General features: G+C 40.4%; 16 protein-coding genes across 35 annotated transcripts; 8 read left to right on the forward strand and 8 right to left on the reverse strand.

Moving 5' to 3' along the window:
* Nucleotides 1-2,265: 2,265 nt before the first annotated feature.
* LOC128257857 (carbonic anhydrase 1) lies at nt 2,266-6,104 on the forward strand. Of its 2 annotated transcripts, none has more exons than XM_052989072.1 (4): nt 2,266-2,833; nt 4,223-4,695; nt 4,766-4,993; nt 5,338-6,104. In XM_052989072.1, the coding sequence occupies exons 1-4, from the start codon at nt 2,770-2,772 to the stop codon at nt 5,590-5,592; spliced, it is 1,020 nt and encodes a 339-aa protein (XP_052845032.1). In that variant the 5' UTR covers nt 2,266-2,769; the 3' UTR covers nt 5,593-6,104. The 2 variants fall into 2 exon arrangements, with proteins under 2 accessions (XP_052845032.1, XP_052845033.1); XM_052989073.1 differs by lacking the exon at nt 2,266-2,833 and adding an exon at nt 3,104-3,484.
* Nucleotides 6,105-8,756: 2,652 nt separating this feature from the next.
* On the forward strand, nt 8,757-10,382 carry LOC128257859 (inositol oxygenase). The gene is made up of 4 exons (XM_052989074.1): nt 8,757-8,907; nt 8,971-9,145; nt 9,474-10,050; nt 10,107-10,382. Exons 1-4 carry the CDS (start codon nt 8,890-8,892, stop codon nt 10,213-10,215), a joined length of 879 nt encoding a protein of 292 aa, XP_052845034.1. The 5' UTR covers nt 8,757-8,889; the 3' UTR covers nt 10,216-10,382.
* A 948-nt stretch (nt 10,383-11,330) lies between these two features.
* On the forward strand, nt 11,331-13,233 carry LOC128257853 (esterase-5B). Its single transcript, XM_052989068.1, has 2 exons — nt 11,331-12,891; nt 12,944-13,233. The coding sequence occupies exons 1-2, from the start codon at nt 11,490-11,492 to the stop codon at nt 13,189-13,191; spliced, it is 1,650 nt and encodes a 549-aa protein (XP_052845028.1). The 5' UTR covers nt 11,331-11,489; the 3' UTR covers nt 13,192-13,233.
* Nucleotides 13,234-14,689: 1,456 nt separating this feature from the next.
* Nucleotides 14,690-16,595, forward strand: LOC128257855 (esterase P). Its single transcript, XM_052989070.1, has 2 exons — nt 14,690-16,135; nt 16,193-16,595. The coding sequence occupies exons 1-2, from the start codon at nt 14,743-14,745 to the stop codon at nt 16,438-16,440; spliced, it is 1,641 nt and encodes a 546-aa protein (XP_052845030.1). The 5' UTR covers nt 14,690-14,742; the 3' UTR covers nt 16,441-16,595.
* Nucleotides 16,596-17,182: 587 nt separating this feature from the next.
* LOC128257854 (esterase P-like) lies at nt 17,183-18,964 on the forward strand. The gene is made up of 2 exons (XM_052989069.1): nt 17,183-18,627; nt 18,684-18,964. The coding sequence occupies exons 1-2, from the start codon at nt 17,235-17,237 to the stop codon at nt 18,929-18,931; spliced, it is 1,641 nt and encodes a 546-aa protein (XP_052845029.1). The 5' UTR covers nt 17,183-17,234; the 3' UTR covers nt 18,932-18,964.
* On the reverse strand, nt 18,960-20,259 carry LOC128257856 (THO complex subunit 6). The gene is made up of 2 exons (XM_052989071.1): nt 19,988-20,259; nt 18,960-19,932 (listed from the first exon to the last, which is right to left on the reverse strand). Exons 1-2 carry the CDS (start codon nt 20,098-20,100, stop codon nt 18,993-18,995), a joined length of 1,053 nt encoding a protein of 350 aa, XP_052845031.1. The 5' UTR covers nt 20,101-20,259; the 3' UTR covers nt 18,960-18,992.
* A 4,533-nt stretch (nt 20,260-24,792) lies between these two features.
* On the forward strand, nt 24,793-26,114 carry LOC128257381 (brachyurin). The gene is given in 3 exon segments (XM_052988375.1): nt 24,793-25,139; nt 25,141-25,188; nt 25,190-26,114. Coding segments are annotated over 3 exon segments (858 nt in total). The 5' UTR covers nt 24,793-24,956; the 3' UTR covers nt 25,817-26,114.
* Nucleotides 26,115-27,483: 1,369 nt separating this feature from the next.
* Nucleotides 27,484-31,681, reverse strand: LOC128257382 (adenylate kinase isoenzyme 1). 2 transcript variants are annotated; one of them, XM_052988376.1, is made up of 5 exons: nt 31,254-31,681; nt 29,463-29,546; nt 29,054-29,176; nt 27,828-28,205; nt 27,484-27,757 (listed from the first exon to the last, which is right to left on the reverse strand). In XM_052988376.1, the coding sequence occupies exons 1-5, from the start codon at nt 31,254-31,256 to the stop codon at nt 27,656-27,658; spliced, it is 690 nt and encodes a 229-aa protein (XP_052844336.1). In that variant the 5' UTR covers nt 31,257-31,681; the 3' UTR covers nt 27,484-27,655. The 2 variants fall into 2 exon arrangements, with proteins under 2 accessions (XP_052844336.1, XP_052844337.1); XM_052988377.1 differs by lacking the exon at nt 29,463-29,546 and having other exon boundaries at nt 31,254-31,668.
* A 551-nt stretch (nt 31,682-32,232) lies between these two features.
* Nucleotides 32,233-33,152, reverse strand: LOC128257666 (adenylate kinase isoenzyme 1-like). 4 transcript variants are annotated; one of them, XM_052988769.1, is made up of 4 exons: nt 33,027-33,152; nt 32,864-32,971; nt 32,646-32,788; nt 32,233-32,593 (listed from the first exon to the last, which is right to left on the reverse strand). In XM_052988769.1, exons 1-4 carry the CDS (start codon nt 33,027-33,029, stop codon nt 32,293-32,295), a joined length of 555 nt encoding a protein of 184 aa, XP_052844729.1. In that variant the 5' UTR covers nt 33,030-33,152; the 3' UTR covers nt 32,233-32,292. The 4 variants fall into 4 exon arrangements, with proteins under 4 accessions (XP_052844729.1, XP_052844727.1, XP_052844728.1 ...); XM_052988767.1 differs by having other exon boundaries at nt 32,646-32,812; XM_052988768.1 differs by having other exon boundaries at nt 32,852-32,971.
* A 13-nt stretch (nt 33,153-33,165) lies between these two features.
* On the reverse strand, nt 33,166-34,572 carry LOC128257665 (uncharacterized). The gene is made up of 4 exons (XM_052988764.1): nt 34,490-34,572; nt 34,322-34,437; nt 34,075-34,262; nt 33,166-34,016 (listed from the first exon to the last, which is right to left on the reverse strand). The coding sequence occupies exons 1-4, from the start codon at nt 34,549-34,551 to the stop codon at nt 33,225-33,227; spliced, it is 1,158 nt and encodes a 385-aa protein (XP_052844724.1). The 5' UTR covers nt 34,552-34,572; the 3' UTR covers nt 33,166-33,224.
* Nucleotides 34,573-34,805: 233 nt separating this feature from the next.
* LOC128257972 (palmitoyltransferase app) lies at nt 34,806-96,957 on the reverse strand. Of its 13 annotated transcripts, XM_052989319.1 has the most exons (12): nt 96,846-96,955; nt 94,801-95,070; nt 70,274-70,295; nt 49,894-51,194; nt 45,304-45,464; nt 44,527-44,711; nt 42,778-42,889; nt 42,558-42,712; nt 41,923-42,044; nt 41,661-41,868; nt 41,220-41,352; nt 34,806-36,529 (listed from the first exon to the last, which is right to left on the reverse strand). In XM_052989319.1, exons 4-12 carry the CDS (start codon nt 50,082-50,084, stop codon nt 35,712-35,714), a joined length of 2,085 nt encoding a protein of 694 aa, XP_052845279.1. In that variant the 5' UTR covers nt 50,085-51,194; nt 70,274-70,295; nt 94,801-95,070; nt 96,846-96,955; the 3' UTR covers nt 34,806-35,711. The 13 variants fall into 13 exon arrangements, with proteins under 13 accessions (XP_052845279.1, XP_052845280.1, XP_052845267.1 ...); XM_052989320.1 differs by lacking the exon at nt 41,220-41,352 and having other exon boundaries at nt 36,368-36,529; nt 96,846-96,956; XM_052989307.1 differs by lacking the exon at nt 34,806-36,529 and having other exon boundaries at nt 37,500-41,352; nt 96,846-96,957.
* A 950-nt stretch (nt 96,958-97,907) lies between these two features.
* LOC128257389 (uncharacterized) lies at nt 97,908-99,857 on the forward strand. Its single transcript, XM_052988386.1, has 2 exons — nt 97,908-98,055; nt 98,152-99,857. Exons 1-2 carry the CDS (start codon nt 98,035-98,037, stop codon nt 99,592-99,594), a joined length of 1,464 nt encoding a protein of 487 aa, XP_052844346.1. The 5' UTR covers nt 97,908-98,034; the 3' UTR covers nt 99,595-99,857.
* Nucleotides 99,858-100,399: 542 nt separating this feature from the next.
* LOC128257390 (delta-aminolevulinic acid dehydratase) lies at nt 100,400-101,844 on the reverse strand. Its single transcript, XM_052988387.1, has one exon. It carries the CDS (start codon nt 101,758-101,760, stop codon nt 100,777-100,779), a length of 984 nt encoding a protein of 327 aa, XP_052844347.1. The 5' UTR covers nt 101,761-101,844; the 3' UTR covers nt 100,400-100,776.
* A 542-nt stretch (nt 101,845-102,386) lies between these two features.
* LOC128257442 (spermine synthase) lies at nt 102,387-108,778 on the reverse strand. Of its 3 annotated transcripts, none has more exons than XM_052988453.1 (4): nt 108,411-108,778; nt 106,292-106,403; nt 104,292-104,414; nt 102,387-103,804 (listed from the first exon to the last, which is right to left on the reverse strand). In XM_052988453.1, the coding sequence occupies exons 1-4, from the start codon at nt 108,693-108,695 to the stop codon at nt 103,221-103,223; spliced, it is 1,104 nt and encodes a 367-aa protein (XP_052844413.1). In that variant the 5' UTR covers nt 108,696-108,778; the 3' UTR covers nt 102,387-103,220. The 3 variants fall into 3 exon arrangements, with proteins under 3 accessions (XP_052844413.1, XP_052844414.1, XP_052844415.1); XM_052988454.1 differs by lacking the exon at nt 106,292-106,403 and adding an exon at nt 104,817-104,925 and having other exon boundaries at nt 108,411-108,776; XM_052988455.1 differs by lacking the exon at nt 106,292-106,403 and having other exon boundaries at nt 108,411-108,666.
* A 479-nt stretch (nt 108,779-109,257) lies between these two features.
* Nucleotides 109,258-113,049, forward strand: LOC128257446 (inositol polyphosphate 5-phosphatase E). The gene is made up of 5 exons (XM_052988458.1): nt 109,258-109,395; nt 109,822-109,855; nt 109,913-111,448; nt 111,511-112,425; nt 112,484-113,049. Exons 3-5 carry the CDS (start codon nt 110,235-110,237, stop codon nt 112,590-112,592), a joined length of 2,238 nt encoding a protein of 745 aa, XP_052844418.1. The 5' UTR covers nt 109,258-109,395; nt 109,822-109,855; nt 109,913-110,234; the 3' UTR covers nt 112,593-113,049.
* Nucleotides 113,050-123,952: 10,903 nt separating this feature from the next.
* Nucleotides 123,953-130,127, reverse strand: LOC128257662 (LIM homeobox transcription factor 1-beta). The gene is made up of 6 exons (XM_052988759.1): nt 129,434-130,127; nt 125,999-126,707; nt 125,309-125,523; nt 125,065-125,252; nt 124,305-124,581; nt 123,953-124,246 (listed from the first exon to the last, which is right to left on the reverse strand). Exons 1-6 carry the CDS (start codon nt 129,468-129,470, stop codon nt 124,041-124,043), a joined length of 1,632 nt encoding a protein of 543 aa, XP_052844719.1. The 5' UTR covers nt 129,471-130,127; the 3' UTR covers nt 123,953-124,040.
* Between the last annotated feature and the right edge of the window lie 9,904 nt (nt 130,128-140,031).

The following is a 140,031-nucleotide window of genomic DNA, read 5'->3' on the forward strand; positions in this document are numbered from 1 at the left end:
TACAACATTTTTGTATTTTATGCTTTAATAATTATTTAATTTTAAAGTTAAGGAATACATACACTGTATTAAATATTTATGACATTTTATGATACATCAAGACTAGCCCATTTAATAATTTATGGTATGGAGTTAAGATAGAAATTTGATCCTTAAATCCATTACAAAAATGAGAAAAACTTTTATTACACATTTAACATCTAAAATAAAAGAATGTTTTTAAAATGTGATACATTTTGTAAGCTTTCCTCCAAAGAGTATTGAAAAAAAACGCAAATACATATTTATATGTGCAGGATATACTTTCAAACTTTTGCAGGTTAAATATAAAAAGTTTTGCTTTGTGGCACTAAATTATACGACATTTACGCATTCGCTGCCGGTTAGTTGTATATGTATATTTGGCTTTCGGTTTGTAATTCAAAGCACGAAAAAAGCACTTACTCTTTCTGTTTATATCGCTGTCTCTGTCTCGATGTGTACTTCTGCTTCCGCCGCCATTCCCCCACCCTTTTTTTCCTAACCCCAAAATCCCGAGCAGAGTAATTAGTGACTTGTACAAAAAAATAAGAATACAAAAAGAGTCTATTCTAAAGCGGGCATAAGCGTAAGTGTTCTCTGTTGAACTTTTCCAGATTGTAGACTTTGTGCTCGGGGAAACAGACATTTATGCTCCCGCTTGACATATAACGGAGGTCGTTTTAATACACGCCTCACTCAGCTTGCCCTGATGAACGACAATGCAAAATGCTTAACAGCTCTGGTAAAAATTTCCATTGCCAAAGCCGAACTTCGCGGGATGAGTCAGTCGGTAAGGTAAATAGGCTAAAAAAGTATCCGTAGAGTGTAAAAAAATAAGACGATTCCAATCGTTCAACGATTTAATAACAATACAATCAACAATTTTCTAGTTTTAACTAGAGTTAAAATCATTTTTAAATTCGTATTCATACTGTTTTTTAAGCTTTGAAAAAGTCCCACTTTTTAAAATAGCAACATCAAATAACTAGTGTTTTGAAATCGTTATGAAATTATCAGTATTATCTGAACGCAGCCCTGAAAATGCGGCGTAATTTATACAGTTATCTGGCTTAGAATATTTTTTAATTGAATTTGGGTAATCTAACAAAAGAGTAAAAAATTTCAGCCATTAACTCTTATTTGTAAAACTTAAAGCTTCGAAAGCCTGCTATATGTACAAGTGAAGGGCTCGCTTTATAAATTTCACATGTGAAACAAATTAATTTAATGAAAACTATTGATCGGTTCTGGTGACAGTGAAAAGGTATCGATGTCAGGGGAAATGGTTACGCAGTGCAAGGCAAACAAGCTGCACAATGCGATTAGCATGCAATCGTAATGCCGTTTAATGTGCATGGCCTGTGCAATTCCATTTCACTACGATTTGTGGCTTTGCCATGTGATGCAAAGATAAACAACAAAGCAATCAGCCTAAGTATCGCACAGATATATAGATAAGCCCTTCAAGTCCCCCACATTTCACCAGCCACATTCAAACAATACTGCTGGCTGTTGATCATTGAAAACTTGCGGTTTTGTAACCCCCTCAACTCAAGACCTCACTTTTTTCAAGCACTTTCAACAGTCGCCTGAACAATCGATATTTGACTGTCCAGTCTCGTCTTCAGGTCTTTCCCCGTCTTGGATTATCATCATAGTCATCCGATTCGGCAGTTACTCATCGACAGTTGAGTCCAGCACGCACACAATTAGTCATTCGGCTTTCAATTAATAGGGTTTTGACTGCTCGAATCTAGCATACCCTCTGCTACCTTGGACTCCTCGGCGTATTGAAGCAATCAAAGAGACATAATGTTGGAAGATAGAACTAAACTAACGGAACACTTCAAAAGCTTTAGGTGATAGAATTATACCCATGGCTGACAAATTAGGAGCGATTGTTTAAAAACGACTGCAAAACTTTTAATTTGTCTTACATTTTAGGGGAATAATTTTAATCAAATTAAAGCTTATTAATTTAATTTTGTCAGTTATAAAGAACATAGTAATATTATGTATTGCGTGTATTGTGATTGCCAATAAATATTTTGTAAATGTTTGTAAAACGTAAAACTAAAACAATTTCAAGCCTTTAAAAGACCAATCATTTTCGTTCTGTTAACTAAACATTGAAGTAATAAACAGTTTATTATTAGATGAGCACAATAAACACTCGTAAGTAGGCGACATTTTGGGGTCGTTACTTTATTTTATTAGCTTCGTGTAATGAAGAAACACTCAAAATTGTACCGTTTGTAGAATCAAGTTGAGTGGAATAGTTTAACGAGAACCAGGATTCAATGGCAAGGTTAGGGCAACGAAAAGTCAGCAGAATGATTAACCTTTTAAATCTTCATCGGATGTGGCTGGCATTTGGTTTGGGCTTGGTCTGCGAATTGGTCGCTTCCTCGGCACTTGAGTGGATGGATACATTGGAAAGTTTCCGACCCCTGGGCCTCCAACTCGATTGGCCAGCAAACAGCGAAGCCAGAAGCAGAAGCAATCGGCGGCAGACACAAACCTCCGACGAGGCGATATAAGTTGCGGGTTCGTCGAGGCCCTAACCGCAGTTGTGTGACCGCGTTCGGCGGGCGAGCACGGAAAATAAGACAGTAAGCCGCCAGATTTGTGCATTGCCGTTGCCATAAATAGTTACAGTTCGTAAATTAGTCGCGATTGGTGACAGTGCCTCGATAGCCCCGATAAGGCAAGTGTTCCGCGAAAGTGACACCAAGGCGAAGTGAAATCATGAGGTGGTGTCGCAACACCAACACCGCACTTGCAATTGTCATTGCCCCGATCTTGATTTGTGGTGAGCTATAATACTATAGTAGCCAAACAAAGGTGTAACTTGATACTGAGACATTGTTGACAAAAATGCGTTAATCAAGATACGAGGCCTGCAATTAAGCTACATATGCCATACAGTGTTTTCATAACAAAGTGCTATAAACACTAAAACAATTGTCAGGACTGTGATAGCCCTTGCTACACGCAGAAAAAAAAGGGTTTTGTGTGCAAATAATTTTACTTTGAGTGATAAGTAATCAAAATAATAAATTGAAAAATGTTGTAAGACAATATTTTTGCAGAAAATCATTATTTTACCGTGTAGATAGATATATAAGTAAACCGTATTTAACTATATCGTCAGTTAAGAATGGTTACAGTGTAAAATAATAATTATTATCGTTTGGTAAATGCCCGATAACCTTGGTTTTAACTCAACTTACAACTGGAGGAAATCACATTGTGAAACTTTAATGATCATGTTATTAGAAATCTTGTCTAGAAAACTTCTGCGATAGAACTTTTATTTATAGTCCCTTACGAGTCGGTCACCTGATTGATCTTCGACCTTCTACCTGCCATTCGGCTTTCTTGATTGTCACGATTGTCCACCATGATCATCAACATCAGGCATGACCAAACCACATGATACCTGTCGTAGAAAATCACAGAGGTATTTTTTTGTAATATGAAATTGTTTCTACTGTATTTTTTTTAATTATCTAAAACTTTTTTTGGTTACGGTGTGAACTAATTTGGGAAACAGTATAAAAATTAGAGCATAAATTACTTAAATTTGTCATAGATAGGCAACTCGTTAATGAGAGATAATTTGGCAGAGGTAATTTTGGTTAGCATTTTTTGTAGCCATTTTTTTGTTTGTCATTTACAAATTAAGAATATTACAAGTCATATTTACAACTGACAGTTGCGCCCTTTTATAGAAATTCTCGGCAAATTGTAATGAACTTTACACGGTTAACTGTTGCTCGATCAATGCTAATTGAAAAAGCAATTACTGGTGTCTTGATGTTTGAATTCCCAATGACGACGGGCACCGCATTAATAAAATGTGCAAAATTAATAGGACAAACATATCGCGTATTTATAGCTTTCGCTGCGACCAAAAATAGTTGATAGCTTTGCTCAACAGGTCTAGTGATAACACACCCACTCGATGTCGCGAAATGTCACCGTCATTATCTTTCAATTAGCACCTCAAGTAGCTCGATTAAATGTCTCTGTTTGTTTTCTCTTAAAAAATAAATTCATGTACATTTAGACTTGATGACGCAAATATCAATACTTAATATTAAGGCTTTACATGTCATTTTGATCATTTACTTACTGAGTTTAAGCGTAAAAATATTTTATTTAAATACAAATATTTTAATGAAAAATGTTCTCTTAGCTTCGGTTGTCTTGGCCCAAGATTTTGGATATGAGGGCAGATATGGTCCCGCGCACTGGGGTGAAGATTATGCCCGATGCAGTGGAAAGCACCAGAGTCCCATAAATATTGACAAGGTTACGGCTGTGGAGAAAAGGTTTCCCAAGCTGGACTTTTTCAATTTCAACGTGGTGCCCCATGCCTTTCAAATGTCGAATAATGGTCACACGGTGCTGGTGAAGATGAGTTTCGACGAGGACACAGTGCCGACTGTGAGAGGAGGTCCTTTGGCGGAGAAAACTCCTTTGGGCTACCAGTTCGAGCAGTTCCACTTCCACTGGGGCGAGAACGATACGATAGGCAGCGAGGACCTGGTCGATAACCATGCCTATCCCGCCGAGCTCCATGTGGTCTTGCGAAATCTTGAATATCCTGATTTTGTAAGCGCTCTGGACAAGGATCATGGGATCGCCGTGATGGCCTTCTTCTTTCAGGTGAGGAAGCTCTTATTGACTGTGGAAAACAAGCGTTTTTAATATGATAATGATGTCTCTGCATTTTTAGATTAGCAAGAATTCAACTGGTGGCTATGAAGGCTTCACGAATTTGCTATCTCAGATTGACCGGAAAGGCAAAACCGTGAACATGACCAACCCACTTCCCCTGGGACAATACGTCTCGAAGTCCTTGGAAAGTTACTACACCTACACTGGTTCTCTGACAACTCCGCCATGCAGTGAGGAGGTTACCTGGATCGATTTCACAGTCCCCATAGACATTACGGAGAAACAGGTAAATATTTTGTATGAAAAGAGACAATTAGTAAATATTAGGTCAAAAGAGTGACTTAACCCAACAAAATAAAGCCATAATTTGTGCGTTTATTTTATTTAAAAGTCATTCTTTGTGGAACTTAAATTAAATTATAGATGTTATGCAAAAAACAGTGTGATTTTTTGTCAACCTTATTATTACACTAATAATTTTAAATAGTTGTTTGGTTTGATAAGCATGTAGCTTTCATTAATTCTATTGAGGATAATACAAAGAGGGCAAATGGAATTATTATTATATTTTAATGTTTACCTAAGCCTGACATTTTTCCCAAAACTAATACCATTTTTATTTTTCCCTAGTTGAGTGCTTTCCGACTGCTGACAGCCAATGATGACCATTTGAAGAACAATTTCCGACCCATCCAGCCGCTGAACGATCGAACCTTGTACAAGAACTATATAGTTACACCGATATTCAACATGGGGTCGATTCCGTTTGTCAATGCGGAAAATGCGGCTGGCAATGAGAGGTGGAGGCCCCTTTACCTGGCAGTCCTGCTACCCAGTTTTGTCCTCATGGCTCTGCTAAGGACCTCCGCTTTCAGTGGTTTTTAATTAGAATTCTGCGGCGAGGAATCGAAGGTTAAATCGTTAAATGCCTAGCATGCGTTTAGGCGTCCAATTAAGCGCTGTAATTTACATTTTCCGCTCTTGTTCGCCGTCGCTGTTTGTTGTTCAAACACGAGTGCCGGTAATTTCCTCGGAACGAGCTCCTGCTGCAGGCCAACCATATATATCTACGGGCAAACAATTAGGCGGCAGTACAGGGAAATTATTAAGCCCAAAAGGGGAGTTTTTTAGCTGGCACGATACCCTTACTCATTAATTATGCAGCACCTCGCACAAAGACTGTCAACTTCAACCGTATCGCATCCGTATTCGTATTCGCGTCCATCCAACGTTAAACGTCCCTCATCCAAAGAAGCCTGTCAGTGCGAGGGTGATCCACTTGGAATTGCACATTGTGATTTTTAATGCTTGGCACAGGCAATGCTTTTTATTCGTGTACTTAAGGCTTAAGTTTTGTAAACATAAAACCGTAATAAAATGTATTTTTTGTTAATTTATGTTTGGTTGTGTTGTGAAAGTACTAACAGCTTATTTAAGGGTTATTTTTTTGTGGTACTACGGAATTCATTTGTTAATGCACTCATTAATTTAAAGTTCATATTAATAATTTTATATAGTTGCAAATAAGCTTTAAAGGTCATGATTATTTTAGTAATAAAGGACTTTGTTAAATTTTGTTTCGATTTTAACTTTATAAACATTCAAAGCGATTTTGTGGTATAATAATTTTATATGTTTGCCAAAAGCTTCAAAGGTCACGGTTTCTTAGATATTAATTTTTTCTTCTTAATTTTTTACACTGTATTTCTGTATTTATTTTAAAGATGTCATATAGTAATGTATACTTTTCGGCGAACATAAAAATGTACACTTCCTTTAAATTATGAATTCCATTTGTCTGATAAATTACGTATTTTCGCAAGCCTAGTCTAGATTGCTTGTGTACTTGATTTATTTGACGCATGATAATATAATCTAAGAGTCTTGTGCTGGCAGGGGAGAGTACTTTTGATGACCCGATGACCCCGGCTGTCAGCTGAAGCCTGATGAATTATTGCAAGCATGTGCACAAATCTATCAGCGAAATATCAACTTTTGAATTAAAGTCGAAGAGTTCGTCTGGCGAAAGTCGAGCTCGCCAACATGATTTATTGATAATTGCTTGAGGCCGTAGTAAAAACGGTGGAGCATCAATATAACAAACTGCAATCTCTTTTATGGACAATGAAGATTCGCAGGAGGCTGTAGTCAGAGGACTCTGTATTTTTGAAAACGGATTGATCATCGTTGTATGCCATTTGTGTCCATTCTGCGTCTAATAGCCTTGTCCTTTCCACCTTTCGAACTTTACTTATGATCCCCTGCCTAATTATAGAATAATTTGTGGCATTTTTATAACCTTATCATCGTTGTTTATGAATGTGATCGATCTGCCTGATATAGACCATACAACATGGCGAATTCGACCTAGAACTTGGGGCCAATGCTGCGCAGTGGGAAATCTAATTGCTATCTAGATATGCAGTGAAAATTGCAATACTATAAATAAAACAATTTAAAGGCATGTCCAGTTTCCGTTTGCTTCTATTGACTTTTATAACTCTCTCCGCAAGCGATTGCATTTGCCGGCACGATCTGATTTAATTGATGACACCAGCATCGACATGGGCATCGGCATCGGTGTGAAATAAAAATATTATGAAACTTTTCCATTGCCGCCCAGCTTCCCCAATGCCCGTACTTTGTGCGAAACGCTCCCCTAATAGGTGATAAGGTTTATTGACAACGGTCGTTACAAACTGACCCCTTGATGGTGTCGAACGGCGATATTGCGACTCGGAACACTTGGAACAAGCTCCTCCGGCCCACTTCTAGGTAAGGCGATCAGTCCGCCCCTTCGTGGGCAGTGTGAAATCTCAACTTGTAGTTCGCACTTGAGACGTGTGTGAGTCCGGATCCAATCGAATGGGATCGACGTCACGTTTGTAGACGACTGATAACTTTTCTTTAGGCAATCCCCCCCTTGATGGCACATTAAGCTTCAGCTTGATGACTGTGTACCCAGATTGCGGGCCGTTGTTTCTACTTTTAGACGTTCGTCTGATCGCTGGATGTGGAGCGATGGCTTTTGGCTATGGACCTCTTGCTTTCCTGGCGGTTGTTCAAGGTTAGCCATACCCGAGATCTATCGAAGGAATATTTTGGGTGCTTAAGGCGTGACTTCTGATCTAGGGAAGAATTGTATGCCTGATCCCAAATGCTGAACATCCGCTGAAGTCATGTTACTAACGCGAACGAAACAAACATTCCTTTTGGTTATAAGTGTTTTTAAATGTGAATATAAGTTTTACTCTAACAGATTTTTTTAAAATTTCAATGTTGTATTAAATCGAAGAACACAAAACATCCATTTAAATATGTAAAACCGTGTTGTTAGAGAGTTACAGTAATCAATTTTAAACATTTATGCTATTCCATTAAATTTAAATATAAGTGACTTAGTTAAATTTGTTTTTGGTTTCGTTATTGTTATGCAGAAGTTTTGGTTTCTTTTGCCATTTTGCGAAAAAGAGCCACATTAGGTTATTTAACAAAATTTATTTCTTATATAAATATAATAAATATATATTTATTGAGTCGAGTAAATTCTTATCTTTAACTTAAAGAAATACTTTTATGAGTCCTCGCGTAACGACCCCAACCATCAGAATCGTTACTCAGTGCCGTGGCCTTGCACTTGATCCAGATATATGTGAAACAGATACATTATGTATTTTTATAGCCTGCCTTTCGATGTTATCAGTCGAGTGCAACTTCCAGTTTTATGAGTTTATGTAGCGAAATAAAAAGTAATGCAGCTCTAGATAAGTCGAGGGAGTCCCGGACTTGAGATAAAGAATTATAACACCAAATGTAATTCAATTTAAAGGCCTTACGTTTCTCCACATATATAATGTGATATAAATGTTTGAGCCCGGGTTTCAGGCGTAATATTGATAATGATTGGGAGAGGCCGCACGGGAAGCGACGCAGGCGAATCTCGTGTTTTGAAAAATAAAAACATACTATAAATCATTTTCGAGTACACTTAGAATAGAAGAGAGTGTACTATATGGAATGTGATTGTGTATTCCGTTAAATTTCCGATGGTCGGCAGACTATAAAAGTGTGAGATCTGAGCGCCCAGCGATTCAAAAGTGTTTTGCTTGCTCAAGTGCGCGGTACTACCCAAAATTCTAATTCAAGTTCTTGTATACTACTTAACTTTTAATTTTATTCAAAATGAGAATCCTTGCTGAGGTAAAAATTGGTTTTCTTTTAGTGATTTAAAGTGTCTTAAACAATAGTGCATTTTATTGATAGAACCATGTCCACCTTCTGGATCCTTCGGAGCTTTTGCGTCCAGAGCCCACATTTGCCGACAAGAATCCCTCTAAATTCCGGGACTACAGTGTGGACACCACCGATCCCCTAAAGGAACGTGTGCGACAGACCTATCGCCAGATGCACTTGAACCAGACCGTGGACTTTGTCAAGGGTAAGTTAAAAAAGCAAGTGCAATTAAAAATAAATAATAATTATGATATCAAGCATTTGACCTGTTATTTTTTCCCATTTTTAATAATACAACATAATAATGTTATAAAATTTGTCAATAAGATGAGTATAAAATTAATAACACAAAAGTATCTAAATAAAAACTATGTGGCTTAAAAATAAGGACTTAGACTTCATTTAGAAACGAATCTACAAAGTATATGTGTGGGTTCAAAACTGGTTAGCCATTTAAAATGTTATTAAAAATATTTCCTTTCCTCAGTACTTAGCTATCCATTTTATATTTAAAATATGATTATTTTTATAAGGTCGCCGCGATCGCTGGCTGAAATTCAACACGATTAAGATGACTGTGCGCGAGGCTCTGGAGAAGCTGAACGATCTGGTGGACGAGTCAGATCCCGACCTGGATCTGCCCAACATAATCCACGCCTTCCAGGCGGCCGAGCGGGCACGAGCCGAGTTCCCGGAGCACGATTGGCTACACCTGACGGCACTCATCCACGATCTGGGCAAGATCATGGCCTTCTACGATGAGCCCCAGTGGGCGGTGGTCGGAGACACCTTCGCCGTGGGCTGCCGATGGGGCGACAGCATCGTTTACCGGGAGGAGAGCTTCGAGGGAAATCCCGACGGGGATAATCCCGCCTATAACACCGAGTTGGGCATTTACAAGCCCAACTGTGGTGTGGACAACCTGCTGATGTCCTGGGGACACGATGAGTACATGTATTCGGTGCTGAAGCACAACAAGACTAAGCTACCCCATGTGGCATGCAACATCATTCGCTTCCACTCGTTTTATCCGTGGCACAACGGCGGCGATTATAAACACCTGGAGGCTCCCCAAGATGCGGAGACCAAGAAGTGGGTGCTGATCTTCAAGTGAGTTTATTTAAAAGATTTTTACGCCCAGTTTGTTAACCCTTTATTCCCATCAGTCGCTACGATTTGTACACTAAGAGCGAGGTGGTTCCGGATATTGAGGCTTTGTGGCCGTATTATCAGACCTTGATTGATAAATATTTGCCAGGAGAGTTGGAGTTCTAAGCAAATGTTTAAAGGTTTCCTATTTTATAGACCTTAATTTACCAGCAACCATTAATTTTTCGAGCGATTTAACCCTATTTCTTAGATAACGCATATACTTGTAATATAATATACAACATGTATACTACTGTATATCCAATATATTAATTATGTACAAATACTAAAAACTCTGTTTTCATTTACTTTTATTATCCATGACGGTTACGTGTCATAAACTCATTTAAATATTACACTGCCGTTTTGGTTATTTTAAATGTCAAAGTAATACAAGAATTCAAAAGAAGATGTGTATTTCAGCACGTACTCAACATTCATTTTTCTTAAAAGTCTACATACTTTTCGGCTGTATCAATTTGTGAAAACACCTTTTGGGGGGAGGGAAATATTTAATGTTATTTACTTTATTATTAAACGTAAATTTTTATTTTCATTAATCCGATTGATTCGGAATTTGCCATAATTAAACAATCTGAAGTTAAAACATTCAACAAAAAAATAGGTTTTTCCCGTAGCAGCTTAGCTGAAATTGTATTTATACTTTTTTGAATAGCTTAGCTTTTGACTATTATTATAGTCAGACTTATTCTATGTAATACAATTCTTTGTATTCTTCTCTTCTCTGAATATGGCTTATAAAGCTTTTCGGCAGAATTTCATGTAACATCAAAAACAATCATTCTCTTTAGAGAACTTTGTGCTCTCTATTTGTTTGAAGCTTTCTTATAAGTAAATGTTATTTTAGCTTAATTAAACAAACTTCTTATATTCGCTGTATTCAATTATAAGCATCCAGAATATTAAAAAATCAATTCTGAATTAAGATTATTTATTTATTTACATTTTATCACAATTACTTGTTTAAAATTTGAAAAACGATTTGGTTTTCCTCTAAAAAAATTATAAGTTCAAGCTACTCACTTTTTTTTTAAACAAAAGTTGACTTGAGTGCGATTGTATAAACAATATCTAACCTCAAGTGGGCTCGTCAATTTCGTGGGGATGCATGCCTAAAAAATAAATGAAATCAAGTGGATATGTAACAACCTTAATATGTATACGGCTATCGTATAGATGTCCAACCAAGAGATATGCTCAAATCAAAATCAGGTATTAGAAGTCTAATCGCATAGCGTGCCTAGATCTCAACTGAGACTGGTTGTTCAGGTGGTCGGGAGTCTCGCTGGCGATAAGCCGCCTTCCGATCGATTCAATAAAAGCGGGATAATTTCCACTTCTCAAGACAGTTGCGGTCTGAATTCGGCAAAGTGAGCAACATGAACTGCGTGAGATTGCGATTGTTCTTTGTGCTGAACTGCCTGTGGCTCGGTTCGTCGTCGGGCAGTGATCCGGATGATCCCCTCTTGGTGGTGGAGCTGCCCCAAGGCAAACTTCGTGGCCGCGATAATGGCAACTTCTACAGCTACGAATCGATTCCGTATGCCGAACCCCCTATCGATGACTTGCGATTTGAGGCGCCGCTGGCGTACGCACAAAAGTGGCTGGATACTTTCGATGCCACTCGGCCACCGGTGGTGTGCCTGCAGTGGGACCAGTTCACCCCGGGAGACAACAAGTTGGCCGGCGAAGAGGACTGTCTGACCGTCAGCATCTACAGACCCAAGAGCAGCAGTCGCAATGGCCTTCCCGTGGTGGGCCACATTCACGGCGGTGCCTTCATGTTCGGGGCAGCTGCGCAAAATGGGCACGAGAACGTGATGCGGGAGGGCAAGTTCATACTGGTGAAGATAAGCTATCGCCTGGGTCCACTGGGTTTCGCGAGCACCGGTGATGCGGATTTGCCCGGGAACTACGGACTAAAAGATCAACGACTGGCTCTGCAATGGATCAAGGCAAACATAGCCAGCTTTGGTGGAGAGCCGGAAAACATCCTGCTCGTGGGTCACTCCGCCGGAGGAGCTTCGGTTCACTTGCAGCTCCTACGTGAAGACTTCAGCCAGCTGGCCAAGGCAGCGATCTCCTTCAGCGGCAATGCCTTGGATCCATGTGTTGTCCAGCAGGGAGGACGAGGCCGAGCCTTTGAACTGGGACGCATTGTGGGCTGTGGACTGCCTGCAGATTCGGCAACCCTTAAAAAGTGTCTCAAGTCCAAGACTGCTAGTGAAATAGTAAGTGCTGTGCAAAGCTTCCTGATATTTTCCTATGTGCCATTTGCACCATTTGGCCCTGTGGTGGAACCGCTGGATGCACCCGACGCCTTCCTCACCCAAGATCCCCGAGATGTCATCAAAAGCGGGAAATTTGGACAAGTTCCCTGGGCCGTGACCTATGTCACTGAGGATGGTGGCTACAACGCCGCCTTGCTCCTGGAAGAATCAAACAAATGTGGAAAGACATTGCTTGAGGAACTTAACGATCGCTGGTCTGACTGGGCTCCGTATTTGCTATTCTACCGGGATTCAAAGAAGGCTATCGAGGAAATGGACGATTACTCCCGGAAAATAAGGCAGGAGTATGTAGGCGATCAGAGATTTAGTAGCCAAAACTATTGGGAATTGCAGATGCTCTTCACGGACGTCCTCTTTAAGAACAGTACACAGGACTCCTTGGATCTTCATCGCAAACATGGAAAGAGTCCAGCCTATGCGTTTGTGTATGACAATCCAGCCGATAGAGGAATAGCCCAGGTGCTGACCAAACGAAGGCATATTAATTTTGGTATTTGAGTCGTTATTATTATATCAACTTAAAATAAATGGTCAATTTTCAGGAACGGTGCACGGAGACGACTACTTTTTGATATTCGAAAACGTTGTACGAGATCCGCAGTTGCGTCCGGATGAGAAAAGCATTTCGAGAAATTTCATCAGTATGTTGGCGGACTTTGCTCTGAGTGACAACGGGACACTAACCTATGGCGAATGCGTTTTCCAGGACAATGTGGGCAGTGAGAAATTTAATTTGTTATTGATAGGCAAAAACGGATGTCAGAATAAACAGTATGTTCAGTTTCCCTAAAGTTCTGCACCGAAATAAAACTGTTATTGATTTAAAAACATTTCCTATAGGACAATTTTTGAAATAATTTCTTTTGTTAGGAATATAAATTAGTTAAACACTAAAATTAGTATTAAACAAAAAATTCTTATTTTTTGAGAAAAGGTTTGAATCTAGAAGTGCTGGTTTTAGGTAATTTTTCTACAAACTTTTTTGAAAAGTCATTTTTGGGAAATCGACCCAAATTTACAAACCAAAACTTAAATTCAGATTTTCAGAGCTTAAAACCACAAACTTATAAAGCTATGCCTTTTCAAAATCGGATATCTGTCAGAAAAGTTATGGCTTTTGAAGTGCTGATATAAGGCCACTTTTCTGCAAAGCCATTTTTCGAAAAAAAGCTAAAGGGTACCATCATTAAAATTTCAAGAAAATCGACCCAAATTTACAAACCAACATTTAAATGCCGATTTTCAGAGCTTAAATGCACAAACTTATAGAGCTTTGCCTTTTCAAAATCGAATATCTTTAAGAAAATTATGGTCTTAAAAGTGGTGATATTTGGTAACGTTTCTGGAAAGCCATATTTGAAAAAAAGGAAGGGGGTAACATCATTAAAATTTCAAGAAAATCGACCCAAATTTACAAACCTAAACTTAAATGCAGATTTTGAGAGCTTAAAACCACAAACTTATAAAGCTATTCCTTTTCAAAATCGGATATCTGTAAGAAAAGTTATGGACTTAAAAGTGGTGATATTTGGTAACGTTTCTGGAAAGCCATATTTGAAAAAAAGGAAGGGGGTAACATCATTAAAATTTCAAGAAAATCGACCCAAATTTACAAATCTAAACTTAAATGCAGATTTTGAGAGCTTAAAACCACAAACTTATAAAGCTATTCCTTTTCAAAATCGGATATCTGTAAGAAAAGTTATGGATTTAAAGGTGGTGATATTTGGTAACGTTTCTGGAAAGCCATATTTGAAAAAAAGGAAGGGGGTAACATCATTAAAATTTTAAGAAAATCGACCCAAATTGACGAAAAAAAATTTAAATGCACATTTTCAGAGCTATAAAACACAAACTTATAAAGCTCTGACTTTTCAAAATCGGATATCTGTAAGAAAAGTTATGGCTTTTGAAGTGCTGATATAAGGTCACTTTTTTCGAAAAAAGGCTAAGGCTCATTAAAATTTCAAGAAAATCGACCCAAATTTACAAACCTAAACTTAAATGCAGATTTTGAGAGCTTAAATCCACAAACTTATAAAGCTATTCCTTTTCAAAATCGGATATCTGTAAGAAAAGTTATGGACTTAAAAGTGGTGATATTTGGTAACGTTATTGGAAAGCCATATTTGAAAAAAAGGAAGGGGGTAACATCATTAAAATTTTAAGAAAATTGAGTGCAGTCTCAGACCGCGTATAATTTAATTTGTTCATTCGAGAAAGGCTCGTTTTTTGCGACAATAAAGCTATGATAATGGGACGTGATAAGCTTTAAGCTATAAAGCAAAAGGCAACCTTTTGATTGTTCGCAGTCTCGTTTACGATTTGTCGGATTTTGGACATGTTTTTATTTAAGTGGTTAATCTGCTTAGTTTTGCTCTTGGCAAAATTAAAATATACTGAAGCAGGAGCAGAATTAGATCCGCTGATTGTTGAGATCCCGAATGGAAAACTCCGTGGAAGGGACAATGGCAACTACTTCAGCTACGAATCAGTTCCCTATGCTGAACCACCAATCGGGGAACTTCGATTCGAAGCTCCTCAACCGTACAGTCAAGAGTGGAGAGATGTTTTCGATGCAACACAACCAGCCGTAGATTGCCTGCAGTGGAAACAATTCAGGAATGAAAAGCTGCAAGGGGAGGAGGATTGCTTGACCGTGAGCATCTACAGGCCGAAGAACAAAACTAGGAGCAGCTACCCTGTCGTTGTTCTTCTACATGGTGGTTGCTTTATGTTCGGTGGAGCCGCTTCGTATGGGCAAGAGTACATCATGCGCGAGGGAAAAATGCTTTTGGTAAAAATCAGCTATCGCTTGGGTCCATTGGGTTTCACGAGTACGGGTGATAAGAACTTGCCGGGGAACTATGGATTAAAAGATCAGCGGCTGGCTCTTCGATGGATCAAGCAAAACATCGCAAGTTTTGGTGGAATGCCGGAGAATATTGTGCTCATTGGTCATTCTGCAGGCGGAGCTTCCACTCACTTGCAGCTCCTGCATGAGGACTTTAGCCAGTTGGCCAGGGCAGCCATATCGGTGAGCGGAAATGCACTAGACCCTTGGGTTGTCCAGCAGGGAGGACGAAGACGAGCCTTTGAACTGGGACGCATTGTTGGATGTGGGCAACTAGCAGACTCTGTGGAACTAAAGAAATGTTTAAAGTCCAAACCGGCCAGGGAAATAGTTTCCGCCGTTCGTAGCTTTCTCGTGTTTTCATACGTGCCCTTTACGCCTTTCGGACCTGTTGTGGAGCCAGCAGATGCTCCAGATGCCTTTCTCACCCAAGATCCCAGAGATGTGATCAAAAGCGGAAAGTTTTCACAAGTCCCTTGGGTTGTGACTTACACCACTGAAGATGGTGGCTATAATGCGGCTTTACTGTTGAAAAAGAATAAGACGACCGGAGAGACCTGGATAGAAACACTAAACGATCGCTGGTTCGACTGGGCTCCCTACTTACTATTCTACCGAGACTCAAAGAAGACTATTAAGGATATGGACGTGTTCTCTAGGGATCTGAGGCAGAAGTATCTGGGAGATCGGCGATTTAGTGTGGAGAGCTATTGGGACTTGCAGCGGATGTTCACCGACATTCTTTTCAAGAATAGCGTGCCAGAAGCAATAGATCTTCACCGGAAACGTGGTCAGAGTCCCGTCTATTCGTTTGTCTACGACAATCCAGCTGTTTCTGGATTGGGTCAGGTGCTTTCCAATCGCACTGATGTATTTTTTGGTATGTATAAGGTTGTATTAAAATAATGTTTTCTAGCTAATGTTTGCCTTCTTAAAGGTACCGTCCATGGAGATGATGTTTTCTTGATGTTCGACGATGTTTCCCTACGGACAGCCATTCGTCCTGATGAAGAAGTTATTTCAAGGAAGTTCATTAAGATGATAGAGGATTTTGCACTTAGCGATAAGGGCACTCTGTCATTTGGAGAATGTAGTTTCCAAAATAATTTGAACAGCAAAGAATATCAAGTGCTCAGAATAACACGAAATGGTTGTAGGAATGAGCAATATAATCAGTTTCTCTGAGAAAATTTAAATAAATATTCCAATGGATCAAGCAACGTATGGCATGTTTTGGTGGAGGAGATCCTGATCGTGGGCCAATCCGCCGGAGAAGCTTCTGTTCACCTAGCTCTTCGTTAAGATTTCAGCCTTTTGGAAAAGGCAACGCCTTAGTTCCTTGGGTAGTTAATATGTTCTTGTTTTACTTGTGATTGCGAAAATAAATCAAGAGTTCGCAATCTACATTTAATTTTGTTCGCTCTTTTATCAAAAAATAATTATCTAGCTTTACAAATCTTTTTTTTGTTAGAATGTTGGTGAATAAAGGTAATGATTGATCTTATAATGTAAAGAATTTGTGAACGACAAATATATCTTCAATCGTAGTCTTGGCTGTTCTCAAGATTATACATTTAACAATTTTTTAATATTATAAAATGAATGGTGATTGAAGTGAAGGAATGGCAGAACATGCGGATAAATGTACCAAATGGCAATGCACATACTAGTTATCAATAAAATTTGTTTGATGTAAAGGAACACAAAATTGTAGGTACTGCCAACTGCCTACATTTTTGTTTTTCTTTTGTAGAAATGCCCCTAATTGCAGCTAGGCGTTATTAAAAATTTTTTCAGTGTAAAAATAAATTAATTGCTAACTCAGTAATTCCCGACTGACTGTTGTTACACCCGAAATATTCTCAAAACGCGTTTATTTTTGTATGTTCTTATAGGAATACTCGTTTTTCGCGGCTATAAAGCCATAAGCCGCCTTTGTTCGTTGGCAGTCGCGTTAAGAATTCGTCTGATTTTGGAACATGTCTCTATTCAAGTGGTTGATGAGCTTGATCTTGCTCTGGGTGAAATTAGAGTGTTCTGAAGCAGCCTTGTCATCAGATCCCTTGGTTGTTGATATCCCAAATGGAAAACTGCGTGGAAGGGACAACGGCCACTACTACAGCTACGAATCGGTTCCCTATGCTGAACCCCCAATCGGGGAACTTCGATTTGAAGCTCCTCAACCGTATAGTAAACAGTGGGCGGATGTTTTCAACGTAACGCAGCCACCAGTAGCCTGCCTACAATGGAACCAGTTCAGTGAAGAAAAGCTCCAGGGGGCGGAGGATTGCTTGACAGTGAGCGTCTATAAGCCAAAGAATACGACTCGGAGCAGCTACCCTGTGGTGGTGCTCCTGCATGGTGGTGCCTTTATGTTCGGTGGAGCAGCGTCAAATGGACACGAGTACATTATGCGCGAGGGCAGACTGATGTTGGTTAAAATAAGCTATCGCGTTGGGCCTTTGGGCTTTGCCAGCAGCGGGGATAAGGATTTGCCCGGAAACTATGGACTGAAAGATCAACGTCTGGCTCTTCGATGGATTAAGGAAAACATAGCCAGTTTCGGAGGAATGTCGGATAATATTGTGCTCATTGGTCATTCTGCAGGCGGAGCTTCCACTCACTTGCAGCTCCTGCATGAGGACTTTAGCCAGTTGGCCAGGGCAGCCATATCGGTGAGCGGAAATGCACTAGACCCTTGGGTTGTCCAGCAGGGAGGACGAAGACGAGCCTTTGAACTGGGACGCATTGTTGGATGTGGCCAACCAACCGACTCTGTGGAACTAAAGAAATGTTTAAAGTCCAAACCGGCCAGGGAAATAGTTTCCGCCGTTCGTAGCTTTCTCGTGTTTTCATACGTGCCCTTTACGCCTTTCGGACCTGTTGTGGAGCCAGCAGATGCTCCAGATGCCTTTCTCACCCAAGATCCCAGAGATGTGATCAATAGCGGAAAGTTTTCACAAGTCCCTTGGGTTGTGACTTACACCACTGAAGATGGTGGCTATAATGCGGCTTTACTGTTGGAAGAAAACAAGACGACCGGAGAGACATGGATAGAAACACTAAACAATCGCTGGTTCGACTGGGCTCCCTACTTACTATTCTACCGAGACTCAAAGAAGACTATTAAGGATATGGACGTGTTCTCTAGGGATCTGAGGCAGAAGTATCTGGGAGATCGGCGATTTAGTGTGGAGAGCTATTGGGACTTGCAGCGGATGTTCACCGACATTCTTTTCAAGAATAGCGTGCCAGAAGCAATAGATCTTCACCGGAAACGTGGTCAGAGTCCCGTCTATTCGTTTGTCTACGACAATCCAGCTGTTTCTGGAGTGGGTCAGGTGCTTTCCAATCGCACTGATGTATTTTTTGGTATGTATAAAGTTGTACTAAAACACTTAAACACGCTAATGATATACTTTTTCAAGGTACTGTCCACGGGGATGATTTCTTCTTGATTTTTAACGTTGGTGCACTAAGGAAAGCAATTCGTCTTGATGAAGAAATCATTTCAAGAAAGTTCATAAAGATGATAGAGGATTTTGCACTTAGCGAAAAGGGTATTTTAACGTTTGGAGAATGTAATTTCCAAAATAATGTGAACAGCAGCGAATATCAAGTGCTCCGAATAACAGGAAACGGTTGTATGAATGAGCACTATGATCAGTTTCTCTGAGAAATTTAAATATAAGTTGAGTAAAATGTATGTTATCAAAAAAGAGATTTATTAAACCTTATCATGCCGCTTCAACTATCATGGGATCCTCGATCAATTCCTCGGCATCATCCTGGCTATCACCCTCGCCCAGCACATTGCCGTACAGCTCGATCTTGCTGTCCAGGAAGCGGAAGTCCTTGAGGATGTGCAGCTTGTTGCTGAAGCCGGCAATGGACATGATCTTGATCGGCGAGGTTTGCCAGACGGCGGAGTAGCAGGCGGTGTGCTCCACGGGAATATTGGCCTGCAGAACTCCGTTTAGGGTGTAAGACTGCACATGGTTGTGCTCGCCGCCAATCAAGACGCAGTCGTCCACGAATTCGCACAGATGGACGCGACCCGGGAAGTCAAATACCCGGGTGCACTCCAGGGAGCGCAGGTGGTAAATGGATGCCTTGGGTCCACCGCCGCAGAGGAGCCAATCCTCGTTGACCGCCACTGCTCCGATCCACTTGCCCCAATCCGGGCGCAGTAGATTGGCATTCTTGTGCGGCTCCAGCAAGGCGGTCTGTTCCTGCTGCTTGGTGCTCCACACTCGCACGGTGCCATCCTCGGCGCCGGAGAAGATCTGACCCTTGGCATTGCCCACCACACTGTGCACGTAGTCCGTGTGGCCACGGTACTCCCGCTGAATGCGTCCATCCTCCAGACTCACTTGGTAGATTACTCCATCGCCGCAGCCGGCGAACAGCGTGCTAGTTGCCGAGTCCAGCCACATGGAGTTCACATCGGGCACTTCGACGGCGTCCACCTGCATGGGTATCTTCACCTCCCAGGAGCGCTTGGTGGCCAGCGATTCCTCCTGCTCGTTCCAGGGCAATCCGTAAATCATGCCTACTGCACCGACGATCAGGAAATCACGATGGAAGGCCAGGTAGTTGATGTCCACACCGCTGCCCTGCGGAAAGATCTTCAGTTTGCCTGGGGGCTCCTCCGAACCCTTGTCCAGTTCTTTAATCCTTTAAGGAAATATAACTAAATTAAGGGAAGATTAACCATGCCGAGAACTCTCACCTGAGCACGAAAATATCCCCAAATAGGTTGCCCGCAAATAGGTACTGCTTAGAGGTGGATATAGCCTGCGCCAGGACATTGTTATAGGCACGTTTCAGATCCTTTTCTTTCATCTTTTTAAATACAAAATATCAACAACAATCAAATCAACAGCCACAACGGTTTGCTGGTTAATTTTGTGTGAATGTCATCAGGTGGCAATCACCGCGCAATTCGGACTAAATCACTTTTTTTTTCAGCACCGAAAAATTAATGCTCAAATATCGACGTTAATGGCATCGTGACAGTCACATCGCAATTGAGTGTTTTCCAGCACTGAAAAGCAAATCGATACGAGCATTAATAGAACAGTGGTTGGAGTATCTGCTAACCGATGATAAAGTCTCCACTACGTGCGGATTAAGTCTCCACTACATGTGGATGAAGTCTCTACTACATTGTCATTTATTTTTAACTATCATTAAGCAGTTTAAGATTTCCAAAGAAGTAAGAATCTTTTAACTTTTCCAATTGGAAGTAAGCAGTTTTAAAATTTCACAATTAGCATTTACTGCTTGTCACATCTCACATGAAGCAGTAGTATTTTTGTAATGCACCTCATTACGAACCTTGTTACGTTAAACCGTTAGCCAACGTAAAGATTATTTTGAATTTTGTGAAGAACCTGTTTTAAATTACTGCAAAATTTGTTTGATTTTGAGGAAATACAGCAAATTGCAATTGTAATTATCCGAACAAAATCGTTCGCTGGTATCGCAATTTGCATTCCTTATAAATAATGATATTCGCCATGTGTGTGCCTTGAATTATCGACTGACAGATGCATTCAGAAGTAAGTGTACTTTCCGTAAATGCTTATTTACGATTAATCTCATTAATTGTAAGCTGGAATGCCTTTTGCGGTCTAATTTTGAATTTAATCAGACAATAAGTTCGATGGCATCCCGCAAAGGCGATATTTATTTGCGTTGTCACAGTGAGCGAAGAACTTTGAGAAAGTCTGGGACCTGTCAGACAGTCAAAATATTAGTTGACTAATCGCCTAAAAATATTAATTTGTAAGCCAACGATGACGTTTCATAATACCGACTTGGTAATTTGGATTGGAGAGTGAATCATCAGTTTTAAGCGCCCTTAAAATTTGGAGAGCGTGCTCATACTCATGTTTGCTTTTAAACGAATGGTGATTGCCCACTTATGATTGGAAAACAATAATAGACAGCTTGCTTGGTATTAAATTGCTATTAACATCAGGTTTCTGTTGTTTACCAATCAAACATGGCATAATTTGCCTGAGCTTTTATTTACCAAATAAATTCGGCGTTTTGATGGGTTCATCAAGAATGCTGTATTCGAGATTGAGATATATAAATTAAATTCTTTATTTTCGATCTTATAGATCAAGATTGTGTTTCAGGATGTTGCGTAAAAAATATAATTAAATATTTATTACTTCAAAGTTGTATATTTAGCTGCCTTAGAAGTTTATAAAGACAATAATCCTTTGAATAATGATACAAAGTCATAAAATAACTGGCAAAACCTTTTAGTAAATACTCTATTCTGCTAATTTGAAGATTTATCAATAATTAGGAAAGCACAGAATTCAAAAATTTTTTAGCACCAATTTGTTTGTGCGTTGTTTGATACATATTTTTCAATCTGTTGTTCTCGACCGTTCTAATCGCTCTAATTTATATGCAAATTCAAATGGCTTATTAGTGTCGAGAGAGTCGATTTATAATTAATTAATTCGGCGCCACCAAGTTGTTCTATCTGTCGCAAAATAAGTCACCTAGTCGCCGCCGAACCAAAATATATGCTAAATTCCAAGCATCGAAAATTCCCCCGATTCCCATTAAAGCCAAGAACTTCTCCATTTGGGCGTGAGCTTCGCTTTACGAGTTTGAAGAGCGGTTTTCCAGCTTAATCGATTCCTTATCGGTGGGCAAGACATATCAAGTTTTATAAGCGGCTTCAGTTGGCAGCATATTAATGGCATGCAAATTTAATTTGACAACTTGACGTATTATGCGAATTCGAAGCCAGATGCCAAGACGATTTGTTTTGACGACTTTCTTAGGTTTTTATTGGAACCGTTTGGATTTGGATTGGCATTTTGCACGTGTTTTTCGGGAATTCCATAGCCATGGCTGTCGGAACTGCAGATCAATAAAAAATATGCAAAGATACATAAACTGGCAAACTGGCCAACTGGCTAACTGGCGCCAAAGAGTTTCTTTGCTTCGGGCCAACGGATATGAAGCGATCATCTTTCTTTCTCGACTAATGATAAATGCTTTTGATGAATTTCAGCAAATTTTGTTTGCTACACAGCGTCGTCGTCGTCGTCGTCGTCATGGGAGTTTGTTTTTGTGGCCCAGTATTCGGTCGGTTATTTTGTTGGGAAATCCCCAAGCGCCATAAATTTCTTCTAAGCGGCTCTTTCTTCTTTCTTTTTTGTTTGCTGTCCGGCGGGATTCTCACATATTCGGTCTTCATCACGAATTGGGGTCCAACCGGATCTAGTTTGCCCAAAACTCTGGCCGAGAAACGTTCAAAGAGATCGAGCCCTCGGGAGAAGTGGAACTTTTACTGTCTGGCTGCCTGGCTGCCTGGCTGCCTGACGAAAAGTGGTATGGCGACTACTGGTTCTACGCCGTTGCATATTAAAAGCTCATTCGCCGGCACATTAATTAATTTCCGAGGCCCGTAGCAGTACGAAACAAATGGTGTTAGCTGACGTCAACGGACGATTTGATTGGGTTTTAAGAGCCATTTTTTACGACGACGCCGACGCCGAACGAGGAGATCTTTGGTCAATGCACTCCGCATGCGCCCCACTCATTAGACACCAGACCGGCATAATCCAGCTTTCTAGCTGATATTTCTCCGACTCTGATCTCTAATTTCGTTACGAATTCCGTCAAGGTCAGCTACTTTCTCGGACAAGGTAAGCAACATTTATGGCATATAGTATATGGCGCCAAAGACGAAAGCCGCTGAACTTTGTGGTCAAAAACAACGCTTTTTTTTTTGGGTGTTCCCGGGCCCGAGCTTGGGCCCTCATTTGCATCAATTTACATCTCGGATTCCCGGTCGCGTAATTTAAATTTTGATTGTCGAATAAATCTCGCCGGTTGGCGGAGTAATTTATTCAAAGCATTCGCCAAAAAATGAAATATGCTCTCAGACGGCGGCACTAAAACTCAAATTAGTCCGAAAAAAAGCAAGAAAGTAAAGTTTTATTTGCTCCCGAACCTGTTCTATAACTTTTGACGATGTGCTGAAAACTAATTGGAAGATTAGCCTGTCCATCAATAAAAGACACCTCCCAGAACGGGAAGTTATAGTTTATATGTCCTACACGTGCATATTTTGGTATTTGGTTTATTAAATTAAAAGAGGAGGATTTATCATCTTGTAGCAAGTGTTTCGCACCTTCACGTCCGATTAATTTTATTAGTGTTTGCGTATTTATAAACTTGAACCTGCCAATGAGTAAGGCAAATATTGGGATTTTCGGGATAGAGTGATCCCCGAATCCGGGATGCTCTATCGAAGCGAAAGGCACGTGTAATTGCCGACTTCACTTGTCCTGAAGATAACATTCCATTGACGCACTGGATTCACTGAAAAACAAAGCCATTCGCTGGCTGTTTTTACAATTCGGCTGCTAATTAAGTAAATAAAATTAAAGCGAATGCTAATCTCCGTTGTTTTTTTTATTAACAACACAAAAGGCTGGCGCCAAGCCAATTAACTACCATTTTTCAATATTTGTTTTCATTGGGTTTGGGAATTTTTTGAATTTGTGCGCAGGAAACAGGAAAATCGAAAGAAAACAGTAGAACCAAATTAATTGATTAAAATGTATTGAGTCAGCATTGTTGTGATTTCGAATCTGGAGCGCAATCTACATACTAATATTTGTTTATGATAAACAAACAGCAAACTTGATTCATCGCCGTTCCCCCGAAATTCGGACGAAAGTTTTGGTTTTGCTCGGAATTAGCAACATTTTTGGCTTTTGGACTTTGAGGCGTAAATGAATAACTTATAGTATGATACGAAATTCTAATGGCGCCACTGAATCAGAAACAAATCGGAGTCCCCGCTGTTTACGGATCACGAAAATGCCAGTGAAGATGCGCAAAAGCAACTTTCAAATAAAAATTCCATCTTTTTTTTCAGTTGAATGAAGCATTTCCAACTGCCTGAATTTTGGCATTGCCAAAGGAAAACGACAGGCAAAACGAGTTTTCTAAGCAGAATTCCATTATAGTTTATACATAATTAAAATCGTATTTGTCACCCAAAAATCCAACCCATCGAAAAGGGGTGGGTTGTTTTTTTTTTTTTTGTGTTTTTTGTTTTTTTTTTTTGTGCCAAACTCCATCTGGAATACCTGTTCTATTGTCTGCCCGCCAACACTTGTATCTCGATTTTCTCTTGCCAATTTATTTAAACTTTGAGCGAACTCGAAATCATTGAGCCCTCAAATATACGAAATTTGATAATTCGGGAATGGACGCAATCGCAATAACCCAATTCCACTTCCGTTTCCCAAAACAAATTTGAACTTTACTTGAGCAAGAGATAAGCGCGCGCAAAATGAAAATCAGATCGGCCGACTAGCTGTTTAAAACGAGATTTTACGACTTGTTTGCTGTCATAACAACAGGCTACCGGAGAAGATCTGCCGATCTTGGCCAGCTGAGAGGAGAAAAAACAGAGCCGGAGTAACCGGCGAAATAATTTGCTGAGCGCGAGCGACGAGGTATAAAATATCACGGCTCCATCAGAATGGATTTAGATTGAAGCGAACGTTCAAAGCGCGCAGAACTCAGATCAGCAAAAACGCAAACACTAAAACAAAGACTAAGACCAATTTGAGTTGAGTTAAACGGGAGAAGAAGAGTCAGTGACAAGTGCAATCCACAACCAAACCAAACAACCACAAATAAAAATGAGTACCAACAGAATGGCCCACCTGCTGGGATGGGGACTAGTGATCTTTCTGCTCGTGTGGGAACCCACTCCCGCGGACAGCTATGCCCTGGGGCACTCGAAGTTCGGCCGGATCGAGAAGTTCCCCTACCAGGTGATGCTCATCGGCAAGCAGCTGTGGCGCAAACGGATCCTGTGCGGCTGGCACACTGTTGGATCGCCGCTGGATCCTAACGGCCGGCCACTGCACCGATGGGAGTGACCCACTTCGACGTGTATTTGGGCACCAAGAGCGTGGAGGAGACGCAGCAGTCGGGCGGACTGGTGCTGCGGTCCAACAAGTTCATCGTCCACGAGCGATTCAGCCCGGAGACGGCGGCCAATGACATTGCGCTGGTGAAGCTGCCGCAGGACATTGGCTTCACGTCGCGCATTCAGCCCGCCTCGCTGCCCAGCCGATTCCGGCAGGATCAGTTCGCCGGCATGAGCGTGGTGGCCAGCGGATGGGGCGCCATGGTGGAGATGACCAACTCGGACTCGATGCAGTACACCGAGCTGAAGGTGATCTCGAATGCGGAGTGTGCCCAGGAGTACGACGTGGTCAGCGCCGGGGTGCTCTGTGCCAAGGGCCTGCAGGACGAGACCGTCTGCACCGGCGACTCTGGGGGTCCTTTGGTGCTCAAGGACACCCAGATGGTGGTGGGCATCACCAGCTTCGGACCCGCCGACGGCTGTGAGACCAACATTCCCGGCGGTTTCACCCGGGTAACCTACTACCTGGACTGGATCGAGAGCAAGATTGGGGGCCACGGACAGCCAGCACACCGGCAGTATCTGCGACCCCAGCAGCACCACTACAGTGATAACAATCTCATTTGAGATGGGTCTGCCTGCAGCTCGTCCGCCATCCGACTGAATCTTTATAGCTTTACCCAATCTTGTGATACCAACTCTCATTGAAATCTGTACATTGTTTTTAGCCCTAACTTATTTAAACATCTATATTTATTTTAGTTGTAAGAGTGACAAAGGCCAGGTGAAAAAAAAAAAAAAAATAAAAACCAGCCGAAACAAAAAGAAAGCAACAAATGATGCAAAAATATAAAGAAATTTTGTATATGACAGAAATAAAAGAAACAAAAACAAAAACAAAAACAAAAACAATAATAGCAAGAAACCTGCTTCGACTTTGGCTTTTCTGTCTGTTTAGTCATGCTGATTTTTGTGGAATTGGAATTCCCGCAGTCGGCGGAGATCTGATCTCGAGCGGCGATAATCGCCCGATAAAAACTTTTACGTCGCCAAGTGATAACTGTTTCGTTTTCTATCCCATATTGATAGCTTATTTCGCCAGCTGCTGCGTTTTACATAATCTACCAACCGCTCAATTATTGGGCATCTTTCGAAAACCACTTATTTTACATAATATTTATGCGTGTTGACTTTACACTTGACGCGATCTTTAAGAACTCGAACTGGAGATCGAACTCGAGAATCCACTCCAGTTCGAAGGCGAGCTCCAATGATGACGCTCGTCCATGCCACTTGGTATTGGTGTTTAGTTCCGTGATAGATGGACGATTCTATCACTACCAGTTTCTGACTTCGGAGGAGTTTTTCTTCCAGCCTTTTGTTGTGTTCGAATTGTGTCAGATCTATTTCAGCTTCTAGAGCTGAACTCCGTGACGCACTCTTGCGTTGGAAGATTCTTTCGATGGCAAATTTATCAAAAGTTGATAGCATCAAATGGCCCGAAATACTTCTGATTTAACTGGGCTCAGAAACAAATCCCCAATCCACATTCAAAAGAGCTCTCGAGGCAGTCGATCAATTAACTCGATGACTCGCTCTGATTTAAATGCGCTAGCAAAGCCATATAATTTATTATGACTTGGGCAGTTTATCGGGTGCAACTTGTTAATGTTTAGCCGAGTTATATTCAAAGATTTTGGAAAGTTCCTCAACAAAATTCTTGGCTCAGTGAATAAGTGAAAGGACCAGTCCATCAATTCAGAAGGCATTTATTAACATTCATTTAGTGCCAAAAAAAACCCGTGTAATTGAGATGTTTAGTGAGGTATTTCGATGCGAGGTTAAATGTGTTCTACTTTACTCCCACAACATTTAAATGCTGATAGCAAACTGGTTCAGTAGTGATCTAAATGAGCTTGTAGTTTTCGACAATAAATCACGTGGCTCTCACAGCCGCCATTCAAGGCAAATGTTTTCGTTTTCGAATGTGTTCGAATGTTTTCCTTTCCAGCACACGCGCCCTTGGAACTTTCAATTAGTTTATGAATAATTGGCAAGAGACTTGCTAAACTAAAATCCCTTAATCGTGTCTAGTTGAGATTAGCATTCATGGGAAAATGCAAACTATTAAACTGCAGTCATTATTCAATGATTTAAAAACACTTTATAAGATCTATAATATAATAGTTATAGTACATTACAAAGAGTTTATTTTCCATTTCTGTGTGTAAATTTATTTAAAGCACTAGATATCCATTATTGCTTGCAATCGATTGAAGGATAATGCCATTAAGTGTGGTAACATAATATAGATTTAGACTAATTTATTTGGTGTTTCGCTTTCATTTGTGCTCAGCTTTGAGATTGTGAGATTCGCGCTAAAAAGTGCATTTAAAATTGTTGCTTGCGTCGCTGACTTTGGTACCGGTTTCCTAATGACAATGATGATTCTAATTTCACATTTTACTAGCACTGGGCGGCGGCTTTCTGCTGCTTCTTCTTCAGCACACAGTCAATGGCCTGGACGACTTCCAAAAAGATATCATCCACGTCACGCTCGGCATTGATCTGCGGTTTACGTAGAATCGTTTAATTAGCTTGGGATTTAGTATGGATATAAATGCAATATTAAACTTGCCGTCAGGGTTTTGGCGTCATAGAGCTCCAGAATGGCGTTGGTGTTCTGCCTGAAGGTCTGGAGGCGAGCCCTGATGGTATTCTCGTTGTCATCCTCCCGTTTCACGGCTGAGGCTGCGGCCCGCGCCATGATGCGCTGCACCATCGTGTCCTCGGAGCACTCGAAGTACAGCGCCAGATCGGCGGGAGCCACACGGATCTCGAACTCCACGCCCTGGTTCTTCTCCCGCGGATAGCCATCGATGAGGAATCCCTTCGAGACGCCCTTCGACCGGGTGATGGCGTCATTGAGCAGCGACAGCACCTCGTCGTTGGACACCAAGCCACCGGAGGACATTACCTCTTGCAGCCGACGACCCTTGTCCGATCCAGAGGCCACCTGTAAAATGGGTGGATATTAAGATAAGTATATAGTCTTCAAACTAGGGTAATCAAAAGTCCCATAAACTAGATACTTATAAGATTAAAAGTAAATTTAAGGAAAGTTATTTATATACTTATATCAAAAGAAAAAAGGTTTAATGGGCACCAAGATTTTAATAAGAGAACATTTTAAATGTTGGTCATCAATATTTTACTCAATTTATCTGATAAGTTTAACGTTAAAGCGAAAAAAAAATAAACAATGAGGAACGTAATTTAAATAATTATATCAGAAGCAAAAAGGTTTAAAGGTGACTAACACTATCATTAAATAACATTTTATGTGTCGGTCCCTAATGTTTTATTTATTTTAAGTGTTTCTTTCTTAATATTAAGTATCTTTATAAAAAGTTTATCAAAATACTTATATTATAAGCAAAATTGATTAGTAATCACTAACATTATTTATTATTTCTTTATATTATTTCTAAGTACCTCATAGAAAGACTTCTATATTGTTCTACAATTCAATATACTTTCAAAGCGCGAAATATTAACAATAAGAATAGCTTATTCGAATACTGAGATCAATGAAAATTATCAAAGAAAATTTTAAATGTCTACACATTAAGAAATAGGGCATTTTTAAATATAAACATGTTTGTAAAGTCTTTTATAACATAATTAATTTGAGAGGGTATTATAAAAGGTCTTTCAAATTAAACAAACTTTCGAATAGCTAAATATTAGATATTCATAAACGAATATTGTACATTTAGTAATCTCAACATGCAGATCCAAAATTTGCTTACTAAACGCAAACAACAGAAAGCAGAACTACTCCAGTATTTCTGGCCAAATTACCTCATTGCGAAGCAAATCGCCACTGCTCAGGTGTGTAAATCCGTACTTTTCCACAATTTTGGCGCACTGAGTGCCCTTGCCGCAGCCGGGTCCGCCCAAGATCCAGATGATGGGAATTTCAGCCTGCAAACAGATAAATCTGTGTTAGTTAGATAGGACACAACACCGAGACACAACACAATTAGCCTGGTTAGTGTTTCACTTGTACGCAGCAAGCTTAGTTTGGTTAGGGGGTTTGGTTTGTTGGGATTTTAAGGGATATTTGCATTTCGATATTCTCAGGTCTAAAGACTTTTGTTTTTTGTTGTTGGTGAAGCGGCGGCCAGACAGAACATGCCATATACATCAAGTAATCCTAGAAAAGGGACACAGAGTGCCCATCGATTTGGCATCCGGATGGGCTACTTACAGCGGCTCGTGCCCTGCGGAGCTCCTCGGCTTTGAGCTTCTCCATGGCCTCCTTCTTCATGGCCATTTGGTGACACATAAATAACTACACAATCGAGACAGTTGGTGGGGTTGGTTAGATATCTCAAAGTTATAGTGCTATTGAACTATATGCCTGAGATGTGTTTAGCTTTGGTGTTCATATGTAGTTATTAGTATTTCGTTTTGGGCACCCTGCCAGCAACACATATGTATGTATACACCGCAAATGTTTGCCGACACTAAAGTTCACACGCTACACAGTTTGGCAAAACAAAAAAAAAAAAACAAATAATATATATAGGATATAAATATTACATTGGTCCATGACATTGATCTTGCACAGAAACCACTGCGTAGCACATCATCGCGGTTGGGTGGGGGTGGGTAATTTAAGGCAATTGGCACCTCTTTTCCAGGCGCACAAATGGTGCTGTTAATGGTTTGATTTCATCAAAAAATCCCAATTACTATAAACAATTGAATCGTTGCCGTCGACGGCCCGTGACTATATGTATACAGATCAGCTTCTGATATAGTACAGTATTCGAGGCGCCCGCCGATTTGCGCCTGTTCCGCATTGTCGCACCCATCGAAAATTTGGGTGCAAAAAAATAGAACATAGAAAATGAATGCCCAGGTTGTTTGCTAGCACCTTTGGTTTTTCCTTAGAGCATAAATTCAATGCTTTTCATTTTCTCTGACGTTTTGTATTTGGCACATTTTCTACGCATCCAAATGGTTGCGTGTGAGAATTTATGATTTTGAAGCTCTTTTACGTAATATATATGTATACATATATAGAGTGGTTCAGTGACTTTTCAATGTCATTTCCAAGGATTGGCAGCTGTTAATAATTCAACTCACTAATCTAACAGTTGTTTAGGTTCCCGAGTAGTTAGTTTTAATTGTAGAATTATAGCACATGCGTTCTGCTCCAACGGAACCGCAAAACTATCCAGCTAAACGCAGAGGAATTTTTATGGAAGCCAGCTCAAGCTGGGGCTATTTAAGGTGTTTTTATAAGGTGTTTTTCATTGTTGTTGGTTTCTTTGTTTTGACAATTAAATAATGCGACGCGACTAAGGCTAAAACCGGCATGACTGTCTAGTTCGAGTAGCGCCAATAAACACATTTAAACTGCTTTTTGGCGACGAGGCTGTGGGGACTTGCTAATGAATCAAGCCCCGCCAGAAATTCCTGTGTAGCTGGCGCGGCAACTGGTCATCATAAATTTATGCAAATCGGGATTTTGACGTCAAAATTCGCCGGGGCTTGGAATGTGAAATTTCGGATTTCGGATTTCGGATTCGTTTTTGTTTGCCTCCAAAGACTGGCTAATTTGTTTGCTTGTTTGTGCTTTTTTTTGGGGGGGGAATTTCACAGGTTCGTAAGAGGCTCTATTTATACCGGAGCAGAGTAAACAGCGAACAGCTGACTTGCGGATTTCTCGGCTCGAAAAAGCTGAGCTACTGAGCTGCTAAGCTGCTAAGCTTGTGCCCCCCCACCAAAGTTTCTTGATTGCATCGCTGGGCAAGGTCAAGTACATCATGTGCATTTTGGCTCAAGGTCGAGTTGCCTGCTCTAAATCTTTAATTTTCGAAAAAAAGAACTTTTCGTTGGAGTGCCAGAGGGATATAAATCAAAGTAAAACTTTTTGTGTAGGTTACTTACAAATAAAAATAAATTGGGCAATAAGCAGGAACGAAAAACAAATAAAAATAAAAAAAAAGAAACTAAAAATCACAGCAGCACCCGCACACAAAACACTCACCATGATGATGTATAATATATGCACACGACGCTGCTGCGGGCCTTTGGTTGAAGAAATCGCGAGATTTTCGGTGGTTTGGGAGCCGATGCCTTACTAGCCTTAGCCTTAGCCTGCTTCCTCCTGCTGCCAGTTGTTGTGGTCGAGAGTCTCGCCCGGATTCGATTCGATTTCGATTGTGATTGTGATTTCTCCGCCCGATGATTTTCCACCACCCTCGGTGCTGCGTGTGTTGAGAGTGACTAAATTGAATGAAAAGGCGATTCGGCTAACGGTTTCACTGCGCGTAGACACTCGCATTCGCATTCGCTCGAGCGAGCTTTGCTGCAAAGCTCTCCGTCCGTCCGTCCGGCTACAAGTGCTTTCGTTTTAGCCGTTCCACCTATACCATACTATAAACTGAACTTTTTCAGTTCAAATTTTGAGTGTTATATCTGAGATGGCAGCGATACGAATTCTTGACCACCAAATTCACATTTGTAGGTTGAAGCTTAGTATCGTCGGGAAAATCCATATTTAGAGAGAAGTTTTTCCTAAAACATCGAAACTGATCGTTTTCCAAGTTGATTTCAGCATGTATTGTGTTATTTTGTATCAATATCACTATTTTAAGTTGATACTTGGTACCATATATAATATATATAATATATGATATATTAGATAAAAAGTTCAGTCATTTCAACTCCCGTTGAATTTAAAATTTATTTTAGGCTCTTGAAACAGAAAAAGAACTGATTTTTTTTCCGATTTGATTTCTGTATCTTAGCCGTCAAAATACAATTTTGCCTTTCGTTTTTTTTTTATTAGTTGATGTCAAACGATTTGCAGAGTATTTTCAAACACCATTCTTCGGAAATGAATTATTTTTCGTACTTCATTAAAATATCTTATAGGATTATATTAACTGGTTGCATACTTTCCTTCAAAGTTCCTTAAACATAAGAACTGCAACTTATTCAGAGAAATGATAAAATTTCCAGGGTGGAGTTATAAATTATTGTCTTTTTTTGAACACCTGTTACAGGTTAAAGAAAACGTTTGTCTATTGGGCGAACACTATCTGGCCATTGCTGTTGACCCACGCATCTATACCCATTTGTATTTCCTCAAAAACACTTTCTGGTGTTTGATTGGCATCAATTTTCAGAGTGATTTCTGCGTAATTATCCATCACGTCTTTCGATGTATCAATATACGAAGTTAAACTAGGGCGAGCTGCAGGGCCATATGAAATAAAACTACTACGACTTTCCATTTGCTCTTCCAACTCCAACGCAATGATCATACTGGGCAATCCGAACCCATCCTCTAATACTTTTGCCTCCTCCATATCGACAGGGTATCTGGAAATAGATATATTTTAATTATTTCATATCTCAACACTACGTATCTCACCCATCAATGACGAATCCCTTGAGTCCATCACGATTGCTATTCATTTCATGCTTGATCAGGGGTACAATTTCTGACAACGGTACTGAATTTCCGTCAGTTAGTAATTTTTCAAATTTTTGACCAACAGCCGTTTGTCCTACAATCTGTGTAAAGCATAAATTTGTAAACTTTAAAGACATGCCTTTAAAAATTACCAAGCTATCCACCTCTTTACCAACCAATGCGACGGGATCAATATGCGTGAATCCATACTTTTTTGCTATTTTACTAGACTGTGTTCCTTTGCCGCTGCCCGGTCCACCAATCATCCAAATTATTGGAACATCCTGTAACATATTTACAGTGAATTAAGGTTGCTATAATGGTTAGGTGTCGACCTACCATTGTTGGGCACAAATATACATAATTTTTAAAAGATTTCGAAAAGAATGACAAATGTTGCTTTTTCGTTCAGTAGTTCTGTTGTCGGCACTCCAAATAAAGAACGTGTGGCGTGGTAAACAAAATACATTTTGGGAGCTTTGAAAATATTTACACGTACAATTTATTGAGGTGGCATATCCGCAGTATTGGTAATCATCAACTTATAAAGTACAGAAAGGCCTGTATTTGTTTGGATTCGCTAACGGATACGACAAGCAATGGAGCGGTGTGAAGAGATTGATGTTGAATCTTTGAGATATCATTGTGAGTGGGAAAAGCCTCTTGAGATGGAAGAATAATTACATTAAAGTTGGGTGGTTTTGGTGAACTCTTCTTGAAACCCTCGTTGTGTAGATGCAGATCGAAGGTTATTTTTAAAGCAGAGGGCACAGTAATTTCTTCTTTGGCAAAATCTTGGCTTTTAAGTTGTACAATATCGAGTTTTTCAAAAACCTCTTCGAATTTGGCATATGAAATTTCATTTTTAAGGTGATCAACTAGACTTCGACCTGATGTAGAAAGCTTTTCCTTTTTACAAAGAGGTTCTTCTATCAGGTCATCATTTGCCTTACGCTTTTTTAAGTCGAATTGTAAATTTATGGATTCTTCTGTGCTATTAATCTCTTTTATGTTTTGTGATATAATGAGTTCCTTGATATCTTCCATCTGTTTCTCAACGACAGGGTAAAATGGCGAAGTTTTAATGTGATCTGATACCAACTGATTTCCCACTTTCTCTTTAAGCAAAGCCCAGATACAATCTGCCTTGGTTACTGATTCTGGAGTTTTTTCAGGTGGCTTATGTCTGACAACTATATAGCCAGCACGGGATAATGCGGAATAAACCAGGTAGTTTGTGTACTTTTCACTATCCATCTCGCCAAGGAGGAGCACATAAGCTTGCTCTATTGAAACTACTGAACCATAATACTCCAATTGCAGACGACCCTGAAATTAGTAGTTCTTATAAATTAATGAATTTTTATATAATGATTAAGTATCGCACCAGCTCCAGTAAGAACAAAGTCTCATAGTATTCCAAGTAGAGCTTTCCCTGCTCACTGTATCCAAAGTTTTCGAATTTACCGTCCTTGCGTAGGACTTCCGCCACTTGTTGATCTTCATTCCAAATGCCCAGAGCTCTTCCTCCAAGTCTTTCTATACGAGGCACTGACAACTGAGCTCGCAAGTGATCTAATATTTAATAAACATATATAAAGCGATTTTAAATAAACATGTACGTAATTTTTACCCTTGTGCCCGTTTAAGCTCCTCAATTTCCAATACAGTGCCTTCATTTTGAGTGCGTTTTAGACCTCCACTAGGCGCTTCAAACTCCGTGTGACGATGAGCAATAAGCTCCTGAGCACTAAAATTATTTTATTTTTATCTTTGTTTAAAAGATTTTATTCAGGAATTACCTTAAGTAGGAGTGTTTTGGAAGAATTTCAACAATTTCCGAATCCAATGTTTTCGTTTCCATGTCATGTGTGACCGAATCTAGACCGTACAACCATACCTTTAAGTTCAGTCATGCAAAAACTTAAACAGTTATCGATGCATCGATAAGCTTTTGGCGGTATGTCATCGGACTTAAATTTTTATGATTAATTTAAACTTTGGTCACCCAAATATATATTTTAATATACCTTAGTTAAGTTTGATTAAAATTAACCCACAATTTAACATTATTATATTTAGTTGCCTCTTATAACTAAAATAAAAGACATTCCAGTCTTCTCTATTTATAAATCTTTATTCTTTGTATAATTGTAGTTTTGTTAGTTTCGCATAACATACGCTTAACATTTTTGCTCTCTCATGCAATGGAGCTTGTCGAAATCTCGAACTCGTTTTAATTGATGTCATATAACATTTTACACCTTGAAAATACACTTAATGGTAGATTTATGAACATTTAATACACCACATTGTTGCTTTTAACTCTTACGCTGTTAACATATCTCCCATCATATCTCATATCTTATATCTCGTTCCCTCGACAATTTCAACTTTCACGGTACATATATCATATATTTTGCAGGATATTTCTAGTTGGCTTTCTTCTTTGTTTCTTCGGTTTCATACTACACCGCAAATGGTTTTAAACTCTGAACTGCGAAACGACACCTGTTGTGTTTCTGCTGTTGTAAAAACTTAAATACAAAAATTATACACTATAACTAACCGTACATTGTATATGTGTATCATTATGTATATGTACTTATAATTGATTTATATGTATGCGTCGTGTATTGTATAAACAGTTCCTCCATAGTATTGGTTTCATCATCTTTATTTTGTCCTCGTTAATGCCTTCGAATTGTTAACATTGTTCACCACATTTGTGTTTGTATTATACATATGCATACATATATACGTAAATGCTTTAGTTATTATCATCTACATATATGCATATATCTGTTTTGAATGCGTAACGCGTTAAGGTAATATTTTATCTGCCTGCTGATAGGTCGTTTCTCTATTTCTCCCCCGTAATCGCCGCATCACACATAGAGTTAATCAAAATTAAAAGGTCCTAATTGTAGGTAAAAGCACGGACAAATTAATAATACTTTTCCCCCGCCCCCGTTTGACATGAATATCAATATCTACACTTATGTACAGGACAGAAAGGACCGCTCAGACTATGGCCACGTTCGAGCAGGAGGTGGCACTCGGTTTGCCGGACTTCACCAGGCACGACTGCGAACTGTTGCCCATGCTGGAGCCATCCAGGCTGTCCAAATCCAGCGCCGTGTCTATCATGGTGGTGTCGTGCAGCATCCTCAGTCTCTCCGCCGACTTAACTTGCTCGGCTCCATCGCCGGCCGACTTTCGCTGGACATGACACGAGGCACTAACCGGATCGTCCAGGTCCAGATCATCGCAGAGCAGGGTGGAGGACAGTACATTGTTGGCATCCCTTTGCTGTTGCTGCTTTCGCTCGTCGATGATGTTGGAGTAGACATGCAGGGCCGAATCTTCCGACACACTTGGCGCCACATTGCTGTACATGTTCTCCGTTTTGCCCGTGATGGCAGCTGCCAGTAGAGCTGCTCCCGCCGAGGGTTTGCCCGAACTCGGCTGCGGAACATGGTTGTCCGCCAGCGATGAGTTGACCAGGGCCGTCTCAAAGTCCGCATCGAATAGATTGCTGTAGCTACCGCTGCGATTGCGCATTTCGCGCGCCTTGTTCGAAGCTATAGCGGCCACGGCGGCCACCACTTCCGGACTGCCCACCACCACCACATCCGGATCGTCCAGCTCATCCTCGCTGCTGGCGGTGGCCAACTGATTCTCGTAGCTGATCGTACCGCCATTGCAAATCTGGCGCTGTTTGTGATGACGATGGCGGTACTGACGCGACTGCGTGGCCGTCTGATGGGTATACGCCGGAATGTCCATTTGGGCCAGCGGAATCTCGTTGTCCACCAACTGAGCTAGACTATTGGAATTACCTGCAAACGATATGGAAAAGAGAAAAGAAAAAAAGAGGGGAGAGGGCGTAACGAAAGAGCGTGATTAGTATATGGTATTTAATTCGCCTCTTTTGTATGCTTAATTAATGCATGTAAAATATTCAATTACTCATTACAACAAATTTGCCAACTAATTTAAAATTCGAATTTCAATTTGGAGCATTTTTATCTAGAGTGTGGTTTTATTGCTCTTTTGCTAGTGGTCGTTGATGGTTTGTTTTGATTCGGTTTGGTTTTAGCTGTGGGAAAATAAAACAATTTGAATATGCAAATAATCATAAACGCTGAAAAGGCGGCAAATTAAAATCGCAATTTAATTAAACGGGGTTTGTCACTTAAAACGAACAAATACACGTGTAATTGAATTCCCCCCTCCGGAGGAAATGGCTCAGAACTGGGTAAAAATTAAACATAATTCGAAACTCATCAGTTGATAAGCTCTTGAACCAATAATGAGAGTATGCGCAAATAAAGAGCGAATCTAGGCGCTAATTAATGCATAATGGGTTCAGTGGGTGAGTCGGTGCCAATTGAACAATTTAAAGCATGCTTTCAAAATGTTGTGAATACAATTAGTAGGTGTATACAACTGGAGCTTGCCAATAAATTATCGCTAAATACCATATTAAACTTTAATTTTTGGGCTGTGTTGATTGGGATGTTTTTTGTTGTGTGTGTTGTTTTGAGATGGTGGTGATTCCTTTAGGTCTATTTGATGGATAAGAATTGGCATGAGAAACTTAATAGAACACCAAACGAATATTATAGTTCAGCTATTTCGCGCTGGCAGGTGGTTAAGCAACAGGAAAATCAACTCAAACATATGGATACATGTATGCGGTGGTGTAGCTAATTTCAAACGAAACTCTAAAGCTTGGGTAAATTTTCAGTTTTCGGTTATTTTGGTACATACAACAATTAAATGTTTTTGCATTAGGAGAGAACTCACCCAATTAAGGCTTAAAATGCATTTTTACTCTAGTCTTAAGCGGCCCTCGACAACTTTCGCTCAATTGCAGTTTTTGTTTTGGTTTTTACGGTTTGGTTAGTTTCACAAAATAGTTACAGACACAAATTTGTAAGTATTGTTTGTTAGTTCCCAGAGTCAAGTTGAAAGATACAGAAAGAGTTTGACATTAGTGTGCGATAAATCAAGGATAAGGTTATAGCTTTTGGTGGTGGTGTGCGCGCTTTGCCAGTCAAAACCAAAATCAGGTAACCTAAATATATAATATAATGGAAAATGTAGAGGAGACGAAACGCGAACGGAAACTAAAAATCGGAAGCTTCAAGCCCAAGCCTCCAGTTCGTGTCTTTATGTGTGTTGGTGATTCGGGGGATATATAGTTTATATGGTTCCAATAATCGATCAGGATCGTGAGTAGGTCTCACGCTCTTCCTGAAAGTTTGCGATACGCTTTAACATCGGGATTAGTACTTATATGTAGTTATAGATCTGCATTACGATCCGCCAACATTTCATTCGGATCAATTTTAAACATAAGCTAGATACACTTTATTGCCCAACATTTAACCATACATATTGTGTATATATAAGTATATAAATTTACTTTTTCATCAGTTAACACTCGCTTTCACGCTGTGACTCAGCATGAAAATATATATATATATATATATATATATATAATATAAATAACTACCTACAACTTCAATTACCTCGCTAATGCGCATTACACTTGCAATTAATTATAAAAGGAACCCATAATATTGTTAATGCTCAAGATTTAAAGCCTTGGAGGCGGCATGTGAGCCAGAATTATTTGTTTAAGCTGGCTTATACACCTAATACGCTTTACGATTTTCACCTCCCCAAAGGTCCAGCAATATCCTGCCCGAGAAATGTTTTGTAACTATTACAACTAGGTATAAATATTATCAATTTTAATTTCAATTTTCATTATAATTTTCATTTCAATTTCAACGCATTGTTTCGGTTCTCTGTTTATTGCTAATTATTTGCAGCAGTCACTTGGCAATGTTCCAATATTCAAGATTAAGACATATTCGATATTTGATATTCAATCTGTTTTGCAACCATTTTTTTTTGTATTCGACTAGTAGTTTTAAAATGACTCTCTTAACACTGATACATAGTTTATCAAATTCTTATTGAATTCCATTTTTTTAGTTTACGTTTACATTTAATTTTAATTTTCATTGTAAAAATGAAAAAAGTCCTAACAAAATGTTGCTTCGATAAATGGCAGTTATATTGGCTCATTAAGTGTTTTGCTAATTTCCCATTTTCTAATTGCAAGTTAAAGTTTTCTTTCGTTTCTACGTTTTTTGGTTGAAACCTTCCAAATTATTCAAAAGTGTAACTTAAGGCCCAAGTGACTGCGATCATTTACAGGCCATTCAGCCGCGTGGGAATCTCACGAGGTTCCCAACAAAAATCAAAAACTTAAGCATTTTACTAGGCGAACAAAGTCAAACATGCTTGGGTTTGGGATGTTGGTTTACTGGTTTTATGGTTTTTTGGTATTCTGGTTAGTAGGTTTGCTTGGTTGGTTAGTTGGTGTCTTCACTATTGGAGGTGGCGGCGCTGGGACGTAGACCAAGGTGAATACATATACATGGGTGGCATTGCGGCCCCTGGCGTCGAAGCCCCTCTATTGCAATCGCATTTGCATCAGAGGAGATCCGACTCACCATAGCCTGGGAAGCAGGTGCTAAATAAACGCAAAAGTTTCTATGAACCAAGTTTTTTCGAGTGGGGGGTGAAAACACGGGGGGAAGTCTACTACAGCGGTTGGCAGGGCAAGGGATTCATACATTAAACACAAAATCATACAAGTTCGACTTCTACAAAGGGTGCACAAAAACACAAATTCGGAATTCGGGCTGCAAAAGGGTAGCAGTTATACAGTTGCAGCGCGTGGAAGCCAAGTGAGTCTCACAAAATGTGCCACAATCAGACTGTGATAGATTCCCTCAAAGTTAAAATCAAGGCTGCAAACTTTTAAATTTATTCGCTCCGTTGGCTCGAACATTCAGTTGGGGAAAATATTTACTTTGCAAATCAAAAGTAGTTCAAACTTGCTCTGCTTAAATGTTCACACAAAAATGTAAGCTGTTTTTAACCAACAAAAAAATAAATTCATTTTATATTTTAAAATTTTATTGTGTTAAAATTTGTGGGCTATAAAAGGGGTCTAATATTTAAGTTGCTATTTGTAATTTTTTACCTTGAAAAAATTGCAGTTCAAATATACAAAAACCCGAACCTTTTAAAGCGGTTCGGTTAAAAACAGTTTGCAGCCCTGTTTTAAATTCAAAAAAAACTACTCAAAAAAGGTTACAAAGCCTAGTTAAGCCCTTATACAATAGAACCTAAATGAAGTTTTAATTAAACCATATTCGGATAGCTGCCTACGAGAAGCCTCTAGTATATAATTGGGCAAATTCCGGAAACTGGACCCGATTTGGCCACCTTAGCAAAAGCGTGGAAGCATTAGGAATCGGGCTGACCGACGGAGCCCGGTCTTATGTACAGCGCTTAACAACCGATCGAGGAGGAGTAGTCGATGGACGACTAGGAGGCGGATCACCATCCCACCGAGCCGGACAACGGATCGGAACAACAGATGGGCCTCGCAGCAGGAGCAGGAGCAGCGGACTGCTGCTGCGTACTATGACGAGTCACTGCCCGCCGCATCCTCGATGATCGAGTTGAGATCGATGTTGAACGAGTACTCGTAGAGATTGGAGTAGCGGTCGCGCTCCTTCCACGGCGACCGGTGATTCATATAAAGATTTCGTTTACTAACACGAAAGATCTGGCTGTCCTTGATCGACTGATCGTCGTCGCAGGGTTCACCGCCACCGCCAAAGTCACATTCGCGGATTGTCAGTCGGTTGGTCGGCGACTTCAGTTCGAACATCACCTCCTGGTGTTTGTAGGGTTTCCTCATGGGCAGCGGCTGATAGCCGGCAATGTTAACCTTCTGCGAGTCCACCGACATTGTGGATTGGCGACGCATGCCACGCGCCGTCTTGGGAAACGGATAGTTCCTCATCAGATTGGAGTCGGTACTGCGCTGGGGCGAGTAGTACTTGTAGTCCGTGGGCGCCGGCGGCTGTGGCGCCGTGGTGTGTATGGTGGTCAGCGTACTATTGCTGGCCGAGATCCCTGCGCTGGCCTGCAGCTGCAGCGTCGACGGTCGTCGCGGTGCCAGCGGCGGTGGAGCCGTGGCTAGGGAAACGGACACCGAAGTGGGTGCCGTGGCGGTGGAGGAGGAGGAACCACCAGTACCTGTTCCGGTGCCCATTCCGGTTCCCGTACCGCTGGCGCCGGAGGCCACCGCCGCCGCCGCTGCTGCCACGCTGCCAATGGCGGTGGTCTGCTGGGCATGGACGTGGTGGTGCAGCAGCGGCAGCGGCGAGTGGCGGACGTCGTCGTACGACGGTGTCAGCGGCAGGTGCAGCGACCGCCTGAGGTTCAGCCGGTACGAGGAGGAGGTGGCCGGCGAGCGGAGGAGCGAGGGTGAGTTGGGTATGCCCTCCGGTTGCTGCAGCTCGGCGGAGGCCACCAGGTGCTGCTTGAGCTGCTTGTGCTTGTGCTTGCTGGCCTTGAACTGCTGCTGGGCACTGGCGGGCAGCAGGGTTTGCAGGGAGCAGCGCTGCTGGTGCTGCTTGCGGGACTTACCGTTCTGGACCAGGTCGTAGCTGGGCGGCGGATGATCGAAGCCGTTGGCGTTGGCGTTGCCATGGCCATGGCCATTCCCGTGGCTATTGATGGCACCTCCGTTGCCCTCCAGTGTCGAGGAGGAGGGATTGGACTGGTTGTTGTTGTTGTTGTTGGTCGTGGTGTGATTGTGTCGATTGTGGTGTATGATACGAGTAGTAGTAGTAGTTACCAAAAAAGAACATTGCATAGAACACAAAAAGAAAAAAAGTTGAAGTTGAATTACAGATCGTCAAAATGATGTGCACAAAAGTTCATCGTACAAGAGTTTTGAGTTGATATAAATATATAAAGGATCAAGCAAGCAGAGTGCCCAGACATTTAGATATTTTTAGAGATTTTGGTGGTGAAAGGGTGCGCTTGGGTGTGGCTCAATGTGGCCAGTGGGCTGGGCCCTCTTACCTCGTCGTAGAAGCGGGGCTTCAGCTCCGCCCCGCCAATGCTGATGCCGCCGCCGGCACCACCGATCCCACTCCCCCCGCCGCCCATGCCCATCATGGGCTGCGAGGTGGTGACCATGTGCGAGGCACTCAGCACATCGCTGAGTGCGTGCCGCGGACTCGATTGGTGCTGCATCTGCTGGATGAACTCGTCGGTTGCGACGCCGCGTCTGTCAATCAATTCATTAAACACACTTTGAGTTACTCTGCCGTTAGCGACTTACCTATCGATCAGCGAGGGCGTCATGGGTCCGCACAGGATGTGGCAACAGTTTAGGCAGATGTTGCCCCGCGAATAGGGATTTTGGGTGCGCGGACCTCCTTTCGAGGAGAAGGATCCCTTGAGCTGTGAAGGAGGGAATACATTTTATTCAAGAAATAACTTGCTAACTTGCTTAATTTTATTACAAGGCAATCAAAATCAATCAAAATAGACTGATTTTAAATTTGCAAGTATTTATTATTTCTAATCATTATTTTTATACACCGAATCATTAAGTCTGGCCTCTTTCGACTATTAACGATAGTGCCTGTGGTGTAAAAATAATAAATTTTAATACTCTTTCAAATGAATATTTATCTAGATTAATATGTTTTTCAAATCTCAATCAAAAGTAACGGAATTTAAATTTTAAAGTTTTTTATGGAGAATTAAATTATGGAATTTAAATCATTATTTTTATACACACGTATTTTAGACTTTAATCTCTTTGGACTATTAAAATAATCAGTTTATATTCCTATATAATTCTCCCCTAATGCTACAATTTCAGGATTTGTAGACAGGGGATTCATTGTTCTAAATAGTTTCATAAAATAATTGAAAGCGTTGACTTCTAAATTATTTAGCTATACTCACATCCTCGTTGGTTGTCTGATCGCTCGTCGTCAGATAGGTATGGAAGCCGGCCAGGCCGATCACCGACCATATCGAGAAGAAGCAAATGAACACTACAATCACAGTGAAGGGCGCCTTCTTGATTACTTTGAAGACCTCCAGCTCAGTTTTCATTACTGCCGGCGGTATAAACACACATATAAATTATCTAGTTTATGGTATGGCATTCCATGGTACTCACATAAAACTAAATGCGTCACAGAGCACGAGAATATAAATACAGCTAAAAATGCCAATGAGACTAGAAACAAATAAAAGAACCGATAATTCCGCTTGCCCACGCAGTTTCCCACCTGTAAAGAGAACGGTAACAGGGTTATAAAGACACAACCAAGCCAAAATTAAGTCGGTAACAAATCATTGTTTAAACCACTAACATAATAAGGTTAATTGCATTTTCACGAGATGTGTGGCATTACCAAAATTACGACCGAGAAATGCCTTAATTTTAAACCGCCACTTGCGAACTGCGAACCAAATCCCCAGAAGGCTCGAGTCGACCTTCAAGCCGTCAGATGCGATTGTGTCGGTACTTTCACTTCTCCGGGGGTTTAAATTACGCCCGAGCCCAAGTAAGTGAAAAGGGGCGATGGCAAAGGCATCACAGCAACACTAACTGGAGGAGATTTGATTTCCAACAGACAGAGAAGTATACCCTTCAAAAACGCGGTTTCATCTTAGGACATTATCCGCAAAAAAAGTTAATCATTTAAGTTATAAATCTATTTATAAAACAACAAAAAAAAGACAACAACTAAAGTCAATCATTTACAGAAATGTTCTAGATTTGTAAGAAATGTTTAAAGATTTTTTTCTTAAATATAAGTTCTTATTAAATAATGTAACAATGGGTGTTTAAATGTTCTAGGCCATTATCCGCACAAAAAAAGCCTACAGCTTAAGTATGTTATATCTTAAAGATATTTAAGAAATATTTATAAATTTGTTTTTTTTTTAAATTAACAATAGATCGATTTTTATTTACTATATAAATAGGTCATAGAAATGGCAGAAGTTTCCTGGGTAGAAAGAAATTGAAAGCTCATCAAAGTGTAAATATTTAATGGCTCAACTGACCTTCCTCAAGTTAAATGGTTTGCAGGTCAATATAAATTGATTGTGAATTGTGCAAGCTAAAATCAAGGTGAAACCAATTTTCAAACTAAAAGACAATGGAAATCAATATTGTCGTGGGATATGAAACATAAAGACAAAGCAATCAATTAGAAAGTAAAAAAATAATCGTTTGAGAGGGGTAGAATTCCATTGATATATATAACAATCAATCAATTAGATTATATTAATAATTTAAAGGCTGTGGTTTATTTGAAAGGACCTTTTATACCCACTTCCGCCCTGCTACACCCCAAAAAAAAACACAACCATTACGAATGGTTGAGTGTGGCTACTCAAGTTAGTGTGTGTGTGGATGGGTTTGTGCCAGTGCGGTTTGTTTGCTTGGTCCTGTGTCCAAACACACTCAGAGCCACATCTTGTTGCATCAGCGCGTCGCTGGCGGGGTTAAAAAAAAGAAAAAAAATAGAAAAAAAAAACCGGCAAAGGATTTTGGAGGGAGTGCGCTTTTTTTATGTTCGCTCCAGCTTGAAACGTGACGTGCGCTGTGCTGAAATTATTTTTACTAAAAAATTAGCAACCTCAGCGGTTGCCGCTGGATTTGGGTTAAAGTCAGAGACGACGAGAGGCTGTTGGTTTTGTGGCCCACTTTTCGCCAGCGCCTCTAATGCGGCGCTTGGCTCAATGTCACTTGGTTCTGGTTCTGGTTCTTTTGGGACAGGGGGGAGTGATTAAAATTGCGCCAACGCTAACGAGGTGCTGCCGGGTGTCCTTGTCAAGAACCCACTCTTGGTGACTAACTACTACTACTACTACTACTACTACTACTACCTCTAGCAATAACACTACCACTCACCCAGGGACAGTGGTGATCGAAGCGGTCCACGCAATTGTCGCACAGGCTGCAATGCGATGCCCTCGGCGGCCGGAAGATCTTGCAGGTGAAGCAGTACTTCAGCTTGACCGTCTGGCCCTTGACCAGGACCTCCTTGGTCCTGGGCGGCGGTCGATATGTGGGGCTGTTCAACGAGTTTGGCACCTCTGTTTTGGTTATGCGATTCAGGATATCCACACAGGATTTATCCCAGAAAGGCGCAAAGGAAATGCAGCAGCAGGAGCAGCGGCATCAGCATCATCGACAGGAGAAAATTGTTGACATGGAGGGGAAAGAGCAAAAGTTTTCTCATTTTAAATATTTTATACAAAAGCAACAACAACAGCAACTCATTAGTGCAAAGTCAACGCAGCTTTCGCCTTTGATGATGATTTTAATACGGAAAAAAATTCTTATTTTTCCCCATTTTTTGCGAGCGCGTTTTATTTTTTCATTTTATGTCATGCCACGCTCATTACTTTTTACGTTACGTGCTCCTCCCCCCTCCCCTCACTCACATACAAACTTAATGAAGTGAAAACAAATATATATACGCAAGTGTCTCTGTATGTCTTTGAGTGGGGCGAGTGTTTGGCAGGGGGCGTGGCTGGAGCTGAAGGAAAAGGATATTCAGGCAACAGGCAGCCATCGACCTTGGCCACGTTTCCTTTTGGATGGACGCAAGGACTTCGACTGTGCCTGCGATTGCGACTACGGCTGCGATTGCTATTGCGACAACGGGGCGGATGAGTAACGTACCAATTTGCTTTTCGATATAGGCGGCCTCATCGTTGGAGGCTCGCGGTATGACGCCCGGATCCGTGAAGGTTGTGCGCAGCAAGGAGCTCATCGTGAAAAAGTAGAGGACCGCTCCCACAATCGGAATGGCCGGATTGATGCTGTCCGCCAGAAAAGGACAGCTGAAAAAAGCAAACGGAGAAATATATCATTAATCTGATGATGTTTTCTGTCATTTGAGTTATGGCCACATCGTGATTTTGCTTTGATTGTTTCAGTAAAAGCCCCAAGTTTATTGGGGCTTGTCAATAAATTAAGATAAATTGAAGGTTTTTTAGTTATTATTTTAATAAACTAGGCATATGTTGATAAAGCATGACAACTTAACAAAAAAATCAATTATATAACACCGAAATAATGGATAATGGAGTTATGCTTATGCAGAGCTTGGTGTACCAAAATACTTATACCTTTGTTGAATTCTTAGGTCAAATCCAAATTTAACTTGCAACTTGCGACGTTAATTTGTTAAAATGTAATTTACAAATTTGTTATTTCTTCTCTTTTTTGAACCTTTTACCCTAATAAGATACTTGATTTTTACCTTTCCCAAATACTTGTTTTCGCAAATATATTGTACCCTACATAGGTGCTTATGTGATTCAAATTTGTGTTGAATACTGGCATATTCTTAACTACTAGCCATAACTCTTTGAAGCTTATAAGTTCATAAATGTTTTTCTTACAGTTAAAAATACTTTTTCAAACTTAAAGCAGATTTACTAAAATCTGTAAAAGTAAGAAAATTATGTACTTAACTCTTGCAGTGTTGATTAATCCGCTATGATTGGACGAACGTGAGCGTCATTCAAAGACTACTGAACGTAAAATCCAATGTAAGCTACGATTATGTCCTTTTTGGAAAGCACCCATTGAAATTTGATTCCTTAAATCTGCCGCTTGCCATGCATCCTGCATGCACTGCATCAAAACGTCCAAATGCAGGCAGCGGTTGCCACTGGTTTCACTACTGCAGCCCTTCGTGGGCGACGAGTAAGTCCTGCCCTGCTCAAAAATGCATGCAAATGTCCCCGGTGATTTGGCAATGCCCCAAATGTGGGAACCCGAACAAATATGCCCCCGAAATGGGGGACTGGGGAGTCATGAACGCGGACCGAAATGCCATGGGGGATAGATGAGCTGGGGGTATAGGACAATGCTCCGCCCGGCATTGTTACTTAATGCCCGATGCGTGCCAGCGATTTGTGAATAGCAAAAGTCGCCGCATCCACCAGCACCAACTTTCACTCGCTATCAACTCACAAAGGACCCGAGTGCTCAGTGACAATTATGTGTGACAAGTCCCAGATGTACCAGGGTGTAGGCTTCATTTCGGGGACAGGACGCCAGTCAGCAGAACCGACCGAAAATAGTTAAATACATTTGTCATGACAACGCCGATTCCCCCTCTGGCCTGCCGTAGTAAAGCTTAAATAGGAATGCATTCAAAAAATGCTTTTCTCGCATTCAGCTTGCAAATCGCTGACAATGCCATAGAAAATAGAAAATGGGAAATACGAAGAAGAGCCCCTTCTGCATTTTGTGCTACCTTTTAGCGATTTGCATTGCCGGAGAGCGTCGAACGAAACACAATTTGAGTTTGCCCACACATCCCCAGGCTGCCTACATACAGAAAAAAAAACATATATTCTTGGGTAAATCTACCAATTATACTCGTGAAACTTTGGCACAGTTATACTCTAGTTTCGTCACCTAATTTTATTAAAAACGAATTTGCATGTTGTCACCTAACAAAATTTAAAGCTTTTCGAACCCTTCTCGCTTTCCGTAAATTGAATCATTTCAAGTGTTCTTCCAGTCTTATTTCGTGTTTGATTCCCTTGTTTTTGATTCAGAAAATAATAGCTTATTAAATAATTTAAAACATTTTAAAGTTGATTGCTTAAGAAAAATTTATTTTAAATTATATATTAGTTTTATACCTAGTTAGTCCTAATGCCTCCTTAAGTAACGCTGTACCAAATATTTTTGCAACTTGAATATCTTTCAAATGGCAACCATTATTCAAATTAAAATCAAATTGAACATACTGCTCAAAATTTTGTTAGCCAAGGGGTTCTATAGTAATAATCCTAAATAAACTGTGAAAAGGATAAGAGGTTTATTATATGGAAGAATTACCAACTTCCTTAAATGATAGTTATATAAACAAAATTTATTTTTTAAGTAACTGAGGGTAGAACATTATAGATTTATCTCTCTGTTATTAAAAATTCGGATTTTTACCGAAACCTTTTTTTTATGTGTGCATAGGGACGACGTGTGCGAATATTTGCAGGAATAACTATGCGAGCACTCAAAGGCATTGCGGATATTGTAATGCCCATCCATACTGGGGCGCCTTCCACTCGACTGTGCGCTAATGTAAAGCAAGCAATGAAAATAAAATCGCGCTGTAGCCGCTTTTCAGCAGCGAATAAATTTGGATCCCGCAAGAGGAGCCAGATGTAGGTACATGGTTCCTAGGCATGGGAATTTCAATTTCTTTGTGGAAATACCACCTCCGCACAAGCTATTCCTTTCTATGTTGCTCAAATGATTTCGTGCAGAAAATGTTGAGCATAATTTTGTCTAATCGCGCTGTCAGTGGTAAATGGGATGCAGCTTTTACGTTGTGTTTCATTTATATTTGCACTACGTGACGTATGCGTTATTTTGGGCAGTCTCCGGAAAACGAGGACGGAAACGCTCACGTGCAACTAAATTGAATCTAGTTAAACGTTTGTGGGTTTTTGGGTTTTCCATATGCGCACGCCTCTTGGATATTTATTTTGTCTCAATACCGGCAAAAAGCAATTTATTGGACGTTGGTGTTATTATTGAAGCAACGTGATAGTAACGACTGCACTGTTCGGCGAAATTCTTTATTTTCCTTTGTACTTTGTGCTGTCCCAAATAAGAAAATCTTTTTTCTTGTATTTCTTCTTATATTCAGCAGAGTTTCCAATTGAAAGAGCTGCACTTTTTGTTTGCTACTATAATCTTCTTTCAGAAATATATGCAAAGTCAGTTGACTACTTATCAGCGCAAAGAAGGAAGGCTTTTGTTCACCATGTTCACTTTCTACTAAGTGAGTTGTTAAAACGTAGCATATTCTTTGGGGCAATAATTACATAGGGGTAATTAAAAAAAGCTTAGGAAATAGAGCATGCAGAGGTCGGAATAGCCGTATTTAAAAAGTACATTAATAATTGAAAAGCATTAATTTTCCACCATTAAACTCCATCACCAAAGCTTAATAGCGGAAAAGTTTAACAGGAAATGTAAATGTGTCCCGGATGAACGAGATTGAAATGGAAATTCTGTTTAAAACTAAACCCAAGGGTGGGGACACTCTTCTGTGGTTCGCCTGTGGCCTGAATTAGCCTGAACATATTTGAATGCCGCACAACCATTGGACGGATTGACAAATCAAAAGCTGAAACTATTTGTCCACCCCCTTCGCAATCCACACGGATACCCGTAATTCAACGGATTCCACAGGGACAGAGACATCAAGCTGAAAAAGTAGCAGCAGCAGCGGCAGTAGCAACTTGGATCCCGATGTCCTTTGCCAGGCCAAGCATAACGCATACGCCACGTTGCACAGCAATAATTACATGCCATTGGATACGGAGACGGACGGCAGACGATGATGGTCGGGAACAGAAGCCGGATGAGGGGCCCGTTGAAACCGATGAAACCGGAGCCAGAGACCAAAGTCAGAGACCATTAATGTGGGCGTAATTGGAAATCAAGCATGATCCGGGGGAAGAAGAGTTGGGGGTCGGGAATCGGGGATCCGGAGCTCCGGAAGGGTTACTGGGCAATGCTTAATTAGCAACGTATACATTTTGCACACAATGCAACTAAAGGGAGGGCAGCTTCACCCAGACACTCAATCCGTCACACGGAAAAAAAAGTGTCTTTATAAACAGAGCACAAATAAACTTAATATCTCAAATCTTTTATTATAACATTATTAAAATATTCTAAATAGAATGTTGACTGCATTTAAGTAAAAAGAAAAAATAAAACCACTCTGAGTAATCGTTATGTATCTTTTTTTTGGATAATTAAAATATCTCTGATAATGTATAGAAAACTTTGCAATTTCAAATTACCCTCTGGATCTGACTTATTGATATATATAAATCAAAGCAAATGTTAAATAAATTAAGTTGTTAAAGCACTTCGTTTTCTTAAACATAGAATTAATATGTTGATTAATATAAAAGATTTAAATAAATTTAAAATTAAATTGAGGTTATCAATAAATGTAAATAGTTTTTTACCTTTTCCTTGATTTAAAAAAGACCGACCTACATTTTTTGTACATCTAAGAATGTTTATCTGATTCCTAAAAATTATATCAATAATTTTCTTTAGCTTCCTAATTCTAAAATCTATTTTTGACTATCAAAGAAAAAAAGTATGGATAACACTTTTAACATTGGTTAATTGAACAGAATAAAAATAAATGTGTTATAACTCTAAATTTTTCCGTGTGCACAGACAAATGGTTGAAATGAGCACGGGGCGTATACTCACTCGAAGGCAAAGAAGAGCGCACTGGTGCCGGTAATCAGGATGCACGTCAAGTAGAAGACGCCTGTGTGCGGTGCGGACATTAGCAATCCATCGCAGTAGAATTTATTGCGTCCGGCAAACAGTTCCCATTTGCGTGTGACGCGCTGGTTTGGTGCCATGTTACTGCAACAACAGCAGCACAGCAGATTCATTGGGGCGGTCCTGGAGAAATGGGTTTTAAGCTGGTCTGCGATTCCTGTTCCTGTTCCTGTGCCGGAGCCTGATTCTGATTTTGATACTTTGCTGACAACAGTTGCTGACTGTGACAGCGACGCCTTTGCGTTTGCCTTTCCTGCTGGTGATGGTGATGATGTGGGTTGGGTTTTGGTTTGGTTTGGTTGGGTCGCGTTGGATCCTGGGGAATATGGTGGGCTATGCTCTGCCGCCGACAGTTCACCCGGCTGCAGTTGACGAAATTATGCTGTTTTGCTGGGGTTCCGACTTCGCCTCCCTTCTCCTCACCTCCTGTCACAGCGACGTGTTCATGTGTGGCTGTTGCAATGCCTGCGGCACGCAAAACCGACGACTTTCACAAGATGCCCCTTGCTGCTGCAGCTCCAAAGAATTTCATGCACACTACAGGCGGCTCGGCTGCTTGAAATAATCGCTTAAATTGTTCGCTCTGTTTTTTGGACTAATATTTCACTCAGTCGGTTGTTGTTTGAATGCGAAATGTTCAGGTGAATTTAATCAAAATTAATGTCTTGCTCTGCTAATTCTGCTGCTCCTGCTGTTCCTGCTGCCACTTCTACTATCCCGTGCTGTTGCAAAAGCAATTTCGTCCACTTTGTTGCGTTGTCCACGGTCCGCGGCATCAGCCACATTGCGTTTCAATTTCCTCCGTTTTATTGCAGCGCACACTTTCGGGCCTCACACCCACGCCCACGCCCACACCCTCGCCCACGTCCCGGCTTTAATTAAAGCAGGACGCCTGTCATTTCCCTGCAGCCGCCTTCTTTGCAACGTGCCACGCCCCTCCGCCGGACTGAGTGGGTGGGGGGAGAAGGGTGTAGAATTTGGACCACGTTCCGTGCACACTACTATACTGCAATTATTTGCTCGCCTTTGTTGATCCTGAATTCTGGATCCTTTCGGTGGCCCGTCCGTGTCCTTTATGATTCAATTATTCGCTATTCGCTGGTGGCGCCACCAACAGTAGTTAAAATTGGCGTTGGCGTCGAATTGGTTTGGCTGGCTTTTGGGTCTGCGTTTGGGTTCGGGTTCCAGTTTAGTCGCGACGAGCTGAGTTCGAGTGGGCCGTCCTGAAAAGGAAAAGAAGAAAGAGGGAAACTTGTGAAAGGAGTGAGCAACTGTGGAATTGCAAGCAAATATAATCATTAAGTTATTTTGATTAAGAACTTTTTGAGCTTTTTGCAAATGAAATTGAGTTTATTTTCACTTATTAACGGATATAAAAACTAAAAATTATTTGATAAATTGATTCAAATAAGGTTTTTTAGTTGAATTATATATTTAACCATAAATAATATTTATATAGGTAATCCTGCATATTACTAGACCACATTTTTACCAACTTTAAAATCATTTCTGCTATTAAAAGCATTTTGCATGCTCCTATTATTAGAAAGCTCATAAAATTTCAAATTCACGCCCACCATAAATGCAAATAGGTTTTAATATATGCCATGGCATAAACCGACTAAGGGATTAAGAAGGCATAGATTATTTACAGCTGAAATGCGCTTATTCGCGGCTTTATGCGAGACGACTGTCGACTAATTGGCGCTAATCAAGTTAAGCATACGCACTGTATACCGCCCTCACGACAGGAAGTAGTCAGTCCCCTTCTACTGTGCTGCACGTTGCAACATGGTTCCAGAACCGAGCCCGTTATCTAAGGCAAACAGGCGCGTTGGATGGCAATAAACCAGGACAAACACAAACTCACAGTCGCAGGTCCCGGAACCCCGAAACGAGTGAGCGGCGTTTGCATTCGCAATTTGCGTTAATTGGGCACACGCCGCCCATTTAAAGGGACTACTCTCGCAGATGTTGCGGAGGTCGGCTGGCTTTCTCAGGCGGGGAAAATGTTTATGCAAATTGTGTTGCAATTATAGCGCCAACGACTGCTCTAATATACACTGGCTGCGATTATTCGCATGCATTTCGCTTGCCATGGAATGGGTGGGCTCCAATTAACATTAACAACAACAGCTGATGACATGCGCCAAGAAGTGCCAATTAAAGGCACACAAGCGTTTCGCCGTGCTACGAGCTGTTCAATAAACTCATAAATTGCCTGAAATGACGCAAAGTGCCAGCAACAATGACAACACTAGCGGCAGGGTCTCTGGCAAAACAATAACCATAAAGTAGCGAAGGCAAAAACAACAGAAGAGCCAAGGCTTGAAGTGTGCCACTCAGCGCAAATATGTAAATAAATGGCCACTTACGGCAAATTCAATAGAGGGTGTGGGGCTGTGTAAGAGTGAAAGTGAACGAGTGCGGCCTAGTCTTTGGCAATTATAGTATATATTTATCAATGTGCTGGCAACAAAACAAAGCAAAGCATGTGTTGGTATAAATAAAATGCAGTGCCTAACGTAGATTCTATCACTATAAATACATTACTGTTCGCACATTCCTTGTTCATGCTGTCGATTTCATGAATTCTATGTATATGCTGTCGATTTCATGAAGTCTATATTTGGGAAAGCATGCAGGGAAATTTCATTGGCCAAAATTTTGAACGCGCTGATTTTAAATGTTTATATTAGCAGAAAATATGTTGTATTATTAAAATTTTTTTTTGGAATCATCCTATTTGAAATTATTTAAGTATTTCGTAATAATATTTACGATAAATTTACCAAAAAAAAACATTCCTAAGACAAACATTCCTTACCAAGTTAATGAATTAAAGATGAACTATTACTACGCAATCAGCGAAATATTTAAAGTAAATAGTTTCGTAGGCTCACAAAATTAAAAAAAAATACTTTTGCCAAATAGGAATTTAATTAACACGACCGTACCAACACTTATTTAACTGAGTTGAATGAGCGAGCGAGAGAGTGAACATGAAATACCTAACCGACACTTGGCATTGTAATTGTAGGCTGCGGTTGCGTATACGTATTTTGTAATACATCAAGCACTTGAACACCAGTGCTCTTAACGCTGCCCCTCTTCTTACCCCTCAAACGAGGCCACAACTGCCACTATCACGCCCACACCACCCACTTCAGTCCATTCACCCACACTCTCACTATCGTTACTCATACGCATGCATGGCGAGCACACTTAGCATTCAAAAGGGGAGGAAGGGGCGTGGCAAGTGCTCCGGCAGCCATGCGTGCATGGTGTTGCTACACCGAAAACAAAACTGTTATCTTAATTAAGTAATTGTTTGTAATTAAAAATACTAAACATATCTTCCAAAGCTAATGAATACTTTTTGATATTCAATTTTTTATGTTTTCTTAATTAATATAAGCCTTTAACCTTTAATTTTTTTCGGTGTGTGCTCAAGTTGAGCCCTGGCTAGCCCGCCATGGAAGTCGGCTCGGTTCGGTTTAACTCGACTGGGATCACTCATTTACGCATAAGCCTCGCTTGCATTCGCACTCGCCCACTCGTTCAGCAAACAAACAAACAAACCAGCAGTCACACTCTCAAAGTTTGAGTGCCGGACTGCATATGAATAGTGAGTGTGTGGAAAGATCTTGTATATGTTTGTCGATGGTTGGTTACTTTGGCTTACTTCAAAAGATGTCGATGTGTCCAGATTATTGAGATGGAAGTCCTTGTGTGCAAAATAATATCGTAAGAAATATGGTGTCCTATTGGAACTCAGAGTTTAACAAACTTTTAATGAAATGTTTTACCCTGCCTATTAGAATCCAAATTCAGATAAGTTTAAGTTCATACAAACGTATAAAATTGGAATAAAACTAATTCAAATGACAGCATGGTGTTTTAAATTAACTTAACTTCATTATTGACTTAAATAAACATTTAAGAGCCAAATTAAAAAACCAATAAAGTAGATGCTTGTTTACAACTTAATTGACCCGTAAACATTTCAATTAAACATAATGTCACAACCATGAATTCCGCCTTATATTCCAAATATTTTCGATTTTTAAAGAGCGGACAGAAAACTAATAACAATCGGAATACTCGAAAAAACATTCTACCAACCCTTTGAAAAGTCAATATAATTTAATGTTTTAAAACAGTCGCCCAACTAATAGACCGCATATATGGCTCTTTAGAGCAATGGGGTAAACTCAAACACATTCTCGGCGCTGCCGTTACAGCTACACGAACATTTCCTCAAACATCCGACATGGCGTCCATTTCCGTTATGGCAACAAAGCGGGAACACATGTGTGTGTGGGGCTCGGTGCTGTGTGTTTGCCTTAGCGTTTCCCCTTAGTCTCTGTCGGTGTAATTTTTGCCGTCACATTTACAGTCGCCGACGCCGCCGAGGCCGTCAAGTCGCCGTTTTTGTGACAGTCAAACCAAAAGTCGCCATCAACGATTGCTCCACGATTCTCCTCCATTTTATTGCAATCACTCAGAGAAACTCCTGATTACACAGACATATATCCTTAAAAAATAATTATTGTTTGAACATATATATAAGCTTACATAATATAAGTTTACAAACCGAATGAAATTATTTTAATCAAACTTAGCTTGTAATTTTGTTTGTACCTTTTTTAAAAATCCTCCATAGAATCACTTAGATAAAAAATCTTAAAATAGTTCAGATTTATATATATAATCTTTTATAAAATTCTTCGAATTCAACTTCGAAAAAAGTCTACAAAGTTAATAAAAGTAATTTAAGCATAATTGTTTAATTAAATCAATATAAATTCTGTTAAACATGTTTATAAAAGTTATGGCAAACTCTGAAACTGTAAATCCATTTTGTATAGTAAACGATTGTTTTTTAAATAGTTAATGATACACTTTTCGTTTTCCTAACTGTTTGTTAATCGTAAATTTTTTAAAATTATTGCAATATTTTTGTTGAGTGCACTCAGAGGAACCAACATTCGAACCGAACAAACTATCGTCAACCATTGTCATCGAAATGTGAGTTTTATACGTTGCTTGTGTCGGTAACTGTTGTTAATCTTTGCTCATTGTTTTGGTTTAATTTATAAATTCCTGTCCATTTGGCAGATGCCAACTTTTGTTTTTCTATTTGCCATCCGCTGGTGCTTTTGTGTACTTTGTATGCTTTCATTTTGTTGTTTGGTTTCCCTCTCTGATTCTGATTCTGTTTCAGTTTCTATTTTCATTCTTTTTCTATTTCCATTTCTATTTCTATTTTTGTTCCAGGTTGAGCTCGGTTTTGGTTTGTTTTCGTAAGGTTAGTTTTTGCAGAAACTGTTCAACTGTTCCCTGCTGATGAACTGACTCAGCATTTGTTTTTTATTTGTGGAAAGTCGACTTAGATGCGGCGCCCACCGGCCACTGCAGCGGGTAGAATTAATTCTCGTTTGCTTTGCCATTTGCCATGTTTGCACAGATGCAGCAGTCTATGGACGATAATAATTTGCACAGTTTGAACTAAACCACCAACCTACCCCACCCAGTATGACAATTATTTTGACATTCACTTGTATGTGTTGGTAAAAGTTATTGAAGCAGTGAGAAATATTATAATTGCTTTCGTAAAAATTTGTTTCCTGACATTTTTTAATTGCTCCAGATTTGCTTTTTTTTATGTAACTCAAATTTTAAACATTAGAGTGTCATGATTTATTTATGATTCTTTTCAAAGCTAGAAAGTTTATTTAGTTTACAATTTGTTGTTGGTTATCACAAGAGAATATTGATCCTAAAATAAAAAAAAATATACTCTATTCATATAAAAATAATGGGAGGGCGCGATTACAGATAACAGATTCTTTATGACTACACCAACAATAAGGAAACAAGGCAGTCCCGATGAGGAAAACATATTTGCCACCCGCATTCAATTCGCCGTAAACGCCCCACAGAAACTGCTTATGATGTATAAATGAGAAACAGTTGCCCGATAAGAAAACGGACCCCAAAACGATTTATATTATGTACAAATGTTTATTTTGCCCTGGCCCTTTCCTTGCGTTATCTTTGTCTATTCCACGCCCATCGCGCACGATTCACAGGATTTTCTTTTTAGGGGGATTATTATTGCTTATTCGAAGCATTTATTTATCTTCGATTTCGCTTCGCATCGATGTGAAAAGTTCTGGTTATTGCCTCGCTCATGCTCGACTGCCCCTGCTACTGGTTTTGGGGGAATAAAGTGGCCAAATCCCGTGGGCTACTTTCTGTGGCAAATTTGAATTATGATCCAATTGAAATTCAATTTACAAATTCAATGAATTGCCAATGTCGCAGACATGCACACATTGGGGAAATAATGATGGGCGAGACTCGTCATTATTGTTCATGGCACAAATTCGCTGTATAATCGAGAACCTTGCTTTTACATGCAAACAACACATGGCCCGTAAAAGTGATGCTACGGAAAATTGCAAAAATCAAAATTGCAACACAGACACAACTGCCAGTATATTGGCCTCTCTTTTACCCTGCCACGTTCTATCTCTGTCGTTGTGTGACACAAATTGAGTAGGACACGAAAAACTGCCAAACATTTCAATAAAGTTGCGCAGCGGCATCGTCGACAGCGCGATCCATAAGATTGCCAAACGCAGATTGTTTAGAAATTTAGTTTTATGAGCGCCACGGATGCACTCACTCACACAGGCGCGCTGCACATACTAAGGACTAAGGACTCGGAGACACGGACACAGGGACACACGGACACGGAGTGACAGGAACATCTGTCCGACGGAATGCGCCACCAGCTGTGACCAACCAGGCGCTATTTGTCAAGAGTTCCCCATACAAGTCGGGGCGATTGTTCGCCTGGCTGCTAGTTTGCTAGTTGGCCAATGCCGGATTGTTGGATTGCCGGATTGTCGGATTGTCGTACTGCCGGATTGTCGGATTTGCTACTGGCCAGCCTGGTCCACACACACACAAAGCCCTGCCATTGCGGAGCATGTGCAGCGGACATCGGTGTCTTTTGTCCGGCAACTTGTTGTTGACAGCTTTTGTTTTGCCGCTTCAACATCAGCAACATCTGCATTTGCAAGTGGAATGCCGAAAGTCACATGGCATATATTTAAAAAATAACATCTTGTCAACGTTTAGGGGCAGGTGGCAAATGGAATTAAACCGATAAAACTCGGATTAGAGGGAGAGCAGAAAATTAGAATATTATTTCATTGTGTTTATATCAAAAGGAACAATTTTCTCGTTTTTTTGACTCTTGAAGTTTCAAGTTCCTTGGGAGAACAGTTAACATTCCAACTAAAAATCAAATTCAACTGTAGCTCGTGTAAAATCTTGACTGTAAATAATTTTCAAATATTCTCATTACGATTTGTTCCACAATACCCACCGGTGTAAGCAAGTGCTTTCCCAGTCATGTTGACTCCCCAGCTGAAGGCCACAAAACAATAACTCACTGGAATGGCAGAAAATTAGACTTGCTTATGAGGCAGCTTAAAATAAACGAGCTCCCGATTTGTGCTGGCCATTTGCTTGATTAAGCCCGTGAGCGGAGAGCTGGCTGGCTAGATCCTGCCTGATCCGAGCCACTTTCCACTGCCATTTGCTGTCTTGGCATGATTTATGACCCAGTCAGTCAGCCGGCGAGTCAGAGTCAGGGTTCCAAAGGCAAAAGGGTAGCAGGGCAGAAGCCAATGGCGTACGCAGCTAATTTGCCTAAACGGACAGTGGGCTAACCTTTGGCCCCAGGTTGTGCCCCGGAAAATCCTCCCAAGCTGCGGGATTCGCGTTTCGGGTTCCCTCTTTTTTTTTTTTGGCAACAAAGGCAGCTCAGTGGCAAGTGAAAGCCACTCACGTTTAACCAATTTTGACACGCGCCGCACTCACTCACACGCGTTCGCTCCCAAAAACACAGACAGACACACATTTGCAGCAACATAAACAAACAGCAGCAGCCCGCTAAAATTGCTCAAATGTGCGCATCAAACAACTCGCACAGCACACTCACACACTCGCATACACAAAAACACACTTAGGGGGCGGAAGGGGGCGTGGCATGGCGTTGTATGGCGTGAACAGACAAAAAGGGCAACTCTTGAAGGGAGCTCCATTTGTTACGATGCCACTGTTGCTGGCGCGGCTTTTATTGTTGTTGCCGCGTTTTTTGCTCGAAATTTGCGCAATAAAATTGTATAACAAAGTGGCTACACTCAAAAATCTATTGTTTTGCTACATTTTTGGGGCTTTCGACTATGCTACACTCTCTCTGGTATAGATTCTAACTAGTCCTTAGTAAGTATTTTAATTACATTGACCACATGACGTATACATAACATTTTAAATGTTTGATAAATTTCAAAAGGATTAATTGAGACTTTTTGCAAAATTACGCATGCGTGGACTTACAAAGTAGACTTTAAATAGATTTTTAATTCAGTTATTAATTCATTAATTTATTTTCATCTAAGTTTAATGCATGCCATATTATTTTAAAATCGGACAAAAACTCAAACTTTTTAAAACACATGTCGTATACTTAACATGTCATAATTAGCTGAAAATAGCACTCCAAAGGGTATTGTAAACTTCCCCTTTGCATGCGCCACGTTTATTTGTTTCTATGAATTTATAAACATAAGTGTATGCGTAATTACATTTTGCAAAAATGTTGAGCTTACCCAGCACAAAAAAAGGGTGTACGTTTGGAAATGAAGGGAAAAACGAATTTTCATGACGCTGGGATTTTTCTTTTTTTGCACGACGAGTCAAAGGCGAAAACCGGGGAAATGAAAAAAAAAGAGTAATCGTCGCCCTCGTCTCCTTGTTGTTTGTTATTGTTGTTATTGTGGGCTTCATTTCCTTTGTGCGGGCTGGTTTTAAAGAAGTGAAGCAGCGGGGCGGATTCGGGAGAAACCACTTCGTTAAACTCATGAAAATCACTTAGCGGCAGCATGCACGTAAAAACCCGGGAAAAACCGAGGAACACAAGAGACGCGGAGAAAAACGCCTTTCGGAGCGCCTTAGCGCCCATTTTCCCTTTGACTGACGCTGATGCGAAAGCCAAAAAGGTGCTTCAACCGCCGACAGCTGGCAGAGCTTAAACAGCAAATTGATTTAGCGCGTACAAGCGGAAGCAGCTGTGCCCCGGATGAATCAGTTGGGTTATGCTGGTTGGAGAAGTACCCCGCTCGCTGATTTACAAGAATCCGCAAACAAAAAAAAAAGGAGAGTGTAGGTGGGGAAAAACGAATCAGAAGGCACGCTAAAAAAGTAGTATTCAAATAAGCAAGTCATTACATTTTGTTTATATCTCTGGTGCCAATTTTTAGGCTACTATATTGATTTACCCGACATTGACAGCAAACCTTTATAATTTAGATACTAAAATGTTATCCTTCAATAACTAACCGAACGTAATACATTTTTAAGCGTTAAAGTTCTCCAATCGAATCCTAAATTTAATTTTTTAAAACTCAATGTTTTTGAAGGATTAATAGGTGGTCTTAATTGAAGTCTGAAAATTACATTAGCCTTCAAGTTATGACATTTTTTTCTAGCTTACCCTAAATATAGCTTTAACTTATTTTATGACTTGATTTAAGACAGCAATTTAGATTTGATAAAGCTTTACGGGCTTAAATTAATCTAGTGTGATTTACAATTTTTCTCTCTGCAGGTTTTTTTTTACAAAAAAAAAAACAAAGTGCGGGGAAGGTGTAGCCGCTTGTAGAACAAGCCAGGGCAATGAAATGAGATTAATGCAAAACCGCGTTCACAGACGAAGTAAAAAAGAGCAGGGCAGAGTAAAAAAGCGGAGGCAGGGAGCACACGGTAAATACGACTCCAATGCTTTCCGCTGCATGGAGGAGGTGGAAAATCAGGGGGGGACCCAAAGAGCAGGAGGATTTTGCAGAGGTGGGATGGGACAAAAGCAGAAGCTGGGCGGCGGCGACACTCAGTCAAACAAACAGAGAGCGCCGCTTGGAGAGGCGACTCACTGGCATGGAAAATGCAATTTATTATGCAAAATGAAAAACAGACGGCGAGGGGAGTGCGGCGGAATCATAGCGACAGAGATCATGGAGACATTGCTATAGACGGAGAGACAGACAAACAGACAGACAACCGAACACACTCGAGGAAGGCAAACAAAGCGCGTTATTATAGTGCCAACAATAACAGCAACTGGCGGATATAAACATAATTCAATTTTTATTTAATTTCGCACAACAAACACAATAAATTCAGCACGACTGCATTGGCGGACGGGGTGAAATCTCTGGGAAAACCACCCACTTACCCCTTTTTTTATGCTTGGACTGGGGCCAAACGCGTCGCGTTGCATACTTTCAGGCGTCAAGTCGACTCGAGGCAATCGGGGAAAATCGCGGGCTACTACTGAGTGGAAAATCTATGGAACAACCGATAGTGTCGGAGACCGTCCTCCCAACAGTTTCCCACGGTGGCCACAAACTGTTGACTCATTTGTGTGGGGACAGTTGGACGGCATGACCGATGTGGGCATGTGGGAGTGACCAAAAGTGATGTGGGCAAAGTGCAAAGAGAAGATTCCCATAGCTCTTTGAGCTTTTGGCCACTAAAGAAAAAACACTCACACGCATTGTGTGGTTTTAGGCACTGAGTGCTGCTGAGTATGGATGGATGGCGGATGGTCGTGACCCAAACTGGACCTTTTTGGCAATTTTGTGGTGTAATACATGACATCTTGGCCACTGGCCGATTGACGATTGACAGTGGATTGAAAGTGAATGGAACGACACATGAAAAGTTGGTCTTTGGCCTTTACGAACTTGTGTTTGTTCAGTGTCAAGGAGATTTTAACTTACTCGCAATTATATGAAGCTTATGCCAAATGGAAGTGTGTCACATATCTTTTCACCAAAAATAACATTTACCCTACTCTAATTTATTTTAATATAAAAGAAATATTGATCTAATAAACAAATATTAGCATTCCTTTTTTAAACAAACAATAAAATAATTGCATCTCTATGTGACTAGCGCGTTAACTAAAGTTACAAACTTGTTGCTTTGCGATGTCATTTTATAATTAAATACAAATACAGTTGTGTTCAATTAATGTTAAGGAATTCATAAAAAATGTAATAGAAATAAAACTCAAATGAAGAAGATTAGGAATAAATAAAAATTAAAGCGTAAAAATCACCAATGGGTATGGGACATTAAGGCTTTGTTTCACATAAGGCAAGTTGGCTTAAGCCAATTAAATGGTCTTACAGCTCTTCCATCGAAAGCCATTAAGTCATTAGATTAATACATTTCAACAAAATGGGATGGCCGTAAAAAGGACGGTCGAAAGGCCGAAAAGCCCTCGCTAATTGCCAAACCCAAATCAAGAGCCGGAGCAAGCCCTTTGGGGTCGCCAAAATGGTATAAAATATTTACACGTCAAGTGCCACGGGGCTAAGGCGAAATGCTTGAAAAACATGCGATGGAACGGAACCCAATGGTGGCTAAAATTGTTTATTTTTAGCACGTTTATAAGGCCATCAGAAAAGGTTAAGTCAGCGAGAGCCATGAATATGAGGGGAATTTCGTTGCCGTTGTTGGATTAGGTCACATTTTGCATAATTAATTCGGGGATCCCTTTAGCGACGAAAAGGAAGCGAGCAAAAACCAAACTGAACCCAAAATTGAAGCCACATCGCTTAGGAAAGAGTTCAAAGGGCTATGCAAAGCTATTTATGCGTAAACACGCGCCTTTGACACAGAAATTTGTTAGCGCCGAATGTCAACATTGCAAATTCGGCCAAAGTTAAATATTTGCCATTGGTCCGACCGCTGCAATCCTTTCTGACCACAGGCACACTCGCGTCCTCTCACACACACTCTACGTCTAAATAAATTGCTGTCATTTTGAAAATTTCCCCAAGGTGGCATGTTTAAAATGCTGCGTGACCATTCGTGTGGGAAAGGGTTAAGTTGGGTCACAGTAATGCCAATTTGACCTATTACGGGACGACTTCGTTGTTTTCAAATATTTGCAATTGATTGGCTAATAAAAACAAAAGGTTAATTACAAATCAAACTACGTTTTAAAGTCTTGTTAACCGAATCTGTATTAATAATTATTTTATTTAAAATTGAAATCCAAATATTTTAAATGGCAAGATAAGTGAAATTTAAAAGAACACGGTTTTGACTCTCAAATAATAGTAAGGCCCGGCTAAATAAAGTTAAGTTATTTAAAGTTAATGCATTTTTATACATATTAAAAAATAGCCAAGGTAAAGGTTTAGTTGGACAGTTTAGAATTGCGGGGATATAGCCAATTTTAGCAGTTTTATTCAGTGGCATCACTGCTGAACTGGGTTCATGTGTGTTGACTTAAGCTTAAAATCAAACCATTTGTCAGGGGCAGAAGGCAGCAAAGGCAGCAAGTTCCAGACAAGACAGCGTTGCATGTTTTACACATTTACCCATACTATCGCACTCGCACACACACAGTGTCACCCAGGGGGATTGTCACCAGTGTGTGTGTGACGCATGGATGCAATTTGGTTGGATGGCCTCTCGGCTAGGCTGCTGCACTTTAACCGCAACATACGAGTGCAATATTTCAGGCATGATTTCTTATACGGCGTACGGTGATCCACTGGTCCTATCAACCTCACACCACCCACAAGCTCCTGCTTTTCTACGAATTTACTGAAAAAAATGTAAGCTATGCATTATCATTTAGACAAGATAATTTACAGAAAACTTGCTTATTTTAATTAAAAGACCTTTTTTATTAAACTACCCCCATTTCTGGAAATTTTTGAAATCACTTACACTTTCTAGCAAAGCAAAAAATATAAATTTGAAACTTACAAACAATAATTTAAAACATTGTTAAAACGTACCTTAAAAAAGGATTTAAGTTGCAAGAGATTTTAAGAACATAGCTGAGTACTTAAAATATTATATTACTTATTGATTACATGACGACTTTAAATGCTCAAGATTAGCGTGGAGTTCCTGATAATTTAAATAATTAGTATGCTATGTGTCAGACCTAAGAGAAGGATTCCATGTTTAATAGTCCAATTTGGTTAATTTTTTTTTCGGTGTGCTCCACATTGACCCTCAAACGCTGGGAGGCTCTGTAGCTGCAGCTGCAGCTGCATCAGCAGCTGAAAGGCTGAGGCTGTAAGGCTGAAAGGCTGACTGCCTGCATGGCCGCCCTTCGTTGCCACGGCTCTGGGTCAAAGCGAAAGTGGCACATTTTGGGTGAAATTTTGTGGAGCTATCTAGGTTACTGTGACAGTGTCGTTGTCGAGCTGCCGTTGCCTCAGCCTCCTGTTGTTGTTGTTATTGTTATTTGTGTTGTTGTTATTGTTTTTTGTGTTGTTGTTTTTCCCTGCTGCTGCAGAATATGGCCTACACATATAAATATTTTTATACATACATACATACATACATACATACGGCACAGAGGCAGACCCAAATAAACATTTCAGGTCGTCGGACGACTCACGTGCTTCGAGTTCTGAACTTGTGCGCCATTTTTATTGCCGCGCTGCCTGCACCATTGTTCCAGCTATCACTTTCGCACAGACTCATTCCCTCTCTTTCCGTTTTTGTTTTCACTTTTTGTTGATGTTTTTACTTTCACAAGATTCTCTGCTCTTTCAGCCAGTTTTCAGTTCCTGGCTATCTGCTGTGCTTCTGCTTTTACCCCTTTTATCCACACACACCTTGCAGGACTTCGGCGCTTTTTGTTTATCTGAGGACTTAAACTTAAGCTCTTTGTTGTGGGGGAAAAACTTTAAGATAAACTTGCCAACTTCTTAAACCAATTAATTGCAATTTCATTCGTAATTAATTTGAGCTGCACAACGTGTTGTAAAGTTTGTTAAATCCAAGTGCTTTGCTCTGTGGTTTCGTCGGACAAAGCCTGTTTTTCGAGCGCCCACGGGCAAATTCCAGCTTATCCATTCGGATAAGCCAAATTGGGTTCACTGAAGCTGCAAAGGAGGCAAGTCAACTAATGGTTTTCGTAAGCAAAACGAGTTCGATTTCGCTCCATGACCCACTTCGCAAACTTCGACCCCGACATCCCACACACACAACGCCAGTGTAATTGCCAATCGAATTTCCTCTAATTTGCCATCAATTTGCTAGTTACGGAATTTTCTGCACTCCTTTTATCGTTCGGCAACCCATTAAAAAGCGAAACTCGAAATTAATCCATGTCCTTACGACCGGAGTCTGTGAGTGTGCCGAAACGATTCTCTTCGTTGACCGGAATGCGGTCCATAAATTGGGTCATTTGCCAATAGCAGTAGAAAGTCACTTGCACTTTCAATAGCAGGTCCCCTGCAGTCACGTTCCACACCAGCCCGTTTGGCCATAATTTCGCTTTAACCTTATAAATTGGAGGGCGGTCGGTGGATGTTAAGCTGGGCTGGGCTGGGCTGCCAGGCAGGCATGCAGGCAGCTCGATGCCATAATTTTGCAAACTTGCGTGCCACCGAAGAGACAGCCAAATGACACTAGCAGGCGGACGACGTCCGTACATCCGCAGTCAGTTGGAACTCTGATGTCCTCGCCCATACCGCCCATACCGCCCATCCCACTTCCTCCGACGTCTCCTGCTAGACCAACAACAAGTTAAACTGACAAAGTAGCAGCCAGGGCACATCCTTTTGTTTAAGCTCCCTGACACTGCTCCTGAGCATGGAATAATGGCGGCATGCACATCGTAGGCACAGAGAGAAAAAAACAAACAAAAACCTCTAACAATCAAAGGGTAAGTATCTAAATAAACCAGACCTTAAGAGTTTATATGCAAAAAAAAGTAATTAATATCTTGATTCTCATGGTAAGCCAAAAGAAGAGTTAAATAGTATTTACGTTTTTATTTGGCTTACCATGAAAACGAGAAAAGGGCTAAAGCAATTATATTTTGTATAGATCTAACTGTCTACTCTCACAGTATTCCTTTATTTATTAGACTTGTTCGAAGCTAAATTAAACATTCCGAATTTCATAGCATACTTTTTAGGAAATACAAAATGTTACTTTAAAATACATACATTTATTTTGAATTTTATTATAATTTTAAATTCGTGGACAATTTTAAATACCTTTTACAATTTTAAATATTTTACACTACGTTTATTGGTTATTTATCTTGAGTTCTCTTTTTGTTTTAAAATCTTGGATATTTTTAAAAACTTTTAGACACTAAGTTTATTATTATTAAATCTGATGAATTTAATAAAAATTTAATATTCATTAAAATATTTAATGTATAAGAGTTTAAATTCATATATTTGTGGGATAACCACATTAAATTCTAGGGTAGAGATAGAACTAGAATATTAATTCAGGATACCTATGAAATAGGCACATAAAATATTTCTATAATATCATCTTTTACAGTGATTATTACTCTTAGAAAATTCTGAAGGCTTTTCTTGATTCCCTATAAAATTCAACTATAATAGTACTTAGCGGATTCCAAATTGTCGGCCATTTAATGCAGAAGTTTTCGCCGCGTGCAACTATCTCTCTTGCTTTCTGCAACACCCACAATTGCCTGGTGGTGCGGTAGCCTTCTCGTTATAAATTGACCGCATTATTTTGCTCAATTTAACTTGAGTCAGCCGGCATAAAAGGCTGAGGCAGAGGCAGTGGCAGCGATGCAAAGGCATCGGCAGCGGCAACGGCAAAGACACAGTGGCCATGTTATGGGATGAGGTCGGGCAAAGTTTTCAACTTAATATCTCATAAGTGCTGAGTGTGCATATCGGCCAATGGCTGTCACGATTCCACAGTACGTACATTTCGTTTTCCCGCAGACTTCTGCCCCATTGGCGGCTGTGAAAATTTCACAGGGTCAACCCGTTTCCATTCCCTTGCACTCGCTGCCATTGGGCGTTCACTTTCGTTTGGCATAATTTTTTTATTAGGTCACACCAGGGCGACCACTGCAGCAACAGCGCGGAATGCATTTCCATCCCCCAGCCACACCACCGACGAGTCAACCCTTTTGGCATCCGTGTGCCTACTTTTGGGACGGCGGAAAGTTTTTATTTTAATAGCCGAAAGTATTTAATTGCATTTTTCATGGCACCACCGAGCGGGGTATTGCACGGATGCGAGTTTATTAAATAAATGTCTATGAAGATGACTGCCATACAGAAGAGCAAGGGGCCTTAGAAATAGCATAATTACATTTTCTCACTCAATACAAAACTGCAGGGCCAAAACTCATTAAAGGAAATGTGCGCCCTGTAAAAAAAAATGGAAAATTTAGAGCACTTCAGCCCGGCCATTAATTTGGAAGCCGGAGCCGCCAGGTCAGCGTGACCTGTCAGCCGGAGCACGGGCCTAAGCTTGACCTAACTAAACATTAAATGAATTTAAGAGGTCAGTCAAGTGCTGCCAGCCAAAGCAAAAGCGGAGCGAAGGGGACAGGTAGGAAAATCACAAGAGCGGCGAGGAAAATGGGTGGAAAATCAATGTGAGGAAGGCACGTAGTCCTGGGTTTTGCTTGTCGTTGTTTACATGCACAGATAAAAACAGGACCAAACTAGGTCCTTTATAATAATTTGGCTCTTTAAATGTAAGTAAACTTATTGATATGATTTATTTCATTATATTTAAAAGTATTCCAATTGTAGGGAAGTCAGACTAAAGTCTTTAATATGTTGAAAGATGTTTAAAAATTCCAAATAGTTCCTAAACACCGCATATTTATACTTAAATTAAAAATTATTCCAATTTTATATTAATAAATCACAGGTTAAGAGTTTTATTTTAGAAGTGTTATAAGACAAATTAATTTATTTTCTTTTAATTATATATTTTAACCAATTCGCGTAATAATTTGCTCTATGTACCCATCCTATAACCTTGTTTGGCGACTGTGGTCAGTATAAAACGAGCGACCGAGCGTCACGTGGCAGTTTCTCCGAGCAACTGAGTTGCCAGTGGGCAAATGAAGTACAGTGCAACTAATGCCGAAGATTACTGGTGGCCAAGTGTCGAATTACAAAACGCCTTTGACCCCAAAATGGGACCAAGCAAAAGGGTAATTCGGATCATCCCCCACTTTTCGGGGAGCAACAAGCGGACAATGCAAACAGCGTTGGACTTTAATGGGGTCGCGTTTTCAGAAGAGAGTTTATTCCTGGGACTCTCGTAGTTTGTAAGCCATTTTTCATATTCATCCTTTCCACCAACGCTCTTCTTTGTTGGCCGTCAGATAATGAAAAAGCAAGGCAAAGGAAACACACAGCCGAAAGTTTTTAATATAATTTGGAATTAGCTAGAGTGGCAGATGGTTTGGTTCGGGCGGGAGAGAAGAGCTATTTCACTTAGTATTCAGGGAGTTCTGCGGGCCTGCGGCAGCTCCTTTGTTGCGTATACGCAACGTGGAACAAGTTTGCCAGAGACCAGAGAGCGAGTAGAGCCAAAGTTTGTCCCACATTTTGTCAGAAGAATGGCAGAGGAAGGAACTGTTTGTCATGTGAAATTAAAAGTGCAGCGAAGGAAGGACCCTGGGCCGCACATAAATAACTAGGCAAGGCCCATCCATCCAGTAGGATATATAGTCGGAAATACCATGGATCATGGACACCACACCACAATCTGTTCCTCATGCAAATTAAGCAAGCAAGTTTCTCTTGGACTTCGCTTCGATTGCTTTCCGCTTCAATATCCTGACCGCACCTTATCCTAGGCCCTTCTTCGCCGGGTCAAAAACTTTGCCGACTTATCTGTTAGGCCGCATAACTTTGCATAAATATGAAGCTATTCATCGAAACTGCGGCAAAGCTCAAGCAACTGCCAGCAGCATAAAAACATTAAAAAAACAGGACCCCGGATCTCCAAGGACCCTCTTCGAAGTCGACGAAACTGCTCCGATGTCAACGTCAAAAACAACAAAAACAAGGATATAACGGTAAAACTATTGTACGCACTTATATATGCATGGGTTCGCGGGCCCGGGAATCCCATTTTATTTATTACATTAATGACGGCAACAAAAAGTTCCGAGGAGGCTCAAAATAAGTCTATGGAGACTAGATTGTTACCCACTAAATTTGTTTAAATTCTGGATCTAACTTAATTAATTTCATATTAAAAAATTATAACTATAATTCTAAATATCTTAAATTCCAAAACTGGAAGACAAATATTACAATTATATATTTGATTTAAGTTACTAAACTAGCTACAGCTCAAATCCCACAACTTGAAACCAAAAACCATTTCATATATGCGAATAATAGCGCATCAAAAGCAAATGATAAACTTAAACACTTTATGTTGACCGAACTCTGGTTAGTTTTCCGTTCCTTAGCTCTGAACCACATGGCAAAACAACAAGAAACCTAAATCATAATACCAGATTTGATGTGTTCAATTCAATTCCCAGAGTCTCGTACGAGTAAAAAACGCAAATTGAATATACACTTTGGTCCCCCAACAATTGCGGAGGAGCATAAAACTATGCAGCGCCACTGACAGCGGCAACTTTCCCGATGACGGCAAAACTTTAACAGATTTGCATAAATTATACCAAAGCAAACAAAACGTAGCAAAACAAGATGGAGAAGCACGAGCCACAGGCGGACCAACCTCCAGATCCGCACTCTGAAAAAAATACACGACTTTTTTCTTATGTTTAAAACTAACTGAAGCCGCAAATTTTAAGCCATTATACACCATTTTAAAAGCAATTAGCACTTTTTTGGATAAACAAAAGACAAGCTTATAAGCATCAACAATACAATGGTAATTAGATTTTTTGTCATGTTCAAAATATAAAATTGTAAATGCTGAGATAAACATCTGCGAATATAAATTCCATAATCTATAAAAACTTTAGCTAGAAATTTTCTAATTTGTGTACCACATAGAATAAATTCAATTATATTTGTTGTAATTTTTTTTAAGTGCACATACACCGCAGCAAGAACTGAGGAGCTCAAGGAGGACTCTTCTCAGTTCCGGCTAGAGCATCGGCATCGGCATCGCCACCGGCTTCGACTACGGCATTGCCCCTATAGTCATTCATTTAACTGTCAATGCCGTTGTTATGCTGCGGTTGTGGCCACGGTTTTGCTTGTGGCAGGGAATGCGGATGAGGACGGCGGCGGCGGCTGCTCGGCGAGAATTTATGAATTCATAGCGATCTTATGTGTAAGTACTACGTATAAATTTAATATATTTTTATGATTTTTTATGGGCACGCTTCGACGGCGACGGGAAATTTAATTTATGCGCCACAGTGCGTGTTTTTTTTTTTTTTGCCCATGCGATTTTCAGGGAGCTACGACGACGACAACTTATCGATAAAATTCGACACAAACAATATTGTTCCGCCCTCATGTAAGTTGTTGTTGTTGTCGTTGTCGTTGTCCTGCTGAAAAGTGTTTTGTTTTTCCACACACATGACCCAGCACAAACACATCGACTACTAGCTAGTGATATACTTCATTTTATCTGGCAGACGCGAGACGAGATTCGAGTGGCAGGGAAGCATCGGAATCCATCGCCGCCAATATGTTTGTCTGCCAGTCCGCCGACTGCGGTTGACATGAGAGCTTTTTGGCCCGCTCCTCTGTCGTGTACCGCCTGTCTAGCGACCTCCCTCATCCGCTCCCCGATTGGGGATTGAGGGTTATTTAGTTCATTGGCCGCCAAGCTGACACTCCCCCGAGGGCCTGGACTCTGAACAGTGAAGAAACAGTCACAAATGCAGAAGTTTCTGAATGGTCTTAGTTCTTTTCTCTAAAAGAGTTTAACAAATTATGATTTTGTAGATTTTTGCAGAACCACGAAATATTTGTTATTTATATTAACACTTGATATCGATCAAACTGATAAGATTGCAATTATTTTGTGGAGTCAAATTGTATAACCAAATTGATAAGATAAATCAAGCTGATATTGCTGCGGACTTTTCTCTGTGTGCAGTCCTGAGCGCCGTCACATGTCGTAGGTCGTACAACAAACTGTCTGTTGATGTTGTTGACGCTCGGTTATGGATTTATGGATTTATGACACTTTGGTCATTGCGGTTGTCAGTTTTCGTTAAAAGTTTTACTTTGCCACTGGCTTACGTGCGGTCTGCAGGGTAGCAGGTCAACTGGTTAGATGTTCAGCTGGTCAGGTGGTCCCGTCTCCTTCTGGACTAATCATGGCCGTAACCTGGGAGAGATTATGGTTGTCTGGGCCGCCGATACGCTACGCTTGTCAAATTCGACACGCCCGGGTCGTAAATTCGAAGGGTTTTTTGTTTGTTTACCTTTATCTGCCTGCTCGCTGAACTGCAAATAGAGACAAGAGAAAAAACAAGTTCACATAATTAATGATCAGGACGTGACATCAACACACAAAGCACAAGCACAAGCACACATCTGCTGGGCCATATCATTTATCATAGAGGAGTAGTTAGTATATGTGACGGGAATTTCAAGCGGGTTTCCGCCGAAAAGCGGAAACGCTGGCTCTTCAGTTCGCATTAATAATGCAACAGCTGAAGTCCACATGTCAATATTACCTAAAACCAATTATTCAGCCACGGTTAAACTATTAAATTACGCAATAATCGGAGAGCAAGGCACTGGAGCAGAAAATGCAATTATATCAAAAATACATTTATGCACATCCTGCTGTCGTTAATGTAAGTGGGCTTTTGATTTCATAAATTTCACGCTACAATTCGCTCTTATTGCTCTCATTAATGCACTATCCATGGGGGCATGAAAACGGTCCAAAAAATATGAAAAGAAGAAATCTGCGCAAATTCAATGAACTCGAAATGGAATCGCATGCAGGCAGGCCGACCATCCAAAGGACATTGCGAAAGGACCACAGCAGACTGACGCAGACAGTCGGTCCAGTTGTATCCGCATCTGTGCTGTATCTGTATCCGTATCAGGGTCTGTATCTGTATCTCTCTCTCTGTATATGACGTTATGGCTATTCAGCCATGACCAGCGGCTGTCGCTGACGGCCAGTCATACTCGTAATTCCCGGCATGAGCACTCGCCATTCACCATTCACCATACACCATTCACATGTTTACCACGAAAATATTTACATTGCTGGCATAAAAACTGCATAAATGTGATTATATTTTCATTGGACCTTATGCCTTACGCCGCAGACTCAGTCGCAAAGTAATTCGATTGCCCTTTCAATTAGCGTAAAATTCAGAGCAGTATTACCGACACGTGCACGTGTAACCAGAGACTGGATGAAAGAACCTCTCTTTCAAAAATTACCCAATATCCAAATCCAAAGAGCATTCAATTAATGCCACCAACAGCTATCGATCAACTTTCAGGAAATTGTTTGTCAGCTTGCAGAATCGGGTGTCAAGAGTCCTTGACTGAGTAGAGCTCTAAGGCTAATATCCAATAATTAAGCACTTCCGTTGGGAAATTGGATTTTAATTGAAATGCGGAGCAGTGTGAATTTGACACACTCCGACTCCCGAGTTCCCAATTTCCCAAGCTCCCAAACTTGGATGCTGACACAATGGAGTCTCTCTAATTGCCGTTTAATTGACTGGCGGAAACTTTTCCGAGACATTTGTTTATAAACCGCAAACAGGAAGAAAGGAAGGAAGAATGGCTGCAGACAAGAGCACAATACAAGCACTTATAAGATCATTACAAATTGATGCTATCACCCTCGTATAAACGTATGTATATATATATATATATATATATTTATTTATATATTATATGCGGAAGAGGGGCAGCTTAGCAACGCTTACAGCACTCGCACCATTTTCCAGTGCTGTCGTCGGAATGGCATCTCCTACGCTCTACTGCAAATCCGCAATAGTAAATGTTATCTCTGCAAACATTTGACAATCAAAAATGCCCGGGCCATTGTTTAAAGAAAAAATCGAGCAGCAGTAAAGGCAGAACAGACGCACAAACAATAGTCCACACAGTGGACTCGCGCAGAGATATATCAAAGCAGATAAAATTCCATTGAGCTGAGAAATCTTATAGCCATTTTTCAAAACAATTCAATTCTTTACACGGAGAACAAATTTCGCAAAAAAATGGTCAAGCACTATTTACTTAGCATGTTTGAAAGGAATATTTTTAAAAGATAAAGAACCACAGAGAAATAGAGGCTTGTATTTGATTGAAAGTTTTATCCTTTCCTGACTAATTAGGCTTTAATTATGCAGCTTTGGTTTCTATTAAAATTATTCATTAATTAAATAAAAAAAAAAAGTAAATTGCCATTGGAAAAATCGCATTAAAATATTAATATAAATCTTAAAATTAGTCACGAAAATAACTGTGAACCCTAAAATTTTCATAGCTATTCTGTTTAGTGCACTTATTAATTTTCTTTGTCTTCTTGTTTTTCTTAGTCGCAAAGTGGTATGATTATGACCTTGTTTTGTCGAATGCCTCAAAGACAAAGAACAGTTAAAAACTTTTATGAAAATCTTTTTTCAGAATTATACGCTTAAAGATTACTACTTACTATAATAAAGGTAATTTCCTGTATATATCGCCCTTATTTGAGACCCACTGTGCTTTTCCGTCTCCAAATGGCTGCTCCTCTGACGACAATGGCAGGAACAACAAATGGCACAGCCAGGCGTCATCGACGACTCGATGCCATCCTGGCAGTCGAGGTTAAGTTGACAAGAGAATGAGATTGCATTCTGCTGCTGCTGCTTTTGCTTTTGCTGCTGCCCGAGTTCAATTCATTTCCACTTGAGCAAATGCACGTCTTCTAGACGTCGCTACTCAGTTTCCTCCATTTTTTTTTTGGCCATAGCCAAAGGACATGGCAGCGGGCATAGAAAGGATGCGGGAGCAAAAGTAGCTGCAAAATGTCGCCCTGGGGCGACATCCCACCTAGTGGGTTGTTGTCAATGTTTCGCCTTGAAAGTGTAGCTCAGTTCAACTCGGCTCAACTCTACTCTCATCTGAACGCAGCTCAGTTCGGCTGTTTGTTTTAGATTTGGCTGTGATGGAGAATGGATCCTTTTGCTCGTCACAGCATCAGCATCGCCAGCTGCTGTTTTTCTGCTCCTGCTGCTCGAGCACTGCTGCATCATCAAATTTCAACTACATGTCCTGCCTTGAGTGGAGTGTAGTGAAGAGAAGAGCGGAGCGAAGGATGCTCGAGGGGACTTGCTGACACTGTTGACATTTTACAGTAATGAAAATGATTATTGTCAAGGGTCGTCAGAGCCAAGACATCCGGAAATTTCACCCCCGCCCGCATATAAATGCGGTCAAAATAATAGTTCTGCACCGAGCAGAAGGTTGTTTTCGTTCCCATTTCAGCGCTAACGCCAAGCAATATTATGGACAAATAGTTGGAGACCTCAACTCAAATTTTGGCAAAACAAGAAATAGAATCTCCTTTGAATTTAATTTTAATTTTATTAACTTAATTACGTGCCTAAAAATTAGTTCTTAGATTAAAAAGCTAATTTTTCCAAAATTCTTAGGATAAAATATACATTTTTATTTAAGTAATTTTAGAAACACCAAAAAAGCAGTTTTCAATTTTGTGAATTTAATTAAATTTGCTTTATTCTTTTAAGCAAGAAATAAATTTTTCTAGCTTGTATGTTCATAAAAAAATGTTTTTATAATAAATTAATAAATTGATAAATAACTTTAAGGTAAAATTCTTTCAATCACGAGTGTCCAAAAATTGTTTTTTGTTATGTTATTTTTTATAATTAATAAAACATTTGTTAGTGATTTAAAAACCAGAGAGTGCTCTAACACTAATCAGAAAGTTATTCAGCCAGTCACCTGCGAGGGCGGCTGTCGACTTCTTTTTGGAAAACGTTCCATCTTCGTTGCGCGTCGGATTTTGCTCCGGCTTCAGCTGGCACATACGACGACTTCAGATGACATCCTGCCCGGAAGGGAACGAGTCCGGATCCGACTGTCATTGGCCGTGCCAAAATCGCAGGGGCTTAAATTTAGGTTAATTGATAATTGATAAGAGCGTTGCCTGCCAGCGCTGCAAGTGGGTTTGTGTCATTTAACTCGACTTCAACTCTGACCCATGAATATTTAAAGGGCTTTTGTGGGCATGCCATTCACTCAAGTGGGGCAATGAAAATTAGCAAAGCACTGCAAATAGTTTGAAGAGCCGTCGCCCGCAACGTCGTTGCGATTTCCTCCCCCAATTCCAAATCGAAATTCAGGGGGTAAGCTATAGGGTTAACCCACAAACGAGGTCACAGCACAGCGGTTGACCCATAAACGCGTGCCCCCCGGCCTTCTGACGGCTAATGAACACGCAAGAGGAAGGCAAAAGGCAGCCAGCCAGGGCATACAAATCATTTATAATGCACACGACAACAGACTGACAATGCGTTGTAAATTAATTGACGTAACTATTTAAGCCAGACACTCGACAAGGACGCACAAGGAATCGAACTCGAGCCGAGCTATTTCGCAAATTGAAGGCCATTATCCATCATCTTGCAAATGCCTCAAGTCGAAATACATAGCGGAAATGTCTGTGGCACCCACATTCCTCCGCCTCAAGTCACACACAACAATGTGTGGTCTGGCGCAAAGGAAAGTCGATCAAATATCTTTGGTTTAAGGGAATCCATTTGAAAATATTTGTATTAAAGCTTGTTTCTTGAATTGGGTTAATCTTGCGATTGTGTATCAAATAAAAGAGGTTTACAAAAGCGAATTCTAATAATAAAACACATAAACATAAACACATAAAAAAAAATATATTTTCGAGAGCATACACAAAGTACTAAAAACTCACTACTTACTCAATTAAATTTGACATAAAAAAATTGTTAATAACTGTTTATAAAACTAAAATAAATATTAGCATTTCTGAGTTCTGTAAATAAAATATGGCGTTTTCTTTAAAGCTTTTGTGAGTAATTAAAACTCTCTGGTATACATTTTTTTTAAAGCTTTTGACATATTTTAATAAATAAATCAAATGGAATTTATTTCTAAATAATTACGGCAAAAAAGTAATTTTCAGTATATTGGACAAATATAGAAAAGTTTTTTTTCGATTTTATGTCAAGGGATTGAATGCTAATGAAAATTTTTATTAAATCTCCAAAAACTAATAGCAGAATTTTAAGATAACATAAATAAACTAAAACAATTAGAATTGCCTAGTCAATGTTACTACTTTTGTATGAAGTTAGTACTTGGAGAAGCGGAATGCATCTTCTATTCAGGAGTTTACCCGTAACACAAAAACTGCATTAGGCAACTAATAGTTGGAAGCAATGGCCCAAGGGTCGACGGCACTCGCATTGACAAATTGCATCTCAGCACGGCCAATTGAAAGGCTTAAATGTTTTACTATGGCCACCACATATGTGCGGGTGGCCTGAGTGGCTGGCTGTCTGTGTGTGTGTCAACAAAGTAAAGTTGGCTTTTAAAACAATCGAGTGACGACATGGAAAATTAGTTTACGCAACCAATGCCAAGAGCAAAAGAGCTTGCGAGGATCTACCCGTCCAATAAAGAAAATGCCGTGAAGAAGGAGCTGTGCTAAGTCAACTCGAACTCGAACTCGATGCCAGTCAATCAGGCAGAAGTCTGGGGAAAAGCGGGGGAAAATGCCACTAAAACTTTGCCAGCTCACGTGTGCGGGCGATGGAAAAAGGGAATGGAGCAAGGAGCAGGGAGTTCCTGGGAGTCCTGAGAGAAAAAGCAAGGACAGTGCCAAGAAAGTGGCAACTTTTGACGGGCCAGCTGCTTCAATTGTTGGCACTCAAGTTGCTCCCGTTGTTGCTGCTTTTCTTGTTTGCCATTGAAGTGGATTTGCTTGCTTTATATTTTCGCTTCTCGATTCTCCTTTTTTGTCCATTTTTGCTCAGCGAGAAAATTGTTTTCCTTAGCTGTTGCTGCCATAGCTTCTGAAGGTTGAAGAAGCTGCTGAAGCTGCCTTCATCACGCACTTGCAACACCCCGGCACAAGTCACTTAATTGAGTGCAAAGCTGGCGATGCAGTGCGCGGATTTAACTTTGGACAACTTGAATTGATTCAAAACTTTCTTTGTTCGCTTAGCGCATAATAGAGAGGATATATATATATATATATATATATATATATATATAAAGGGGGCTGGATTGAAGGATGGGTCTGCTATTGACAGACTTTTTGGACCGGCGGCCAAGTTGATTAATGTCCGGGCCACTGCGCAAATTATGAATGGAAACAGCAGCGGCAGCAGAAACCGAGCTTACATATTTTTTAATGGCCGGCTAATTAGCGAAATGCCTGCACATTTAGCGGCCCGGGATAAATCCTACGATTCAGAGCCGTGCTTACGACCAGGCCAGAACTCAGTGTGCAGCAGGCCAAGTTAAACGATATTTCAAAGCGACAATCGCACAGCAAGCCGGCGATTTATGGTTATTTGGCCAACTCAAACACACTCTGTGCAATCGTGTGTGTGGCCATCCTGACAACTTAAAAAATTTATCGATGTACAAATTAAACTGCAACTGGAGCAAAAGATGCCGAGTGCAAGTTCAGAAAATAAACCCAAGCAAATAAAAATATAAGCAAGGGGGCGAGTGCAGATCGTGCTGTACTTAATTTTGTTCTATAAATTGCTCCAGCTGCAAACAAACAAACCGAACTTGAAACTTGAAATTGGAAACGGAGTTCGGGACCACAAATGAACAAACTGGCAAGCATTTTGTGGTTACTTTCTATGGTCTGGATGAATATTTGCCAGACGCCCAGCAGATTGGATCAAAATGGGGGCATTTCCCCCGCTTCACCCTTAAATCCAACTATTGAAATTGGAACTACTAGTCAATGGCTAATCAAATGGCTTAGCTGTGGATACCAAATACTCGATACTCGACAGGCGAGGGGAATCGATGGCGAAGGATGTCTGGCATTGAGTGGATTGGGGCCAAGTGTGTTGGCTGAGCACTTGGCTCATTAACAGCTTCTGGAACGCACAAATCTATTGCCCCGGACCAGGTCACAGTGAATGGCCCAGGTCCATAAATAAGACGTCAATAAATAAAAATGGCAATGGCAACGGAAAGCCATTCGGTAGTCTAAATTAGACACTCCCTTGAAGATATATTAGAAAATTTTATATTGCTTTAAAATTCAATAGCTTTTTTTGATGTCAAATAAAATGTTGGAATAAAATTTTTAAGCAGGTATTAAAAGCTTAAAACTTATAAACGTTAGGTTGGTCAATAAACATAACTATAATATTCTTTATTAAGTCTTTAAGTCATTAAAGTCGTTTACTTTGTCTAAAAAATATTTCAAATATTTTTTTTAAATAAATGATATTCCTATACAACATAAAGTACTTTTCTTTGCCAAGTAAAACCTCTTTAAAGTTAATTAGCCTTTAAAGATTCTAGCAATGTTCATGTAATAAAATATATCCCCTAAAAATTCTTGAACTTAATTAAACACACAGAATATGGGATAGTACATCGTCATCACATTCTTAGCATCGACTAAGAAAATCCCGAATGGTGCTGCAACATTTTCAACAATGTTTACGGCCAAAACATGGAATTACCCACACAAAATTAAATAACGAAATATTTGCGAACAGGCAACAGCAACGCAGGACCCTCGACGTCCCAGTCCCAGAGGTCTTTCTCGACCACATCGGCTTATTTCGCTGAAGGTAAATAGTAAATAGAATGCTTGAAACAGAGCGGCGCATTATGTTCTTGTGTAATTGTGGGCCTGCCTGTAGCCCCAAACGAAAACAAAAACACGAACAGGAAGAATAACATTGGCCTGCAGCAAAACATAAATGTCCTTGTTGCGGTCGGCGGTCAGAATCGGAAACTTTTTGCGCACGTTTGCCCCGGAAGTTTATGGGCAAAGGGCGAAAGGGGGCGAATTGCAAAGGGGCGTGGCCACAATGAGGCGGCCAGGTCATTGCAGGCAGGCATGGCTGTAAATCACAGTGGACACTGCAGCGCCAGAAATTGGCGAGGGTCCGTAAGGTGGCCAAAGGAAACTCGAAAAGCTGCAGCATCAATTTCCTGGCCAAGGTTAAAGTTATAAATTATTATCGCCATGGCTGCTTGACTTCTTAGAGGCTAGATAAATAATAATAATATCAATTTAATATCATTCTATTATAGTTTAATTTCCTCGGTACATGTTTGAATAGATTATTATAAATCTAGATTAATTATAAATCTAAATAGTTATTCAGGAATTAAAATAAGTCCTTCAGGGATGAGCTAACATTTGTTTATAAAAATACAAGCTTAATCAACAATTTCGATGCGAATTCTTTCTCTGCACTTATTAAAAGCCCCCCAAAGTTTAAGTAACTTGCTTATGGGGAACAAAGTGGGGATAATAAAAATCTGGTTAGCACGTAAAAGTCATTGACACAACGCAACTGTTCAAACATTGTCGCGGTTTATCTGCGTTTACAGCGCCTTGGGCTATCTCCGGCGGATTGCCTGCGCCATTCTAGGCTGGCACAATCAAGTTTTACGAAAGTATCTGAAATTTGCATGTTAACTCGATGTGCGTGGGTTAGTGGTAATGCCTTCCGCTGCAGCAGCCTCCTTCCGAAAAGCAAACCGAAAAAGCAGGTTGCTGGCAAAAGTTTTTGGGAAATTGAGCAATAAACTTTGCGAGCACTCTCTCACCCACATGTGAGTTAAACAAGCGTGACTGTTTGCTATTTGAATGGAGTGTGGGTTGGTTGGTTTTTTGGGTGAAGCTACTCATCGCCAGCTGCGTCCTTTCGTTTGTCGGAGGAGTAATGAAAGAAATATGCAAATATTGCGGTTTAATTAACTCGTCTTTGTCGCCTTTTCGCCCAAACCAACAGCACCATAGCCTTGTTCACTTTGTTCAAACGATTTTAATTGCCGGCCCACCTGGCGTATGAGTGATGATGATAATGTTGATGATGGCGCTGTTGATGCCACCGAATGCCAAAGCCAATTATAAGAATGCTCTGATAAACTGGGCATATTACGCGTACGCCGCGTGTGCCGCCACACCGCCAGACAATGGACGTCGCCGATTTATAATTATGCACAACAAAATACTCGAGCCAGGAGTAAACAACAGCAAGACACTCGTCACCTTTTCGAATGAGAGGCACTTGGGAGATTCGCAACCTAATTTCCGGAGCCTTGAAGAGTTGAATTCTACTTCTAACAATTAGCTCGGGCTAGGAAAAGTAATTTCCCTCGTTTAAAAGCCAAAAACCACTCCACCCCACCCCATATACCACTTACAGTCAAAAAGCGCAACACAACAACAGGAGCGACTGATGATGATGAAAATTGCTACGCTGGGCGGCGCCGCAGTTGAAAGTGTAACCACAAATGGCAGCAAATGCCAGAGACGCCAGCTACGTGAGCGCGTTTCGAGAGGGAAATTAAATTGAAATGAGACGCGTTGCCGCGTGCGGAAAATGCGATGGCGATGGTGAGGCGCAAGAGCTACAAGTTGTTAAGACTATGGCAGTGGCAGCAGCAAACAGAACAACAAAACAACAAAAAACAGCAACACCGAGAAAAGCGGAAAAGTGCAGGGGCAACCAAAAGGAATTAAAAACGGAGCAGCCAAATGACGACGGCAGGCGGAAATTAAGTTTACGGCGTCGCCTTTCCTTCACCACCCAGCTGAAATGCAAGGCCAACGCGAAATATGCTAAATAAACGCGAGTGCATGCATAAAATTATATGAAAACAGCAACCGGAGCGCCCAAACCGTATCCGCAGTTAGTTGAACTTTAAATTCCCGGTTGTATTTTCACTTGGTTCTTAAAATAAAAATAAAAGGATTCCTTTTTATGAGTAGAGTTCATTAGGAACATAAAACTATTTTATGACTAACCTGAAAAACGTTTGGGTTAGTCATAAAGTAATTCATATTTCCTGCATCACAGTTTAACGCTTTGCCTTTATTTTTAGCACGGAAATTTGTCTTGATGGACTTTATTAACTATTATTAAATGTGTTTTTTTTATTTATAATTTACTAAAACTCTGGTCAAAAAATTTTTCGTTTGCCCAAAAATATTTGGAAAAGATAGCTAAAAGTTGTTGTATCATATCCAATTTCTGCCTATTGATACACAACTTAATAACAAATATTGCGGTCAATTAAATACCCACATTTTCTTTATTAAAGGACACTTAAATATAACAGCAAATATTGGTGTGCGCATCTTCATCAACTAAATCAAACACGTGTCAAGAAAAGCATAATAACAGGTATTTAATTGCCTTTAAGGTAAAATCAGGTATTTATTTAAGGTGTTTGTGCGTGCCATATTTGTTTATTTGCAAGCCTGGTTCCACAGTTGAAAATGTTTTCTTTTGCATAAATTTACGGACAGCCTGCCACAGTGACTCCGACAAATTCAGTTAAAGCGACTGCATTAATGTGAAATGAAGTTGTGCACTTGGCTCGCGCTGTCATTCCGTCCGCATCTTCATCTCCAGAGAGCGAGCGTTTAAGGCAACATGTGAAGTGAAATGAAACGAAACAAGTGCATTATTTGCATTAAATTATGCATACGGCGAAGGTAAACGAAGGTAAAGGGTGCAAAGGGAAAAGAAAAGTGTCAGCAGCCGCGCGATTTCTCACGCAGGTGGGTGGTGTTGGGAGATGGTGGGCTGTGGCCTGTGGGTTGTGGGAGGTGTTGCGGCGTGGGAAGTTCAATGGGTGTTGCTGCGAGGCCCACAAACAATACGAAAATAAAAAGCAGATCGCGTGAACAAGTGCGGGCCCACAAAACCCCAGAGGCGGAATCTCGAGGGGCCTCAGCCAACGGCTCTCAAGTTGATGCGCAGAATTTGTGCAATTTAAATTGAAACTCAGGCGGCAGCGTCACTTATATTTACATGACGACAGGTGAGAAAAGGAGTAAAGAGGGACAGGTCTAGCGGGCTGATAACGGAAATTAGATATGAAGCATTTGAGGAAAGCGAAATTTCAATAACAAATGAGGTTATAATTTCCGCTTTTGCTCTACAGCGCACAGTGACAGAGAACCGACTCACGAAACTGAATAAATATTTGAAACGAACTCGCCCTAATCAGCATAAAATTATTTTAAAAATGTATAATCTTGCTAAGATTATGAAATAAAACTTAAACATTTTATAATGCTGTGTGTGTGTGTCAGGCAAAAAATGGCATTTTATATTAAAGCTTTATATAGTTGTGTATGTCGTGGTATAAACTATTATATTACTTAACATTTTTAAAGATTTCACAAAAAACTGATTTTAATTTTTAATGTGATTATTTAACGATTTCGTCCCTACCAATTCCAAGATTAATTATTTTGTATACACAATTTGGCAACTAAAAACATGTGGTTATTTGTTTATTGCTAGGCACTAGATCCCGTTTATTGATTAATCCATCTTTCAAGCAAACATTTTCTGAGCGGCTGAAAATTATGACTGCCCATCCAGAGTACGTAAAGCATAAAAATGCGCCATTTGTCATGCTCGGCGCTGCCCAGTTATGCCTTATCCTTTCCTTTTATGTCCAGCTGCATGACAATCAAATTAGTTTTGTTGCACATCCAAACTGCTTCCTCGGGGACACCCCCGCATATGTTTACAAATCCCAGGGAGCCAAACAGAGAGCATTCAGCAGCAGACGGAGATGGGTGGCATCTGGCAGACCTAAGCTGTTGCTTTTGTGGGTGACCAGAGACCAAAACGGAGGAGAACCAGCAGACTGGTGGCTGACCACTGGCTGTGGCTCCTTCGAGACTCGGCTAAGTTACTGCCAAAGGAAAAGCTGGAGCAGAAGAAATCGCTTGCCTTTTCCAAACGACCACAACAATGGCTGACATGCAGCACATGCCATAAAATGCAATGGCCTCAGCCATGGCAACAAATGTCCTGCTCTTTCCCTTGATTTCCTTCCCCACCTCGCTCCTTTCCACCCCTTGCCACGCCACGCCCCTTTCATCCCCTTCTGCTTTGCATAGTCAACTGATTTTGATGGCATTTTCGCACAGCTTAAAACAATTTGCCATAATGCTTTTCTGCGTAGCGATGTCGTGATGTCATCGCCAGGGGCATAAGATTTTGATGGCTAAAGCTGGTTCGTTGTTTTTTCCACAAAAAACATTCGAAAATAAGCATAAAGTCAAGTGATTTTAAGTGGCTGTGGGTCAGCCAAAAATTGTAACATTAATTGGCTGAAATGGTAAATACAATTTAATAAAAGATGTGGAAATTTCAAACAGTTTGGACAATTGTTAATTTATAAGTTAATATGTTGTAATATTTTTTTTTAGTACATATTTTGTGGAAGAATTTTATATTTAAACTAAAGCTATCATCAGATTTAAATTTAAAATAGTTGACCTTATAAGTTTTGTCCTTGTGTTGAAATAATGTTACGGAAACATTTACTTTCTCTATGTCAGAGTTTAGAGTTTATCTAACTGAAAACTACTCACAAGCGACAATTTTCCAGTCAAAGAAAAGTTCGCCCTCTTTTTTTTCGAGTGACAACAGACCCTGTAAAAAATTTGCAGGTCGAAAAATTAATATCTTTTTGATAAAAAAAAATGTGTTTTCGAAAAATTTAATTTCATGTTGACTGATCAAAAACGAAAATCAAATCTAAATTTATACTTTGGAATAACTTTTATGTTTTTGAACAAACGATTTTTTAAGCATGACACAAAACATTGTTAGACTGCTGATAAGCAAGTGTATATTGGAATTCGGAAATAAAAATGTAAACAAAAATACACGCACCAATTCAAATCCCATTACAGAACCCATTGAATGCCAGAAGACCGAAAGAGATTTACTTGTCAGTTAGATTCAACATTTTGTTGAAATTCGGCTGGAACAAAACTATCCCCATTAGGGCCTGCAGACCCACATCCGCTGTGATTACACTTAACTCCGCGAAAATTGAAACGGCTAGAGGGAATAAAACGGTTACGTCGTGGGTGCGCAATAAATGCTCGTAAAATAAAGTGGAATGGCTTTCTCTTGCTTTCTTGACGGCCACTGAAAATGCATTTCCGATAGCCATGTGTGTGTGTGTGTGAGAGAGAGAGTGGGGGGCGCAGATGGCTGTATCCGTGTGAGAGGGCGTGACTCCTGCTGCAACATGCAACGCTAAAAGCCATGACCGGGCTGCACGCAATCATCAGGAGTTCACGCCAAATCTGCAGCTACTTTTGTTTAAGAGTTAAAAGGTTCCGCTCCCCCGTTTTCCGAAGGGTTTGAGTTCAGTTCGGATCGGAGGAGGATTGCACACGCATCGAACAAGGCAGATATAATAATAATAACGAGCCCTCTGCCTTCACCGGTTTGTTAGTTTGGCTGTTTGCCGACTTTTGCAACTTTTGCCGGGAACAGGAACTTTGCCTTGCCGTGTGGAAATTCTATGGGAAATCGGGCGTTGCCTCGTTGCCACGTTGCAAAGTTATAAGCAGGTCAGTGCCGGCCAAATCAGTGGCAGCTAGCAAAGGAGAGATGATTTCAAAATGTGCTGAAAACTACTTAAGTCCGGGGCTTAAAAACTGTGCGACGGGGGAAGGGAAAAAAGAAAGGATTTAGATGGGCGGCTCAACCGAAGGAAATGGGGCAGGAAACATCTACCAGCATCTCGTACTCGCCACACAATAACATAGATATTTTATGGATTCCCTCTGAAATAAAGTTTTATAAAGAGCTTTTAACAGGAGCTATATTGTTTTACAGCCGGAGTGGCGATAAAATCCTTACAAAAGACATGTCAGATTTATTTAAAGGCTGAATGGAATAAGGAAAGGTTTAGGGAAGAAACGTTTTTTAACTATTAGCGAACAATAATGTTTTAGCAACAATTTCCAAGACAAAAGATTAAATTTAATATTCAATTTTGTTTACAGCCAGGCTTTTAGAAGCATTTGTTTAACAAATAAGTTAAAAGTAAAAGAAAATAAACTCAAAATGTCTTTAATGCCTTGACAATAATATAAAATAAATCATAGTTTGAAATAAATTAATTAAAAAAAATTGAAACTAATGATTTAAAACAATACAAAAATAGGGCTTTGTCAAGTAACAAAAAACTTGGGTATATTAGAAAACAGAGTAGTCCAGCCAGTTTTTCAATTGAAATAAATACGTATAACTTCGATGAAGGATACAGATTATTTGGCACACTTTTTACCGAACCACGCGGCACTCTTAGACTTAAAAACTTTGGGACACTTTTCTCAAACTTGCCACAGATAAGAGTGATGACAGTGAATAATAACAATAAAAAGCCAAAACCGAAGCCAGTCGCCAGGCAAATGTCTGCGCTTCACGAATCACTAAAAATTTTAACAAAAGTTAAACTTCCGTTTCCTGGCTCCGCTGGCAACGGAAGTGAGCAAAGCTTTCCAACATTAAAAAGATGTAAAGTCCTGACGACAGCGCCAAAAAGCTGAGAAAAAAAGAAGGAAAGTGGCGGTGTGGCAGCGGAAAATTGTGCAAAAATACTTATAGCTATGATGATGGCAGGCCATCGTGGGGGAGCATGTAGATAAGCTGCGTAGATTTACCCCGGGAACAGGAATGCCCCGACCTCCAGCGAAATATGCCACGAATATTCAAAACATGCGCTTAAAAGTATGTATTTTCCAGCACATGGCATCAGCAAAAAGCTGAGGAAATCCTAGGGAAAAAAAAATTAAGAACCTGACGAGAAGGCCTCCAACAAAAATGTGCAGCATGCTTAGCGGGGCAGGTGAGTCACGTGCTGACCTCCCTCCTCGAAAGGATAAAGTTTTTTTTGCACAAAAGCAACCAGGTGGCATGTGGCTCACCGGGTGTTTGCATATCATTTGTGGGCAGGACTTTCCAGCAAACGTTCACCGCACTTAAGGCAAGCAAATTACTGTTGATGGACCGATGGAGACGCAAATCAGTCAATGGCTGTTTCATTTACTTTATTTACTAAACAAATATTTGTATTTTTAAAGAACGATTAAAGAATTAAGGAATATAACTTAAAAGTAAAAGTACTAAAGGACGTTAAAAAAATTCAAATATCGTGTTGCTTTTTTAATGTGGATTTTTTAGAAATGCAGACATCAGCTTTTTTTAAAACGTAAATAATTGTGTTCTCTGCAGAAGAACAATTAAAAAAAAAAAATGAAAGCAACAAAGGGCAATTCAGAAAAGCAGCACAGAGCAAGTGCAGCAAAAGGAAATCGCCCAGAAAGATTCAATCAAACAAACAAGCCAAAAGGCATAGTTTTCGGTAGTAGGAGTGGGCGAGGTTGGATAAGGCGTTGGGGGAAGGTCAACTGCCTCCCCGCCCCTTTCCACTCTCCATCAAGCCAATGGCAGGCGGGGACGTATAGAAAAGTAAGTGAAAGATGGCAAAGTACTGCTAACAAAAGCTGCAAACGTGACAAAATTAGTGAACAATGGCCCGCAGCCTGCGGATGAGATGAAGGAGGAACTGGCGACGGAAAAAAGATTGGTGGGCGGGGCGCCATAGGTTGAGGGGTTGGTGGCCGAGGGCTAGTACCTTATGAACTCTCAACAACGACGGCAGGATGTGATCCTCAGCCACAGGCACACAACGACTAAATGTGGTCAACGATGGCGAACAAAAGGAAATGAGAAGAGGTAACACAGAAAACGGAATGTCGACTAAGACATGCTTTAACTTAGCAGATTAGTGCGCTAGTAATTTTGTAAATACTTTTAGGGAATTACAAAAAAACAATTACATGAGTAATACTCTATTTAGGTTTTCATTTCAATATTTTTTTAAACCGAAAAACATTTTACTTAAGCAAGAAAAACATAGTTTTAATAATTCCACTCAATAACATATTTTCATTCAAAATCAATTTCAAATTAAATGCAAAACAACAGTTAATCTTCAGTGTTTTTTTTACCTTTGTAAAAATAATAAGTACGTTAGATTTAACGTATAACTAAATATAAGCACTAGAGTAGATAAGTCTTAAAAATTATATTTCAGGCATATGACAGACAAACCTTTATTTGTTTTGATTTTAACTTTAATTTAACTTAAAGTTTATCTAAATAGTACTTTCGAAACACCAGGAAAACTACCCCAATAAATAAATCAATGCGAAATTTATACTAAAATTGTTTTCAGCTTTAATGTAAGTTTTGAATAATATTCTGGTTCCAACGAATCACAAAAATCTTAAACAATTTTCCATAACAAGCTAATAGTTCTGATGGTCTAACATGCCCCTACTTCTGTGGTAAAATGAGGTATAAAAACATAAAGACGCATCGGGCAAACAAAGGCGGACTAGAGAAAATGCACACATAATGGCCAGCGGACACACAATGCCACGCGCCAGAGTGCGTGGTTATGAATGTGCGCTTTCCGCAAGGCAGGGAAAATCGGCGGAGGGAAAATTCTGCTGGCCGGCGGAAAGTGAGAAGGCGAAGGAGAGATTGACGAACGCCTCGCCTCACTCAACTGTCAACTGTCCATGGACAATTTGCGCCCTGGCAAATTGAAATCGAAACGAATCGGACTGAATCGCAGCTAAACGAAGTCAGAGCTAAATGTTTGACTTTCGATGACTCAATCGGAGGGCGCAAATATTTGACGAGCCTTGAAGGCGAACTTAAAGGTGCCGTGCCGTGCCGTTGAAAGAAAATGAAGGCAGTACAGTACCAGAGGCCAACGACGAGGACTGCAGGCCAACTGCATTCCAGCTGCTCTCGCCAGGAATGAAAATGTTTGTCGGGCCAAGTTGTCTAACTAAAAAAAAAAAAAATAAAGAAAAAAAATGTAGAAAATGGTTGGCATAGCGCAAAAGTTGCTCAGCTAGTGGCACCTTCTCTTCGCTGTGACAAGGGAAAATCACAACACTAGAAAAATAGTTGGGACAACTTTCAAGTAACGTCAGAGTTCAGGTAATGTTCCGGCCTCGTCCTTTCCTTTCCTTTGCTCTCCTTTCCTTGCCCCCAACTTTTCGCCGGCTATGACACAAGTATGTCCGGACATTATAGGAGCGGAGTGGTCGGAGCCAGGGGAAATCCCGCTCGATACGGGGCACAAAATATTTCAAGCACGCACACAGCGCCGGCAAAATATGCATTAGAAAATGTCATAACATAAATTTAATAAACCATGGCAGCGACAGCCAATCTTTGGCTTTGGCTCTCAGTTCTAGCTTTGCTTTCTCTATTGCACAGCGAAAAATATCATCAATATTTGGTCCCAATATAGGTATTTTATTTTTTGTTATGATTATTGTTATGACTTTTGAATAGCCAGAACCATTATGTATATCAATATTATCGATTTGATTTTAATTACTTAGAAAAGTGGTTTAATTTTTAAGTCGCATTGTGACTGTGCCAATGAGCTTAAAAAACCAATAGAAATCAAATAAAGATCTATGAAAAATCTCCCCTGGTATCTTTTTTCTTTGTGTGCCCGCCTATGGTATATCTTGGCATGCTGCATTCAGACTCCATCCATAAGCCGGCAAAATATTGCGTATACGCAGGACAGGCTGTTGTGTGCTGACTTAGCAGCATATCTCGTTCGAAACGTATGCTTTATGATGTGCATGTCGAGAGACTGGTGAACCAAAACACACACAGCTTTATGAAACACATTGCTTTTATAGATGTCACCCAGCACATTTGTCTTGCTTATCATGGTACCGGCTCCGCTCAAAACCCATTCTCCCGCCCATGTGTCGACGTAATCGCTCATGTCGTTTGACACATGAATGATTAGATTCCAGGAGAGGAGCCGGCCAATTCCATTGGCTCAATGCTCAGGCTCAGGTTGTCGGGCAATTGCTGCATAATTTGCGCAAAACATGCGTTCCATTTATGGCAGCTAATAGATATTTAATCATATGCCACGACGTTAGTGCTGTGCGTCAAGTGAATGGTCTGAGATTAGATTAGATTTATCGTATACCCAGCAGTAAGAAGCACAAGGATGCAACGTCCCTGGACATTTGCATACTCCTCACTTGAAAAGCTGTGAAATATTCGCAAGCTGAACGCATTTGCCTGAACAATTATTTATTCAGATTTATGAATATATTTTTAATTTATTAATTTCCGTCATTATTTGCAGAACGACTGCATAAGCCTGTACAAATTGTTAAATTATTATCTGTGGTCAATTAAAAAGTCAATTAATTATTTATGAGCACTCAGCGTGTAATCTTAAACAAATTAGCGTACATTAATAGGCACGCTACTTAATTTATGCATACGCCTTATCAGTGGAAACAAAAAATTTCCAGCTTCAGACAGTTTTTAAGATAAGTCTGACTCAATAATTTTATTAAACAAAGCCATGACAAATTTATTAAAGTTAAAAAAATTAAGCATACTATAAATTTTAATGTATTTTCTTGGTATATAGTATCTTGAAAAGTTCTTGCTCATTTATCAAAATATTCTTGCCTCCAGCAAATTGATTAACATTTTCCAAGTGTGGAATATTGCAAATAGGTCTTGGAATTGACATCCTGAGTCGACGGGGGTTACTGACTAACTGGCACATAAAAGCGGTTTATCGCAGTTCTGCTTTGTGCCTGGTCATGGCATTTTGTCAACTTAATTCTGGCACTGATTAGTTACCGATGACTGCGGCAGCTTTCCTTACATCTACGTCACAGCGTGTATTTTTCGCCCAGTTTCTTTTCCTTTGTGGGTGCGGTAAGGTAAACAAGATAAACGACCAAAGAATGTGGTGGAAATGCAAAAAAAAGAAAAGACAAAGGCCGTAGGTAAAATAGGCAAGCTTTAAGCGAAAAAGAAGGAGAAAGAGAAAAAAAACAACTCTGGGAATTGCACTAAATTATTTCAATTAAGAAACTCTCGGCGAACAAAACCAACTTTCTCTGAATGGGAAAGAGGGTCGCACAAAATGAAAATCTAATCAGCAAATTGTTGAAATAACAACGAAAAAACACAGTCCCCGATTAGAGAGAATGGTGGCATTGCGGCGATGAGGCGACGAGGCGGAGGGTCATCTCAGGCAATGTCTGATACGGTCTACGGTCTTTGGTTTAATGGCGGGTACGGAATATATCGTGGGTGTGATTATAAGCACTGCCGATAAGCGTGTTTATGCACTCGCAATATCAGACCATCTGACGGTGAATGGAGCACGTACCTGGGCGCGGCGGACATCGGTTGACAGATGACGATGGCCCGGGTGTCGAGAGCAGAAAACATGTTAATCAATTGCCATTTGTCGAAGACTTCAAATAAATGCACATCCCATTGAACGACCCGAGTCACTTTAGCAAGCAGACAGCTGGCAACACAACGTTTGATCAACAACATGCTTACAAATTCCAACTACAGACGAACTTCCCTACATAAAGCAACGCTTCAAAGGCTCTTAATATTACAATTTTAATGAATGGCTTTTACATAACAGCAACTTTTTTCCTTCAATTCAATAATTCTTCTTAAAATTTTTGATTTTAGCCAGTGCATTCTTAGCATGTCAACCAGGGAGTGCTGCTTAGATATCAGATGGAATAAGTTAAGTAAATTTAAAGCATTTAATGCGAATATATTAAAATTCCTACAGCTGTAATAACATTCATTTTATATGATAAATGTATTTTTTGTAGCTTTTGATTCTACAAAAACGTTAGAATAATTGCAAAGAGGGAAAACAACAATTTTAAAACAACAAAAGTGATTTGCAATATTTCAGCAACTCCCGCATGACTTGAATATTTTATGTGACAAATGGAAATTCGAGTTACAGAAGTTGGACCGTATTAAATGTAATGCACACGTGGCGTATGCAGAAATATGCAAGAGGGAAGCTCACATTGCGTATACGCGGTGTTGCCAGCCCAACCAAGCAAATGGAAAAACAGTCAGAGGTGGCACACCGATGGTTAGATAAAATGATAGACCGAGAGGCAGAGAACAGACAAATACCCGTGCTAGAAATCAATCTCAGATAGACGGATGGATGGAGCAGCAATCGACATGTGAATTTTTGTGCAAATTGAAACACGCTTCTGATACGTGCAGGCAAATAAAATAGTTCACGGCGGACAGGGGAGCTCTGGGAAAAAATGCAGAGAATACGGGGATTGAGCAAACAAACAAAGGGAGCGCAAACAAATCTGTTACTGGAAAACACGCAATAAACTATGCAACCGAGGGCAGGAGATTGGAAGGCACCGCTAGGCCAACAACTGGCCGAGTGACCCTCGTAAAACTTAGCTGGTAACTCTGGTGTGACGTTGCTCGAAAGAGTGACAAACAAAGGTTTGCAATCGTAGTTCGACTCTGTAAACATTTCAATTAAATTCGTCTATAGTTACTTTAAAGATATTTTTATACTTTCATTTTACTGCTATCTTTATTAATTTAATAAACACAATCTGCTTTGGAAATCTTTGCCATATGCATGCAAACGTCTGTTCAAGGTATTTTCTTATCTTTCATTATAAAATTATTCCGATTTTTACGTAAAGATTATTTTGAACTCTTGGTGATTTTGAAATTTAGCGCATTTTACAAAGCTCTTAATTACTTTCAACATTATCTTTTTAATTTAGAATTAAATAGAATAGAATTTCAGTAAAGAATATAATAGAATATTTTTGTAACAAGCTTATTTGAAAAAAAATAAGTTCGAAAATGTGTTAAATGAGGAAAAAGTTACTAATAAGCCATTGAAAATAGTATTTGTTTCGTATTCTAATGACGTGTAAGAATTTTATTGTTAAGGAGCCTATAATTGAGCCCATAAATAAAAAAGAAAACAGATGACGAAGACGTCCAAATTGGAAAGATCCAATTTGTGTTATCACCTGAAAACCTTAACTAATAAGCCCCTAAAAATAATGTATATTTTATAATCGCCATTCCTATGACGTGTTGAGATTAAATTTTAATGACCACTCACGCCAAATAAGCTTCTATACCAATGTGCTTGGTGAAAAAAAACGAGTGGACGACTGTTTGCTTTAGTATTTTCAAGCCCGCCTGTGTGCGTTGCATTTTTGTGCAAAGGGGCGAGGAGGTAAAGGGGAAGTCTAGCTTGTGATTCATTCATTTCATTGGCCGGTCATTCAGGTACTCAAACCATGCAACCATCCATCCATCCGTCAGTTGGCCAGTTTAAGGCTGTCGCAACGCTCGGACCGCATTGCCAGGGCCATGCATCAGGATGGCAGCCAAGCGTTTTGGGCCAAGTGTGGGGCTCGTAAAAAACCAGAAGCATCCTACGAATTTTGTTTTCATCTCCATCATTTTTAAGCGGGGCGAAGTAGGCGAAAGGTCGGAAGAGCGGAGTTCGGGCCAAATAACAACCAATTTATTTGGCCACGCTGCAAATTGTTACCCAACTCGCATTCGATCACCATCATCATCGTCATCATCACCAGGTCCTGACCCGCTGCTCCTGGTCCTCCTGCATCGCCTGCTCTGCTTTTGCTCCTGACCGACGACTCGACCAATCCTCGTCGTCGTCATCATCAAAAATCGTTGATTGCAACAAAACAAATTGCATTTTAAGGAGATTACTTGTCGGGCCGTCTGCTCTAGATGAATAGTCGAGTGCTCCTGCCATCGAGTGGGTCTCTGGTTGCCATCTCTGTCTATCCTCCCAATCAATCCGCCTGAGTATTCGGTCATGTGTGCGGTGGAGTGGCCGATTTTTTAATAAATCATGGCGCATTAGTATGGGCTGCACAAAAAATACACTTCCTGCTATTTTTTTTAGCATGGATATTTCGTTAAATTGGCAAGCATCAATCGAGTGGCCTAATTCGATTCGGGCTTTTGTTAAGTCACATATTGTGAAACCCGATACGGATTACGAATGATGGTCTCAGATGAATTAGAATCAAATTAAACATACAATTTTCCAACCAAGATAACAAGAAAAAGTTGAAATAAAAAAGGCAGTAGTACATCCATCATTTCCTCAGAACGTTTAAAAAACAAAGTTTCCAACTTTGTTATAACCATTTAAACAATTCAACAACCAATCCATCATACTCAACTTGATGTACCAAAAATTTTAAAAATAAATGGAACCTTTTAAAGACCCTTACATTACAAGGCAATAGAAGTTAATTTAATTGCAGTTTAAATAGTCAAAGTTTTAACTACCAAAAGCGATTCAAAAGATTAAAATTAATTTACATTCGTCTGATGCACTCTCACGAAACCTAACTTTTTAAGCATTGTTTGACATTAAATGCTTGACAAGTTACTAAAAAATTAAATTAAATTACGTTTTGTGGATTTATAAAATATTTAATAAATAAGCAACAAGCTAAGTATAACTTAAGCGCATTAACTGGGACTTTGCCCCAACGCATCTTAAACAATTACCCTAAAAGCAGGATAACTAACTCTGCAAATAATATGCGTGGCATATAAGTGTCCCCTTGGTGCAGTAAAACCGTTTGAATGACATTATGATCTGTGCTCAAGCTGTTTACAAAACGCCCGCCTGAGACCCGCTAATAAAGGCAAATCCACGCCCACCTAAACGCATTCGCTTCGAAAAAAGGGCAACCAATAAAAAGTCGGGAATAGTAAAAAATGCATGATTCAAGCCGTAAAAAACCCAAAACGACCGGGACAGCCGTCGTCCTCGGAAAAAGGACAACGCGGCGAACATTTCCATGAGTCACCAGCTTGCTTTTTGGGGGGGGGGGCGCTTTGTACACGCACGCGAAGGTAACGCTAGAAAGCCAGCAGAAAGTTAAAAAAAAATAAAACCAGTATAGGCCGGGTCCGAACCGAGAGATATATGTACGAATCTGGGCTTTCGGGGGTTGCACAGCTTCTAGAATAAATTGGCCAAATAAATGCAAATGCCTGTGGGTTAGCATGAATGTGGCCTAGTCGCGGACAACGCGGCGCATTAGTAATGTAATTTGATTTGATTTTTATGTTCTGGTGCTTGCGGGCAGCCGGCATTGAAATGGGATTCATTTCGGGGGTAACAGGATTTTTATGTCCGCCTAATGGCCATAAACACACGAACACGAAATTATCGCAGCTGCCATGCTAATTGTGAACAAGTGATTAAGTTTAATTGCAAGCGAGATAAAAGTACAGCACTTGTGGCCATTCCGGAATCGAAATGCCCTATATACGCCATATCTATGCATATATGGGAAGCCGCAGCCCATCAATCATGAATACAAAAATATGCCGCCAGCACTTCGGGCCTAAGCGGCTTTGTTATGCAAATTTCAACTCTCTGGGGAAAATTGGAGTGTCAAGGGGTCAGGCAGTAATAAAAATTCACAAGTCAAAAATCTGCTATTGGCAAACATTTGGAAAGCCTTTTTGCACTACGGATTAAATATAAGAGTGCACAATGACCAAAGTTATTGCAAAATATTTCTATGCACACAACATCTAGATTTCAATTAAATGCGAATAAATACGGACATTTTAGTTTTGTTTTACTTGTGTCCTAGTAGTTATTTACAATTAAACTGGATATGCATATTTCTAATTTATTTTCGTGCCAGCCATCCAGAATTGCTAGAACTGTTTGATCCAAAATATTGCACATTGTTCATCGGATTTGATTGCACAAACTGAAAAATAATTTCGCAAAAACACAGAAACAGAAAACTGAAACTGCAAACAATTGGTCGAAATTCTACTACTCTGACCCCGTCGATATCTCGATGGCGTGTGCAAATTGAAACTAATTAAAGCCGAGTAATGAATTTATTTCGAACGGACGGGACGGAGAACTCTGCAATTGTCGAATGCGGTTTGGTTTGGATTGGTTTGACGCTTCTCCTACGATGGACCAGCATCCAAGTAGACGGATAGATAAATAGACAGACAATTACATTTCCAGTTGTTAAAGCGGTTTCGATTTCAACCGATTATTCAAGGCTTTGACTAATTGCATTGTAATTTGCAATTACAGTAAATTTAATAATTGCCACTCAATTTATTTCAGCAATTGGCATTGCTCGTAAAGACATCAACGACGGGAACTCTATAACGCGTGGTGAGATTAACTTATTAAAATCGGCGAACAAAAGGAATGCCTATGCTCTCTCCCATGTCGTGTTAAGTGCAGTTAATAAGCATTAATTAACTGATAGCAACAATGACCTACAATAAGCGTAAATCAATTTAAAGTGGCAATTTTTGTAGCACATTTGGGACATAAAGATTTCGGTGATAGTTCAGCTCATTATTTATGAAATTGGCTTAACTATTAAGAGGATAACAAATGTTGACAACATATTATATGGTTTTTTTACTCTCCATTGTTTAACAAGAAATTTGTTTGAGTCATTAAAATTGGCGTGGTATTATAAAACCACCCAGTCTCATTTTTAAAGTTAATTTTATAAGAATTAAAGCATAAATTAAGATTGACTAACAACATGGTGAAATACAAGTCGAGATTACTAGCAACCGATTCATAAACAATCATAACTTTTACCCACTAAGCAAATAAAAGTTTCACATGTAAAAAAGACTGACAGGTAAATTATACAAAAATAAAGCAAATATAATATATCTGTCAACGATAATATGACTGATGTCTGTAAAATGTTTAGCAGCACCATTCAAGTTACTACTTATGTACATAGCCTACTTGTACTGAAATTACTCATCGCAAATTATCGACAATATCGCGAGTAAATAAATTCACACACGGAGACAGAAAGAGATAGGGAGTTACTAACTCATCTACGAATAGCTCTCAATGGGACAAATACAAGTGGGTGGCATTTCGAAATACATACTCCAAATAGTGGGGCCAGGGTCAGGGGAATGTTACAAGACCATAGCAAATATAACCGAATAAAACTCACCTCGCTGCAGATTGTGTATTTAATTTAAACGATGAGTTGCCAGCAGCAGACGCATTGACCTCGAAACACTTTTCGACATTCGCCTTTGATGTGGATTAAATACTCGTACTTTTTTCGATTACACGCGTTAATTTCAAGGAAAATATAGTTTAATTGATTTTCGGTTAAAAGAACTATAGATTTGAATAGTTTTTAAAATAGCATTCACTGATCAATGGTTTCACTTTTTTGTGGTGTTTATTTTATAGCTATATTGGGATTATAACTGTGCTGTTTTTAATGTTATAAAATAAAATGAACAAATTTATATAGCACTTTTCAGAGGAGTTGGAAAAATTATAATTAAAATTTAATAAAATACTATAAGAGTTCGTAGAGTAAACAGGCTACAAAATATACGAATGTTGGATTTTTAATTTTTGTAAATAATATCAGCGTTTTTGTGGTTTTATTTTCGCATGTTTCTTTGCGAATATTTTTCAGGCGCAGCAGGTACAAATGTAAAAAGTGCACTGAAATGTTTACCACTGGAATTCTTAATATTTTTTCACATGTTGTATGTGTTTGTTTTAAAGGTGTATAAGCTATCCGGATGTCTGCCTTATTTTTTCCCTTTCCGATAAATGTTTACGAGCGATTCTTCTCGTTCTGAATTCCGAATTTAATATATTTTGGGGTAACAACCTAAACGTGTGAACTCCCCAAAAGTGTAATAACATTTCAACGACCTACAAGTACGGAGTAAAAATGATTTTATTTAATGGGTTAGACGCAGCTTCTAAATGAAAAGCACCGAGAGCTTGAGGTGTAAAATGAGGTAATTCCGAATTTAAAAGTCAGAGCTCAGGTAAAAGAAAAAAAATAAAACAAAACTGGTTTTCGGATGATAACAAGATGGAATCAAAAAAAAAAAGAAAAAGAGGAATGAAAAGAGAGAAAAACCGGAAAGCTAGAAGTAAAAACAAAAAGCTAGTCAAGAAAGCGAAAAGCAACGTATAACTGTATTCTTATAAAGCATATTTAAGGAAATCAGCCCAAGCACATGGGATGTACAAACGTACAAACATATGTTTGTAAGATATTCAATGGAATCCAGTCACGACCCGCCGACGCAAAGTCAATTTGCAATGACAGTCTCGCAACCGCAAACGCAAAACAGTAAAGGCAAATAAAATGCAATCAATGTTTTAAAACCAATTAAATATGGTTGCACAAATTAAATTTTAACCGTCGGCAAACCGAACATAAAACACTAGTAGGCAATTATTGATATTTTAAAGTGTTTTTTGGCGTCACTGACACAGTTCGTGCTCTCTCGCTCTCTTTTATTTGCCTTTTCTTTTGTTGCTTTGCATGTGTGTTTCCCTTTTTTATTTTTTTGTGTGTTTGTTTGTTGCTTCTTTTTCCGTGTCTCTCTATTTCGAATGAGAAAATAACTCAAAATTCTCTGAATATTTCTTTTTATTGTCTGAGAGCACAGAACGGCAAAAACAAAAGGGAAACACAAACGCGTCACACACACACACACACACACACACACACACACACACACACTCAAATTAGTTGAGGCAACAACAATAGGCGATGACTATTGTTATTTAAGCACTGGCTGTTTTTTCTTCTTCTTCTTTTGCAAAAGCCACGCGACGATTGTTATGTTTCAAATGCAGTTTAGGGAAAAACATTTAAAACATTTAAATCAGCACAGTTTCGCGAAGCAAAAGCAATTACAAAACCAAAACACTTGAGGGCGCCGCGACGCGTGGAAAGGAGACGGCAGATTAAAAGACAAAGACAGCTGATGAGTACGTGGAAGCGGTGATTTTCGATTTGTTTTGTTTTTGCTATTGCTTTTACACGGTTCTCACTGTAATTTTTTTGTTCTTTTTAAATCCCTTTTTTATCAGGTATTTTGTATTTATCAATAGTTATAAATTAAATTAAAATTAAAAAATTAAAATCTTGTCTTATTTTTTCCGGCGATTTATCGGATTTTTTTTTCTCACATTTCTTTTTTGTTTTTATAGAATCCGAATGGAATTTACCAATGTTTTTCGTCTTTATGTTTTTGAACGGTAAACGGGCAAACGGAACATCGTGCGCAATAGCCTTGTTGAAACGCGCGCCTCCTTTTTAAAAATGAAATGAAAACAAACGACGAAACAATGATAGAGGTGGAGAAACAGATGCCAACACGGATGGCATCGATGTTTCCAAAATTCGGTTATATCGATGTTTGACGGAGAATATCGATGTTTATCCATCCATTTCACTCTCCTTCTGTAAGTTCAACGTGTCTCTTACATTTCGCAGTTAGTTTAAGGTTTAGCTACCATTTCGCTTTTAGTTCGACGATCAGCTAACATTTCACTGCAAAACACAAACCCCGCCAAAAAGCACGTAAATTCACCACTAGAGGTGTATGCCAACATGAATGTTTTCCCACCTCTAAGCATCACGGCGCTGGACAACATGTTGTTTGCCACGGTCAACATGTTGGCTGTCGAGGTGAATTTTCGTGCTTCTGGTGGGTTTGTGTTTTGCAGTGAAATGTTAGTGAACTAACAGAACAATGTAAGCTAAACGTCAAACTAACAGAAAGAGAGATTTCTTCCGCGTTCTCTCAATCTCAGAGAGCAAATTTGAAATTTGAGTTTGAATTTGAAACCGAATGACCGCAGCGCTGCCCACACAGCATTGATTTTCTACCAGAAAATTGACGCAAATTTAAAAAGAAAACAAACTGTAATGTAAGTAGTTTGTATCCATAACTGACATGAGGGCATACTATTTATTAACCGCTAATTCCGAACTGTGCTCCCTGTTAACCGCATCAAAAATGGTGGCAAGATCTGAGTGGTTTGTGTCTTAGCTAACGAAACCAATTTTGGACCATTACAATTCTAACATCTTAGGAATAAATCTTCATTTTTTCCCCAACCTATACTGTATTTAGTTTGCTTGTATTTTAAATGTTTTAAAAGGAAAAACAACTCCATCGACTTAAGTTTACCGTCAATTTAATTTAAGTGCAGAAATACTTTCCCGCCAAATTTAAAGTATGACCATTTGCAAGTGGGTACTTTTGAAAGCGTTTTTGGTATTTTAAGGGATGAAAGTTGCGGGCACTTTACAATTGCAGCTGATCGATCAAACAAAAAAATTGATACACAGGAATTCAGGAAAAAATGCTTTAAATATAGAAAGAGAAAGTGATTCATTGGCTCGCACGAAATGGACAAAAATTTGGATGAGGTGAGTAAACGACTTGGAAAGGTTTCAACCCTTTGATGGCCTAATAACTAGGATCCTTTGTGCTCTTCATAAAACACGCCTTGTTTTTTTTTCCAGGTCAAAGGCACCGTGCAAAAGAAGTTCAATGAAATCCGTGCGGCATTGCATATGAGGGAAAAGCTGCTCCTGCGACAGCTGGAAGTCATAGCGAACACTCGACAGCAGCAGCAGCTGCTGAAGAAGTCTACCAACGCAGTGGATAACTCCGATGCCAAGAGGGAGCACAGTGGCGTCCGTTTCATCCCGGGCGAGGGCGAAGATGCCGAGGAGCAGCTACTGACCGCCATCCGGAGCTATGGACACTTCCTGCTGGACAACAGTGACATGCAGCTGGCGCTGCAGGACTATCGCACCACGGGCCTGAGGAACGAGGACTACATAGAGCCGCTGGACGACCACGAGACCATGTACAAGTGCCTGCAGGACGGGAATGTGTCGTATCTAGACCTGGACGAGGATGGTGCCCCGCCAGAGGCCATTGTGGTGGACTTCTCGCGCAACAGAACGCTGATGGAGGACAATGCCAAGCGCTCCATCATCAACATCACACTGCAGGAAGCCAAGGACCTGATCAAGAAGGCAAAGATCAAAAGGGAAACCTATGTGCCGCCCTTGAACCTGGAGGAGCTGGATGACGAGCTGGAGTCCTCGATAGCCGAAGCCGTTTCCAGTTTGGGTCGCGAAACCTCGATTAAGTCGAAGAGCAGCGTTCAGGAACCACCGAAAACCAAGAGCCGCAAGCAACGTTTTAAGCCAAAGATCACTATAAACAATTGCAATGGCACCATCAACCTGCGCAACATTGCCAGCCTGACCATCAATTGCGCCAGCGAGGAGGCGGTCAGTGCGGAGATTCCTTTGGCCAAATCCGCCGATTCCAGTGCCACCGAACCCTCGAACTCCACGCCTACAACCACCGCCTCTAGTTCCAATTACTCCAGCAATGCCAGCTCCCGCTCGCAGTCGAAAAAGCAAAAGGCCAACAAAAAGCAGGAGAGGATTGAGCGCGAACCCAGCTCCGATTCCACGCCCACACCAGGACACCAGGGGCAACGCTACGAGGAGACCGAGATCCACGACGTCACCTGCGACTTCTACAATCGCCTCCTCAACGAGATCAAGAAGAGCATGGTGGAGAAGCCGCGCCGGACGTACCACCAAATGACGGAGCCGGTTCAAGCTGCCGCTGCCGATTCCAGCTGCGATGCCAACTCCAATCCCAGGCAGTCGTCGACTGCCAAGCAGGAACCCGTTTCGACCACCACATCGCTCACAAAGAGCGATTCGGGACCACAACTGCAGCCGGGCAAGCGGCTCATCCTCAAGAACTTCGAGAACCTCAAGATCATCCTGGAGGCGAACAGCGGCGACGAGGACTCATTCCATCCCGTGCAGATCGAGCAGTGGCTGGCGGAGATCATCTCGGAAACTGATCTGGAGCCCATGCAGAACACCGACATTCTGGAGCACAGCCGCATCCACAGCAGCGAGAGTCCCTGAAGCTGGGGATCCGCTATGTTCCAATCAATTTATCCTTAATGCACTCAGTATTTTTTACCCCATTATTTTATGTGTAGCTATAGTTTCCTTAATTTGTTTTTAGTTTAAATTTTAATCTTAGTTAGTTTTGATTTCTCAAAAGACCTGTGCTTATGTTTTTATTTTCAATCTTAAATTCATTTTGGCGGAACTGGAGTTGAAGAAATCTGATACAGCTTGGTTTCTTTTTCCATTCCTATAATATATCCAAGAATGCAAGTTTCTATATATATTTACATGAAAACAATTGTATTAAGTTGCATGAATTGCAGAATGTAAGTTTTCCCGCAAATTTGATTGTTCTCAAAATCTGGGATTTATAAATGTAAACAGATTACTGTCAAATTAAGAAGAAAAACTATTTAAATTCTTTCCTTAGATAAATTTGTATTAATAATTATATTTACCAAATCCTTTTCCGCCAAATTTTAATCAGAAACAAAAACCTACATAGTTTATCTACTTAATGCATTTGATTTTGTGATTTTTATCCTTTTGTAAGACTTGAACTCGTACCAATTTAGCAAGTAAGCTCCAGGCAGTGTTCAGAGCTCACCGTAGCCCCCATTTGTAAATGCAATCGCAGAGTCCACATTAAAGTGTTAATTGCCATCACAAATCGAATAGCTTTTGTTCAAGTTTGTTTTCTGGATCGACCGGTTCGACCGCTTGAATTTCGCCATGCAATTGAAATTCGGCATGTACCCGTTGCCCATTAGAATTCCAAATTCGGCTGATTGATAAGACCATTAAAATGTACATTCTAGTTTGTGTGTGTATTTTCGCAACATGGAGCGAGGCACTCTAACTAAAAGCACTAGTAATGGTGATTGAAGATAAGAGTGGACCTCTGTGGCGTGTAAAATTGAAGGTAATATAAAAGTAATGATTACAAAACTACTAAAGGATTTATCGCTCATATCTAAGTAAAAGCCTTAAAGTATTTCGAAATTATAGAAATCCATTAATTAAGTTGTGCCCCATTAATTATTTAACAGCTACCCTAAACTATATTTTAAAACATTGCACTATTACTTTTGTTAAAAAGTTATCGTTGTTGAGCTATAGCTTCAAGAAGTCCACTCTAATCTAAATGAAAATGGTGTTGAGACATAGAAGTTTTCGCCGTTGAGGTAGTGTTGATTACTTGACCCTTCCGATAATGTCCAGCAGGAAGGGCGTGAAGTAGGTGATGATGCAATCGGCTCCCGCCCGTCGGAATCCCTTCATGGCCTCCAGCACGGCCTCCTGGAGGTCAAAGGCTCCGGCCTTGGCGGCATGGTACAGCATAGCGTACTCCCCGGACACCTGGTAGACGTACAGCGTGTGGTAGGGATAGGAGTCCTTGGTGGATCGCAGGATGTCCAGATAGGGCATGCCCGGCTTGACCATCAGCATGTCGGCTCCCTCGGCCACGTCCCGCTGGATGGCTCTCATGGCCAGGCTCCTGGAGCCACTGGGCAGCTGGTAGCACCGGCGGTCCCCGAACTTCGGTGCGGATTGGGCCGCCTCCCGGAAGGGTCCGTAGAAGTTGGACGTGAACTTGGCGGAGTAGGCCAGCAGCGAGACACTGTTCATCTGGGCATCGATCAGGGCCTGCTTGATGGCCCTCACCCGGTTGTCCATCATGTCCGAGGGAGCCACTATGTGGGCACCAGCCCGGGCATAGGCCACGGCAATCTCCGCGATCCTCTTGATGCTGGGCCCGTTCTCCAGACCCGTCTCACCCAGGAGGCCACAGTGGCCGTGCGAGGAGTACGGACAGATGCACACATCGCAGGCGATGAGGAGATCCGGGAACCATTCCCGCAGCTTGGGCAGAGCCAGAACCACCGGGTTCTTGGCCGAGTCCGCATTGGAGGCCTGCTCGTCCTTCAGTTCGGGATCCACGACGCCAAAGAGCAACACCGAGGACAAGCCCTTGGCCACCAGCGGCTGCAGGTGCTCCCTCAGGCGGTTCAATCCGAATCTCGAGATTCCCGGCATGCTGGCAATCGGCTGAACATCGTCGTCGTTGCCCACGATGAACACCGGATACATCAGGTTGTGAGGGGCTATCTCGCATCCCGATTCCTGCAGCAGGCGCAGGGTGGCGTGGTGCATCCCACTGTGCAGTTTCCGCTCCATGGTCTCCGGTGGTTCGCTCCAGGTGAAAAGTGAAACGAACGTAACAAGTGAAACCTAACGTCCAAGTGCTCGCCGCGCGGTCATATTTAGTACCTCTTGTAGCGCGCTATTTTACAACACTTTTGTTTGAAGAAGATAGGGTGGTTCTTTGTAACGTATTGTTATTAAACAATCATTTAAAAACATAAAATTTACATATACATACTTACTTTTTTAAAGGAATATCTCAAAATAAATAATACGACACGTAAGCCATGTCAAATAACGACTAGCTACAGCAACAGCATATGAGTTATATGATTTATAACATATGTTTCAAAAACCATTTTTAACAATATACATTTTTCTAAAAAGGATAAACTAAAAATGAGACGCTAAATAAAAGGAACGTTACAAAAAATGTAATTTAACAACTTAACTTTATCCCACTTAACTTGGATCGATAAATAGATCAGCGTATAAATATGTATCACCTTAGCATAAACTTAACTAATTTTTGAAATTAAAGTAAATTTGCTTGCAAAACTCATTTTATTTAAACATCTGTTCTGTTACTTAAAATATATTTTATCATCCCTTCCAATCCAAAGTTTTTAACTCAAAAACCAGCCAAGTAAAACAGCGTCTTAAATTTCTGCGTACGACTATATATTTACTTTGTAATTTGTATCGTTTAAAATGTTTGGTATTAATCGTTATTACAGCATTAAAAGTTGGTGTTTCTGCTACGCTTCCGCACACCCTCATGCACACATTCTCGACCAGGCCTTTCCCGCCACAATTTGCTCGTTAATGGATAACTGAACATATTATGATCTACATATATAGATTTACACGTTATACGAAATATTACAAATAGTTTAGTTGTCCAACATTCTATGCTTAGGCGTAATTCAAATAAACACGAATACATAAGTTATTTAGCCTGTCCTTGCTTAAAGGTTGTACTTTTGACTTAATTTTAGCATTGAAATCAATGGACGAGAAACGGAACTAAAGCCTAACTTAAGCGTAAACGAATTGGGTTCAGTATTTGGTTTCGGTTTGGTTTTCAATTGTAAGTAACAGCCATTGGAAGTGCGTGTTTTCTTTTGTTTGGGTCTTGTTGCGATGGTTTCGATGATGGTCGATCAGCTTGTGCTTATCCGTACGATGGACTAAGAAACCAGTGTGTGGTGGTAGTGCACACGCTTCTTGCGACGCCTTGGTCGCGGTTTCAATAGCCCCACATTTCCCCTATCCTTATCCTTGTCCTTGTCCCCATCCTGCTCCTGCTCCTGCTCCCGAACTCCTGTTGCTGCTCCATGGAGAGTGACTGTGTAGGAATGCAACTGGAGCATCTCCGGACTCTGACTCCTTCTGTGTGATGCTGGTGTGTGATTGGCGGTTGTTGGTGCGCTTAAAGTAGCTACTGCTGATGCTGCTGCTGCTGCTGCTGCTGAACAATCCCCCTGAGCTTGTCAGGCGAAGGTCACTTGGTAGAAGAGCCACTCTTCCATGAACGACGGCACAAACGCCTTGGTGGTGGTGAACTTCACCTTGGGACGCAGCAGCTCCAACTGCTCCTCGAACAGACGCAGCTGCACCTTGCAGGTGGAACCATTGCCGTGAGTCAAATACTTGCCATCTGCCTTCAGCACATTGAACGAGTGCTCGAAGATCGTGCGGATAAAGTCCCAGGTCTCGCCCTCCGGAGCATCGGTTATGGGAATATCCGTGAGATCCCCGAACACGTAGTCGAACTTGCGGCCCTGGGCAATGAATTTCTTCAAGTACTCCACACAGTCGCCCACAATGATCTCATACTGCTCGGTCTTGCGCTTCTCCAACACATCGCCACAGATCACGCTGAGGTACTTGTTGCACGTCTGCATGACAAGCTCATCAATCTCCAGCATCACCACATGCTTTGGATTCTCCTTTAGCAACTCGTACAGCAAAGCTCCATCGCCGCCGCCCAGGATGCAGATCTCCTTGCCCTCGTAGTTCTCGACGCCGCGACACATTAGGGTCTCCGTGTAGATCAAATCGGATTCAGCAATGTCTGGAGGGGGACGACCATTTAAAAGCATTAAAATCAGTACTTCAGAAAATCTATATTAGCTTTTACGGCAAATTAACTTGTAAATTTAAAATATATTTTATATTTAGCCAAAAGCCCCCTTAAGCTCTTCAAATATAAAATCTCACAAATGTTTTGGCAGTAAGGTAGTAAATAATATGTTGTTTGCTTGCATATTTATGAAAACGGCCATGTTAAAGCTATTATATTATTTTAAAATTTACATTTAAGGTTGTCAACAAATTAAATACAAATAAAGACAAAAATGAATATGTAGAATGTTGTTCTTTCAATTTGCTGCTTTAAAATGTTAAACATTGTTTTCTGGCATATATACGTGACCTTATGCACTATAAGTGACCCTATGGCACCATCGTCAATCGATTGCTGACCCTGACACCGTTCGCGAATATTATGTGTAAACTGTATAGTACTTGTAATGTTCATATATGCGTATATCTTGACTTACTTTGCAGTTCGTCCAGCAGCAGCATGTTGCCCAGCGTCTTCGAGTGCATGATTTGAATCTTCTGGAAGGGCGAACGCGCCTCGAAAACCACCTTGTCGATGTCGTACTCGATGATGCGCTCATCTGCGAAAGAGTGCAATTGATTAGTGATGCCTCAGTGGCCACATTAAGTGTGATATTGATTACGAATACTGATTTCGGCTCAATTGTTATAGGCGGCGCATGCAGAGAAACAAGTTTGACAAACAAATGCATCGGAATCTTACGGAAAAACAAAGAGATGCGCAAAATCAGAAGACTGAACGGAAAATGGACTGAAATGATCTATCATGCTGGGTGCCACTAGAAGAACTCGGATAACATCAGCTCGGTGGTGGTGGTGGGTGGTGTGGTGGTGCTGCATACGCTCAACGGTCATACGTTCACACATTTCGGATGACATACAGTACAGTAGCGGTAGAACGAGTAGTAGTAGTTGCTCTATACTTGCAATATGGGTAACCAAACGGATTGGGATTGCCTTACCTGACGATGGGAAATACCTGGAGACATCGCCGCGCTTCAGCGTCGGCAGCTTCTGGGCCTTGATGGCCTTCAATTTGACAGCCAGGACATTCTCCAGGCTCTTACCGCTCTGCGGATGTTCGTTCGTCAGTGTTTCATTGTTTTATTTCGATTTTTTATAGAGCGTGATGTTGTTTTTGTGGTGGTTTTGGTGTTGTTGAAGTTGATAGTTCAGGAACCAATATAAATGCGAGCGTACGACGAGGAGCGTTACGAGTACGATATTCGATATCGAGGCGGGGCAGGTGACACATGTGCGTTGGGGCGTAAGTAGTATAATTCAATATTTTACACATTTATTCACAGTTCGAGGCAATTTAGGTTTAATTTTTGGTCCAGGAGATGTGGCAGCGGTTGTTCATGATGATCGATGATCGGTCGAGTGTCGATGGAATAGATATGAAAATAAAAAGTAATTCAAATTAAAAATAATCTCAAAAAGTGGGGAAGCTAAACAGCAGTGATGCCAATACCTATTGAAAAATAGAAAATAACTGAAGAAAATACGATAACATAAGAACATTTCTCAAGGAAAGTTTTTTTTGTTGTTCAAGAAACTACAAAAAGTTCTTGAAACAGAAACAAACATTTTGAATTGAATGGTAGATAAATGTTTTCCTTATATCTTAAAACTTATATTGATAATTTCTTTAAAAACAGGTTTTAATTTCCTAGATCGTTTTCTTGGGTAAACTTTTTATTTGCTAAACTCAAATAAAATTGTAGCAATAACGATTTATGATATTATTATGTATGTATATATTTCAATTATTAATATTATTTGACGTATAGATCTTTTGGTAGTATAATTAATAAAATGTTTAACAAAATCCAGAATAAAAAAATTTTAAATATATGTTTTAAGGGCTAGTTTAAAATTCATTCAAAAGACAAGGAAAGTAAAAAGGTAAATTCAAAAAGCAAACATAAAGTAAGGAAAGATTGGCATCACTGCTATAAAAGATTCAAGGACCTTCTGAAAAGTTGGAGAAACTAGCATGCAGGAACTGCCTAGAGAAGTTATGCCCCTAGGAGGTAACACTATGCTAACATGATCTGTGGTTGTGGAAATGTGCAGAGATAACGAGGCGGTTCAGATTTCTTATTGGTGGAAACGACAATTTGGTGAATTTACAACTTCTGAAATTCGGTGACCCAAGCAGGTGTCCAATTCAGGTGATAGTCATGAGGGTTGTTACTTTTGTTTCTTTTTTTGGTTTTTTCTTTGGTGGCGGCAATCGGAAATTCTAGTGGTTCTTGAAAAACTGCACGGGTGTTCTAGATTCTGCAGTGGAATTTTGAAAAGAATTTCGGCATATATTGTAGGTTGTATGTAAAGTGAGTTTCGAGTAAATATTTATTGCAAATGGAACTAGCAGAAACTAAACTGGATTTGGTTGATTGATTGTACATAAGTTGCATTAAGTTCGACCAACCTGAGCTAGTCATGTATATGTCGATATATCCGCCGCGTTTAATCGGCGGCAAGTACTTGGACCGATCGGAATCAAATTTCTGGCGCAGAATCAGTTCCACTGTGCGCATGGTCTGCAATGGTAATTTCCATTTGTTAAGTCCTTGCAAGGCGGATGTGTGTGGGCAGCTGGGGGGCACGATGGCAAAATTAAAATAATGGAAGGTGACCTTCAACCGCCGAGCGGGAAACTCTTCGAACGACCCACCACCACCACTCACACCAGATGACACAGGCAGCCCGGCCCAACAAAACCTATTTTTAGTCCAAATACTTGATACTTATGAAAAAGGAAAGTGAACAGAACGAATAAGGGAATATATAGCGGGCCATGCAAATATGCATGTGGTGATTGTGTGTGCAAGCATATTGCAAAATCGCAAAAATTACAATAAAAGGCTCAGCCACACGCGGATTGCGAAATCCAACAACCCGAACTAACAGCAAGCTGTCCTAAGCAGAACACGATGCCGGCTAGATAAGGAAAGTTCCACAACAGCTGCGCTCAAAATAATAATAGCATATATTGGAATTTAAAATAACTTTGGGTAAAAACAGTGGGTTTTCAATATGTATATTTTGTGTACGAAATGCCAATAAAACCATACGTTTTCCTCCGGATATTTATCTTCATAGTTATAGAATCCCCTACATTTTTTTTTTTTGTCGAGTATATCAATTTTTATACCCTTTTTTTTCTTGTTGTATTAAAAGGGCAACGGCTAACTAATTTTAACTCTGTTCTTTTAGTTTGCTTAAAAAAATGTGTATTTACTATAGCCCAACTCCTTCTCTGATATTAATCACTGTAATTGTTTTTATATTTTTAAAAAAATGTGCATAACACACTATGTTTTCGAACATTATAAAAAGTGTTTGTAAAGTTAAATATCATATGAATATGTATTTTTGCGTTTAATGATTTATATATTTATTTGTAACAAAAAACACCAAATATTTTATGTCTGGAAGATATTAACATAAAAATTATAGATCATATAAATACTTATTTTTCAATTTGTTTTTGCAGTTAAAATTGAATAATAAGTAACTTTTCTGCAAGACTTGAATATTTTTTGTTTATTACTTTATTAGTATTTTTTATAAATAAATTGAAATAAGAAGGCATTAAAAAGTAACCCAATTCGCAAGACAGTGAATTGTATAAATTGATGCTAATTGAATGCTCTTAAGTGTTTGGCTATAAGTGTATAGGCATACATGGGCCTGCTCTTTTTTTGTCGTAATTTCGTATACTTAAATTAGAAGTTATGAACTAAATTTCTCCTTTTTTAGTAACCAAACCAAGTTATTTATAATTGGGGTTCCTAGTAGTATCTTTTATAGATTTTAAGTTAAAAGCTATTTGCTTATTATCGGACTTTAAAATGTTTGCGTATGAGGTTATAGGCATATAGTGTGGTTCTTGTAAAAAGAGGCGAGAACAGTTAATATAAAATATTATTTGCCATAAAAAAGGAGAGGTAAGAGCCCGCCTATCTTTGACAAAAATTTAATGGTCTCTGTGGGCGGTGTTTCTCCGTAGTTGTTGTATAAGAACCATGCCCAGGGCCTAGGCGCATCCAATCAATAGATCTCGAATCGGACCCACGTGCGCCGCCCCAAAATAGAAATAAAAACGGGACTGGGGCTGCGAGTTAACCTAGCAAAGCCCAGCTAAAAAGGCAATGTGCTATGGAGGTACATACATACATATGTAGGTGTTAGATAATAGAACCGGGGAAAGTGATGGCTGGGGGCCACTAGAGGCTGAGGCCAAGGACGGACGGACTGACCCTGACCAAGTGCCGGGGATGTGAGCACGGAAAATGGTCAAGAGCACACACACCAGCCCCCATTTTTACACCCACACATAAATCATAAACCATATACCATACGAACAATACTGGAATGCAAGTGCGCGGAAAATCAATTTTACATGGTGGGTGGAGAAAACCCTTTCCCAATCTAATCAGCCGCGACTCGGCAACGGGCGGTAAATGTGGGGGTGTTTTTTTTTTTGTTGGGTGTTTGAGTCGAATTTTCAACCAAGGAATCTACACTTTGGACTTCCTACGTACGTCGAAGGATATGCTCGGCTCCTTGCCGTCGGGCAGAAAGTACTCCACGTTGAGGGTCAGCAGACCGTGCTGGAAGATCCGACAGGTAATCACCGTGTCCTTGTTCTCGTGCAGCACCGCAAAGTATCCGTTCTCCGGCGACTCCATCGAGTAGGCCAGCTCCAGCTGGGGGAACACCTGCTCCAGCTCGCTCCGCAGGATCTTCGCCACCTTCAGGCGCGACTCTTCGTCGGCGGTTTTGTTTTTGTCCAGCGTAAAATCAAACAGTATTGTCTGGGCCGCCATGGTGTTGAAATTCAGTGAAACAAAACCGTAGAACCGCGAACCCGAAACAGTGCCACCCGCCGATAACGATAAATGTAATTCCACAGTCAGTGTTGCCAGATCTGAAAACGGCTTCGTCCTAAATAATCTCGACCACCCCCGATTTCCCGCTAAAAAATCCAGTTTTCCGCCTTAATTCAAACGTTGAACTATTTTGGGTATTCCCTAATGGGGCTATGACACTACATAGTTGGAATCATTCATCAATTTTCAGCCATTGAGGTAACGACCCAAAATGTTTCCTGCTGAAATTGTTAAGCACTGTTTTTATCACACATCTATTTTACATGATGTTTGTTAGCTGAGCTTGCTTAGTCCTGGCTCTGACTTGAATTAAAGAAAAGTACCATGGAAAGGCAAACGGTCGTTTAGCTAAAACCTAAATTATTTACCATTGCTATTTTTAAAAAATTTTACTATTTTACTAAGCGGTAAATATTTTAATAAGCCGTCCCATCGATAGTGTCGATGATTGCTAAATTTCAATATCGCAAGTATCGATATCTTATCGGTGGCTGGTTACCCACTTGCCACCACTAAATCGCAGTTCCCACGGCACGGGCCGCACTTGCTCCCAATTTTCGTAAACAACTTAAAAACGCGGCAGTTCTGTTGAAATTACATAAATCTCTCTGATGACTGTGGCATAAAGACATAGAAGGTACTGTGCGCGCCATAAGAAACATACCAGAAAGGTCTTCCTGGCGCACCTGAACCTGAACTTGAACGTCGCGTGTGTTGTTGCTGCTTTTATGCTAGACGTAGGCCAAGCAAACAACAACAGCTAAAACAACAACAAAAACAAGGCTGCTGGCGGCAACAATGGTCTGCTAATTATAAATCTCTCGATCCCAGAGAATCGAGAATCATCAGACGACGTTCATTGTGCTCGTGTTCAGAGATGTTAAATGTGTGGGCGCCGCAGCATGCCAATGTTGTTACGTCGTCGTCGTCGGCAACAGCACCCACCCACCCTCTGCGCCCAACCACCCCCTTAGTTCACCCCCAAATCCTCCCCTTTCGTTTTATTTCGCGGTGGTGTCGCCACAGTTATTACCCAGCATATTGATTTTCTGAATCCTTTCAGCTCTCTGGCGCCGGATCCCCATATTTACCTGCCGGTGAGTAAGTGTTTTAAACCCTTTGTACTGCCAACTAACCAGTATAAAATCCTACAGGCCCAACCCGTAACACACGCAATCCCCGCCAGTCAACCCAATTAGCCTGATTTCGAGTACGTCATCGCCGGGCCCAAAATAATTTGCATTGCGCTGTCGGGCAGCCAAAAACGCCGGACCAAAGTCGCCTTTTGCATTGTGCTCGATGGTGACGTCTGGCTTTACTATTTATATGGCCAGCGGGCCAGAGGCCATAGCACAATGAGCTGGGTTCGAGAGATCTGCCAGATAGCGCTAATTTACTTGACAAAAGGCACGGGCGCGATGACCACTTAGCACCCCAGATGATAGCTACATTTCGGTTCGAACCAATTCAGCCACCATGCAGCACAGCAGCGCGGGCAGCGAGGAGCGGATCACCAGTTCCACCAGCAGCCCCAGGTCCGGCCACAAGACCGCTGGCTCCCTGTTTGGGCTGCTGAGCAAGCGACCCAGCAAAGTAGAGCCCCATCCTGTGACCCCCGAATCCCCAAGGGTCCACCAAAGACCCCTGTCCGCCTGCGGACAGTACGATGTGAGTTTCGCCAAGTGCAGTGCCGAGACGGCCGGCAATCATGTGAACAACAATGGCAGCAACCACAAGAGCCAAACCCTGCCGCTGGAGAAGTCGCACAGCGGCCTGATCAGCTTCCACAGGCGCGCCAAGCCCTCGAAGAGCAAGAATCACTCGCACCGCCACAGCACGGATGCAGGATCCCAGAGCGATGGAGGAGCCGACGTGGTAATGCGGCGCAAGTCGCCCAAACACCGATCGCCGAATCACAACCGCTTCAGCCACCAGTTCAGTCTGTGCTGCAAGGCGGAGAAGAAACCGCTGACGCCACCTGTCACTGTGCGGTACAACTCCATCCCGGATAGCAACAGCGTGCTGCGGCGGGACAACCTCTCGCTCAGCTGGAGCATGGTGGACAACAACTCGGTGTCGCTGCACTCCAGCGAGGGATCCTCCCATCGACCGCGTCCGTCCAGCGAGTGTGCTAGTGCCCCCGAGTCGCCGGTGGCCACCAAAACCTTCTTTGCCCAGTGCAGTCCGGCTGCGGCCAGCGCTTCGGTGGCCAGGAGCGAAAGTCTACAGAACCGATCGCCCATCAGACCCATTGCTGTATCTGCCTGTCGTTCCCGACTGCGTCTAAAGCTCTATCCACCCGGGCAGGAGCTGCCGCCGCTGCAGTCCGCCGAGGAGCCGGGGGACATTAAGAGAGCCACCACGCCACAGCACATGTCTTCGCCCAATATTGCCACCCAGCCAGATGAAATAGAACCCATGCAGGAGCAGCCCGGCGTGAGGTTTATGTCGCACGAGAACATGACCCTCCAACGACAAGGATCGGGCTCCAATCTGGCCCGCCAGACTCTGATGGCGGCACACGCACTGAATCTTATCCCAGCGGACAAGGCCAGGGAACGAAGCTATCTGGATGGCCGGCTGGGATCGTCTTCGCTGTTGGGACCCAGTGAACTAAGTCGCGTGCTGCCGCAAAAGGAGGTCACCATCTTCGTGGGCACGTGGAACATGAATGGACACAGTCCACCAAAGTAAATAAGAAATAAATAAATCCCAAAAAAATCAATTCTTATTTTAATTATTTTGATTTCAGACAACTAAACGACTTTGTGTTGCCGCCCAATGTGGAGCACGTTCCCGATATTGTGGTAATGGGCACCCAGGAGTCCACGCCCGACCGTTTTGAGTGGGAAGTGACCATTCAGGAGACGCTAGGACCTTCCCACGTGCTCTTCCACGCCACAACACTGGGCACTCTCCACCTGGCGGTTTACATGCGACGGGATCTGATCTGGTACTGCTCGGTTCCCGAGGATGCCTCCATGTCCGTGCGCACGGGATCCGCCTTTCGCACCAAGGGAGCCGTGGCCATATCCTTTTGCCTATTCGGCACATCTATGCTGTTCGTGACCTCGCATTTAACGGCGCACCAGCAGAAGGTGAAGGAGCGGGTGTCGGACGTGAAGCGCATTATCAATGCTCTGGACTTGCCGAGGAATTTGCCTAATCTGCGGCATAAGAATAAGGATGTAACGCAGAACTTTGACAATGTGTTCTGGTGCGGCGATCTGAACTTTCGGCTGGGCGAGCCGCGTGAGAAGCTGCTGGAGTGGATTCAGAATACCAAGTTTCCGCTGCCATCGCACTTGCCGCACGGCTACATGCACACGGATCAGTTGACTTCCGTGCTGGCGGATGGCGCCGCTTTTCGCGGATTTATGGAGGCGAACATCACATTTCCACCCACGTACAAGTACGATCCGGGAAGCCAGAACTTTGACACCTCGTCGAAGCAACGGGCGCCCGCTTATACTGATCGGATCCTCTACAAGTACCGCCAAATGCAGGGCCTGGTCATCCGTCGGCAGACTCTTGTGCCGGGCGTGTCCACGCCCACGCAGCCCTACGTCCAGTGCCTGCTCTACGACTCGGTGCCGTCGATAACCACCTCGGACCACAAGCCGGTTTGGGCGCTCTTCCGAACACTCATCCGAGCAGGAACCGATGCGTAAGCTCGACATTCTTTGGTTCCATTGAACTGCTAGTTAACTTTGTCTTTATTTCAGAATTCCCCTGGCTGCTGGCCTCTTCAGCCGCGACATTTACCTGGAGGGAATGCGACGGCGATTGAATAACCAATATACCGGCGCCTCGGCCGTGTGTGTGCTACAGTAAACTACTGAGATGCTAACCAAAGCTAGGAATAGTAGGCTTTCTTTCGGCCCTTCACCTACCTGGGAATCTATTTAGTCATTACTCGAATCTCAAAGTACTAGTCAATGCTTTCCTACGGTTGTGTGACGTCTTTGTAGTACCCCGATTAGATTGTTATCTAGTGCGCTTTCGGATACCTAAATAACGATTTAGCCGTGACTTACCCTGCAATGCTGCGGTGGTTCTTAGGCGCTGCCTTTCGCCTCGAGGCCTTAGTCGTAATACGTTCCTTATGAGATTATTGAATACATACTCGAGCAGCAATTCTGTACCTCTACTCTGAAGCACAAGCTTAGTCTGTAGTTAAACTAAATCTGTTAGTTAAAGTTTAGTCAAATATTAAAATGAAATCGAAATATTAATTACTTTGAATGTGTAATCTAAACTAGCAGTAAATATACTATATGAATCTGGCAAAGAGCTTTATTAATTGTTGAAATACATTTAATATTTATTGTTAGCTTTATTATTTAATTCTTTAGTTTTTCTAAGAGTTACTGTTGAATTACGTATAGTGAAGTTTATTATTATTATAATTTACAAACGGAATTAATTTTTAATTTGTTATAAGCAAGCGTTAAGTTTTGTTTACTTTTATTAAACGGTTGAGCTCGACGGTTCCTTACTTAAATGCGAAAATTGCAGCGGGTGGCACTCGACAAAAACAAAAGCTCCGAGTCGTTTATACCCCGAAAATGCGCCAAAAACGACCGGAAAGACCAACTCCGATCCCCAAACCCGCGGCAGCCAATACGCCACTCGGACACACACACGCAAATATGTTAAACTTTTGACCAATTTCAACTTGAGTTGGTTGCCATCGGACACACTCCGGGGGCAGCAATTTATTGGATGACGATGGCGATTGGATGGCGCTTGATGGCCATGCTGCAGTCGCACTGCCACTGGCACCGCCACTTGTGCGCCATACAAGTGGCCTCGCGGTCTCCTACCATCTACCTTCAACCTGCTGCCTGCCACCTCCGCCCATTTCCACCCATCACCTCATTTTGCAAGTGCAACTCCACCCAAAAAAGCCATTTGTGGTTACGGGTAATATGCGTGTGAGAGTGCGCCATCCGAGAGCTGATCCTGTTGTTTGATGAGCTTTTTAATCAGAGGAAGTGAGTTTTTTTTTTAATTTAACAGTATTCGGTTGTTAAGTTTATTTTTTAGTTAAGGGCAAAATCAATATGGCCTATTTGGTAATTGCTAAGTTGTCTACCATATTCCTGTGCGATCTTTAATATATTATATTATATTACCACTAAAACAAAACACAATTTTGAATGGTCTATGGCACTAAGTGAAGTAAAGTCACCTTTATGGTACTTATAAATCGGATTTTGGTATTATAAATTATTTTTTTAATCTATATAAATCTATAAAAAATATTAAAGGATTAGAATTGGTAAGCAGACTGCCATATTCCTGAGCGATTTTTATAATACTTTATTTTATTTTTACAAAAGCAAAGAACAAATTTAATGGTCTATAAAGTAATATTTTTTTTATCTCTTGTGCTTATTAATTTTAATGTTATAAATATATAAATTGTCAGATTTTTCGCTTAACGTGAAGATATGAGCTCAATAAGTTTTATATTTGAAAACTCTTTTAACTCGTTTGTTTTTCAAAAAAATTTCCTTTTTTCGTAAATTTATTAATCCTCCCTCGTTCATGTGAATATTTATACGAGTGTTCCAACCACTTGTCCAAAATCCGTTTTCGAAAACGATTTTGAAGAAGTCAGTGATTAAAACACCCCTGCCAGACGGACTCGAATCCGTTTGTCCATTTCCACTTTGAGTGCCCCCACGAGAACTCACGGATCTCTTATGGAAGCCAGAGAATTTGTTTAAAAAAACCAGAAACAATTTTGGATGCAGTTTTTTCGTTGCGGTAAAGTGGATGGCATTGCTGTTTGGGTGCTGGCTGTTATTGTTTTTTCTGCTGCTGTAATTCATAAAGTTTTTGGTGCATTGCATTCTTTTTGGTTTTCCCTGGGGCATTGGCTGAAATTAGTTTGCGGCGGTTTGCGATATAAAATTGTATATGAAAAATGGGCACAAAAAACTGAAGCTCATTTCCTTTTCCCACTGCAGGTCCGGTGCGAAAATTTAACCACAATATATGAAATTATATTAGCATTGGAGTCGGGAAAACTTGGCGAATATAAAAACTATGCCCCTGCTGTCTGTCCTCATGGCTGGGTGTGTGTGCACATTAATATCCTGTGCGCATTCGTACGTGTTAATATGACTTTATGACTTCATATGTGTCCATATTTTTGTCCTCGCCGCTTCACACTAAAAAGTTTTATTGTTAGTTACGCTGCTGCTGCCATCAAAGCAACCATTTTCATTCACAGCGCCGGAGATGCAGAAATTATTAAAAACTTTCCCTACCCGTATCTCAGGCAGTCGTTTGCACCGTCACAGACTGAACTTTTTCATATGTAACTGCGAGATGCCACGAGATGCACCCCGTAACGATGAAAGGAGACGTCATGACGGATGGGAGTCCTTTAGGTGTCTTCGGTAGGGAGACAGTGGGCCTCTAGTGCGTATACGTAAATAAAAGATGGGGTCTTTATAAAGTAGTTTTTTTTTTGGGTAGCAGAAAACGTACTTTTGTTATTAAAAAAACAATGATTAAACTTTTAAAGTGATTTCACTCAAGTTAGATAAGATTTTAAAAGCTTTTAATATATGTTCTTTCCGAGTCAAATTAGAGAAATTTTCTAGAAAGCATTTTTTTGTTTGTTTATAATTTGTATTATAATTAAATAAGGGGGATTAATTTAGTATGTTAAAATAAAAAAATATTTGGTTGAATATTGAAACTCTTAGTAGTAAAAATGTGATTTGTGGCCCATTTACCCGCCGAAGATCCGGCTCCACATTAACGGCAGTTCGCATACGCGATGTCCCACACTGGGGTTGTTCCCCCAAGGATAACCCTCCTTGGAATATACCCGGCATTCGCGAAGCCACTTGAATGCTTATTGTACATTTCAAACAACTCTATTACGAATATTTTTCATATTTTCTTCGCAAGTGGGGCGCAGAAAAAGTTAACATTAAAAGCGATGGCGATGGCGGAGCCGAAAAGGCTGCCGGAGTGACTTTTTCCCTTGCAAAGAGGAGTGGGGTGGGCAAAAAGGATGGCGGGCAAGTCAAAGCAACCAATTCGCATGCGGCACGTTACATTTTCGCAATAAAAAATGAATACCGTTTTGCATGCATCTGTAGGAGACTGCGAATCGCACTTGCTCCCAGAGCTGGCGAATGTATTTGAAAAGCGAGGAGAAAGGGAAAAGTAATAAATGTACGTGCCGCACTAACAACAACACCCGGAAAAGCTGAAGGAAAAACTTACACACATCTCGTTCACAGACAGCGATGCATCGTGTCAATTCAGCACGATAAAATAAGAAAAACTTCGACTGTCCGAAGTTAGAAATATCCTTTCAAACAGTTTTATATAATTTTTTTTATCGCTTTTAATCTTTATGGGGAGCCTGATTGAGTAATTTATTTGTTTATCTTAAGAACTAAAAATTTGCCATTTAAATATTAATATTATTTTATATTTACTGATATCTTAAAGTAAAGGTGTCATCTAATTTCTACCTATCAACTATTAAAAATACAGATTATTAACTTTGCTTCCCATTGCAGTGATTATTAATACAAAAAATAAGAATATTTTGTTTGTTTAAGAAACAACTGTTATTCAGAATTTTTTCGAAAATTATTAAATAAGGGGCATTAATAAAGATAAATTACATATATTGATATAAGTTAAATGCTTGTTTGTGAGCCCCATTTTACAAAAACTAAAATACCTTTTTTTAAGGCATGGGGAGATGGCCATTCCGTTTCCGCTTGGTTCGCTGCTTCGCACATGTCACGATCGCGACGCATGCAAATGCATGGAAACGAATGTGTGTTGAAAAATGGCAGACCTGGAATACGAGTAAATGTAATAAAAATAAACTACGATTTTCTTTGACTATTCTGGAGCCCTGCACCCGCCATATCCTATCCCATTCCCTTTCCATGTATTCACTGCCCACCAAGCAATTCTTTATTTGTATTATGGGAACATTATGGCGTTTCTTTGGGGTGTCCTGCCACCTTAAAAAGGAAAGGGGGTTGAGCTGGAAGGGCGGAGTCTGCGGCGACGGGTCGCAACTGCTTCGCACGCACCACTCTCGCGTTTGAAGTAGCTTTGGATTGTATAAAAGTATCCATAGCTACCATAATTTAATGAAAACATAATCTGCATTCAGAAAAGGAAAATTCGCAGAGCGAACACCAAAGCCAAACCCGCGAGTGAAAAACGCCCAGCAAAGGGAAAGGCAGTGCCAAGTATATCCTACTGAAAAAATGTATTAAATGGCGACAGGACAGCTCAAGAGGGCTTTCAGGGGCTTTTGTTGGTCGCCGAATTCCGCTACCAGATGTCAGATTGTGCTCTCCATTTCTCAAGAGGGAATGGTTTCCCAATATTTCTTGAGGTTTTTAAGTTTCCTCATAATTGCTGAAAATGTAACTGAAGCTTTTTATGTTTAAGTCATTAAACAGATAATTTAATTACATTTGGATTTAACGTATAAATTTTTCCTTTTTAAAATTTACTTAAAACTAGTTTTGAACTTTATTTTTTATATATCGTATATTTTCTTTATTTATATAAAAATAGATGTCTGATTGTATTTTTAAAATATATATTTCTACAGGTTTTTAAGATTTCTCATAAATGTGACTAAAGCTTTTTTTGTTGAATCCATAAAAGAAATAATTACATTAGGATTAGCATAAAATGTAAACTTCAGTGTGAAAAATTTACTTTATTTTAAGTTTAATATATCGTATATTTTTGTTGCTAGCAATGTCATGTGTTATTGGTATACAACTATTTTATTTAAACCAGTAACCACGCAATCACATCAAATATTATTTGAATGACAAACGCAATTGGAAACTTATTTACTCAATTGATTTGAGCGGCTTTTCCGGGAGTTCATATATTGAAGGCTTCCCTTTACTATCCGATCCGCTAGGCAATGGCAAGTATCTGGTTGCGTTTTCATTATTTTCCCCATTTTATTCAATTTTCCATTTAATTTTTTTGCCGGAATTTTTGATGCTTCCGCCGTGGCAGCTTCTTGTATTTGCGCGGGGCACGACCAACAACTTGAGCAGCGACTTGAGTAGCTGGCAGCAAAGTTTCCTAGACAACTCCTTCAGGTCCGCGAAAAGAAAGTCGAGGGACTGCCGGCTAAATATCCTTTGGATATGGTCTTTGGAGAATTAGTATGGCGCCGAGGACCACTTGTGAATACGCTTTGATGCGCGTGGCTTTGTGCGGGAGTGTGACTGATGCTGGCGTTTTTTATTTTTCACCGAGGGTTCTTTCTTTTCGCTAGGTTGGGGTCCTGGAATTATACCTCCCCTTTCCCTTTTTTTGTATGCGCTTTGATATTTATTTATTTTGACTCAGTGCTGCTGATGCTTTTCAAGTATTTCGTGAGTAGCGTAAAATACGCTCGCCAAATGTAATAAAAACATTTTTTTCAGCGGCTGCAGCCAACATCTTATTTTTTATTCCGTATGCTGCAGCCGATTTCTAGTCGCTCGCAGCTCAACTTCTAGCTTTGAGCTACTGAACTCTCAGTTCCGCCGCTTCTAAAGTATCTACAAGATATTTTTAATACATGCTCGCGACTTTCGGTGTGTGCGTAGGTTCACCCACTTAGAACACTCATGCGTACTGTTGGTTCATGGTTGGCATCCATTTGATGTTCTCTTCCCTTTTTTTTTTTTTTTTGGCCCCATTGGCAGCATAATGAAAAACATTCCAGTAATATGCACAAATATGCGATGCATTTTTGTATTTTTCTTGATTTTGTTTTTGCCCAAATTACGGCCATCAAAATGTTGCAGCAACCGTAGAACTAGCTCAATTTCCCTTTAAATATGGATTCGAAATTTGCATATTAAGCGACTGCCGCTCATTTGCATTCGACTTTGAGTCGCCGGCAACACCTTGCCTCGAAAGTCAATCTTCATCCACACATTCATTGCTTCGAACTACGCCCCTTTGATGTCTGGCCTGTCAACTGGTCCTGGTTTTGGTCCTAAATCAGATTCGTTTTCGGATTCCCATTCCCATTCCGATCCTGCCACACTCAGCCGGCAAAAGGCAACGATGAGCCGGAGAAACATTGGGTATTGGATTGGGGTTACCACACGTTCTCATAGTTCGTTTTCGATTCGCCAGCTGTCGAGCTTTGCAATTCAAATTTCACATCAACCTCGCATCTTGGGCGGGGCCAGCAAGGGCAAATGTCTAAAGGCAAATTTGGATACAATTAAATTCTGCGAGAGATTCTTACTTAAGGCAACAAAAAAGATTATAATAACTGTGGCTTTAAGAGTTTAACCTACCAGTAAATTAAATTCATATTTTATTATTTATTTTATTATTATTATAAAAGGATTTTAAGTAATAAATTTCGCATTAAAAGGATTAGCGCTGAAATAGGTAAAAAAATAATAATATTAGAAAGAAATTTAATTTGAATTATAAGAGTCTGGATTTTAACTATTCTTAAACTTCAATTAAACTTGAAACTATTTGTTGTACAAATTTTAAATATGTATTATTAATCTGGTTTAATCATTTAACATTATTAATAAACACAAACAGGTTTTAGTACATTTTGTCGTACCCTAAGATTACCTTGACAACTAGTTGGCAAAAAGTAATAAGGATAATTTGCATGCAGAATCCAAGAACTAAAAATTTCACAAACTAGTAGTGATTTCTGCAGCATATGGCGAATAACCGACTTTTTCATTAGATTCCGATGCCCGTTGAAGGACCGAAACATACTGTAGGGGCCACTTTCCGGCCTATTAGAAACTCATTAGTCGCACGGTCCGGCCAAGTTTGAACTAATAATGTGGTGGCCTCGTCTGTTGGCCATCGGCTGCTCAATTGAAAGAAATTTTCCAATTTAACGGCAAAGTGCGGTGGTTCCGGGGCAATGTTTTCATCTCCTGGAAAACCAAAAGAGTGGCAAGTGGCGCCGAGTCGGTAGCCAAGTGGCCAATTACGGATTCAGGCTCCGGCACAGTACCAATCTCAATCTGTGGCATCAAGTAGACAAATATAGACTATTGTATGCCTATGAACGTAATGCATTCCCATCCTGTCTCCATTTGGCATTCAAAAACTGTGCGTCTGTGCGATTTTGACGCATATTTGCCTGGCCCAAAACTACCTCACCCACCCACTATTCTCAGTCATTGATACTCACATTTGTGCAGGTAGAAAAAAAAAATTAATACAAAATCTGAATAAAATTTAATTGTATGACACTCCTTTTGGCAAAGATTTGTTATTGATTATATATGATTAATTTAATAACAAAAACATGTTAATTATAATCAGTTCTAACTATTGCCACCATTAAAACAATACAGAGAGGATAGAAGAATAATAATTGTAGAACATGTGAAGCATCCGTAAATTTTAAAATAAATAAAAAAGTCCTCTTTATTCGTTTAGACAAAATATTAGTAAGAATACTATACAAAAATCACTAGAATAAAACTCTCTTGAAAATTCCAACTAAAACGTTCTCTGAATGTTGCCTATTTATATGACTTTTTCCAGTGTATCTGTGCGAGGCAGCAGCAGGCTGAAATGCACAATTGCTTCATTTTGCAAAAGGATTTTATTAAACCCGAACCCGAGTGAAGTTGAAACCGAAGCAAAGTGTTGGTCGATAAAGGCAAGTGCCAGGCTGTTTGGTGATGGAAAGAGTGGGTTGGAAGTGGGCTGACTGGTTTGGTGGGCAGAGGGGTAGTGTCCTGGCGGCTAAGGATCCAAGGATCCCAGGCAATCGAAGCCGATTTGCCTTCGAGCGTGTGAGTGTTCGTGTGCGTGCGTCTGTTTGCGTAGTTATGGTAAATATTCATATTTGTAGCATGTGCGCAATGTGTTGAAATTAGCATTTATGAATTTTGTGCCAAATGTCGAACTCAAACACTTACGTGGCACGTACACATGCACATGGCAATCCCAACAGAAACTACATTGAGTGACTCGGTACCAGTCCCGATCCCGTCCCCGAATTTAACCCACTCCAGCCCCCTTTCCTCTTTGGCTGCTCTGTATTATGCGAGAGATTCCTGGTTATGGCTTCGTGGCTTTTTGGGCCAGCGGCTCACATTTAGTCATTGGCCGTCCATTTGCATTTAGATTGCGCCCCATTCCGCCCAGTGAAGTCGTCCGGCCCGCAGAAACCCCTTAACCAAATGATTCCAAACAACTGCCACAAGTGACTTCTTTGAACTGTTTGGTCAGGAAGAGGCCAGCGAGTGACATCTGCTGCTCGACAATTTGTGCAGCCCTCTGCGGTAAGAAGTTCGTGTTCATGGGCACCGATTTACATAATTATAAGTTGAAAGTTTGCATCAAAGAATCTGCGTTTCCCATGGTTTCCAAACAAATAGTTTTACCGACTACTGGTATGACAATCCGCTTTCCCTCACCGTCCGTCGATGTTTGGCAAGTACTAGTCTAAAAAGGAAATCATTGTTTTGCCAGATATCCTCAGAATAAATATAATATGTTATCCTCATAAATCGTATATTATGAAAAGGTTAAGTAAAATCTATAACTTAAACAAAAACTAAAAAATTTGTTTATGGATTAAAACATAATGGTATCTAAGCTTAAGTATTTTCTTAAACATTAGATAACAAAATTTGTAAAATTGATTGGATGGTTTTTTCAAAATATACATTTTTATCGAAAATTCAAATTAAATACAATTTTTTATCAAATATGTATGTTCTCATGTCAATAATCAAAATCAAATATATAGTTTCCACGATTTTGGTTCCCAAGTCATCCGACTTTTGTTTTTAACATTTTTCCCCCAAAAATCCATTCATTTTGTGCTCGCTGCTTCTATGTTGGCTTTTAGCCTTTGTCAACACATGCGTCCTATGAAAATAAAAGGAAATGCACATTTTTGTTGCCGAAATATATATTGTTTATTATGCGATTTGCCAATCCTTGTGTACTGAGTATTATGATGGTCTTTTATGGGAACATGAAATTGATTTTTGATTTTTATTGTTTACATAAAATGCTGGAGTCAAGTTTTAAGAGCTGGAAATTCACAAGTACCGTATAAAAATCCACTTTTGTCAACGATTTTTTGAACTGATTCAATTTTAAAAGCCTTTTCTCGGGTGATTTCCCTACAATAATCATTGTGCGATTTCGAGGACAATTTAGGGGCCACAAATCGATGTTTGATTTGGAGTATGGGTATGCAAAATATACATAATATCCGATTGGGAATATATAATGGATATGCTTGTTTTATTGAGTTCTAAAATTTTTGTTTAAAATCTGATGAAGATTATTGTTTAAATAATATTAAAAATTAATATGATTTAATGTTAATGTTAAATTTTACAACCTCAAACTATTTGAAAAGCTCTGTGAAAGAGCATTTGAATACCTCACCATTCTCAACCGTCACGGTAATTAATTGCGTAATTTACACATTTACGAGCGGAAAGAGATCGTTCAGTGGAGATGGACGTGGCTCGAATGTGGTGCATGTGCAAAAGGACATAGCAGAAACCAGAGGACTTTACCTCGTCCTTCGCCTGGCCAATTTTTTTTTTTCGAATGTCCCCTTGCACTTGTTTGGCCTTGTCCGCTTTTGATTAATGATGCGGATTCTGGATCTGGAACTGGATCTCTTTTTTACGGCCGCTGTTAATGCGTGTATCTGCAAACGACTTACATGCCTAGAAGGGCGAAAGGACACGGGGTGGGTGCAGATACTATACTAGGTAGTGGTGGTGGCAGTGCCAAAACTCAATGGTGGTTGAGTCCCGGCTCTTTGTTTGCCCACTTTCGCAGCGACCCCTACCACAACCATCCCCTTCGAGGGCCGTAAGGATATCCTTGGCCGTATCGGTGTCGCGATTGGGGTTTAATCTGGTTAGCGGCCCTGATGACGACAGCCGGGAAAATAGCCAGAGAACCGGAGAGCTGGAGAACCGGAGAACAGGATACCCGGCGAGACGGTGACGTTTAAGCACAATTGCTGTGGCTAATGTGACACATATTGTGACAAATTGCATGAACTTGTACCGAGCTTAGCGGAATGGTGGGGGTGTTTGTTCCTTGGCGGGGTTGGACCCGGCCGGAATTGTGTAAACACGTGTTGCAGTTCCTCGTAAATCAATTAGCCACCGATTGCCCAAGTGTTTTCCATTCAAGTTTTGAAACTCTGATTCCGACTTATCGCAAAGGGACACCTAATTAGATTTTTTCGATATTGTGAGCGGTACCTGAATTGAAAAGATTATAAGTATAAATTGAAAATGCATATACTACAGTTTAAAATTAACAAAAAATTGATACAGAAACATAATTGTAAGTTTCCTATTTAAAATTTTTTTTTTTAAGCTTGCAAGTTTCTGGAAAATATTGAAAGGTGTTACGTTTTAAAAACCTTAGGACTACGTTTAATATAACATTAATAAATGAATACAATCTTTGTACAAGTACTAAAATGTTGGTTTCTAGAATTAATTTAAAGTAAATTGTTTTAACTTCAGGTATTAAACGGAGAAAAAACAGTATTTTTATATTTTTTGCAAGTAGTAAACCCTTCTGATATACAAAAACATTTGTACGTTATTTATATATTCATATTCAAAAATATTTTAACATTTCGGGGTTAACTTTGACCCAAAATGTCTTGCTTGTAGATGTTAAAGATGGAGCTCTCTGAAATTTCCTTTCCACATTGATTCCGGACATGCCGATGCAGTTCCTGCTCCTGAACTCAAACAAATAGGACGGTGGAACTGGATGCCTGTCGAATTTTGGGTCCTTGGGCGGCATTTGCAACACATTCATGTCGACGCTGTCAAACGGGCCGTCATCGTGGGGAGGTTACGGATCCGGATACGTCCCTTTGAACTATCCATGACGAATCGGCATTTTACGCTCATTCCCGTGCCGAAGCAAAGGCCAAAAATCGCAATCCAAACGGGGTTGCGACTGCTGTGGCAAATGCCTTTGTGCCTGTCAACCGAGCGGAACTAATTTCGAGGCTGCACCTGCAGAGCCACCGATTTCTATGCCTCCGATACCCATGCGAACGTGGTGCTGCAAGTGGGGTGATTGCGCAAGTGGTGCAGCTTCCAAGGGGAAAGGAAAGGGGGTGGAGGGCAGAAAATCTACTTTATCGAGGGTGTGTTTAAGTTCGACTGCTAGCACATTAACATTCTTTTATTTTACAAGGTCTAATTTTGATTTGGGCTTAAAATTCGATGGCCTCTGGAGGCCAGACTAGTGATCCATGGAGTCCTTGACGCCGCATTCACCGTAGGCCTGCAATTCCTCCGGCCGGAAATAAGAGCTCTGCATGCTATATAGTCGGTCGATCGGATTGATCATGGGCGTCTGAGCAAAGGGTCCCATTAGCTGCTGAAATGTGGCATAACTCAGACCCAGAATGGTATTTAGTATGGGCTCGCTGTTCTTGTTGCAATTCTCTGTAAGAGAATTAGTTAGTTTCCCTGTGCTTTTTCACCTTTTCTGGACCACACCCACCCTTATTAGTCTCCATGCAGCTGAAGGGCACTTGCTCCTGTTCGTCCTTAATGGTGCATCGCATCCTTGTCAGTCCATCCGAGGTCGAGGTCGTGGAATAAGGCGATTCCAGCTGCGACTCACTGTCGCTGTGCGCTTCGTCCTTGATCTTGGTGGCCAGGCTGCTGTCTAAGGACTCCTGCGAGTCTTGCGAGTCACTGGCTCCCTTGCTGGGCGGCTCCTGCTTGGCCTTCTTTTGTATCTTTTTGACCTTTGCTCGTTGGTTTTGAAACCACACCTGATATTGAGAAAGAAATTTATTAATATAATCAATTTTTTGTTTTTTTTTTTAAGAGGCAACGAAAATTGTTATTGGTGAACTTAATGATGTTATAAAGAAAAGAGATATCTGATAACTTAAGCTTAGGCTCAGACATTTAGTTGTCAGATTAAGTAAATTTTCTCGTTATAATATTATAATTTAGACACCAACTTTTCTTTTTTTATTTGAACAAAATTACTTATTCATTGTTCTTTTTGAAAACATGAATAAATTCTAAGTTTAGGCCTTAGCTTATTTGGTTCCAATAATATGGTATTTTGACCTTAGCTTAAAACACAAGCTTTTCCAATATGTTGTACATATTATATTAAGTTAATATTTTAAAGCAATTTAATAATTATCCTTATGAAATTTTGTCCCATCAAAACAAACTTCTACTTTAAAGTCCAGTCACTTATTTAGTCTTAGTATTTATTTAAATAATAATCTGTTTTTCACCTGTACAATCCTTAGGCTCAGGCCAGTATCCTTGGCCAGATTCTCTCTCACTTTGCGACAGGGTTTCGGTGAAACTTCGAAGGAGGCTTTAAAGGCCCTTCTTTGCTGGGTATTTAGAATGGTCCTTGGTCGCTTTGGTCCACGCCGGCCGTCCAATTTGGGCGGAAAAAGCTCGTCGCCATAGAAGTCTATCCAATATTATGATAACCATTTTGAACTCAATTGAAATGGGTATTGTACGCACCATATCCCTGTAGCATTTCCACCTCCTTCTCGTAGTCAAAGCGGCAGAAGAGCTGTCCCTGCTTGACCACGTACTGCTCCCCCTTCTTCAGCAGAGCCCCGCAAACCACACAGGCGAAGCACTTCAGGTGGAAGACGTTCTCGTGGCACCGCATCACTAGCTCATCGGAGGCGATTTTAAGGCCACAGCCCAGGCAATGATTTCGGATGTAGAGTCTGCGATGGGAGGGTGAATCACACTTAGAAAACTATTATCCATGATATTTAGAAACATTTCTACAAATAAGATGCATGTTTTAAAGGAGTTTTGTTATTAAAGAGCGTGCTAAATTAAAGTTCTGTTGACTAGTGGATTAAGCTGCAAGTTGAATAAGCTATAGCGTTAGAAAGATAATATTTAAATGAATGAAATTAAACAAAAATGATTGCAGTAAATACATTTATAAGGTTTAAATTTCTAAATTCGTTAAAGTTTATTAATTGCTATTGATATATTCTAAAGATTTGAATATGTAAATTATGTGAAACCGATAAAATGATTATAAACAAAGAACAAAAAAACAAAATTTGATTTTATATAAATAGAAGAGTTAATCTATCCTAAGCTCAAAGTAAATGGGAGTGCGTTGCCTTGAGTGGCTGGCACTCGGCGTAGAGGTCACGTGGGAGTCACCCGGCAGGCAGGACTCACCTTTCGTAGTCGATGCGGCAGTAGAGCTTGCCCTCCCTCGCGTAGCAGGAGTGCACCAGGTGCAGCGAGCAGGCGGTGCACTTGAGGCAGCCCTCGTGGAAGGAGTTCTCCACCACGCGCATTATGTAGCGATCGCAAATGGGCTGGCAGCAGTGGGCGCACTGGGCACTAAGCTGGGCACCTATGGCGACACCCAGTTCCATGCCCATTGCCGTACCAGGACCCATTCCCTGAGGCGCCTGCGATGTGCCGGATGCCGATGACGGAGGTGCGGCTGGTGTGGCGAAGCTGTCCATTCCATTGAGGCTGCACTCGCCCAAGGTGATGCGGCTGCAGAGGGATGGGTGGCTGGGTGGTCCAGGTCCTGGCAGAGGTCCTGTTCCCGGTCCGCCTGACATTTGGCCCATGCCCATCGGCTGCTGCGGCTGATGTTGCTTGTTTATGGCGTTGCTGTTGCTGTTGTTGTGGTTGCTGCTGCCGCTGCTGCTGCTGCAACTTCCGTTGACATTTCTGCCGACTGACGCCATTTTGTCATTGTGGGGCACACCGACCTTACCCCTTCCGGTTGCCACTGCCACTGATGCTGATGCTGTCGTTGGTGTTGTTAACATGCGTTCATTTCCGTTCAACAGCAGTTGATTGAGGCCCCCAGCCTGCGGTTGGTTCGCTCCCAGTTGCTGTTGCTGTTGACATTTTATGTCCATCGGAACTATTTTGGTTTTGCGGTCGTGTCAGTGGGTCCAGTATCGCCGATCCCCCCCATTCCGCCGGGAAACATGCAAATGAGAAACATTACAGTTATTTTTATTTTCACTTTGGCATACACACTTGCGGTGCCGCCCGCTCCTTTTTAGCCTTTGCCTCAAATTTACAACTATTGCAGAGGCCGAAAGGGAAAAAAGGGATTTGTATTTGCGGGCAGTGTCCATCTGCTGGGCACTGTGACCATAACCGTTTCGAGTTGTAGTAAATTTGTGGTTTTGCAATTATTGAAATGACTTTTCCAACACACAAAGAGTGAGTGTGTGCGACTGCACTCGAAATTCCTCGAAATGCCATGCAAAATGGCATGTAAAACAAAAAAAAAATAAGTAAAACAGGCAACGCTGCGTATTACGCATATGCGTATGCGTATGTGCGATTGTTCGGGCTGGTGGCAAAAAATTACTGTACATTTGCGGTCCTGCTGACTGGTTGGCTTTTTGTGCCTTGTTGTCTCAATTTATGGCAAATTGCTGAAATTTCACCGTAATTTGTTTCTCTGTTTGTATGTGTGTAAGTGTCGTTCATTTTGTTTGGGTTTTTCACTTGTTTCCGTTGCATTTTTCCCCGGTTTGTGTTTGTCTGTGTGTGTGTTTGTCATTCCGCATTTGAGTGATTTAAGTGTGTGCGTAATTTCATTAAATGTTTTGCAAAAATTATATTTGGTATGCCAATTTATACCAGAAATATGCCCAGAATGTTAAAGTATTTCTGCCATCATTCACATTAACAATTCTGCCACACCTCTTACATTGATTGACATGAATTGCTTTACTCGTATTTGTGTTTATTTTGTGTCGCTAAATGGTAAATAAATGCGAAAATGGTCGTTTGCAGTTTTGAGTACATTTAATTGAACTGAAGCCTAATTGCCGTTTTGCAGCTCGGAATACTGTATCTGAAAATATGTATGTAAGTCAATAAACAAAAAACATCTGAAAATAGATTTCCAAAGCAGTCGGTTCTTTATTAATCAACTAGAGGATTTTTGAAAAATATGACATATTTTACTGCGTGTTTGTTTACATTAGTTTTTGACTAAAGTCACCAAATTATTTTCCTTTTGCTAAGATTAGGTAATATTTATATTGTAAGCTTGGGTTTTTCAGCACCATTGCTAATTTATCTGACAAATTAATTGAATTTGTTTTCGGTGTGAGCTTGGGGTGACTTCGGGGAAACATAAACCTTATTTTTCTACATGCTGTCAATAGAAACTGCAGTCTTCAGACTGTCAACCTGTCAACCTGTCAACCACTCTGCAAGGCCCAGATCCTAATCTACTTACTAACATTAACTTGTGACACTTGGATCGACGGGGAGCTATTTACTAAGAACTGCAGCGGAATAATCCGCTCAGCGGTCGCACCTGTTACACTTTTTGAGCTTTGTCATTTGGCTTTCGGCATTCGAAAATATTCCAACATGTTTGCCGGACATGTCGGAGCATAGACCTCGAGGATTTGAGAAGACAAGTGCAAAGCCGACATTGATAGTCCTTCCCCTTTCATTCCGCCCCTCGCTCTAATTAGATTCTAATATGCAGCGGGAACTGAGGGGCGGGAAATGCCACCCCTTGCACTGCTTATAACTAGATTATAAACGAATTTCAATGAATCGGGGGCATTTAGCAGGAGGATTTCCACCCTTATGGAAAATATGCTCTGGCTTAGCAAATAACCGGAGATGAGGCCAGGGGCTCATGATGTTGGTTTCGGCGGCTGGCGGCATATGTTGGCAGTCGACAGTCGGCAGTTCGCGAGCGGAAAGCCTTTGGAAACCCTTGCCAGGATGCCAGGATGTTGGGCTGCGGGGGCAGCCAGGATGCTGTGTCCTGCCTCTGATTCCGCTGTCAGTTGCCAGCAGTTCGCTGTTCGCAGTTCGCAGCTCGGCAGCAACTGACAGCGTTTTATTTAATCGGATTTGGGCAGACAATGAAGTTATGGTGCCGTTTTGTTGTGCCAGCAATCGCAACGTAAATGCTTTGTTTTGGCCTAATCTCTGACAGAAGTCAAAATTTGCTTTGCTCTGGAAAATATGTTGTAATTTTCACTGGCTCTGAGCCAGTTCAACTGAAGTTGGGCTTATGTGCATACTTGGCACTTTTGGTGTTAAGATTCTATCTTTAGAGGCAGATTAAATAGCGAGTCTTGATAAGCAATATTTGAACTCTAGCTTTGTGATATTGTTTTATAAAAGTAAGGTAACTGTTAAGATTAAATAATAAGTAGATACTTTCATTTTCGAATCTGAATAACTTTTTATTCATTTAATACATTATTTGGTTAATGCCATGAAACCTTTTAAGTTTTTGTATAGATAAGTTGAAGAAGAATTTATATAAATGTGTTTTTTTTTAATCGAAATGCTAAAGGATTTTCATAGTTTCCAGGAAAAGGAAGCCTATGCACAATTTTTCTGTTACAAAGTATTAGAATTTTAGTATTTATCCCTTTTTTGATTTTGTTAATTTTGTTAAGTTGAGTTAAATATGTTCAGTTTTAAATTCTGCAGTTATCGGACTTTAATTCTTATCAAGATTTAGGTCACCATTAAAAATTTGTGATAAAAAAAATGCCGACGGCATTGCATAATTTTGTACTTTGAAAAGCCGTCGGCTTTCGGAACGCTGAAAAAGCGAAAGTGGCCATACTTCAAGCCTTTGATACTTACACATTCCAATCTGCATGGGATGCTGTTCGTCGATCATGTTGATATTGTTAGTTTTTAAAAGAAAAGTTATAAATTCCCGTTCACTGACTTTTACATAATTTTCGCCGAAACTTTTCACGGGCTTTTCCCTACGTATGTTGGCATCATTTTGCGAGGTCCTTGGCGAGAACTTTCAAACGGGACACATTTCAGACTCGGACTGTCGATATAATTGCAGTAAGGAACTGTTTGGGGCGGCCAAAATCGGACTTCTGACCTGGCCCTGTTACGAAACGCGATGCTTGAATGATTACGGACCTCTGATGTTAATGAAATTTGTTAAAAATCATTTGCTCTTCCTTGCTAAAATGCACAAGCATCTGCTGCTGAGATGTGCTGCCGCTAGGAAATTCTCTCCAATCCGAAGGAGAAATGGCCAAAGTGTTTGTCTGTGTGCATGTGCGCCATTTTAGCCACATCATATCCTGTGCTCCATCCCCTGCAAACCAGAAGTAGGTTGAGAGCCAGACATTTCGAGCTTCCCCAGCTTTTGTGAGATTCGCCAGCATTTGGCGCATGCGTCGGAGCCCCCATGTCATCCTCATCCGTTTATTGCGATTCCGAATCCTAGTGGCGCTTCTGAATTGTTTTTTGCCTTTGTTTTTGCACTTTTGACTTTTGTCTTTGTGGGGCTCGTTCGGTACTTTTATTTGTTTCGTTGTATGACACTACTATACGTATTTTGTATTGACAAAAGGATGTTTGGCTGGGCGATTTCTTGCTTGCTTTGTCGCCTCAGCAACAACATCCCCCAAAAGGGACTCTCCCTCTATGGCTGGAATTTTGTTTTTCTTTTTATTTTTTTTATTTTTCTTTTTTTTCCGCCGTGTGCTGGCTACGAATTTATTCCCTTTTTCCGCAGTGGCTTGTACATTTTAAATTTATTGATTTTCGAACGCTATAAAAAAGGGACTAAGATTAAAGACCAGCGAACGGTGTCCTGGCTTTAATTTAAGTTTGGGGATTCTCCAGGCATTTCGGGGGCGCCGGAGCTTTCCTGTTAATGACGCCGAACCTTTAAACTTGGCCCAAATGAATTTCTGGTCTATTAAGCCCGCGCGCCAAACTTTAATGTCTAAGCACTTGCCGGCTGACTGCATGTCTAGCTGCGCGTATCGAGCTGCGAGATGAGGACTTGTCTGGCCGAAACTCCTGGCTCTTGGGTCGGCTGTTGCTGTTGCTGTTGGAGCTGCCTGCTTGCCGACGAAAATTCCCAGAAACTTTCGTAAACGCGAACGTGTTACTCACAATTAGTGTGCGGGCGAACCATTTAACTGCCAGCCACCTTCGCCTTCACCGCCCCCTTTTCCCAACCCCGATGGTGATAATAATTATGTGCGGTAATCTTTGCGATTCATAATCGCTACACAAAACACAGGGATGTGCGAAGAATTTAAAGTGCAATAAAGCCTACATTAAATAGTTTATCCTTCGGGCATTTATTTGGTATTTCTTTTGTTCTTTCATGCTTTATAAATAATACATTGTTTCCTTTAAGAAATAATTTGTAAGAAAATGTAATATTCTATAAATTTCTTTCTAAAAAGATTTTCCAACAAACATTGGGGTTTAATTTATGGTACCTAAATGTTATGGTTTTTTAGTTTGAACAATGTGTTTCTGAAGCATAAAATGAAGTAAATAAGCGTTCAAATGTTTAAATCTCTAAATACTCTTGATTCCATGCCTTGATAAAATAAGCTATAAATAAGCAGTAAGTTTTTATTAAAGCATCAATGCAGCGTTCTAATTTTTAAGGTCTCACAAATTTTTTTCATAATGCTAAATCTTTGAAGAGTAATAGTTTTTATCAACAGTATCTTTAGCGGTAGGATCTTTATATTTGTACGCTTTCTGAGAATTTAAAAGATTACTTTACAAGTAGAAATACTGATTGAATCTGAATTTTGTGAATTTTGATTCGCACCGGCGTGTAAACTCTTGGTACTTTGTCTACGCGCAGCGTAGACATAGAAACTCAAGGGCGTTGGTTTTGGAAGGACTCGTCCTCGTCCTCGTCCTTCGCACTCCAGCGCCCAATCCCGATGTCATCGCCATTTAGGGCTCCGAGTTCGCATACCGCTCGACACTTTCTGCTAATGACTAAGATTAATTTGGGTCAGTGTGCTGCCGACGGCAGACCCCGATATTGGGGCCGTTTGCGAGGGAGAAAAATGGGGTTCGGAAGGGGGGTGCACAAACTACAGCTGGGAATTATGCGCGTGCCCTTTGTTTGAATGAATATGCAGCTAGCTGAGTGCATGTGTTCGTGTGCATTTGTGGAGGGATTTTGGCGGCGTGAAGCGGAAACAGAAATTGTTCGGGGTTAATTAAACACGACATGTGTGGCATAGCGTGCATTTGCGGGCGGGGTGGAGCTCTGATGACCCGCAAGTGTGAACTGCGAAATGGGTGCCAAGCGCTAATCAATGCGCCATAATAGACAAATGACCTGACGCCCTAACTCCGAGTTCATTATGGTCGAATTGTCGGCGTGTTGATGCGTTTATGAAGTTACAATTTCAGGCGCTATTCCACGGCAGCCAAGTGCGTGCCCGAGTATTGTAGGAAAACTGATTTACGAACTGAAAACTGATGACTATTTGAGGGTATTATTCCTAAATAAGCTACATGGAAGGGAATATTTCTTAAAGCTTTAATCTATTTATAGAAAAATATAATTGAAAATATTAAATTATATTTTGTTTTCAAAATAAATTCTTTTATCACTGTTCTTAATGGTTTATGTTTTATGGTTTATGGTTTTTCATAAATCGGCATGGAAACATACAATGTATTCCCAGAAAAGTATTACATTTAAAATTTTTAAAGTTAAAATTAAATTAAATTTCAAACAAATATGTAAATTTTTAATCCCATTGTATGCCGAGATTTAATTCATTCGGAATAAAAAAAAAAAATGCTTTAATTCAGATACAGGAACAATAGATATAATTTCTTTAATCATAAAAAGCTTACATGCAATTGACATGAACAAATTATAAATATATGCCCGTCATACTGAGCTCCACTAATAAATAATAATAAATTTTTGCGGCTCGACTTTTTATTGCTTTTCCGGGGCAGTGAAAAACTTGCTGCATTTGTATGCAGGAAAAGCCGCCCCATAAATGTCCTCATATGAGGACAGAGCCGCGAGGGTCCTGAACTCCCGCTGCTCTGACCTGTTGAGCCAATCGGACCGACAGGGCCTAAAAAAATAAATACACAAATATGTATTTATTTATGTGGCCCAAGGAGGCGGCTCGGCAAACGCAGAATGAATAAAATATTTGGCATTACAAATTGTTGCGATTTTTTGTTGGCCGTCGGCCCAAAGGGATGCGAATGCGATTGCGGATGCTGTATGCTCAGTGGGTGGTGGATGTGGACGTGGGTGTGTCAGTATGGCAACAAAGTAACGCTGAATTATGCGTTGACCAGGACCGAGGACGTAGGACCCAGCGCCACTGGCAATGCTTTTGCCATCGGTGTGCGGCTGGCGACAGGCCTAAAAAATAAATACAACAATTTACCTTAAGGCATAATAAAAGTTCATGGCTGACAGTGCGCTGCGAAAGCGAATTGGGGGAAAGTTTCCAGGGTTTATGTCGCCAGAACACAGTGCAAAAAGATCCATACCAAATGTGTCTCAAAAACCGTTCTTTAATGTTATTAAAAGCTTAAACTTAAATTTATTGAACTTTAAGTAGCACCAAATACCTTGTTAAAATCGTATGTTATTAAAATAAATATCGTTTAGGTATTCTTTATAATATAAATATCCAATAAATCTTCAAAATATCAATATTTCCTTCAAAGAATACAAATATGTACAAAAATATTTGCTTGTAAGCTTAAAATTTAAAAACAGCACTACATTTCGTATCGGTTGTATTGATAATAGCTATGTGTGGTAGAATGAGTGTCATATATTTGCCGTTTATAAAACATAATTGCTTTAAATATGTTTTTTTCTGTGCACGATTTGGGAATAGCACGCAGACAGACAGAGTCAATATTTGATGGTAATTTTGGGCTGGGTTTCCAATAACCATTACGAATGGCAGATAGCACGGAACATTGCGAACATTTCGTTCACAGCACCGCACAGCGGGTTAAAACAAATAGTTTTCAGCACTACAAATACAACACTTCCTTTGGGCAAACGCCTTGGCGATAGAGACCTCATGTCATATCAAAAACATTGACTCTAAACGAAGTCGCATCGGGATCCCGCTGGTTCGCAGCAGGCGGCTTATAGGGATCTGAGTTGGCATCTATTTCACAATACTTTAAAGCCTGACCCCCTTGTTCTCACAATATATTCCCTGGCACAGTGTCCCCCATTCCGGTTAAGCTTCGTCCAAGCGCCCCTTCTTTGTGTCCTTCGCATCCCAACCCCTCCAGGAAGTCTACACCCACCATCTCGCAGAAATTCCAAATCCGCTCTTAAGGGATTTGTGCATCATCGTTTTGTGCGCTGCGCTCATCATCGTCATCATCAGGATAGCATCAGCTTTTGGCTTCAGCATCTGAATCAGAATCAGGCGTCAGCATTGTGCTCCTTTTATGCGGCTCACTCTTTTCATATTACACGGCGCTTGGCTATGACGGACATTCAAATCTTTTTTGAGCTGAAAACTGTTTGCTGATTGCGCCTTTTCCATTGTGGTGCACAAGAAGTGATTCTGGGGGATATGGACACTTAAAGGCGAATTATGTCGTGGTTATGAATCGTAAAAATCAGCTTTTAAACGGGATGGGTCTTAGCCTTTTTTAAATATCTTATATTTACCCAATATATTGAAAGACTGCTAAGAAAAGTAACTGAACTATTAACTTTAAGAAAGGAACGTTATTACTTGCAATAAAAAATTACTTGGAAAGTTTTTATATAGGAAATATCAACATAAAAACGTAGTTTTAATTTGTAGTATTTTGTACACAAAAATAAACCTAAATTTCTTGTTATCAGCACAATTAACTAAATAATTTTGATTTATTTTTATTTTAATTTCTTGGTATGCTTTTATTTTTTTACTCCGATCTTGGTTATAAAATTGTGTTTGAAAAATATTAAATAGTCCTTTTAGATTCACGACAAGGTAATCTTGAGCTGCAGCTTATAACTAAGACCATATGTTCAAGTTAAGGCTCTCTGGATCAAAAATAAAAACTTTAAAACATGAGAAAAGCTCGGCAACTTTTAGCTACTGCTACTGTTTGCAAATGGATCAAGGATATTTGCCAGAGGCACGGGCTAGATATTCCTGAGAAATGTAAACAGCGCAAAATGCAAACAGTTCAAATCAAATAGCACACCCAAGCACACAAGCTGGAAAAAGGCAATGCACATCCACATTTGGCTTTCGATCTGAACATGCGAGCGAACATTTCTGCAAACAAGCTGGGGAGGCAGAGCAATGGAAGCGAAATGAGCAAACGACTAACCTAAGGACAACAAAATAAACATTTTGAACTCGACTGAAGCGTCCGCCAACCGACCGAAGGCCCCAAGGACACTTGGAGCGAAGGCAAACCCCCCAAACAGCCGGACTGCCCGCTTTCGGAGGCCAAAACGAATCCCCCCAAAGGCTAAGCGCAAATATTACAAGCATTATATGAATGTCTATGCTTATGCAAGTGCCGGTGTATGTGTGTCCATGTATTTAGACGCCAGCAACATGCTGAGCCAACAGCAACGGCAATGGCCATATTCCATTGGCCCATTCACCCCCACACTTTGGGACACAGAAAATCCGGCCAGGCACAAAATCCGAGTCAGCACTTTCGCAGCACAGTGCACCACAGACCCAGGCCATAGATCCTGCTCCTGCTCCTCTCCTGCTTCACTCCTGCTCCACTCCGCCCATTCGCATCTCCATCTTCGAGGCTCAGCAAGTCATCAGCACACATAAAGCTGGCAAGATTATGTAGCCCACGGCGGTGGCAGCCGCTCCCATTCTCTGCACTCCGAGAAAATATTTTGAAAATATGAATTGTTTAGCTTTGAACATGGCCTATAAAAATAGATAACAAATTATTAAATAACTATACAATGGGAAGCGAAATTATTACTCAAAAAACTCAAGATTTTGATCAGTAAAACTGAAATAAAAGACGTAGTAAAGTTAAAAATAGTAACATAAGAGCCCAAAAAGTTGGATATAATCCTTTATAATTATTAAAAGTTAACAAATTTAGATAAAGATATTTGTTTCCTTATACAAGCTAAAATATAAGACATGCAATGTTAATTTCAATAATATGTTCTCAGATATTAAATGAATCAAATGGTTAATATATTATTTTAAAAAATCCTTTTTAACATTTAAAAATACATATTTTTTTAAGATAATTTGATTAATATATATAAATATAATTTTTTGTTGCTTATAAAAAATAATTTTTAATAATTAAGATGTCGGTGGGCTATATTTTTTCCTCTGCGCCAACCAACATCGCCAGTGCCAGCAGGCAGGCGGAAGTGATGTGATGCATGGGGTGCGGTCTGCCGGGAGCTTGGTTTGGGGGTTCAGAGTCCTGGCTTCTGGGATCTGTGTTCAGGATTCGAGGTTCGGGTTGCGGGATGCGGGATGCGGGATGCGGCAGGCGGGGATCCGTCTGTTGGGCCGTCAGGTTGTTGGGATGCCGGGCTGTCGCTGCGGTATTAGACGACAATAGCTCGCCTTTTTGCGCTCGCAGCCCGTGACGTTTGACGCCATGTTTGATGGATGAAAAAGCCATTGATGTTACCAGCTGGGGCGCAAAGGTTGCCAGCAGCGAGTGTGTGTGTGTGTGTGCTTGTGGGTGGGCGGATTGGGTTTTTGCTGGGGTTTCTAGCTGGTTAGACGCTCCAACGGTTTGCGCCAACGTGGGTCTCTGTATGCAAAGATGGCGCAATAGACGTGGAGTAACTGCCTCCTGCGGCGTAACTAAATCCTTTGGATTTGGCCAAGCCGGCAACAGTTTCGAGCTGCGTGTGTTTAATGCGCATTATATGAGTGAGGATGGCTAGATGGAAGTGTTTGGAAATGGTTTGGGAAAGTGGCCGAGGGCAGGGCTTTAAAGTGCAAATGTGCGTGTTAAAGTTCGTGGCGTTTGCACCTGGGGGTCGACTCGCTGCTAAATGCATGCTGTTGCCAAAACGGTTGACATTTGGCCAAATGCCCCCCTAAATCCCACCTGGCATTAGCATAATTTTGCATAGCTGGCACTTTGGCTTTGTGGCGCATATTTCACACAAGTGCTGCATATTTTTGGGGACCACTTAAAACGCAAAATGAAGTCGCTGCTTTGGGTTCTCTAAGAACCCACTTCATGCAAATCCAACGTGAGAATTAATAAATGTGTTTAAAGTCGACCATTCCGTCAAAGAAACACACAAATTAATTTGTATTTTATTTATATGTATAATTGACATATTAATAAGACATTATAATATGACAAAAATTTGATTTTAAACTTTCAATAACCAATTGTATATATAAAATCATATTAAAATTTTTGTTTTATTTAATTCTGCCAAAAATTTGTTTTAAAAGAAGTTATTTGGAATCGAATATTTAAACAACGGTTTAACATATTGTCCGATTCAATTTATAATATTTATGATAGTTTGAGAAATCTTGAAAAAATTAAAATCTTAAATTTCAACAAGATATTTGCATTCATGTTAAATTTTCAAGCTTGTTACATGAACTTTTATATATTATAAAATTGTGTCTCAGCTGTTATTTAGAGATATTTACAAAATTCCTACTTTTGTAAAGTAATTATGATCAGTTCTTAAATACATTTTTTCCTGTGCACTCATTTGCCTTGGCTTGGCCTTTTTAAAGATTTTTCCTTTTTTTATTGGCCGCCGCTTAGCAAGGCAATTTACATTTCAAATTAGCAAGTTCATTGCTAAAAATGCTGGAATTACTTTTCATTTTCATTATACTCGCCGTTGGCCAAACTTTTTGTGTCAACTGCGGCGATTCGACGACTTACGGCTAACACTTAGCCGAAGGCTGCGCTTTTCCTATGCTAATAAATTAATATAAATTCAAATTTGTTTGCCAACTGCTGCTGCTACTTTTGCTGTTGCAAAGTGTTATGCGTGCGCCAGGGAAAAAGCAGAAGGAAATGCGAAGAAAGCAGCGAACAAATGGCCAGTTCAATTTGTCTTCGGTACAACATTTTTTTTCTAAATGGCTGCCAAAGTTTCATAAAAACCGCCAATGAAACAAGGCGCTGCCCCAGCTCCATCGCTTGAATATTCAATGGTAGCTTCCGCCCTTCGACTTGGAGTAGCACTTGGGGTCGCCAAGAGCGCTTCCTCCAGTGAAGTGACTTGAGGACCCGAGAAATCTCCCTTTGAGAGTTGTAAATACAGAAACCGGGCAGCGGAGCCCCACATTGCATGCGATATCGAAAATCAAACTCGCAAACGTTCGAAAAAATGTGAGCGCATTGCGAGAAAATGCTTGGAATTCGAGGAGAAACCCCGTCTCACGGACCCAAAAAACAACCCTTGCCAAACTGAGCGGAATGGAAAGGCTAAGGGAAAATAGATGGAAATAAATGGGTAAAAGACAAAAGCAGGGGTTGCTGAGCTGCTGAAGCCAAAGCATTAGCCACGCGCATTTAGCCGGCAATCATTTAACAATTTACAAATCGATGTTTAAAGACAACTTAAACGGTCCTGGGGCGGAATGCGTATCCCCGGGGAAAGTTCGCTTTAACGTCCTGACTGATTTCGAGCTGTGCGGTCGTCAAATGGCCTCCTCGCTGTCATAACAATAACGGCATTTTTAGCACCTCATTAAAAAAGAGTTCATATCGTAGCATTTGACTGAGTTGTCGGGCATTTTGGCCATTCCGTCGCGGGATTTTCTTTTTACTGGCCAGCCGTAAACGTTAATGTGGAGCAGCCAGCATCGAAGTGCACATCAATGTTTACAACAATATTTATTTGCCATTTTGGCTTCGACCACACCAGATTAAACGGGCTTTTAATAAAAGCATTAATTGGTGGTCCTTTGTCTGGTAGACTTTAGTTAGGAGAAAGACAAACTCAGACAAAACATCGAGAAATTCTATATTAATGAGAGCTAAAATGTTCTCCAAATTTTTAAAGTTTTGTAAGAAAATAGAGAATTAAAATAATTTTTTTTATATATTAATAGTGTAGCTTAGATTGCATTGTTTTAAGTTCACTAAAAAACTTTATAATCTTAATTGAAAATCTAAGACCTATTATTTTATTAGCACTGGAAATTATAGTTGTTTATTTTTATAAACTACAAAATGTGTATATTTATTATTAAGCGATTCTACAAGTCTGGTAATATATAAATTTATATTCATAAGTATATAAAATTTGCTAAGTTCCTAGATAATTTGGATAATATTATAAGGTAACTTATTTTTCGTAACGAAAGTCTCTTTTTATAAAGAGTCTCAATATTAGAAAATCAGCAGACTTAATTCACTCTTCATGTTATTTTCCCTGGGGTCAATACTCAATTCAATTTGCGGAGTATAATTTAATCGCACCAAGCGCTATTCTCTGCAAAAACTCTTTTCCAATCTGCATAAAAAACTTTTCTGAGGCAAGATGAATTGTCCGCTTTCTGTAGCGTTTTATTCTTTTCAGTTTCCAGTCCCTCAGCTCAGTTACTCAGCCTCCGTCGGATTTAAGGCATTTATATTTATACTGAGGAGGGGGATTTGAGGTTCGGGATCCGAGGGACGAGGGTCTGTGGATGGGCCGCATAAACAAAGGAACTCTGTGTGCAGCTTTTGCTGTCTTTAAGTTTGACTTTATTGTGACAGTTAAAAGCGAAAATAATAGCAGTTAAAATCCCATAAAATGCGTCTTAATCATAAAAATGCGATTATAAAAATGGACGAACCCGGGGAGAACTCTTTCTCCATTCCCGCTTACAGGCGGTTGGTGTTGCTATTTTGTTTGTTGCCTTTGGCTTTTATGAGCTGCGCTTATGGGTCGGGGATTTCCAGCTTACGTTATTATGGTTTCTGCTGGGTAGTCTCTCTCGATGTGACATTTCTAATTGTTTATCATGTCGCGGTCGGGATGCTTTAAGCAACGGCTTTGGGTACAGCGTCAAGTGATGCCTGCGATTTTTTTATTAATTGCCCTCCCTCGTGTTGTGTTTTGTTGTGTTGTGCTCTGTTGTGCCTTTGCAACTGTTGTGCGAACCCCAAAAACGCAAATCCTATAAATTTTTTACTACTTATTTACGCCACTACGGCGCATTTAGCCGTGTGAAGCAATCGCATAGCCCAGGTCGTAAAAGCCCAGCACTCGCCCCCTTTCGATAACCAAATACACTTAGAAAAAACGAGCTAACTAAGGTTGTTAATTAGGAACTCTTAAACCACTCTATGTAATTTTTCTGTTATTAGTTTCCGAGAAGGTATGTTCATGTAATTGGCCAGAAATTTTTCTAAACGAATAATTATAAAACAGTGGTATTAGTTAAAATTAAGACACTTGTAATATTTACCAGAAAACGATATCTTATACTTTATTATATTTATTTGGC

This window comes from Drosophila gunungcola, assembly GCF_025200985.1.
Source record: "Drosophila gunungcola strain Sukarami chromosome 3L unlocalized genomic scaffold, Dgunungcola_SK_2 000002F, whole genome shotgun sequence".
NCBI lineage: Eukaryota > Metazoa > Arthropoda > Insecta > Diptera > Drosophilidae > Drosophila > Drosophila gunungcola.

Coding starts and splice junctions, on each gene's coding strand:
- LOC128257972 (XM_052989316.1), bottom strand. CDS start 50,084: ATGAATCTGCTGTGCTGCTGTTGTTGCAGTAACATGGCACCAAACCAG. Junction 42,890..44,526: donor TCGATCACCACTGTCCCTGG/GTGAGTGGTAGT, acceptor TTCTCTTTACAG/GTGGGAAACTGCGTGGGCAA. Junction 41,869..41,922: donor ACGCCCTCGCTGATCGATAG/GTAAGTCGCTAA, acceptor ATTGATTGACAG/ACGCGGCGTCGCAACCGACG.
- LOC128257856 (XM_052989071.1), bottom strand. CDS start 20,100: ATGAAAGAAAAGGATCTGAAACGTGCCTATAACAATGTCCTGGCGCAG. Junction 19,933..19,987: donor GGGGATATTTTCGTGCTCAG/GTGAGAGTTCTC, acceptor ATTTCCTTAAAG/GATTAAAGAACTGGACAAGG.
- LOC128257854 (XM_052989069.1), top strand. CDS start 17,235: ATGTCTCTATTCAAGTGGTTGATGAGCTTGATCTTGCTCTGGGTGAAA. Junction 18,628..18,683: donor TCGCACTGATGTATTTTTTG/GTATGTATAAAG, acceptor TACTTTTTCAAG/GTACTGTCCACGGGGATGAT.
- LOC128257859 (XM_052989074.1), top strand. Junction 9,146..9,473: donor GACCGTGGACTTTGTCAAGG/GTAAGTTAAAAA, acceptor TATTTTTATAAG/GTCGCCGCGATCGCTGGCTG. Junction 10,051..10,106: donor AAGTGGGTGCTGATCTTCAA/GTGAGTTTATTT, acceptor TATTCCCATCAG/TCGCTACGATTTGTACACTA.
- LOC128257853 (XM_052989068.1), top strand. CDS start 11,490: ATGAACTGCGTGAGATTGCGATTGTTCTTTGTGCTGAACTGCCTGTGG. Junction 12,892..12,943: donor ACGAAGGCATATTAATTTTG/GTATTTGAGTCG, acceptor GTCAATTTTCAG/GAACGGTGCACGGAGACGAC.
- LOC128257857 (XM_052989072.1), top strand. CDS start 2,770: ATGAGGTGGTGTCGCAACACCAACACCGCACTTGCAATTGTCATTGCC. Junction 2,834..4,222: donor TGCCCCGATCTTGATTTGTG/GTGAGCTATAAT, acceptor ATGTTCTCTTAG/CTTCGGTTGTCTTGGCCCAA. Junction 4,994..5,337: donor TAGACATTACGGAGAAACAG/GTAAATATTTTG, acceptor ATTTTTCCCTAG/TTGAGTGCTTTCCGACTGCT.
- LOC128257662 (XM_052988759.1), bottom strand. CDS start 129,470: ATGATCGACGAACAGCATCCCATGCAGATTGGAATGT. Junction 125,524..125,998: donor TGCCGCATCGACTACGAAAG/GTGAGTCCTGCC, acceptor CTCCCATCGCAG/ACTCTACATCCGAAATCATT. Junction 125,253..125,308: donor GGAAATGCTACAGGGATATG/GTGCGTACAATA, acceptor AATATTGGATAG/ACTTCTATGGCGACGAGCTT.
- LOC128257442 (XM_052988453.1), bottom strand. CDS start 108,695: ATGGCGGCCCAGACAATACTGTTTGATTTTACGCTGGACAAAAACAAA. Junction 104,415..106,291: donor CATATACATGACTAGCTCAG/GTTGGTCGAACT, acceptor ACTCTTTCGCAG/ATGAGCGCATCATCGAGTAC. Junction 103,805..104,291: donor GCTGCTGGACGAACTGCAAA/GTAAGTCAAGAT, acceptor GTCCCCCTCCAG/ACATTGCTGAATCCGATTTG.
- LOC128257446 (XM_052988458.1), top strand. CDS start 110,235: ATGCAGCACAGCAGCGCGGGCAGCGAGGAGCGGATCACCAGTTCCACC. Junction 111,449..111,510: donor AATGGACACAGTCCACCAAA/GTAAATAAGAAA, acceptor TTTTGATTTCAG/ACAACTAAACGACTTTGTGT. Junction 112,426..112,483: donor ATCCGAGCAGGAACCGATGC/GTAAGCTCGACA, acceptor TCTTTATTTCAG/AATTCCCCTGGCTGCTGGCC.
- LOC128257855 (XM_052989070.1), top strand. CDS start 14,743: ATGTTTTTATTTAAGTGGTTAATCTGCTTAGTTTTGCTCTTGGCAAAA. Junction 16,136..16,192: donor TCGCACTGATGTATTTTTTG/GTATGTATAAGG, acceptor GCCTTCTTAAAG/GTACCGTCCATGGAGATGAT.
- LOC128257666 (XM_052988767.1), bottom strand. Junction 32,813..32,863: donor ATATTGATCCCGTCGCATTG/GTTGGTAAAGAG, acceptor ATGTCTTTAAAG/TTTACAAATTTATGCTTTAC. Junction 32,594..32,645: donor AAGGGATTCGTCATTGATGG/GTGAGATACGTA, acceptor ATCTATTTCCAG/ATACCCTGTCGATATGGAGG.
- LOC128257665 (XM_052988764.1), bottom strand. CDS start 34,551: ATGGAAACGAAAACATTGGATTCGGAAATTGTTGAAATTCTTCCAAAA. Junction 34,263..34,321: donor GGAGCTTAAACGGGCACAAG/GGTAAAAATTAC, acceptor ATTAAATATTAG/ATCACTTGCGAGCTCAGTTG. Junction 34,017..34,074: donor CTTTGTTCTTACTGGAGCTG/GTGCGATACTTA, acceptor TACTAATTTCAG/GGTCGTCTGCAATTGGAGTA.
- LOC128257390 (XM_052988387.1), bottom strand. CDS start 101,760: ATGGAGCGGAAACTGCACAGTGGGATGCACCACGCCACCCTGCGCCTG.
- LOC128257382 (XM_052988376.1), bottom strand. Junction 28,206..29,053: donor GCGATTTGCTTCGCAATGAG/GTAATTTGGCCA, acceptor CCCATTTTACAG/GTGGCCTCTGGATCGGACAA. Junction 27,758..27,827: donor ATGACGCCAAAACCCTGACG/GCAAGTTTAATA, acceptor CGTAAACCGCAG/ATCAATGCCGAGCGTGACGT.
- LOC128257389 (XM_052988386.1), top strand. CDS start 98,035: ATGGACAAAAATTTGGATGAG. Junction 98,056..98,151: donor TGGACAAAAATTTGGATGAG/GTGAGTAAACGA, acceptor TTTTTTTTCCAG/GTCAAAGGCACCGTGCAAAA.